Source organism: Pristiophorus japonicus, chromosome 16 (genome assembly GCF_044704955.1).
Source record: "Pristiophorus japonicus isolate sPriJap1 chromosome 16, sPriJap1.hap1, whole genome shotgun sequence".
Classification (NCBI taxonomy): domain Eukaryota; kingdom Metazoa; phylum Chordata; class Chondrichthyes; family Pristiophoridae; genus Pristiophorus; species Pristiophorus japonicus.
The window spans coordinates 18,700,548-18,844,726 of NC_091992.1; the positions used below are offsets into that span (position 1 = coordinate 18,700,548).

The 144,179-nt window shown below is 45.2% G+C and overlaps 1 protein-coding gene across 2 annotated transcripts; it reads left to right on the forward strand.

Annotated features, from left to right (window-relative positions):
* The first annotated feature begins 48,131 nt into the window (after positions 1-48,131).
* On the forward strand, positions 48,132-103,902 carry nek8 (NIMA-related kinase 8). 2 transcript variants are annotated; one of them, XM_070857077.1, is made up of 15 exons: positions 48,132-48,227; positions 55,190-55,395; positions 58,444-58,673; positions 60,469-60,600; positions 62,384-62,592; positions 62,790-62,869; positions 65,046-65,230; positions 67,021-67,168; positions 71,699-71,775; positions 72,974-73,091; positions 85,103-85,253; positions 86,171-86,334; positions 95,663-95,821; positions 101,599-101,757; positions 102,033-103,902. In XM_070857077.1, exons 1-15 carry the CDS (start codon positions 48,181-48,183, stop codon positions 102,059-102,061), a joined length of 2,094 nt encoding a protein of 697 aa, XP_070713178.1. In that variant the 5' UTR covers positions 48,132-48,180; the 3' UTR covers positions 102,062-103,902. The 2 variants fall into 2 exon arrangements, with proteins under 2 accessions (XP_070713178.1, XP_070713179.1); XM_070857078.1 differs by lacking the exon at positions 95,663-95,821.
* The last annotated feature ends 40,277 nt before the right edge of the window (positions 103,903-144,179 follow it).

Genomic DNA, 144,179 nt, shown 5'->3' on the forward strand with positions numbered 1-144,179 from the left:
AGAAATCACTTGGTAAAACAAGGCCAGGTATGAATCGTTCAGCTGCTTTACTTTACAGGAAGTGGACATGCAGAGCAACAGTTATGATCAGATGCACTTCAACCAATACAACTTTGTGAAGAAATACAAAATAATGATCACGCTACACCTCCTCATTTCAGTGAATCATTTTACTTAACTCGGGGCAAAAAATAACTCTGAACTATCCTCCTGCATTTCTTCTCTTAGCCCTGTGTAAGGGGGCTGGTCAAGATTTAATTTAAAATTACCTCTCTTTGGGGCCCAAGCTGCTTGAATGGCCTGGATCGCTCTCCCCTCACCTCCGCCCTCACCCCCTCCAGTGGGGCCCACTTATGCCGAGCTGGAGGCCGATATGCCCCATCAAACTATGCGGACTGACCTCCAGTACTATGCTAGGTCCAGACTGAGCATGACAGTTGGAACGCCAACATTGACGCAGTCCCCACTCCTGGCTCCAAGCCCCCCCCAACAACATTTGCCTTGAAAGTCTGAAGTTTTGCCCATTACTAGGAATGCCATAAAATCCCGGAAATGGTTGTCACACAGCACAAACAGGTCTGTGTTGCTTTCCAGTGGGGCCTGCTGGTTTCCTGCAGGTTATGGCATAGACAGTCCCTCGGCATCGAGGAAGACTTGCTTCCACTCTTAACATGAGTTCTTAGGTGGCTGAACAGTCCAATACGAGAACCACAGTCTCTGTCACAGGTGGGGCAGATAGTCGTTGAGGGAAAGGGTGGGTGGGATTGGTTTGCCGCACGCTCTTTCCGCTGCCTGCGCTTGATTTCTGCACGCTCTCGGCGACGAGACTTGAGGTGCTCAGCGCCCTCCTGGATGCGCTTCCTCCACTTAGGGTGGTCTTTGGCCAGGTGTCAGTGGGGATGTTGCACTTTTTCAGGGAGGCTTTGAGGGTGTCCTTGTAATGTTTCCGCTGCCCACCTTTGGCTCATTTGCCGTGAAGGAGTACCAAGTAGAGCGCTTGCTTTGGGAGTCTCATGTCTGAAATATATGGCCTGCCCAACGGAGCTGATCAAGTGTGGTCAGTGCTTCGATGCTGGGGATGTTGGCCTGGTCAAGGATGCTAAAGTTGGTGCGTCTGTCCTCCCAGGGGATTTGTAAGATCTTGCGGAGACATCGTTGGTGGTATTTCTCCAGCGACTTGAGGTGTCTACTGTACATGGTCCATGTACAGGAGGGCGGGTATTACTACAGTCCTGTAGACCATGAGCTTGGTGGCAGTTTTGAGGGACTGGTTTTCCAACATTCTTTTTTTCAGGCGGCCGAAGGCTGCACTGATGCACTGGAGGCTGCACTGATGCATTGGAGACGGTGTTGGATCTCGTCGTCAATGCCTGCTCTTGTTGATAGGAGGCTCCCGAGATATGGGAAGTGGTCCACGTTGTCCAGGGCCGCGCCGTGGATCTTGATGACTGGGGGGCAGTGCTGTTCACTTAAGGACAGGCTGGTGGAGAACCTTTGTCTTGCTGATGTTTAGCGTAAGGCCCATGCTTTCGTACGCCTCAGTAAGTACGTCGACTATGTCCTGGAGTTCAGCCTCTGTATGCGCGAAGACGCAGTGTCATACGTGAACTGTAGCTCGGATGGCGGCAGCCCTTCAACTCCTCCAGCGGTGGGCCTTCAACTCCTCCAAAAACAGCAATGAGCTAAATGATTGGATAATCAGTTTTAGTGATGGTGGTTGAGGGATAAATTTTGGCCAGGGCACTGGGAGAACCCCCCTGCTCTTCTTCAAATAATGCCACAGAATCTTTTCCATCCACCTGCGAAGGCGGACTCAGTTTAAAGTCTCAACTGAAAGACAGTGCCTCCGGCACGGGAGCACTCCGTCATTACTGCAGTGAAGTGTCAGCCGAGATTATGTGTTCAAGTCTCTGGAGTGGGGCTTGAACCCACCACCTGCTGATTCAGAGACCAGAGAGCTAGCAATGAGCTGACACCTACTTTCGCACGACCACCAGACCTGATCTGGACAAAGTGATGTGGCAGCACAACCTATATTCCATCTCCCTACCCGGCTCTAACTGTATTTAAGAACCTTTGGAGAAAGGCTTGCACCTTATTGCATCTCTCAGAAACTTTTCAAAGCACTTCATGCGCAGTGAATTACTTTGAGGTGCTATGACTTTTATTATGTAGGCAAACTCAGAAACCATTTTGCACACAGCAGGGCGCCACAAACAACAGTGAGATGAAGGAGATAATCACAGCTCCTATTTTTTTTGACAACAGGTGCTGGTAAAAGAAAGAAAAACTTGCATTTATATAGCGCCATTCATGACCATCGGATGTCTCAAAGCGCTTTACAGCCAATGAAGTGGAGTGTAGTTACTGTTGTAATGTAGGAAATGGGGTGCTGTTGCCATTTATAGCTCCTCTAGATCTGTCTTTGGTTTCTTCACTTGTCCCATTGCCACTCACTTTTGCCGCACAATCATCCCCTTTGTCAGTTAATCACTCCTGCCTTCCACCTTATCATAGATCCTTTTTATTCTTTCCTCAGCTCCACCTCCCCCATTCTTTCCCTGCCTCTGTACCTGCTTAAAAAACTGGTAAGTGTCTCACTTTTTCCAGTTTTGACAAAAGGTCATCAACCTCAAACATTAACTCGGTTTCTCTCTCCACAGATGCTGCCTGACCTGCTGAGTATTTCCAGCATTTTCTGTTTTTATATTGAAGGACAAGCTATTTAGCTTGATTGCTATGAAGGACATAACCACTGCACAATTCCTTGATTGGCTGATTGAGGCTGGAATGTTGGCTAGGACGCTGGAAAAACTCCCTGCTCATCTTTGAATAGTGCCATCAATTTAAAGTCCCACATGAAGGATGGTGCTGCCGATAATTCAGTGCTTCCTCAGTGCTGCACTGGAGTGTCAGCCTAGATTATGTGCCCAAGTCTTGGAGTGGAGGTTGAGCCCAGAACCTGTTAAGAATGCTACCAAATGGAACAAAAATCAAATATGCATTACAGCCTCGCCAGCAATGTGGAAGGATGAGAGCGGCCTAAGCTGGCAACCTTTCTCTGCAGTGCTGGAAAAACAATCAGAGCATAGCTTATAATATTTTTACTTGGTTACATAAATGTGTTCTGTATAAACCCACAGGAAGGCAGATTGCAGTCTCAAAAGGTGCTCTGCCCTACAGCAATCATTTTTCAATGATTAGGGGTGCTCAGTAGCACTCAACCATTTATGTTTATGTGGCAAAAATTGATGAAAGAATTCACTGCAGGGTTGATAAAACCTACTTCTGAATTTTTCATTTGCATCATTTCAGACTCATCAAAAATATTACACTTTGAAGGCCGCTCTGCCCATTGTGACAATTGGCACGATGGAGATTCGAAATGTATCATAAATAGTGAGATTCAGTTGCAGTCAGCAAACAGTGTAAGTGCCATCATATGAATTTGTTTTGCTGTCATTGATGCCGTGTGCATATTGTAAAAGAAGATTGTGTGCTCCATGTTATTTGGATTTTTATTTTTGCCCTCATGGCTCAGTAGCTAAGTGTGACACTGAGCCACAGAGATCAAAAATATCCCAGATCTAATCATAAAAACCGAAAATGCTGGAAATCTCAGCAGGTCAAGCAGCATCTGTGGAGAGAAATAGAGTTAACGTTTCAGGTCGATGACCCTTCATCAGAACTCTGCTTTTGTCCCAGATCTAATCCCTGTTCTGTGATGATTTTGCTGATCTCAGATTTTTAAAAATATATTTGTTCCTGGGATGTGTACGTCACCGGCAAGGCCAGCATTTATTACTCATCGCTAATTGCCTTTGAGAAGGTGTTGGCAAGCCGCCATTTCAGAGGGCTGTTAAGAGTCAACCATGTTGCTGTGAGTCTGGAGTCACATGTAGGCCAAACCAGGTAAGGATGGCAGATTTCCTTCCCTCAAGGACATTAGTGAACCAAATGGATTTTTACAACAATCCAGTAGTTTCATGGTTGCCATTACTGATACTAGCTTTTTATTCTAGATTTACTTACTTAACTGAATTTAAATTCCCCAGCTGCTGTGGTAGGATTTGAGCTTACATCTCCAGATCATTAGTCCAGGCCTCTGGGTTACTAGCCCAGTAACACAACCACTATACTGCAGATGCAGTATAATGTGGATAAATGTGAGGTTATCCATTTTGGGGGCAAAAACACGAAGGCAGAATATTATCTGAATGGCGGCAGATTAGGAAAAGGGGAGGTGCAATGAGACCTGGGTGTCATGGTTCATCAGTCATTGAAGGTTGGCATGCAGGTACAGCAGGCGATGAAGAAGGCAAATGGTATGTTGGCCTTCATAGCTAGGGGATTTGAGTATAGGAGTAGGGAGGTCTTACTGCAGTTGTACAGGGCCTTAGTGAGGCCTCACCTGGAATATTGTGTTCAGTTTTAGTCTCCTAATCTGAGGAAGGACGTTCTTGCTATTGAGTGAGTGCAGCGAAGGTTCACCAGACTAATTCCAGGGATGGCTGGACTGTCATATGAGGAGAGACTGGATCAACTGGGCCTTTATTCACTGTAGTTTAGAAGGATGAGAGGGGATCACATAGAAATGTATAAGATTTTGATGGGACTGGACAGGTTAGATGCGGGAAGAATGTTCCCGATATTGGGGAAGTCCAGAACCAGGGGACATAGTCTTAGGGTAAGTGGTAAGCCATTTAGGACTGAGATGAGGAGAAACTTCTTCACTCAGAGAGTTGTTAACCTGTGGAATTTCCTGCCGCAGAGAGTTGTTGATGCCAGTTCATTGGATATATTCAAGAGGGAGTTAGATATGGCCTTTACGGCTAAAGGGATCAAGGGGTATAGAGAAAGCAGGAAAGGGGTACTGAGGGAATGATCAGCCATGATCTTATTGAATGGCGGTGCAGGCTCGAAGGGCCGAATGGCCTACTCCTGCACCTATTTTCTATGTTTCTATGTTTCTATCTCCTTAGATAGGGCAGTGGTGGAGCACTAGGCTACAGTCAATGTCCTCCAGCTTGGGAGGGGGCAACGCCTTAACCAGGGATCTCATTTCTACTCGCTTTTCATTTATTCTACCTGGAAGGTGCCCGTGTGTGGCTACCTGGTGAGAACTGGATGCTTGTTGGATTTAGGATCGTCACCATCCCTCCGCTGACAGCCGTGAAGGGAAGAGAAAACTGAAGGCTACAATCCACACACCTCACTAGTTTTAACATCGTAAAGTTGCCATAAATATTTTGTTGAGATGTTAATTGTTTGCATTCCCCGACCATTTTTTGAGTAATCGATCGCGTAATGCGTTTTTCCCCCTGCCTGCGTTTGGCTGCTATCTCAGGGTAATGGGGGGCATAGATTTAAAGTAATTGGGGGGAGGTATAGAGGAGATATGAGGGGAGGTTTCTTCACCCAGAGGGTGGAGGGTTGGGGGGTCTGGAACTCATACCTGAAAGGGTGGTAGAGGCAGAAACCCTCTTTGCATTTAAAAAGTACTTGGATGTGCACTTGACGTGCTGTAACCTACAGGGCCACGGACCAAGAGCTGGAAAATGGGATTAGGCTGGATAGCTCTTTGTCAGCCGGCACAGACACGATGGGCCGAAATGGCCTCTTTCTGTGCTGTAAATTTCTATGATTCCCTTATGGTACAGTATATGGACTCAAGAGAGAGTGACATCTGACTAATAATCTTTATTGATAATCACACTAATACAACCCATTACATGCAGTGCGCAGGAGACTGCTACCAATTATACGATCAGAGAACCCATTGGGATTTCTAAGCTGTACCCTCCAGACTGCTCATGCTAGTCCTCTATAAGACTAGGTAGAGTTCCTAAAGTACAGAATCAAAATACTGTGGCTGTTGTAAATCTAAAATAAAAACAGAAAACGCTGGAAATACTCAGCAGGTCAGGTATCCATCTGGTGAAAGGTCATCGGCCTGAAATATTAACTCTGTTTCTCTCTCCTGCTGAGTATTTCCAGCACTTTCTGTTTTTATTCCTGAAGTGCAGTACTTTTATAGGGTTAACCATGAAAGGCTAATTTAAGGTTAATACATAATCGTGTTGCCACTACGTGCAGTTAGGACGTAAGTACTTATAGCTACTCTGAAGCTATGTACAGTAGGCACCTCAAAGCACCGGAGAAGTACCACCCACCCTGCCTCCACAAAATCCTGCAAATCCATTGGCAGGATAGGCGCACCAACGTCAGTGTTCCCTCTCAGGCCAACATCCCCAGCATCGAGGCGTTGACCACGCTCGACCAGCTCTGATGGATGGGCCACATTGTCCGCATGCCCGATACTGAACTCCCAAAACAGGCGCTCTACTCCGAGCTCTGTCACGGCAGGCAAGCTTCAAGGACACCCTCAAAATCTCCTTGAGAAAATGTAACATCCCACCAACTCTTGGGAATCCCTGGTCCGAGATCGCTCAAAGTGGAGAAGCATCCGAGAAGGCATCGAACACTTCAAGTCTCTTCGCCGGGAGCATGCGGAAGGAGCGTACGACAAATCAAGCCCCCCACCCACCCGTCCCTCCAGCCACCGTCTGCCCCACCTGCGACAGAGACTGTTGATCCCGCATTGGTCTCATCAGTCACCTTAGAACTCATGTTAGTGTGGAAGCAAGTCATCCTCCACTCCGGGGAACTGCCTAAGAAGAATAATACTTATAACTACTACATCATCACATCAACAGATGCATGGACCCCTTCCCCCTACATGTGCATGCTCACTAGTGCTACTATCTGTTTATTGTCCTTTGGACATTCTCCATTCACAAGTGACTGCCTCACTTCTAGAGCCTTCATTTCCTTATCTCCATTTGATATTTATTACAGAGCGCTTAATTCTCATTTCACACTCCCTTTCGGCTTCACAGATGTGCTGGCATTAGTCCAGTAACTAAAATTCCACACCAGCACCATCCCACACCTAAGTGCTGGTCCCTGCATCTCACTGCGTCCGAAGATAGTTTGATTCCAATTAACCCTTACTACAGCGGCAACCTATTCTCTACATAATGCTAGCTATTTCTACCCGGTTTAACAATTCTTACAATGCCCCCAATGCTCGAATAGCCTGGACACTGTCTAGGCTCACACATGCAGAGTAACCACATAGATGAGGAACTGGAGGACCTCAGTATGAAGCTCAGCTTGAGTCACAACCTTGAAAAGGGGAGAAATTGGGGAGGTGGGGCAAATCTGCAATTTTTTTCAGGAAAACATTTGTAGGGCATAAAAGCGTCAACCTATAGTCTATTAAAACTCTTACATATGCATCCATTTCCTGTCTACACAATCTTACATCATGTTGTTGCATTATAGGAACAGGAGGAGGCCATTCAGCCCCTTGAGCCTGATCCACAATTCAATGAGATCATAGCTGATCTATATCCTAACTTCACCCGGCTTGGCTCCCTATCTCTTAATAGATCGCTTGATCTCAGGTTTAAAATCATTAATTGAACTAGTATCCACTGCATTTTGTGGGGATGAGTTCTACACTTATTTGCAGGAAAAGTGTTTCCTAACAACTCTCCTGAATGGCCTGACTCTGACTTTAAGGTTATGTCCTTATCCCATACTCCTCCACCAGCTGAATACATTTTTGTCTATCTACCCTATTAATTCCTTTTAAAATCCTAAAAACCCCAAACAAATCTTCCAGGGAATACAAGCCTAGCTTATATAATCTCATAATTTAACCCTTGAAGCCATGGTAACATTCTGGTGAATCTGCATTGGATTCCTTCCAAGGCCAATATATCCTTTCCAAGGTGCAGTGCTCAGAACTGTACACAGTACTCCAGATGTGATATAAACAGGGCTTTGTATTACTGTAGAAAAACATTCTTCCCTTTATATTTTAGCCCCCCGAGTTAAAAAGGTGAATCAATATTAGCCTTTTTGATTATTTTCTGTACTTGACCACTACATTTTTGTGATCTATGTACATGGACCCTTGAATTTCTTTTACCTCCACTGTTCCTAGCTTTTCACCATTGAAATAATACTCAGATTTCTTGGTCCAAAATGGATGACCTCACACTTACTTGTATTGAACCTTGGTTGGGCCTCCCTTGGAGTCCTGCGTACAGTTCTGGTGGCCATATTATAAAAAGGATATAGAGGCACTGGAGAGAGTGCAAAATAGATTTACAAGGATGATACCAGAACTGCGAGGTTATACCTATCGGGAAAGGATGAACAGGCTGGGTCTCTTTTCCCTTGGAGAGAAGGCAGAGTGGTGACTTAATAGAGGTCTCTAAATTTATGGAAGGTTTTGATAGAGTAGACAGAGAGAGCGTGTTTCCACTTGTGCAGAAAAGCAAAATTCGAGATCATCAATATAAGATAGTCACCAAGATATCAAATAGGGAATTGAGAAGAAACGTCACTACCCAGAGAGTGGTGTGAATGTGGAACTCGATATCAAAGGGAGTAGTTGAGGCAAATAGTATGTTGGATACTAAGGGAACCAAGGTATATGGGAATAGTGCAGGAAGGTGGAGTCGAGGTAGAAGTTCAGTCATGATCTTATTGAATGGCGGAACAGGCTTGAGGGGCCGTATGGCCTACTCCTGCTCCTATTTCTTATGTTCTTATTTGGCCTTGCCTCTCCACTGGAGATCGACTAATGATATATTAAAAGTCTTGTGTACAAGCATGCATTGATGTAAAAGTTACACTTCCTTCCTGTAACATTTTTCCCATCACACTTTGTTGATATAAAGGAGATTTAAGGAGATATTTCATAACTCGCAACAAAAATATATCCCAATGAGAAGGAAAGACTGTAAGAGAAGGGATAACCATCCATGGCTAACTAAGGAAATAAGGGATGGTATCAAATTGAAAACAAGGACATACAATGTGGTCAAGACTGTTGGGAGGCCAGAGGATTGGGAAACTTTTAAAAGCCAGCAAAGAACGACCAAAAAAAATGATAAAGGGAGGGAGATAGATTATGAAAGTAAACCAGCATGAAATTTAAAAACAGAAAGTAAGAGTTTCTATAGGTACATAAAAAGGAAAAGAGTAGCTAAGGTAAATGTTGGTCCCCAAGAGGATGAGACTGGGGAATTAATAATGGAGAGCAGGGAAATGGCAGAGACATTGAACAAATATTTTGTATCGGACACTAAAAACATCCCAATAGTGGATAATCAAGGGGCTATAGGGAGGGAGGAACGTTATACAATCACTATCACTAAAGAAGTAGTACTCGGTAAAATAATGGGACTAAAGGCGGACAAGTCCCTTGGACCTGATGGCTTACATCCTATGGTCTTAAACGAAGTGGCTGCGGAGATAGTGGATGCATTGGTTGTAATCTACCAAAATTCCCTGGATTCCAGGGTGGTCCCAGCGGATTGAAAAACAGCGAATATAATGCCCCTATTTAAAAAAGGAGACAGACAAAAAGTAGGAAACTATAGACCAGTTAGCCTAACATCTGTTGTTGGGAAAATGCTGGAGTCCATTATTAAGGAAGCAGTAGCGGGACATTTGGAAAAGCATGATTCAATCAAGCAGAGTCAGCATGGTTTTATGAAAGGGAAATCATGTTTGACAAATTTGCTGGAGTTCTTTACGGATGTAACGAGCAGGGTGGATGAGGGAGAACCAGTGGATGTGGTGTATTTGGATTTCCAAAAGGCATTCGATAAGGTGCTACATAAAAGGTTACTGCACAAGATAAAAGTTCACGGAGTTGGGGGTAATAAATTAGCATGGATAGAGGATTGGCTAACTAACAGAAAACAAGAGCGTCAGGATAAATGGGTCATTTTCCGGTTGGCAAACAGTAACTAATGAGGTACTGCAGGGATTGGTGCTGGGGCCTCAACTATTTACAATCTATATTAATGACTTCGATGAAGGGACCGAATATAATGTCGCCAAGTTTGCTGATGATACAAAGATGGGTGGAAAAGCAAATTGTGAGGAGGATACGAAAAATCTGCAAAGGGATATAGACAGGCTAAGTGAGTAGGCAAAAATTTGGCAGATGGAGTATAATGTGGGAAAATGTGAGGTCATCCATTTTGGCAGAAAAAATAGAAAAGCAAATTATAATTTAATGGAGAAAAATTGCAAAGTGCTGCAGTACAGAGGGATCTGGGGGTCCTTGTGCATGAAACACAAAAGTTAGTATGCAGATACAGCAAGTAATCAGGAAGGCAAATGGAATGTTGGCCTTTATTGCAAGGGGGTAGAGTATAAAAGCAGAGCAGTCCTGCTACATCTGTAGAGGGTATTAATGAAGCCACACCTGGAATACTGCATACAGTTTTGGTCTCCGTATTTAAGGAAGGATATACTTGCATTGGAGGCAGTTCAGAGAAGGTTCACTAGGTTGATTCTGGAGATGAAGGGGTTGACTTATGAAGATAGGTTGAGTAGGTTGGGCCGATACTCATTGGAGTTCAGAAGAATGAGAGGTGATCTTATCGAAACATATAAGATAATGAGGGGGCTCGTCAAGGTGGATTCAGAGAGGATATTTCCACTCATAGGGGAAACTAAAATTAGGAGACAAAGTCTCAGAATAATGGGCCGCCCATTTAAAACTGAGATGAGGAGAAATTTCTTCTCTCAGAGGGTTATAAATCTATGGAATTCTCTGCCCCAGAGAGCTGTGGAGGCTGGGTCATTGAATATATTTAAGTCATTGAATATATTTAGGAAATAAAGGGTTATGGGGAGGGGGCAGGGAAGTGGAGCTGAGTCCATGATCAGATCAGTTATGATCTTATTAAATAAGAACATAAGAACATAAGAATTAGGAACAGGAGTAGGCCATCTAGCCCCTCGAGCCTGCTCCGCCATTCAACAAGATCATGGCTGATCTGGCCGTGGACTCAGCTCCACTTACCCGCCCGCTCCCTGTAACCCTTAATTCCCTTATTGGTTAAAAATCTATCTATCTGTGACTTGAATACATTCAATGAGCTAGCCTCAACTGCTTCCCTGGGCAGAGAATTCCACAGATTCACAACCCTCTGGGAGAAGAAATTCCTTCTCAACGCGGTTTTAAATTGGCTCCCCCGTACTTTGAGGCTGTGCCCCCTAGTTCTAGACTCCCCGACCAGTGGAAACAACCTCTCTGCCTCTATCTTGTCTATCCCTTTCATTATTTTAAATGTTTCTATAAGATCACCCCTCATCCTTCTGAACTCCGAGTAAAGACCCAGTCTACTCAATCTATCATCATAAGGTAACCCCCTCATCTCCGGAATCAGCCTAGTGAATCGTCTCTGTACCCCCTCCAAAGCTAGTATATCCTTCCTTAAGTAAGGTGACCAAAACTGCACGCAGTACTCCAGGTGTGGCCTCGCTAATACCCTATACAGTTGCAGCAAGACCTCCTTGCTTTTGAACTCCATCCCTCTCCCAATGAAGGCCAACATTCCATTCGCCTTCCTGATTACCTGCTGCACCTGCAAACTAACTTTTTGGGATTCATGCACAAGGACCCCCAGGTCCCTCTGCACCTCAGCATGTTGTAATTTCTCCCCATTCAAATAATATTCCCTTTTACTGTTTTTTTTTCCCAAGGTGGATGATCTCACACTTTCCGACATTTTATTCCATCTGCCAAACCTTAGCCCATTCGCTTAACCTATCTAAATCTCTTTGCAGCCTCTCTGTGTCCTCTACACAACCCGCTTTCCCACTAATCTTTGTGTCATTTGCAAATTTTGTTACGCTACACTCTGTCCCCTCTTCCAGGTCATCTATGTATATTGTAAACAGTTGGGGTCCCAGCACTGATCCCTGTGGCACACCACTAACCATCGATTTCCAACCCGAAAAGGACCCATTTATCCCGACTCTCTGCTTTCTGTTCGCCAGCCAATTCTCTATCCATGCTAATATATTTCCTCTGACTCCGCATACCTCTATGACAGAGCAGGCTCGAGGCGCCAGGTGGCCTACTCCTGTTCCTATTTCTTATGTTCTTATATCACCTCCATCGTTATAAAACAGTGTCCTGTGAGCATTGTCACAGGGATCTGCGAGTCGATAGAGTTTTCCTTTCAAAGTCTTATGCTAATTTAGAGAGCACTGTTGAGATACATTCTGGCTACTGCAATATGTGTTCATCCAGCATTGGAACATATTCCTGTTAACACTTCTTGATAAAGTTGCTGAATGTTGACACTACAGATGCTAGTCAGTTTTCAAAGGATTGAAGGTCTCGCTTTTTTAAAAATTAAATGTGTTCATTAAAAACTGACATGACAATGGATTTAAGCCGTCAGACAAAACTAATAAAGTTTGTTTCAACGACATCGAAAATCCGCACTGTATTGTATTGCCAAGGATTTAATCTTTGAAGCTAAGAATCTTCTCACAGCAAATTCTACGCAAACACATATGTCTGACGCTATGTTTAGGAGGATTTGGGGTTTTAAGCGATCCAAACTCTAGTGGTGATGAGCACTTTCGGTACAAAGCAAAAAAATGAGAAATCAAGGAGGCTTAAGGGTATACTTATTGAGCTCTGGGTTTGATGTTTTACAGAGTGGATGAACCATTGGGCCCTTGTCCCTGCTGCTTCCAGTGCCGACGTTCCCAATGGGAATGTGACAGGCCCTGGGGGAATGATACAGGATATGCTATACTTATACTGGAAGCCCCCCTCTGCTGTCATGTTTCTGTGCCTCATGGCAAGTAAATTCATTGTTATCAGCACTTTGCAAGCTGCGCTATCCCACAGAAATGTAATTACATACAGAGCACAGGGAATAGTGGAATCTTAATAACAGAGGACAGTCTGGTCTGTTCAATGGATTTCAGAGCTACAGCTCATCTAGTCTAACTAAATAGATTATGACTAAATATATATACAAAAGATACAGAGTAACGGGCATATAAACTTCTTTAACATTTTAATAGGTAGCTGATGATTGTAGCACTCTAAGATTTATCCTTCCGCATGATGACGGCCCATTTAAGAACCTCTCTGTGCCACGCTTTATAAAGACAACATTAAAGAGAGGGCCCACTGCACCTACATGGCCTTTTTCTTCTGTCTTCAGCACTCTGTATCACAAGATTGATTCAGACAATATGATCATATGTTTGAATTGGTTTCACTCGCCCGCCTGCCCCTCGTTTTCCCAGAAGGCACTACTTTGGCCCGGGGCACTTTGGCTCCCATAGTGCATCACCCATCTGGTGATTCTTCATTCATGACCTCAGATAGTACATGCTGGCAAGCCCATTTCTCCTGTCTTCACTCAGTGTCTAAAATGTCAATGTTCCAAGCAGAAATCACTGGAAGGGAGTTAGGAGCAGGAATCCTGAATTATTATTTTTTTCCCTCACTCTATTCCGTGCGTACTGAAGCTAATCCCTACTACTTCATTGGATGAGACCAGTGAATTCAACGCAAACCAAGGCTTGAATCCGGAACATTCTGATCCACTGGACTCAGTTCCACCGGAGGTAGTGCATTTACCAACCGAGCCATCTGGTGTCCTCACATGACAATGCCTAACAATTTATTTTTAAGTTACACTGCAAGGTAACTGAGAGAGGCCCTTTAACCCAAGATTTACAATCAGCCTTCTCATCTACCTCTCTGTTTTGGAACTCGGCCAGTGGGAATGTTTAGGGGCTGTGCTTCCCTGTCTGTGCTACATTGTAAATTACAGCCTTTGTTCGGCTGAAGAACAACTCAAGTGATTCAAAGCACGATTTTGGCCTCCCAGCCAATTAATGGTGTATAGTAAAAGTCAATGGTACTAACAAAATGATGGAGTCTTTGAAACAACGAATTGCAGTTCACATCCATCCTACGCTGAATTTACAACAAGCAAAAGTTTCAATGTGTTTGAACAATGGTTATTGGATGTTAGTTTACAGGGGGCCTGAGAGGCTGTTCAGGAAGCACAAAATTTAACCTGTAATGGCAATGTATTGTAAAATATACTTGTTTTATGGTCTCTTGGATAAATATACATATACATACACGTATATACATACATATAATACACACATACATATCATCATAGGTGTTCCCTCATATCGAGGATGACTTGCTTCCACTCCAAAAAAGGATGAGTTCACAGGTGTTCCAATGAAGGACCTAACATTCCAGATCCTGAACTACATGTTGAAGGGTGGAAGATGCCTGTGCGTGGATTTTTTTTCGCGTTTGGTGGCCGTTGCACACCAGCCACCACACGGGCTCGACAGAGCTAGGTCTTGGTCCAGTGGCAAGGATTACCCAAGATGACTGGAGACCTGCTCTGCTGACACATACATGTATATTTATATATTCACACACACATACACACGTATATATATATATGTGAACATATAACACACACATACACATATTTACATACATATAGCACATGCACATCTGTATATATATATGTATACGCACACACGTATATATACACCATTGTCATCCCAATCATCATAGGCAGTCCCTCGAAATTGAGGAAGACTTGCTTCCACTCTAAAAGTGAGTTCTCAGGTGACAGAACAGTCCAATACGGGAATTACAGTCTCTGTCACAGGTGGGACAGACAGTGGTTGAAGGGGTGGGTGGGACTGGTTTGCCGCACACTCCTTCCGCTATCTACGCTTGATCTCTCGGCGATGAGATTCGAGGTGTTCAATGCCCTCCCGGATGCTCTTCCTCCACTTAGGGCGGTCGTGGGCCAGGAATTCCCAGGTGCAGGGGGGGATGTTGCACTTTATCAAGGAGGCTTTGAAGATGTCCTTGAAACGTTTCCTCTGCCCATCTGGGGCTCGCTTGCCATGTAGAAGTTCCGAGTAGAGCGCTTGTCTTGGGAGTCTCGTGTCGGGCATGCGGATGATGTGGCCCGCCCAACAGAGCTGGTCGAGTGTGGTCAGTGTTTCAATGCTGGGGATGTTGGCCTGAGCGAAAACACTGATGTTGGTGCATTTATCCTCCCAGTGGATTTGCAGGATCTTGCGGAGGCAGCGCTGGTGGTACTTCTCCAGCGCTTTGAGGTGTCTACTCTATGTGGTCCATGTACATGCATGTAGTACACACATATCTATATAAATATACCTATATTATAGAGTAACAAACTACTACCTATCTCGGGGTTCTCCTGCACCTAGTTCACGGCCGCAATCAGATTCCGGAGATGACTCTTCCTTCCTATGTGTCAGCCTTGGCTCAGTGGCGGTGCCCATGCCTCTATGTCAGCAGCTCATGGGTTGAAGCCCCACTCCAGAGCACATTGTCTAGGCTGACACTTCAGAGGTGCTGTCTTTCAGATGAGATGTTAAACGGAGACCCAATCTGTCCTCTCAGATGGATGTCAAAGATCGTGTGGCATTATTTGAAGAAAGGCCTGGCCAACATTTATCCCTTAACAAGCACCACCTCCATCACAACAGTGACTACACTCCAAAAGTACTTTATTGGCTGTGAAGCCAGGGAATTCAGAAGAATTTACGTTCCATTCTCCCCCATGTTGCCGCTCCCCAATCTCCAAATAAAGGTCCTGTGTTGGGTATTGAGTTGGGGCTGATACTTAGTCCAACACCTTGGGGTGAGCCTGAATCTGGGACAGTGTTGGGGTGAGGCGGGGCCCTGCACTTAGATTGAAGCTGGGAGCAGAGGCAGACTGTGGGGTAGAAGGAACCTTGGGCTGTGGCCAATGCTGGGAATTCAAAGCCAGTTCTCAAGGAGTGAAGGGCAGGTATAATATCCTCCCGCTATAACTAGCGGGAATCTATCACTGACAATCATATGGACAACATTTTATATCACCTACCATTTGCAGTCACTCCCAACAGCTGAAAGCTGCTTGGATGGAACCACCATTTTGGTACAGCCAGATACACATACACAAATACGGATATACACAAAGGGATTATTTTTGGTGCTCTGTGCACAAAAGAGATCGGCCATCTGATTTGGATCTGAACCCTAACCTGTCCAAACTGAGCTAAATCCAGCTTGTTCGGAATAAACCAGAATTGAGACCTCAGTGGATTTATTGCCTACCAGCACTTTTGCTTCCGTTGTAGAATCGATCATACAATCATAAAAATTCTCATATCTGACCAAGGAATGGTGAAATCCTAAAAGAGCTGCATGCTTTAATTTGGTGGTGCTGAAGGTAGAATTGTTAACTTTACAATTCTGCTCCGAACAATCTACCAGATATTTTTGAAGGGTCTTCGAGAGGTTCATATATCCTTTGTTGTTGCTTTAGAAACATGCAATGTGATGATATAGGTTGTGACACAATGCATCATTGTTACTTATATGCTACAAAAATGCTTCTTTTACAGCACTGCAATGCTGTTGCGTGCCAAGAAACCCAAGTGTAAATCACTTCACCTACCTTGTTCCAGCCGGACTGGGGGGCCCACATTTTCATGGGTCTTCCAATCCGTCATTGGAATTAAGCTGTCCAAGAATCCAATAAGCCTCCAACAGGCATACAGGGGACCAGTGACAGAGCTCAAATATAACTATGGTAGAGTGATGCAGGATAGTGGTTGTGGCATCACTCTCCCAGCACCACGACTGCACTGGGCCATAAGGCAAAAGGTCCGATACAAAGTGTTCAATAAGCATTTTCCTTGAAGGTCGTGCCCCTGTGAAAATGTAAGTTGAAAGCAATCCGCTGATCTCACTCCATCACGGCTGCCAATGCTATTGTGGCCGAGGGAGCCACATCTGCTACTTTGCTAAGGCTGCGTATTTCACGGTGTGGGCAGGTTAGCGGAGCTGCAGATGGATGTTCTTGTCCATATGCAGCCTAACCTTGACTGATATGCTCATTATCATGCCTGTCACTGTGACTGAGCGGGAGACGGGGCCAAATACCATAGGGCTACACCAGCTAAAAATAGTTTGTCTCTCAGGAGAATGAGCACACATTAAAGTTGCATTTAATACCTGCTTCTCCACGTCAATTATTAAATTGAAAAATGGCACCTTGTTCCTTTCATGACTGAATACAAGCAGGGGCTTCAGGTTTCATCGCCCCTCTTACTCCTCCCATGCTGATGACACCGTGAATTGTTCTCTCTCCCAATCGCTTTTCCCCTGAAGATGCTGACTCCTGGCAGACCTTATCCAAGTGGCCATTTGTCATGTGTGAGGCAAGCCTGCGAGCACTGGTGGGCTATTTGACCATGGACGGCTGCAGCCGAGCCTGATCATATCCTCACCCAACATCCGCGCACATGTTGCAGCAGTGAAAATTGTGAAGTAAGTTGGGCTGGATTTTTGGCTTTGATGATTTTGGGGCGGTAATGGCGGCGGGACGGTAAATTTTGTGCCCGGGAACAGTTTGCGCCTCAGTCAGTAAAATTAGGCAGCTGGGGCCTTGAGTCAGGGGGCGCAGCGCTAAGGGAGGCGTTGTACACCTCTCTTGGGGCGCTAGGATGGGAAACTCCCGAGCTAAAGAGCCGGGCCGGGAGCGCTCCGAGAGCCTGGGGAGGAAAATAACCTTAAACCCCCCCTCCCCCACACAAAAACATTGCCCGGGCCACCACAACATAAATCGCAAAAGGAATTTAAAGAAAAACCAATCACACTTACCTCAGGGGTCCGTTACTTACCTCTCTGCAGTCGGTATCGTTGGACTGTCTGATTTCCCAGGCGTTCACTGCGGGGCGCACGGGTCAGGCTAAAGTCACAACCAGGGGCGTTGCACACCGCTCTTCCGGGCGACGCTGCTTCGCGCCATCGCAAAACCGGACCCGAGGCTCACCGCCTGCCCAGAAGACCTCACCGCTGCCATTGCCGCCGCTCCGGGGCAAAAGGCGGAGTGCAAAGGGCCCGAAAATCCGCCCCAAAATTGTCTTGTAGGCAACAGCAAGTTTTTGGTTTAGTTTGCTTAAAAATGATTTTATTGCTTTTGTCGCAGTGTTAGGCCTGTCAACCTGTCTTGCGGTTAAGATAAGGATTCCTCTGGAGGTCTCCTCTTATCACAAAAGGCAAGCACTGTTAAAGGGGCACCGCTCAGTTTGTCTATCTCATGCCTCCAATCTTTCGTGACTTATTCCTCTGCTACCTTACTCAAAAGACCATTTCAGATATTGATCACTATTTGCATGGAACATAAAAAATTACAGCACAGAAGGAGGCCATTCGGCCCATCGTGTCTGTGCAGGCCGACAAAGCGATATCCAGCCTTATCCCACTTTCCAGCTCTTGGTCCGGAGCCCTGCCGGTTACGCCACTTCAAGTGCATATCCAGGTACTTTTTAAATGTGGTGAGGGTTTCTGCCTCTACCACCCTTTTAGGCAGTGAGTTCCAGACCCCCACCATCCTCTAGGTGAAAAAACTGCTCCTCAAATCCCCTCTAAACCTCCTACCAATTACTTCAAATTTATGCCCCCTGGTTACTGACCCCTCTGCTAAGGAAAATAGATCCTTCCAATCCACTCTATCTAGGCCCCTCACAATTTTATACACCTCAATTAGGTCTCCCCTCAGCCTCCTCTGTTCCAAAGAAAACAACCCCAGCCTATCCAATCTTTCCTCTTTGCTAAATTCTCCAGTATAGGCAACACCCTCGTAAATCTCCTCTGCACCCTCTCTAGTGCAATCACATCTTTGCTGTAATGCAATCACATCTTGTTTCCTCTCGTCGGTCCTGACCTTGCATTTTGACCCCTTGTTCTGCTGTTTTGTTGTCACTTTACATGGTTAAAGACTTCACATTTTTGTAACCTTTCCTCATGACGTGGTTCTCTGACATTCGGAGTCGGCCTTGTGACCCCTTTCTGCTCTGCTTCCAGAACATGGGTGCTTACCTTGTGTCTCGGTAACCAGAGCTGAATGTTTCAAGGTGCAGCATGAGCAAAGCATGAAACAGCTTCAGTCTGATAGCTTCAGATTTATACTCTACTGGTCTGACAATATAGGTCAACATCGGCTTTGTTGATTTCCACGATGGTAGGAATTGATCAATGTTGGGTCTACCATCACTCCCCTAAACTCTCCCCGAACAATTCATAGCATCATAGAATGGTTACAGCACAGATGGAGGCCATTCGGCCCATCGAGCCCGTGCCGGCTCCCTGCAAGAGCACCCCAGCTAGTCCCACTCCCCCGCCCTTTCCCTGTAGCCCTGCAAATTTTTTTCCTTCAGGTACTTATCCAACTCCCTTTTGAAAGCCACGATTGAGTCTGCCTCCACCACCCTCTCAGGCTGCGTATTACCGATTCTAACCACGCGCTGCGTAAAAAAAGTTTTTCCTCATTGGTTCTTCTGCCAATCACCTTAAATCTGTGTCCTCTGGTTCTCCACCCTCCTGCCAATGGGAACAGTTTCTCTCTCTACTCTGTCTAGACCCTGCACTATCAACAACAACAACAACAACGTCCCAAGCCGCTATCAAGCAAAATTTGACACCCAGCCACATAAGGTGATATTAAGGAAGATGACAAAAAGCTTGGTCAAAGTGGTAGGTTTTAAGGAGAGAGGTAGAAAGGCAGAGGAGAGGTTTAGGCAGGGAATTCCAAAGCTGAAGGCCTAGGCAGCTAAAGGCATGGCCGCCAATGGTGGAGTGATTAAAATTGGGGAATGCGCCAGAACCAGAATTGGAAGAGCGCAGATATCTTGGAGCACTATAGGGCTGGAGGAGGCTACAGAGATAGGGAGGGGTGAGGCCATGGAGGGATTTGTAAACAAAGATGAGAATTTTAAAATTGAGGTAATGCTCAACCGGGAGCCAATGTAGGTCAATGAGCACAGGAGTGATGGATGATCGTGACTTGGTGCGAGTTAGGATACGGGCGGCCGAGTTTTAGATGAGCACAAGTTTATGGAGGGTGGAAGATGGTAGGCCGGCTAGGAGTGTATTGGAGTACTCAAATCTAGAGGCAACAAAGGTATGGATGAGGGTTTCAGCAGCAGCTGAGCAGAGGCAGGGACAGAGTCGGGCGATGTTACAGAGGTGGAAGTAAGCAGCCTTAGTGCAGATATGTGGTCGGAAGCTCATCTCTGGGTCAAATACACCATCAAGGTTGCAAACAGTCTGGTTCAGCATCAGACAGTTGCCAGGGAGAGGGATGGAGTCCATGGCAAGGGAACAGAATTTGTGGCAGGGACCGAAGACAATGGCTTTGGTCTTCCAAATACCCATTCTCCTTCCTTTGTGGGTTCAGCGGCAGCACCTTGTTCGCTAAGTCCTTAGTCCCTTTATTATGCCCCTGTGTTTCCACCCCCTCTTACCTAAATGATTGGCCCAACCCTCTCCTTTAATCTATTAGTGCAGGCCCACACTATGTGGCTGTCCTGCTGGATATCGCACTCTCCCAAAACAGTGAGCTGCCTACACTGTATGATTCAGAAAATGACTTGTTTAAGCTCTTCCCTCATTGTTGCATACATGAGTATCAGCTTGGTTTAGTACCAGATCATGTCAAATCAGATCATGTTATAACTGTTGATGCCCGGGGGAGTAACTCCTTCCATTCTCAGTATGTTATCTAGGTCACTTTCCATTACCATGTTGCAATGTGAATTATCTCTAGTAGCATTCCTAATGCCCTGCATCAGAAAGCAGTCATGCATTGCATGCACTCGCTTAGATTCTGGACTGTTGGGGCTATCCCAGTTTGTATTAGCTTGGTTAAAATCCCCCATTGAAAGAATCTTTGTTTACACATATCTTCATTATTGTTTTGTGGAATGTAATGTATGCACCTTGTGGAACTGCTGCCCGTCCGAACTGACCCCCGTCCGGACGGAATTCCTCATCGGCACCAAGCCCCGAAACCTCCCTCGGGAGCCGACGCCTCGCAACTTGAGCCTCCTCCGGGAAAATCCCCTCCATGCCTTTCAATTCTGCTCTTGCACACTCTCCACTTTGCCATCCTCGTCTGCCATCTGGACACGCCATGGCGCACCATCTTGCCGTCTGGAGGAGGTGGGAGTCCCCAATGGAATGCTCTCTACGCGGGAGTCCTCCCTTTATTTATTGGGGACGTGGCTTGGAGGGTGTTGCATGGAGCAGTCCTGTGATGCTCACAAGACTCAATAAAACTCCAATCAATTGAGTTCAGGTTCTCCACGATGGGGCGTGCAGTTGTGAATGTGGTGGGTGAACTGGGAGTGTTCAGTTTGATTGTTAAACCTTTGCTAATAAACCAGCTAGTCCTTTACAGCAAATGTGTAGCTGTGAATTCTTAAGCAAAGAACCCATGAAGCAAATACACTACATGGAGTTAGTTGGCTTTCTTTTTTGTTCTGACCCAATCATCTATAGCAAACCTCTGTATTTATCTTTGCTTCCCACACTATAGTCTTCCAGAGAAATGACCTAGTTGGAAAGCTTATCCTGTATTAATGGGTCTACTTCCTTACTTCCCAGGTGTCTCTGTCATATACAGCAATCCACTCTTTTTCTTGTCTAGTCTATCCTTCCTGAACACTCAAAACCTTTAGATACGCACCATCATTGGTGGTTAGCCATGTTTCTGAAACTCCTATCACATCACAGTTCCCAGTTGCCCCAATAGCTTTGGCTTCAGGCATCTTTTTGCGAGTGCTTCTAGCGTTTATATACATTTGCCTTAATAGGTTAAGCCTATCTTTCATAGCATGTTCATGGAGCTTTACGTTCAATTTGAGCCATTTGGTTGTTTTTCAATGACAGTAGTACGAGTGAAATGCATGTCAGCCCTAATTTAGCAAAGATGCTACACACTGTATACTATTTACTGACCAGCAATTTAAATGGTCAGGAAAATCCCGCACGGCGTGTGGCAGGATTTCCGATTGGTGTTGGCGGTCGGTGGAACTCCTCATTGGGTGCACGAAGTTGGAAAACTACCCCTTCTTTGTTCTTTACAAGTGTCAGCTTGGCTCCTTTCGTTGCACTCGTACCATTGAGTATGAATGTTATAGATTCAAACTTCCTCCCAGGATCTGGTCACTAAGGGGTGGAAATTTGGTCGCGCCCCTGTTGTGGCGTTAACCCGGGCGGGGCGGTAAATTTTGCGCCGGGAAATGGTTTGCGTCTCCAGCCGTAACATTCACCAGCTGGGCCTCGAGTGTGGAGCGGAGTGTGAAGGGAGGCGTTCCACGCCTCTTTTAGGGCGCGAGGCCGGCTGAGCAAATGAAAATCCCGAGGTAAACAGCCGGCCTCGGGGCGCTCGGAGAGAGGCTTCCGTGAAAAAGAAATCTGAAAAACCCACCAAAAACATTCCCAGTACTTTCCTGACGCCACATCCACATGAATCGCAAAAATAAAAAAAACAAAAAAAACAATCATACTTACCTCGGGTCGACATTCCTTCCCTCACTGCGGCTGCTACAGCTCGGACTGGCAGCTTTCACAGGCGTTCCCACCAGGGGGCGCTGCGGGCCGCTACGGATTGGGCTGGCAGCTTTCACAGGCGTTCCCACCAGGGGGCGCTGCGGGCCGCTACGGATTGGGCCGGCAGCTTTCACAGGCGTTCCCACCAGGGGGGGCTACAGGCCGCTACGGATCAGGCGAGTTTCAAATTTCGAGCCGGTGTCGCAACCGGGGGGCATTGCACACCGGCTCGCCTCTCCTGGGCGGTACTGCTCTGTGCCCCCCGCAAACCCGGCACCGAATGCCCCGGCGAGGCGCTGGGAGCTGGCCGCACGCCCGGAAATGCTTTCCGCCGCCCTTTCCGGGGCAAAAACGGAGACAGCAACAAACCAAACATCCAGCCTATAGTCCAGTACTGAAGGGGCACTGTGTTGTAGAAGTGCTGTCCTTCCGATGAGATGTTAAACTGGGGCCCTATGTGCCCATTCTGGTGGTTCAAGTATACAATAAGCATCTCAGGGCACACCTCGTATCCCGGCCAACATCCCTTTCTCTGACAATGCAGCAAAAAATATATTAAGTGATCATTCTTCTCGCAGTTTGTGCGATATTCCTGGAGCAAAATAGCTGCATTGAAAATAATGAATTACATTGGAAGTGCTTTGAGATGTGATCACTACAATATAAATACAAGCCTTTCTTTGATTCACCACATGATGCGTTCCCATTTACAGCCAGGAGCAGAGAACACGCCCATGAGCTTGAATTTCTGCAGGGGGTTCTCCTGCTTGTCCTCTGTACGTTTGGCTGAAACCCCTTCAGAAATTCACCCAATTTGTGTTTGATATTAAGTCTCAGCTGTGGCTCAGTGGGTAGCACACTCACTCACCTCTGAGTCAGAAGGTTGTGGGTTCAAGTCCCACTCCAGGGACTTAAGCACATAACTGCAGCCTGACACTCCAGTGCAGTGGTGAGGGAGTGCTGCATTGTCAGAGATGCTGCCTTTTGGATGAGACGTTAAACCGAGGCCCAGCCTGCTCTCTCAGGTGGATGTAAAAGACCCCCTGGAGCATTTTTGAAGAAGAGCAGCCAATATTTATCCCTCAACATCACAAAAACAGATTATCTGGTCATTCTTGTATTGCTGTTTGGGGGAGCTTGCTAAACTTCAAAAGTACTTCATTGGCTGTAAAGCGCTTTGGGATGTCCGGTGGTCGTGAAAGGCGCTATATAAATGCAAGTTTTTCTTTTCTTTCATATACCTCTTTGCAACCATTTTAGAGTTACGATGGCAGAAGCCTAACTTTCTTCTTTGTTGAGGAATGGCACCTGGTGTAAGGAGACCAAGGGCTCAGAGAAAGAATAAACTTTTAAATGGTGGTAATGAGGGGAGCAGATTATTTAGAAATAACAGTATTATTAGACTCTACACACAGAGAGAGGCATGAACAGAATAAATACCACAACATGCACTTTGTGAGGGCTAATAAGGAAAGACTATACACATTAAGCGGTAGGCCACTTAATAGTGTAGATGAACAAAGGGACCTTAGAGTGCTTGTCCACAGATCCCTGAAAGTAGCAGGTCAGGTGGTTAAGAAGCATACGGAATGCTTGCCTTATTGGCTGAGGCATAGAATACAAGAGCAGGGGTGTTATGCTTAAATTGTATAATACTCTGGTTAGGCTACAGCTGGAGTACTGCATGCAGTTCTGGTCGCCGTATTATAGGAAGGACCTGATTGCACTAGAGAGGGTGCAGAGGAGATTTACTAGGATGCTGCCTGGAATGGAGAATCTTAGCTATGAGGACAGATTGGATAGGCTCGGTTTGTTCTCATTGGAACAGAGGAGGTTGAGAGGAGACCTCATTGAGGTGTACAAAATTTTGAGGGGCCTGGATATAGTGGATAGCAAAGGCCTAGTTCCATTGGTGGAGGGGTCAATTACGAGGGGGCATAGTTTTAAGGTGGTTGGTGGAAGGTTCAGAGGGGATTTGAGGGGGGGCTTCTTCACGCAGAGGTTTGTGGGGGTCTGGAACTCACTGCCTGGAAGGGTGGTGGATGCTGAAACCCTCATCACATTTAAAAGATGCTTGGATGGGCACTTAAAGTGCCATAACCTGCAGGGTTACGGACCTAGAGCTGGTAATTGGGATTAGACTGGATAACCTCTTGTTGACCGGCGCAGATACGATGGTAAGTACTGCAGAGAATCAAATACGACCAGGGTGATCTACTGGATTAGTTTCGGTCGCCTGGATGGATTGGAGAGGAAGTTTCCTAGATTTTATTTCCCCCAATTGGTCTGGGTTTTTACCTGTTTTTTGCCTCTCCCAGGAGATCACATGACTCCGGGTGGGGTGGAGTGTAGAATGTTTCAGTGTAAGGGGTGTCGCAGTTGTGTGAGGCGGACTGGTTGGGCTGGGTGCTCTTTACCTTTCCGCCATTGTTCATTGGTTTATATGTAACCTTCAGGGCTGCCGGCCGAGGGCCGTGCGGCTCTTTGTCGGCCGGTGCGGACATGATGGGCCGAAATGGCCTCTTTCTACGCTGTAAATTTCGATGTTTCTATGTTAACAACAAGACAGTTCTAAATATCAATTCAGTTACAAAGTCGAAACAAAGCACTTGGTATGCTTTACGTCATGATGAATACAAAGGCTACTTTTATATACATACAGGTTGAATCTCCCTCATCCAAAACTCCCTTATCCGGCACCACCCCTCGTCCAGAACCATTCCCGGCCACTGGGTGGCGCACGCGCAGAATTCCAACATGAACAAATTGAAGTTCTTCCTCGCTGCTGACTCCCACAATCACTGGCATGACCCCGCGATCCACTGCCCCACCACCCCCCCGCCCCCATGATCTCTCTGTCGCACTCCCATCCCCAAGCCAGCCAGCCCCGATATCCCCTTGCTCAGTACCTGTACCATCCAATTTAACGTGACCATCCCTCGTCCGGAAAAATCCCTTATCCGGAACAGGCCAGGTCCCGAGGGTTCTGGATAAGGGAGGTTCAACCTGTGTGTATAATATATATATATACTGTCACATCTCAGGGTGCTTTCTTACTGAATTCATACTTTTACTTAATAATGCACAACACCAGCACATCTCATTCGTCCCTCGTCCTTATTGTTGACCAATGATAGAGTCTCCACCGATGTTCCCTGTAAGCTGCGCTTTGTTCTGCACAGCCTGTCTCTTTTAATGCATGGTCCCTTTAAATTTCTGCGCCTGCAATGCAAAAGCCGGTGAGCGGCCTGTGCGCGACCTTTCCCACTACTGCGTGGCCACGCGTCTTTGAAGGAGCATCGGTTGCATCAGTAATAACCATTTTCTTTCTGGCGAGTTCGCAGTTGACAAAAGCCAGCAAGAGAACAGTTTCAGGAAAGAGACGCAAAAACATGCAGCAGATAGATTCCTTCAAAAACATTATCTGCTGATTGAAGGGAAAGTGGCAGCTCTCCACCAAATCTTGCCCTTCCCACCTCATAGAACATCTTAAGGGTCTTGGGCCGATGGATTTTGTTTTGTGGTTTGCAAGCCAGAAAATCACATTACCAAACAGTTAAAGCATGACAAGATAATTGCTAAGTTACACTGCTATGTTGTGACTCCTGCAGGTACAAGCACTCAACTATTGAGGAGAGGAGCTGTCCATCTGACTTAATAAATCTCATCCCTTTTTTGTTGAACTCTCACGCATGTTGCCTCCAAGCACTTATTAGGGCTGGATCAGAGATCTATCACTTCTGCCTCAAGCATTTTGACCCTTATTTGTTCACAATGGCAAGGCCACTTCACTAAATTCACAAGGAGCTAGAAACATTTATGACTTTACCCCTCAGTTAATTTATTTGTGCTCCCGCCACACTTTGACTAGCACACAGTGTTGACCGTATGTACATCAGTCACCTTAGAACCCATTTTTAGTGTGGAAGCATGTCATCCTCGACTCCGGGGGACTGCCTAAGAAGGAGAAATGGATTCAGCGACAAAATGTGATCTTTCAAGCCGAGGTACTTTTCTTAAAAGTCAAAAAGACATTTTACTATCGACGGGAAAGTGGAATTATGTGTAGTGTTTTGATTTGTTTGAACCAGGCTATCAAAAGAGGTGACATTCCAAAGAAGGATTAGTGTTCACCTCTGGTTCTATGAAATTACAGATCGAGCTAATTTTGTCTGATCTCAGACTGTGAACTGTCTAACCTCTGGAAAGGCCTGTCAAAATCTGTGGAGACAAGATGTCAACTGGATTTAATTATTTAGCCGACAAAAGAAGTATGCCTCTGGTTTTATCTCGGTGCCTTTTGTGTGTAGTAGATGGGGAGGTGCACAGCATGAGAAGCCCTGACTCACATATTGTACATGTCACTGCTTTGTGTGGGAACAATTGGCGTCTTAGTGACTGACACTTGCAGTTATTGTTTTAAAGTCCCAGTTGGTGTCTGGATCAGGAATGTCACTAAATTCTTCTTCAAATGAACATGAGCACTCTATTGTTGACAATTTTTTTATGATTCCCAATCACAGGACAAAGAGACGACTCTGTAACTCAAGAAACAACTCTTTCTCAACTGGGTAATTGCTTTTAACCTGTATTTGAACACTGGTGGTGCTTTCCATTAATTTGTTACATTTGGAAGGTAATCATTTCTACAGACAGTAGAGGTAGTTCCTTCCTTAAAGTAAATGCAAACTCTTAAAGAAAAAATCTAACTTGAAATTAGTCATCATCAGAAAAGCCAAAAGTCCCTTCGGTCATCAGTTCAGCATCGGTAAATGTAAGCAAAAGTGACAATTTACTTTATCTTGTGTGAAAGAATACGGAGAGAGTGCTGCACTGTCGGAGGTGCCATCTTTCAGATGCGACGTTAAACAGAGGCCCCGTCTGCCCTCTCAAGTGGACGTAAAAGATCTCATGGCATAACACCCAACCTTGCCTTTCAGTCCATCCACTGCCTCTGTGTTGTTAGATTGTTTGTCCCATATCCAGTCTTCAATGTGCTGCAATTTCCTCCAGCTAAACATTGGGAAGACTGAAGCGATTATCTTCAGCCCCGTCACAAACTCTATACCCATGCCACTGTTTCCATCCCGCTCCCCAGCCACTGTCTCAGGCTGAACCAGACTCCAATATCCTGTCCTTTCCATCATAAAGACTGCCCACTACCATCTCCATAGCATTAACCATCTGTGCTCCTCTCTCATCTCATCTGCCCGCTCAAACCTCACCCATGCCTTTGTCACCTCCACCTGTCCGGGTCGACCTCCCATCCTCTACCCTTCATAAACCTCAGCTCATCCAAAACTCTACTATCCGTATCCTTTCCCACACCAAATCCCACTTGCCATTGCCCCTGTCTTCACTGACTTACATTGGCTCCTAGTCCTTGAATGCCTCAAATTCAAAATTCTCATCCTCGTGTTTAGATCGCTTCAAGGCTTCACCTCTCCTTACTTTAAGTGTCAGCTGTGGCTCAGTGGGTAGCACACTCGCCTCTGAATCAGAAGGTTGTGGGTTCAAGTCCCACTCCAGGAACTTGAGCACATAAATCTAGGCTGACGCTCCGGTGCAGTGCTGAGGGAGTGCTTCACTGTCGGAGGTGCCGTCTTTCAGATGGGACATTAAACTGAGGCCCCGCCTGCTCTCTCAAGTGGTTGTAAAAGATCCCATAACACTATTTCAAAAAAGAGCAGGGGAGTGATCATGTTGTCCTGGCCAATATTTATCCCTCAAATCAACATAACAAGAAAACAGATTATCTGGTCATTATCACATTGCTGTTTGTGGGAGCTTGCTGTGCACATATTGGCTGTCGCGTTTGCCTCATTACAACAGTGACTGCACTTCAATAAGTACTTCATTAGCTTTGAAATGTCCGGTGGTCGTGAAAGGCGCCATATAAATGCAAGTCTTTCTTTTATTTCTTGGGGTTCCCACCTTCCCTTTATCCCACCATTAGTGGCTGTGCCTTCAGCTGCCTCGGCCCACTGCTCCAGAATTCCCTCCCTAATCCCTGGTACCATCCTGCCCTCATTAGCACTTTTTTAAGAAGACCCTCCTTCAGCAAACTTTTGGTCACCACTCCTAATATTTTCTTCTTTGGCTCAGCGTCCATATTTTGATTTTACCTCTGTGAAGCGTCTTGTCATTAAAAGGAACTAAATAAATGCAAGTTGTTGTTGCTATTGGTGCTTCCCTGACTTTGGTGCTCTTGACCTTCTTGGTGGGAGATGTGGGACAGCAGGAGCGGCTGTCGAAGTAAGCTTGGTGAGTACATCTCTGCACCCTCAGGGGGAGGAGGGGGGGGAGGAGGGGAGAGAAATTGAGGCGGGGGGAAAAGAGTTGTTACACATTTACAGAAATTCAATTACCTCTGACAAGATTAATATGTAATATAGAATTTAAAACTATTACAGGTAAGGTAGTGCTTCTAAAATGCTTGATGCATCATGTCACACAAAACATAACAAAATAAATCAATGTTGTTACTCACCCAATAATGCACTCGATATTCTACAATGGGCTCTGGCTTCTTCATATTACTCACCTTTATAAGAGATCAAAGCAATAGCTTCAGTCCGATTTGAACAGTTTCCAACATGACTGTTTAAAATCCACTCTTAAAAACCAAAGTATATTGTCCTTGAATCAATGGCTTCTATATAATCGAGGCTGCAATACGAATTTCAAAGCAACAAATGACAAAAAATACATTATTTTTAACAAAAACAATCAATGGTTGGAAAAGGGCTGCGAGCACCTAACTGTGTTCCAGTTATTGATTTATTAAACAATTACCTCTGTCTTACTAGGGATGCAGAAGTTCTTTCAGAGATGTGAATGTTCTGCACAGATGGATAAATGTACAGATGTTGTTCAGTTATAAAATGTGTGGTTCAGAGCCTATTGGGTAAAGGCAGCTCTTATTGAATGGTGCAGCAGGCTCGAGGGGCTTACTCCTGCTCCTATTGCTTATGTTCTTATGTTCAATGCACTATTTAAGTCCCGGAAGAGGAGCAACGCCCCAGGACCCAGCATGGCGCCGACCCGACCTGGGGGAAGACACTGTCGGCAATGGAACGTAAGAGGAGCAAGCCACTGCAGGGAGCAGCGCGAGCCAACCCTGGAGGGGGATGAAATCGAAGTGCGCCGTCAACGGAAACCAGGTAGCTGTTTGGCTGTGTATTTTGCAGTGGAGTTGGGATCGAGGAGCGGAGGGAGGTCGAGACCTAGGAGCGGAGCAAGGTCGGGACCCAGGAGCAGGGTCGGGACCCAGGAGTGGAGCGAGGTCGGGACCCAGGAGTGAAGTGAGGTCGAGATCCAGGAGCGGAGCGAGGGCGGGACCTAGGAGTGAAGTGAGGTCGAGATCCAGGAGTGGAGCGAGGGCGGGACCTAGGAGCAGGGTCGGGACCCAGGAGTGGAGCGAGGTCGGGACCCAGGAGTGAAGTGAGGTCGAGATCTAGGAGCGGAGGGAGGTCGAGACCCAGGAGCGGAGCAAGGTCGGGACCCAGGAGCAGGGTCGGGACCCAGGAGTGGAGCGAGGTCGGGACCCAGGAGCGGGGTCGGGACCCAGGAGCGGAGCGAGGTCGGGACCCAGGAGCGGAGGGAGGTCGAGACCCAGGAGTGGAGCGAGGTCGAGACCCAGGAGTGGAGCGAGGTCGGGACCCAGGAGCGGAGCGAGGTCGGGACCCAGGAGCGGGGTCGGGACCCAGGAGTGGAGCGAGGTCGGGACCCAGGAGCGGAGCGAGGTCGGGACTCAGGAGGGGGGTCGAGACCCAGGAGTGGACGAGGTCGGGACCCAGGAGGGGGGGTCGGGACCCAGGAGGGGGGTCGGGACCCAGGAGTGGAGCGAGGTCGGGATCCAGGAGCGGGGTCGAGACTCAGGAGTGGAGCGAGGTCGGGACCCAGGAGGGGAGTCGGGACCCAGGAGCGAGGTCGGGACCCAGGAGCAGGGTCGGGACCCAGGAGCGAGGTCGGGACCCAGGAGCGGGGTCGAGACCCAGGAGTGGAGCGAGGTCGGGATCCAGGAGCGGGGTCGAGACCCAGGAGTGGAGCGAGGTCGGGACCCAGGAGGGGAGTCGGGACCCAGGAGCGAGGTCGGGACCCAGGAGCAGGGTCGGGACCCAGGAGCGAGGTCGGGACCCAGGAGCGGGGTCGAGACCCAGGAGCAGAGCGAGGTCGGGACCCAGGAGCAAGGTCGGGACCCAGGAGCGGGGTCGAGACCCAGGAGCAGAGCGAGGTCGGGACCCAGGAGCGAGGTCAGGACCCAGGAGCGGGGTCGAGACCCAGGAGCAGGGTCGGGACCCAGGAGCGAGGTCGGGACCCAGGGGCAGAGTGAGGTCGGGACCCAGGAGCGGGGTCGGGACCCAGGAGCGAGGTCGGGACCCAGGAGCGGAGCGCGGTCGGGACCCAGGAGCGGGGTCTGGACCCAGGAGCAGAGGGAGGTCGTGACCCAGTAGCGAGGCCGAGGCCCAGGGAAGGCGCAGAGTGGACCAGCAGCGAGGTCGGGAGGCCTACACTGCGTCCTATGAAACTCAGGGAGAAAGGACCTCTGGGAAGGAGGAAGGAGGACAGTAGTGTGTGTGTGTGTGTGTGTGTGTGTGAGAGAGAGAGTGTGTATACTAAGCCCATGCAGCGGAGCTTAGTCTCCAATCGTCTTGGATCGCCTTGCCATTGGACCAAGACCTTGCTCTGCTAAGCCCGTGTAGCAGCCGGTGTGCAACGGCCTCCCTCCGTTAAAAGAAGTCACGCACAGGCATCTTCCACACTTCAAAAATGTCAGGACCCTCATGGACAACTCCAACAGCGACAGACCGGAACGCCGTACAGCTATCATTGTCTGGGAACTCAGACGCTTCAACATCGACATCACCGCCCTAAGTGAGATTCGGCGGGCAGGGGAAGGCCAGCTCAAGGAACAAGGTGGTGGTTACGCCTTCCTCTGGAAAGTTAAACCAGAAGAAGAACGTCGCCTCCATGGGGTAGTCTTCTAGATAAAAAAAATGAGCTAGTTGGGCGTCTCAGAGACTGCCCTTGTGGGATAAACGAATGCCTCATGACCCTTCGACTCATCCTAGCCCAGAACCAGGGTGCTACGGTCATCAGTGTGTACGCCCCAACACTGGAAGCTACAGACAAGAACCAAGAGGAGTTCTGCTCCACCCTGAGTATTCCCTGACCCGAATCCCACCGGGCGACAAGCTGATCCACCTCGGCGACTTTAACACCAGAGTTGGAAAGGAGATAGACCTCTGGGGCGATGTGATCGGCAGAGAGGGGGTAGGGAAAGCCAACACCAACGGTACCCTCCTCTTGACAAAATGCTTAGAACATGGTCTTCTCATAACCAATACCCTGTTCCATCAGAGAGACAAGTACAAGGCCTCATGGCAACACCCTCACTCCAAGCACTGGCATCGGCTAGACTACGTCATCGTCCGAGCAAGGGACCGCAAGGACGTCTGCATCATCCGTGCCATGACAGGAACTGATGACTGCTGGACTGACTACCGCCTAATCCGCTCTGTCATTTCCATCAATGTAGCCCCAAAACAGTAGCGGCAACAGAAACGCTGCCGCAGGAAAATCAACGCTGGCGCACTCAAAGACCCTGCTAAGAAAGCCTTATTCAGCCAGTGCCTCACAACCAACCTGATGGCTTCCAGTGAACCTGAGACGCAGAGTGTCAAACCCTCAAAGCCTCCTTGATAAAGTGCAACATCCCCACCGGTACCTGGGAGTCCCTGGCCCAAGACCGCCCAAAGTGCAGGAAGAGTATCTGGGAGGGCGCTGAGCACCTCGAGTCTCGTCGCCGAGAGCATGCGGAAAACAAGTGCAGGCAGCAGAAGGAGCGTGCGGCAAACCAGACTCCCCACCCACCCTTTCCTCCAACCACTGTCTGTCTCACCTGTGACAGAGACTGTAATTCCCCATATTGGATTGTTCAGTCACCTGAGAACTCACTTTTAGAGTGGAAGCAAGTCTTTCGAGGGATTTCGAGGGACTGCCTATGATGATGATGATGATGATGATGCCTGGTCTGTCCTCAAGGCCTCCATAATTAGCACCTGTGAAGAGATGCTTCAACATGCCACCAGGAAACATCAAGACTGGTTCGACAAGAACGACCAGGAGATCCAGACGATTATAAGCCGCAAGCGCAAGACATACTTGAACTGGAAACAGCAATACAACTTGAGAGCAAGAAAGCAGCTCTACAGACGTCTGAAGGCCGAGGTCCAACATAAAATGCGCAACCTAACGAACAGATGGTGGGTGGAGAAAGTGCAGGGGATCCAGCAACTAGCAGACAACCACGATGTGCGTGGATTCTTTAGCGCAGTCAAAGCTAGCTAGGGCCCAAGCACCCAAGGTCCTACCCCACTGAGGGCTAAGAATGGAGAGGTGCTCATCCAGGACAGAGAGGCAGTCAGCGCCCGCTGGAAGGAACACTTCAAAGATCTCCTTAACCGAGACTCTGTCTTCGACATGTGTGTCTTCGACTCCATCTCCCAGCCTGCTACCCGCCACCACCTCAGCACAGCTCCAGCTTGGCATGAGGTTGAAAAGGCCATCCGACAACTGAAGAACAACAAGGCCTCAGGAGCAGACGGAATACCCACCGAAGCACTAAAGCATGGCGGAGAAGCATTATTGCCGCAAATCCGTGAACTCATTTCTCTTATTTGGAAGGAGGAGAACACACCAGGGGATAATCAGAGGTGCCTCAATCGTGACCATCTTCAAGAAAGGTGACAAGTCTGACAGCGGTAATTTCAGAGGAATTTCCCTGCTGTCTGCCACAGGGAAAGTCATCGCCTTCTCCCAGTGGCTGAAGAGCTCCTCCCAGAGCTGCAATGCGGATTCTGTCCACTAAGGGGCACAATGGACATGATCTTCTCTGCGCGGCAAATTCAAGAAAAATGCAGGGAGCAGCACCAGCCTCTGTGCATGGCCTTTTTGATCTCACAAAGGCCTTCGACACTGTCAACCGGTAGGGATTAAGGAGTGTCCACCTCAAATTCGGCTGCCCTCAAAAGTTCATCACCATCCTCCACCTGCTTCACAATGACATGCAAGCCATGATCCTGACCAATGGATCCACCACCGACCCAATACACGTGTGGACCTGGGTCAAGCAAGGCTGTGTCATCGCACCAACGCTCTTCTCGATCTTACTTGCTGCAATGCTCCATCTCACCCTCAATAAGCTCCCTGCTGGAGCTAATAAGAACAGAAGAACATAAGAAATATGTACAGGAGTAGGCCTTACGGCCCCTCGAGCCTGCTCCGCCATTCAATAAGATCATGGCTGATCTGATCATGGATTCAGCTCCACTTCCCCATCTGCTTCCCATGACCCCTTATCCCCTTATCTTTTAAGAAACTGTCTATTTCTGTCTTAAATTTATTCAATGTCCCAGCTTCCACAGCTCTCTGAGGCAGCAAATTCCACAGATTTACAACCCTCTGAGTGAAAAAATTTCTCCTCATCTCTCTGTTTTAAATGGGTGGCCCCTTATTCTAAGATCGTGCCCTCTAGTTCTAGTCTCCCGCATCAATGGAAACATCCTCTCTGCATCTACTTTCTCAAGGCCCCTCATAATCTTATACGTTTCGATAAGATCACCTCTCGTTCTTCTGAATTCCAATGAGTAGAGGCCCAACCTACTCAACCTTTCCTCATAAGTCAATCCCCTCATCTCCGGAATCAACCCACTGAACCTTCTCTGAACTGCCTCCAAAGCAAGTATATCCTTTCGTAAATATGGAAACCAAAACTGCACACAGTATTCCAGGTGTGGCCTCACCAATACCTTGTATAGATGTAGCAAGATTTCCCTGCTTTTATACTCCATCCCCTTTGCAATAAAGGCCAAGATATTATTGGCCTTCCTGATCAATTGTTGTACCTGCATACTATCCTTTTGTGTTTCATGCACAAGTAGCCCTAGGTCCCGCTGTACTGCAGCACTTTGCAATCTTTCTCCATTTAAATAATAACTTGCTCTTTGATTTTTTTCTGCAAAATAGCATGACCTCACACTTTTCCACATTATACTCCATCTGCCAAATTTGTACCCACTCACTTAGCCTGTCTATGTCCTTTTGCAGATTTTTTGTGTCCTCCTCACACATTGCTTTTCCGAGTAAACAAAGGCAAGAAACAAAAAGGGCCACACTACATCATAATTCTAAAAGGACAAAGGGTGTTAAAAAAACAAGCCTGAAGGCTTTGTATCTTAATGCAAGGAGTATCCGTAATAAGGTGGATGAATTAACTGTGCAAATAGATGTTAACAGATATGATGTGATTGGGATTACAGAGACGTGGCTCCAGGATGATCAGGGCTGGGAACTCAACATCCAGGGGTATTCAACATTCAGGAAGGATAGAATAAAAGGAAAAGGAGGTGTGGTAGCATTGCTGGTTAAGGAGGAGATTAATGCAATAGTTAGGAAGGACATTAGCTTGGATGATGTGGAATCTATATGGGTAGAGCTGCAGAACACCAAAGGGCAAAGAACGTTAGTGGGAGTTGTGAACAGACCTCCAAACAGTAGTAGTGATGTTGGGGAGGGCATCAAACAGGAAATTAGGGGCGCATGCAATAAAGGTGCAGCAGTTATCATGGGTGACTTTAATATGCATATAGATTGGGCTAACCAAACTGGAAGCAATACAGTGGAGGAGGATTTCCTGGAGTGCATAAGGGATGGTTTTCTAAACCAATATGTCAAGGAACCAACTAGGGAGGAGGCCATCTTAGACTGGGTGTTGTGTAATGAGAGAGGATTAATTAGCAATCTCGTTGTGCGAGGCTCCTTGGGGAAGAGTGGCCATAATATGGTGGAATTCTATATTAGGATGGAGAATGAAACAGTTAATTCAGAGACCATGGTCCAGAACTTAAAGAAGGGTAACTTTGAAGGTATGAGGCGTGAATTGGCTAGGATAGATTGGTGAATGATACTGAAAGGGTTGACAGTGGATGGGCAATGGCAGACATTTAGAGACTGCATGGATGAACTACAACAATTGTACATCCCTGTCTAGCGTAAAAATAAAAAAGGGAAGGTGGCTCAACCGTGGCTATCAAGGGAAATCAGGGATAGTATTAAAGCCAAGGAAGTGGCATTCAAATTGGCCAGAAATAGCAGCGAACCCAGGGACTGGGAGAAATTTAGAACTCAGCAGAGGAGGACAAAGGGTTTGATTAGGGCAGGGAAAATAGAGTACGAGAGGAAGCTTGCAGGGAACATTAAAACGGACTGCAAAAGCTTCTATAGATATGTAAAGAGAAAAAGGTAGGCCCCTGCAGTCAGAATCAGGGGAAGTCATAACGGGGAACAAAGAAATGGCAGACCAATTGAACAAGTACTTTGGTTCGGTATTCACTAAGGAGGAAACAAACAACCTTCCGGATATAAAAGGGGTCATAGGGTCTAGTAAGAAGGAGGAACTGCGGGAAATCCTTATTAGTCGAGAAATTGTGTTGGGGAAATTGATGGGATTGAAGGCCGATAAATCCCCAGGGCCTGATGGTCTGCATCCCAGAGTACTTAAGGAGGTGGCCTTGGAAATAGCGGATGCATTGACAGTCATTTTCCAACATTCCATAGACTCTGGATCAGTTCCTATGGAGTGGAGGGTAGCCAATGTAACCCCACTTTTTAAAAAAGGAGGGAGAGAGAAAACAGGGAATTATAGACCGGTCAGCCTGACATCAGTACTGGGTAAAATGATGGAATCAATTGTTAAGGATGTCATAGCAGCAGATTTGGAAAGAGGTGACATGATAGGTCCAAGTCAGCATGGATTTGTGAAAGGGAAATCATGCTTGACAAATCTTCTGGAATTTTTTGAGGATGTTTCCAGTAGAGTGGACAAGGGAGAACCAGTTGATGTGGTGTATTTGGACTTTCAGAAGGCTTTCGACAAGGTCCCACACAAGAGATTAATGTGCAAAGTTAAAGCACATGGGATTGGGGGTAGTGTGCTGACGTGGATAGAGAACTGGTTGGCAGACAGGAATCAAAGAATAGGAGTAAATGGGTCCTTTTCAGAATGGCAAGCAGTGACTAGTGGGGTACCGCAAGGTTCTGTGCTGGGGCCCCAGCTGTTTACATTGTACATTAATGATTTAGACGAGGGGATTAAATGTAGTATCTCCAAATTTGTGGATGTCACTAAGTTGGATGGCAGTGTGAGCTGCGAGGAGGATGCTATGAGGCTGCAGAGTGACTTGGATAAGTTAGGTGAGTGGGCAAATGCATGGCAGATGAAGTATAGTGTGGATATATGTGAGGTTATCCACTTTGGTGGTAAAAACAGAGAGACAGACTATTATCTGAATGGTGACAGATTAGGAAAAAGGGAGGTGCAATGAGACTTGGGTGTCATGGTACATCAGTCATTGAAGGTTGGCATGCAGGTACAACAGGCGGTTAAGAAAGCAAATGGCATGTTGGCCTTCATAGCAAGGGGATTTGAGTACAGGGGCAGGGAGCTGTTACAACAGTTGTACATGGCCTTGGTAAGGCCACACCTGAAGTATTGTGTACAGTTTTGGTCTCCTAACTTGAGGAAGGACATTCTTGCTATTGAAGGAGTGCAGCGAAGGTTCACCAGACTGATTCCCGGGATGGTGGGAGTGACATATCAAGAAAGACTGGATCAACTGGGCTTGTATTCACTGGAGTTCAGAAGAATGAGAGGGGATCTCATAGAAACGTTTAAAATTCTGACGGGTTTGGACAGGTTAGATGCAGGAAGAATGTTCCCAATGTTGGGGAAGTCCAGAACCAGGGGTCACAGTCTAAGGATAAGGGGTAAGCCATTTAGGACCGAGATGAGGAGAAACTTCTTCGCCCAGAGAGTGGTGAACCTGTGGAATTCTCTACCACAGAAAGTTGTTGAGGCCAATTCACTAAATATATTCAAAAAGAAGTTCGATGTAGTCCTTACTATTAGGGGGATCAAGGGGTATGGCGAGAAAGCAGGAATGGGGTACTGAAGTTACATGTTCAGCCATGAACTCATTGAATGGCAGTGCAGGCTCGAAGGGCCGAATGGCCTACTCCTGCACCTATTTTCTATGTTTCTATGTTTCCATCTTTGTATCGTCAGCAAACTTGGCTACGTTACACTCAGTCCTCTCTTCCAAGTCGTTAATATAGATTGTAAATAGTTGGGGTCCCAGCACTGATCCCTGCGGCACCCCACTAGTTACTAATTGCCAACCAGAGAATGAACCATTTATCCCGACTCTCTGTTCTCTGTTAGTTAGCCAATCCTCTATCCATGCTAATATATTAACCCCACCCCGTGAACTTTTATCGTGCAGTAACCTGCGGTAATCTACAGAACAAACAGGAAACTGTTCAACCTCCATCGCCTCCAAGGTCGTCCCATCCTTGGTCGTTGAATTACAGTATGAAGACAACGCTTGCGTTTGCGCACATTTGGAGGTCGAACTCCAAACCGTTGTCAACACCTTCACCGAAGCGTACGAGAGCACGGGCCTTACACTAAACATCCGTAAGTTAAACGTTCTCTACCAACCTGACCCTGCCACACAGTACTGCCCCCCGACTACCAAGATCCATGATGAGGCCTAGGACAACGTGGACCATTTTCCATATCTCGGGAGCCTACTGTCAACAAGGGCAGACATCGATGATGAAGTCCAACATCGCCTTCCGTGTGCCAGTGCAGGCTTCGGTCGCCTGGGGAAGAGGGTCTTTGAAGACCAGGACCTCAAACCCGGCTACAAGCTCATGATCTACAGAACAGTAGTGATACCCGCCCTCCTATATGCTTTAGAGACATGGACCATGTACAGCAGACACCTCAAAGCACTGGAGAAGTACCACCAAAGCTGTCTCCGCAAGATCCTGCAAATCCATTGGCAGGATAGGTGCACCAATGTCAAGTGTTCTCACTCAGGCCAACATGCCCAGCATCGAAGCATTGACCACGCTCGATCAGCTCCGATGGACGGACCACATCGTCTGCCTGCCTGATACTAGGCTCCCAAAACAAGTGCTCTACTCAGAGCTCCGACACGGAAAGCGAGCCCCAGGTGGGTAGAGGAAACGCTTCAAGGACACCCTCAAAGCCTCCTGATAAAAGTGCATCATCCCCACCGACACCTGGGAATCCCTGGCTCAAGACCACTCAAAATGGAAGAGAAACATCCGGGAAGGCACCCAACACCTTGACTCTCTTCGCCGGGAGCATGCGGAAGCCAAACGCAAGCAGCGGAAGGAGCGCATGACAACCCAAGCACCCCACCCACCCGTCTCTCCAACTAGCGTCTGCCCCACCTGTGACCGAGATTGTAGGTCATGCATTGGACTCATCAGTCACCTGAGAACTCATATTAGTGAGGAAGCAAGTCATTCCTGACTGTGAAGGACTGCCTAAGAAGAAGAAGACTAAGCTGGACAGTCCAGAAAGTCTCACATTTGATTCTAGATCTGTGCTGAAATAGCTGATATCAGTTGGGCAGGAGTTGAGGTGCTCAGTGTCACAAGGCAACAAAGTGTAAAATGTATCCCAGCTGCCCCCTCCTGGCAGATATCTATTGAGTCCTGGTGTGACATGCACGTGTGTGGCCACCAGGAGAGAACAGGATCGACTTCAGCTGTCATACCCTCGGTCATCAAATAGCCTAGTGACACTCGTACCTCTAGATTCCTGGGTTGGGGGTGGGGGAGGGCATAAATTGGGATTTGCGCTAGCGTGAGACAGGAATGTTGGAGGGCCCTGATCTGCTGGGATTCTATCCCAAAAGCACTGTGTTGTAAATTCTGGCAGGATTTAGGGTGGTGACGCAGCACCCGCCTGACCAATGGCTATGGAGCTCGTGCTGGAAGGTGGGATTAGGCTAGGTAGCTCTTTTTTGGCCAACACTGACACGATGGGCCGAATGGCATCCTTCTGTGTTGAAATTTTCTATGATTCTATGGCAGCCATATGTAAATGACACAGTTAGGACAGGATGGCATCACACGTCTTAAATTCAGCGACTTCCATCTTCCCATGCGCCATTTAATTTTTAAGCCATTGTATAAGTGGCATGGCTGCCAAGATCTGGTCATCAAGGTGGAAGTTGCGTCTTAAAGGGAAGCTGTTGAAGGTGAGGGTGCTTTTGTACAGTTTTGGCCATTTCTTGGCATTGACTGCAGGTATCTAAAAAAACTCTTGCTCCATTGTACTCTGAAAGCCTTAAGTTGTCGTCCCAATTTTACATGATTATACATGTTGAAGCAAGAGGAGGCTGTATGGGAAGTCAGATTAATCAGGCAGCACCTAAGGAGCTCCAGACCATCCCGGTGGCACACATCAAGTCAGATATATTGAACCTGGCACACTTTCTATGTTCTCTCAAATGAGCTATGTCTCAGGAGACTTTGGAAGAGCTCTGCTCACCGGTGCAACCAGATCTGTAATCAAGGTCACAGTATGGACAGAGCTAACTGTGACGAAAAAGTGACCACAGCTCCCAACTTTTATGCTACAAGTTAATTCTAGGGAGCCACAGGAGGACTTTTGTTAGATCAGTCAATTTACTGTATATTCATGTTTAATCATAGGCCGTCCCTCGGAATCGAGGAAGACTTGCTTCCACTCCTGAAGTGAGTTTTTTGGTGGCTGAACAGTCCAATACGAGAGCCACAGACTCTGTCACAGATGGGATAGTCGTTGAGGGAAGGGGTGGGTGGGACTGGTTTGCCGCACGCTCTTTCCGCTGTCTGCACTTGATTTCTGCATGCTCTCGGCGTTGAGACTCGAGGTGCTCAGCGCCCTCTCAGATGCACTTCCTCCACTTAGGGCGGTCTTGGGCCAGGGACTCCCAGGTGTCAGTGGGGATGTCACACTTTATCAGGGAGGCTTTGAGGGTGTCCTTGTAGCGTTTCCGCTGCCCACCTTTCGCTCGCTTGCTGTGAAGGAGTTCTGAGTAGAGCACTTGCTTTGGGAGTCTCGTGTCTGGCATGCGGACTATGTGGCCTGCCCAGCGGAGCTGATCGAGTGTGGTCAGTGCTTCAATGCTGGGGATGTTAGCCTGAATGAGGACACTGATGTTGATGAGCCTGTCCTCCCAGGGGATTTGTAGGATCTTGCGGAGACATCATTGGTGATATTTCTCCAGCAACTTGAGGTGTCTACTGTACATGGTCCATGTCTCTGAGCCATACAGGAGGGCGGGTATTACTACAGCCCTGTAGACCATGAGCTTGGTGGCAGTTTTGAGGGCCTGATCTTCAAACACTCTAAAGCGAGTCACCAATGCTCTCTTTGCCAAGACAGCTCAGTTTATACACTTCAACAGCGGCCCCAGACAGATGACTGAGATGGCAATACATTATTTCAGAATTGCCAGATTCACAGGGTTGTGTTTTTTTTTTAAGCTTTCACCAAAGTGGCATTGCAGGTGCAAAAGAACAGGAGGAGGCCATTCAGTCCTGCAGGCCTATTCTGCCATTCAATTGGATCATGACTGATTTGCACCCTAACTCCATTTACCTGCCTTTGATCCTTGATACCCTTAACTAGCATAAATCTAATGATCTCAGTCTTGAAACCTCCGATTGGCCAAGCACCACAGCCTTTTCAGGAGAGAGTTCCAGATTCCCACTACCCTGTGTGGAAAAGTGCTTTCTGATTTCACTCCTCAATGCCCCAGCTCTAATTTTGTGATGCCCTCTTGTTCTGGATTCGCCCAACAGAGGAAATAGTTTATATGTATCTATCTTAGCGAATCCTTTTATCATTTTAAAAACCTCAAGTGGATCACCCTTCAACTTTCTAAAATCAAGGGAATCCAAACCAAGTTTATGGAACCTGTCCTCATAATGTAACCCTATAAACCTTGGGTTCTGTGTTGTAGCCCGTCACCCCAAGGCCAATATTCCTTTCCTACGGTTCGGTGCCCAAAACCGAACACAATTCTCCAGATGGGGTTTGACCAAGGCTCTATACGACTGAAGCATAATTCCCTAATTTTTGTCTCTCAGCCTTGTTGAGATAAAGGCCAGCATTCTATTAGCTGTTTGAATTACTTTTTGTACCTGTGCACTAGCTTTTAGCAATGTGTGTACCTGGACACCCAAATCCCTTCGCTCCACCACTGCTCCTCGTCTGTCATCATCAAGAAAATTCTCGGATCTGAAGTGGATGACCTCACACTTAAATCCCCGTATCGTTATCAACTGCAAAAACTACCATTCCCTAAATTTGTAGAGCATCTGTGATGATAGAAACAGCTTCTTGTGTGTGATTTGACAATATGCTGTGAGCTGTTCAGATACTTTATACTTCACCAGTTCACTGACCCGGAACCGACGAAAGGTCATCGACCTGAAACGTCAACCCTACAAAAACATTAATCGTTGTTTTCACCATGCAACCTTTCCTCTGCCCTATTTTAACACGTCTTTTGCCTGCCACCTGAGGGCCTGGGGTCTGAGGTGCAGATGGCTGCTCCAACCTATTGTGAGCCTCTTGTGATGAATGTGGTTCCTCTCTCAGGCTCCCTGAGTTCTGGGATGGACACAGGACAGGCTGACTCTTTGTTCTAACACCACAGGATGTTCTCACCCACCTCCTAGTTTATGGCTCAAGATAATTGTCATGCTTGTATTGTCCAAAACCCTTCACATCCTTTATGCGTCTGCTGTACCCAAAGTGATTGCCTAAGCCTTTTCATCCCAAGTATCCTTTTGCCCAGTTACCCTTCTTGCGAAATGCTTAGTTTTCCCCTTATTGTTTTGGATCCATTCATGCCTCTGTTGCACAGTAGTCCTAACAGTCTTCATATCCTTCAAGGTGACATCAATGAAGCCTCCTCTCCTGGCTCCAATGCTCCTCATTATCTCGAGTCCTATCTCCAAATTTTCACCTGTATAAAACATCACCGTTCCCTGACACTCTTGCACTCAAGAGCAGACAGATTGGGAAACACTTTCATAAGCAGTGAACCATAGGATTGTCAAGTCTCACTCACTAAGAGACTTAGGGGAAATGTAATCTATTTTGATGTATCTCGCTCTTGAAAATAAACACAACTGAAACTCTCTAATGGGTTTCCAATCTGTCTCACTCAACATTTTCCAGATGTTCACAGCCCTGGAAGCACAATATGAAAGTGCAAAAGACAATCCTCCATCAGCCCTTGAGCTATTTAAATGTTGAAAGTTATTTTAAATAGACACAGAAGGTATTGTGTATCTGCAAAGCATGCACTCCCATTTTCCGCCACCAGGGTGCTCATCCCCTGAAGTCTCAAGGGATCCCAGCATCCCTTGGGAGCACTGTATATAAGTCGGCCCCTAAGGCCTGTTCCTCACTCTGGAGTGTCTTATTAAAGACTGAGGTCACTATTACTTTAACCTCCCTGTGTGCAGCCTCATTTGTGTTAGGAACACAATAACTGGCGATGAGAATACGAATCCAACACAAAGATGCAGCAAACCGTGGGCATCCTGGAGAAGTTCTCGGAGGATAAGGACTGGGAAGCCTATGTCGAACGGCTAGACCAGTACTTCAGAGCTGGACGGAGAAGGAAGCGCTGCAAAAAGGAGAGCGGTCCTCCTCACGGTCTGCGGGGCACTGACCTACAGCCTCATGAAGAATCTTCTGGCTCCGGTGAAACCCACAGATACGTCGTATGAGGAGCTGTGTACACTGGTTCGGGAGCATCTTAACCCGAGGGAGAGCGTGCTGATGGCGAGGTATCGGTTCTACATGTGCCAGCGATCTGAAGGTCAGGAAGTGGCGAGCTATGTCGCCGAGCTAAGGCGACTTTGCAAAACAATGTGAGTTTGATGGCTACCTGAAGCAAATGCTCACAGACATTTTTGTACTGGGCATTGGCCACGAGACCATCCTACGAAAACTTCTGACTGTAGAGACACCGACCCTCAGTAAGGCCATTGCAATAGCACAGGCGTTTATGTCCACCAGTGATAACACCAAGCAAATCTCTCAGCACACAAGTGCTAGCAATGTTCATAAATTAACTGGAACTGTGTTTGCGAGCAGGAATGTACAGGGCAGAAACCACGAGTCTGCAACTGCCAGCAGGCCTCAGGTGACCCAATGACTCAGAGTCCCCAACAAAGGATGAATGCAAGGCAATTCACACCTTGTTGGCGTTGTGGAGGCTTCCATTCAGCCTATTCATGCCGCTTCAAAAGGTATGTTGCAAGAGCTGTGGAACAATGGGGCACCTCCAACGAGCTTGCAAACGAGCTGCAAGCTCTGCAAAACCTGCTAACCACCACATGGCAGAGGAAGATCGGTCCATGCTGGATCAAAGCAATTTCCAGCCTCAGAGAGAGGAGGCAGATGCTAAAGTACACGGGGTGCACACATTTTCGATGAAACGTTCACCTATAATGCTAAACGTAAAATTGAATGGCTTACCTGTAGCCATGGAACTGGACACTGGCGCTAGCCAATCCATCATGAGTAAGAAGATGTTTGAGAGACTGTGGTGCAACAAGGCATTCAGACCAGCCCTGAGCCCCATCCACATGAAACTGAGAACGTACACCAAAGAGCTTATCACTGTCCTGGGCAGCGCCATGGTCAAGGTCACCTACGAGGGCATGGTGCACGAACTGCCACTCTGGATTGTCCCGGGCGATGGCCCCATCACTGCTTGGAGGGAGCTGGCTGGGCAAAATCCGCTGGAACTGGGATGACATCCGAGCGCTGTCATATGTCGATAGGCCTCATGTACCCAGGTTCGTAACAAATTTCCTTCCCTTTTTGAGCCAGGCATTGGAAACTTTTCCGGGGCGAAGGTGCGGATCCACTTGGTCCCAGAGGCACGACCCATTCACCACAAGGCGCGAGCTGTACCTCACATGATGAGGGAGAGAGTGGAAATCGAGCTGGACAGGCTGCAACGTGAGGTCATCATCTCTCCAGTGGAATTCAGCGAGTGGGCCAGCCCGATTGTTCCAGTACTCAAAAGTGATGGCACGGTAAGGATTTGCAACAATTATAAAGTAACTATTAATCGTTTCTCGCTACAGGACCAATACCCGCTACCTAAGGCAGACGACCTATTTGCGACGCTGGCAGGAGGCAATACGTTCACTAAGCTCGACCTGACTTCGGCCTACATGACGCAGGAGCTGGAGGAGTATTCGAAGGGCCTCACCTGCATCAACACGCACAAGGGACTGTTCATCTACAACAGATGCCCGTTTGGAATTCGGTCGGTTGCAGCGATCTTTAAGAGAAACATGGAGAACCTACTCAAGTCGGTACCACACACAGTGGTCTTTCAGGACGACATATTGATCACGGGTCGGGACACCGCCGAGCACCTACAAAACCTGGAGGAGGTCCTCCAGCGACTGGATCGTGTAGGGCTGCGGCTGAAGAGGTCGAAATGCGTCTTCATGGCAACAGAAGTGGAGTTTTTGGGGAGAAAGATCGCGGCGGACGGCATTCGGCCCACAGACGTCAAGACAGAGGCTATCAGGAACGCGCCCAGGCCACAGAACATCATGGAGCTGCGGTCGTTCCTGGGACTCCTCAACTATTTTGGTAACTTCCTACCGGGGTTAAGCACCCTCTTAGAGCCCCTACATGTGTTATTGTGCAAAGGTGAGAACTGGGTATGGGGAAAAAAACAAGTAATTGCTTTTGAGAAAGCCAGAAACATTTTATGCTCCAACAAGCTGCTTGTATTGTATAACCCGTGTAAAAGACTTGTGCTAACATGTGACGCGTCGTCATACGGAGTCGGGTGTGTATTACAACAAGCTAATGTTGCGGGGAAGTTGCAACCTGTCGCCTATGCTTCCAGGAGCTTTTCTAAGGCTGAGAGGGCCTACAGCATGATTGAGAAAGAGGCATTAGCGTGTGTGTTCGGAGTAAAGAAAATGCATCAGTACCTGTTTGGCCTCAAATTTGAGCTGGAAACCGATCACAAGCCCCTCACATCCCTGTTCACTGAAAACAAGGGGATAAATACCAATGCCTCGGCCTGCATACAAAGGTTGGCACTCGCGTTATCAGCGTATAACTATACCATCCGCCACAGACCAGGCACCGAGAACTGTGCGGATGCTCTCAGTCGGCTACCATTGCCCACCACGGGGGTGGAAATGGCGCAGCCTGCAAACTTGTTGATGGTGGCGTAGCCCGCAGACTTGTTGATGGTCATGGAAGCATTTGAAAATGATAAATCACCTGACACGGCCTGCCAGATTAGGACTTGGACCAGCCAAGATCCTCTGCTGTCCCACGTAAAAAACTGTGTACTGCATGGGAGCTGGGCCAGCATCGCCATTGAAATGCAAGAGCCAATCAAGCCAATCTAGCGGTGAAAGGACGAGCTGTCCATTCAGGCAGACTGCCCGTTGTGGGGTAACCGCGTAATGCTACCAAAAAAGGGCAGGGAGATGTTCATCTCGGATCTCCACAGCACACACCCGGGTATAGTAATGATGAAAGCAATAGCCAGATCCCACGTGTGGAGGCCCGGTATCGACTCTGACTTAGAGTCCTGTGTATGGCAATGCAGCGTATGTGCTCAGTTGAGCAACGCGCCCAGAGAGGCACCACTAAGTTTGTGGTCCTGGCCCTCCAGACCATGGTCGAGGATCCATGTCGACTATGCGGGCCCATTTCTCGGTAAAATGTTCCTGGTGGTGGTGGATGCTTTTTCAAAATGGATTGAATGTGAATGTCGGGAAGCACCGCCACCGCCACCACTGAAAGCCTGAGGGCCATGTTTGCCACCCATGGCCTGCCTGACATACTGGTCAGTGACAACGGGCTATGTTTCAGCAGTGCCGAATTTAAAGAATTCATGACCCGCAATGGGATTAAACATGTCACCTCGGCCCCGATTAAACCAGCCTCCAATGGGCAGGCAGAGTGGGCAGTACAAACCATCAAACGGAGCTTTAAACGAGTCACAGAAGGCTCACTCCAAACCCGCCTATCCCGAGTACTGCTCAGCTATCGCACGAGACCCCACTCGCTCACAGGGGTGCCCCCAGCTGAGCTACTCATAAAAAGGACACTTAAAACCAGACACTCACTGGTTCACCCCAACCTGCATGATCAGGTAGAGAGCAGGCGACAGCAACAAAATGTAAACGATGGTCGCGCCACTGTGTCACAGGAAATTGATCTGAATGACCCTGTGTATGTGCTAAATTATGGACATGGTCCCAAGTGGATCGCAGGCACGGTGATAGCTAAAGAAGGGAATAGGGTGTTTGTAGTCAAACTAGACAATGGACAAATTTGCAGAAAGCACCTCGACCAAACGGGGTTGCGGTTCACAGACTGCCCTGAACAACCCACAGCAGGCACCACCTTTTTCGAGCCCACAACACACACCCAAAGGATCAATGACACCACGCCGGACCAGGAAATCGAACCCATCATGCCGAACAGCCCAGCAAGGCCAGGCTCACCTAGCAGCCCTGCAGGGCCAACAACACGCCAGCCCAGCGAGGGCACAGCCAACACACCAGAACAGACATTTGTACCGAGGCGGTCCACCAGGGAAAGAAAGGCTCCCGACCGTCTCACCTTGTAAATAGTTTTCACTTTGACTTTGGCGGGGGGGAATGATGTTGTGTATCTGTAAAGCATGCACTCCCATGTTCCGCCACCAGGGAGCTCATCCCCTGAAGTCCCAAGGGATCCCAGCATCCCTTGGGAGCACTGTATATAAGCCGGCCCCTAAGGCCTGTTCCCCACTCTGAAGGGTCTTATTAAAGACTGAGGTCACTGTTACTTTAACCTCCCTGTGTGCAGTCTCATCTGAGTTAGGAACACAATGGAAGGAAGCTTTGCATTGAACCAAGTCGTGCTTGGAACAACAAGGCATTTGATATAATCTGCAGTTTTCAAGGTTTATGCCACCCAACCCCCTGCTTTCCTTTCCTTTGTATGTCAGCCAGTGGCTCAGTGGGTAGCACCCTTGCCTCTGAGACAGAAGGCTGTGGGTTTGAGCCCCACTCCAGAGACTTGAGCACAAAAATCTGGATTGATACTTCAGTGCAGTGCTGAGGGAGTACTGCAGAGTCAGAGGTGCCGTCTTTCGGATGAGACGTTAAATCCCGTCTACCCTCTCAGGTGGACGTAAAAGGTCCCATGGCACTATTTTGAGGAAGAGCAGGGGAGTTATCCCCGTTGTCCTGGCCAATGTTTATCCCACAGGTTTATCTGGTCATTACAGGTTGAGCGTCTGAAATCTGGACTTCCAAAATGCGGAATGTTCCGGAATCCGGACACCGGGCCGATCCGTGGTGGGGTTGTCCGGAAACCGGAAAATGTTCCGAATTCCGGACTCCCAACGCCTCGGTGACCCGACTTCGCCCCGGCCCTCGGCGGCCACCGCCCGACTTTGCCTGCCCCGGCTTCGCCGCAACTTTGCCCGCCCTGGCCCTCGGCGATCCAACCTCGCCCCGGCCCGACTTCGCCCCTTCTCCCCCTTATCTTGGCTGCCCGACCCAGGCAAAGACGTTCCAAAATCCGGAAATATCCGGAACGGCCTCGGTCCCGACGCTCAACATGCATCACATTGCTGTTTGTGGGAGCTTGCTGTGCGCAAATTGTGGCTCCCACGTCACAACAGTGACTGACTACGCTCCAAAAAAAAAAAGTAGCATCATTGGCTGCAAAGCGCTTTGGGACGTCCGGTGGTCGTGAAAGGCGCTATAGAAATGCAAGTGCTGCTTTGTTCTTTCGGGACGCTGTGTGGCAGCCTCTGGCGCAACGCGAAATCAGGGCGGCCGGAGCTTTGAGCCTCGGCGCTGGCCGTACAGGAAGTTGTCGGGAGCTCCTTGGAGACGGACGCTCGGGCTGCCTGGAGACGGCGATGGAGAAATACCAGAAGATCAAAGTGGTGGGGCGGGGAGCGTTCGGGTGAGAGCGGCGTTTGGTGTTTGGGGGTCGGGCTGTTGCTCACGGCGGGTCTCTCTCTCTCTCTGTGCCCGCCCGGGCCGGCCATCGCAGTGACCGAGCTGCTGCTCTCCATTCCGTTCCAGCCCAAAGTTAGAAAACTTCACTCCGAGTCACTTCAGTTAACTGCTCCTCGGGACCCTCTAGATATTTTACTGCAGCTTTATTTTACATCATGCAAATGCACTCAGTCTTCTAGCTGCTGTGGAAAGATGTAAAGAAGTGCTGGAAATTTGAAATAAAAGTACAGGAAATTTGAAAGTGCTGGAAATTTGAAATAAAAGTACAGGAAATTTGAAATAAAAGTACAGGAAATTTGAAAGTGCTGGAAATTTGAAATAAAAGTACAGGAAATTTGAAAGTGCTCGAAATTTGAAATAAAAGTACAGGAAATTTGAAAGAAGTGCTGGAAATTTGAAAAAAAAGTGCTGGAAATTGCACAACAGATCAATCAAAGCCTGAAAAAGAAAGACAGATTTATCTTTTGGGTGGTGCAGATTCATCAGAACTGGTATACATAGAAAATAGGTGCAGGAGTAGGCCATTTGGTCCTTCGAGCGGGTAAGTGGAGCTGAGTCCACGGCCAGATCAGCCATGATCTTATTGAATGGCGGTGCAGGCTCGAGGGGCTAGATGGTCTACTCCTGTTCCTAATTCTTATGTTCTTATGAGCCTGTACCACCATTCAATATGATCATGGCTGATCATGCAACTTCAGTATCCTGTTCCTGCTTTCTCTCCATATCTCCTGATCCATTAACCGTAAGGGCCACATCTAACTCCCTTTTGAATATATCCAACGAACTGGACTCAACAACTTTCTGTGGTGGAGAATTCCACAGGTTCACAATTCTCTGGGTGAAAAAGTTTCTCCTCATCTCAGTCTTAAATGGCTTACCCCTTATCCTTAGACTGTGACCCCTGGTTCTGGACTTCTCCAACATCGGGAACATTCTTTCTGCATTTAACCTGTCCAGTCCTGTCAGAATTTTATATGCTTCTATGAGATCCCCTCTCATTCTTCTAAATTCCAGTGAATATAAGCCTAGTCGATCCAGTTTTTCTTCATATGTCAGTCCTGCCATCCCGGGAATCAGTCTGGTGAACCATCGCTGCACTCCCTCAATAGCAAGCATGTCCTTCCTCAGATTAGGAGACCAAAACTGCACACAATATTCAAGGTGTGGTCTCACCAAGGCCCTGTACAACTGCAGTAAGACCTCCCTGCTCCTATACTCAAATCCTCTCACTATGAAGGCCAACATACCATTTGGTTTCTTCATTGCCTGCTGTACCTGCATGCCTACTTTCAATGATTGATGTACCATGACACCCAAGTCACGTTGCACCTCCCCTTTTACTAATCTGTCACCATTCAGATAATCTGGCTTCCTGTTTTTACCACCAAAGTGGATAACCTCACATTTAGCTACATTATACTGCAGTTGCCATGCATTTGCCCACTCACCTAACCTATCCAAGTCACCCTGCAGCCTCTTAGCATCCTCCTCACAGCTCACACTGCCACCCAGCTTAGTGTCATCTGCATTATTACATTCAATTCCTTTGTCTAAATCATTAATGTATATTGTAAATAGCTGGGGTCACAGCACTGAACCTTGTGGTACCCCACTAGTCACTGCCTGCCATTCTGAAAATGATCCACGTCAATACATTACCACCAATCCCATGTGCCTTAATTTTGCATACTAATCTCTTGTGTGGGACCTTGTCAAAAGCCTTTTGAAAGTCCAAATAGATGGGAGAGCCCCCTTCATGCCCCAATACCAGTTCTGAGGGGCACCAGCTTTAAATGTTGACCCAGAAATCCCGGTTGGCTGTTTCCCGCGGGTGATCGGGTAAAAAAAACTTTAAAAAGAAGCGCACTTACCTGAAGCTGCTGTGCCCATGCGAGTTCCCGGTCCTGAGGCCTCCACTGACTGCATGTCGTAGCGCGTGCACGTCAGGACATGCGCAGGGCTGGAGCTGCAGTCACATGGCTCTGGGCAGCTAATCAGGTAAAGAAGTATGTTCTCATTCATAATAATGGGAACTTTGTAAGTTGGAGTTCCCATTATTATGAATGAGAACCCCCCCCTCCCCCCACAAAACACACAAAACATTAATAAAAAATACACTAGATATTCAACATTAATTAAATTAGTTATTTATGTATTATTTAAAAATTGGAATATATATTTTTAAGTTTTTAAAATTATGCTTTAAAATAAATTTAACATACTGGGTAGGGTTTTTAAAAATAAAATGTGTTTTTAAAATTTTATTTTTATGTTTTAAGTGTGTTTTAAAACTCATGCGCCTGTACAAATAGGCCGTGCGTCTGCTTTTATCAGGCGCAAGAGTTTTCAGGACATTTGCTGGGTAGGATATGGGTAAATACCACAATCTTGCCCTGGAAAATGTCCTGGCTGTCGAGATACGGAAGATCTGTCAACTTGACAGATTGGAAAAAACGGTTTTCAGCACATGCGCAATATGCGCTGAAAACCGGCTTTTCCGATGCCTTCCCAGGTCCGTACACACTCTGTACTGACCCGGGAGGCTGGAATTTCTGCCCCGTTAACTTCTCCTTTCAGATGCCGGGGGCTTTGCTGTGTGTTTCCAGTACTTTGTTTTTTAAAATTGTGTGGATCTCATGTTCTGTAGCTCTAACAGACAGCAATTGCTTTCAAAATTAATAATTATAGAACCATCCAAGCATGACTCCTAGTTAAAACACATTTGCCAGTGGCCTTCCTGCTGACTTTGCACTCAGTACTCTAAGGTGCGAGATTGATGTTTGTCAGTTCTGAAGGAGGGTTATGTTTGAAATGTTAACTTGTCACAACTCTCCACAGATGCTGTCTGACATGCTGAGTGTTTCCAGCAGTTTCTGTTTTTGATGTTTTCTCGGTTGAATATGGCAATTAGTTATTACTGGTCAATTTTTCTTTAAGAAAATCCTCAAATGTACATGGTGGTGCCTTTGCATACATTATTGATGAGCTGGTGAATAAAAAAAAAAATTAGAGTTGATGCAATTTGCTGTAAAAAAAAATACATGTTTTTTAAAATCTTCATCTTTGGGTTATGTATTGCAGTAGAGATCAGGGCGAGCAGCTTTCTGCTCTTGGGATTTTATGATGTCAGGTCATTTAAGTCTAGTTTTGTGATTGCAAGTCCATATAAAAAATTGAAGAGTCACTATAAGGTCATATCAGGCTACTCCAGAGACAGTAATCAACATCGTTTTTGGTATCTGCTTTCATGAGCCCGAAGTGGAGGAAATGCATCCGGGAGGGCGTTGAGCACCTCGAGTCTCATCGCTGAGAGCATGCAGAAATCAAGCGCAGGCAACGGAAGGAGCGTGCGGCAAACCAGACTCCCCACCCACCCTTTCCTTCAACCACTGTCTGTCCCACCTGTGACAGAGACTGTAGTTCCCGTATTGGACTGTACAGTCACCTGAGAACTCACTTTGAGAGTGGAAGCAAGTCTTCCTCGATTCCGAGGGACTGCCTATGATGATGATGACTCAGGGGTTACTTTGTGACTTGAAAGAGCAGATTTCGCAACCTCAGGCTGTCCCAAAGCACTCAACAACAGTGAAAAAGTGTTATTTAGGCAGATGCAGCAGCCAATAGCAAGGTTACACAAACAACAGCTGAGAAGATGATCTATTTTAGTGATGTTGGCTTAGGAAGGAATATTAGCCAGGACAGCAAACTCACTGCTTTTATTCATGTAGTGCCGTGGGATCTTTGCATCCATCTCTGCAGGCCGACAGGTCCTCAGTTTATTGACTGCTCTGAAAGATGGCACTTCTAACAACACAGCACTCCCTCAGAACTGCACTGATGTGTGAGCTAAGGTTATGAACTCAAGTCTATAGTGGGATTTAAACCCATAACTTTCTGACATATCAGCAAGAGTACTACCACCGTGCTAAGATGACATTTAATAACATTTAATAAAATGTCACTTGAGGAATTTATAAATTCTACACTATTACAATCCAGTAAACCTCAGTCAGCCTTTGGCTCAGTGTTGAAATCAGAGGAATGCTGTGCTCAGCAGTTCCACATTATTCCATGTCACTTTTTAAGAGTACTGTACCATTCCCAAATGGTGTGAGAAACAGTTGCCATTAGTGTCTTGGTGCCCTGCCCATGTGGGCAATATTTGTTTTGAAATGAATTGTTCTTGGGATATTTGCACTGCCTTGACATCAGCTTTGGCACAGTGGTAACAGAACGGAGTCAGAAGGTGACGATCATGGGTTCAAGCGCCACTGCAGAGACTTGGTCACAGAATCTTCGCTGATACTTCAGTGCAGCACTGAGGCCTGGAGCTTGCTGCAGTGCCAACAAACGCCATAATCAGACCATTGTGCTCCCCGATCTTCCAGCATTTGGAGCAGATAATCTAATGGTTTGATTTCTTAGTTATCGTGGTGATACTGCAACGCGGAACTTAACAGCAATAAAGGAACAGGAAGTATTCCGTTACCCGAATTATATCTTACAATAGATTGATTATGATGCCATATAGAAACTTGGAAAATAGGTGCAGGAGTAGGCCATTCGGCCCTTCGAGCCTGCACCACCATTCAATATGATCATGGCTGATCATGCAACTTCAGTACCCCATTCTTGCTTTCTCTCCATACCCCTTGATCCCTTTAGCCATAAGGGCCACATCTAACTCCCTTTTGAATATATCTAACGAACTGGTCTCAACAACTTTCTGTGGTCGAGAATTCCACAGGTTCACAATTCTGAGTGAAGAAGTTTCTCCTCCTCTCGGTCCTAAATTGCTTACCCCTTATCCTTAGACTGTGACCCCTGGTTCTGGACTTGCCCAACATCGATGTATCTCAGTGAGAGTGCATTGACTGATGATCTATTGGCTGCTAAGTTGAACGCTATACTTCTGCAGTCAGAAATGGTAACTCATTGTATTTATGAGGAGGAGTCTGGGGATTCTCTTCAGATTGATTTTGTGTGCACTAAGTGTATATAATGAGTCATCAGAAACAGAAAGGACGCCTCTGCTTCAGCCACCTTGAAGAAACACATAAATCACACTGCTGCCAGCGCCATTTGTTTTCAGTCTTGAGTGGTAGCAGCGTGAAGTGACCCAAATGCAGCAAATTCACGTTTGCCATTGGTTTTAGGGGGGCGGAGCTATGATAATTACCTTCTGTGTCAGTCAGTGGCTCAGTGGGTAGCACTCTTGCCTCGGAGTCAGAAGGTTGTGGGTTCAAGTCCGACTCCAGGGACTTGAGCACAAAAGTCTAGGCTGACACTCCAGTGCAGTGCTGAGGGAGTGCTGCATTGTGCTGTCGGTGGTGCCGTTTCGAATGAGACGTTAAACCAAGGCCCTGTCTGCCCTCTCCGGTGGACTTAAAAGATGCCGCGGCGCTATTTCGAAGAAGAGCAGGGAAGTTATCCCTGGTGTCCTGGCCAATACTTATCCCTCAATCAACATAACAAAAACAGATTATCTGGTCATTATCACATTGCTGATGTGGGAACTTGCTGTGCGCAAATTACCTGCTGCGTTTCCTAGGTTACAACAGTGACTACACTTCAAAAAGTACTTCGTTGGCTGTAAAGCGCTTTGGGATGTCCTGTGGATGTGAAAAGTACTATATTGCTAAATGGAAGTCATTTTTTTGGCTGTTTACACTGAGGGGTAAGAGCAAGTTATTATTTAAATGGGGGAAAATTGCAAAATGCTGCAGTACAGCGGGACCTGGGGGTCCTGATGCATGAAACACAAAAGGATAGTATGCAGGTACAGCAAGTGATCAGGAATTCCAATGGAATATTGCTCTTTATTGCAAAGGGGATGGAGTATAAAAGCAGGGAAGTCTTGCTACAGGTATACAGGGTATTGGTGAGGCCACACCTGGAATACTGCGTCCAATTTTGGTTTCCATATTTAAGAAAGGATTTACTTGTTTTGGAGGCAGTTCAGAAAGGTTCACTCGGTTGATTCCGGGGATGAGGGGGTTGACTTATGAGGAAAGGTTGAGTAGGTTGGGCCTCTACTCATTGGAATTCAGAAGAATGAGAGATGATCTTATTGAAACGTATAAGATTATGAGGGGGCTTGACAAAGTAGATGCGGAGAGGATGTTTCCACTGATAGGGGAGACCAGAACTAGGGGGCATAATCTTAGAATAAGGGGCTGCCCATTTAAAACAGAGATGAGGTGAAATTTCTTCTGAAGGTTGTAAATCTGTGGAATTCGCTGCCTCAGAGAGCTGTGGAAGCTGGGACATTGAATAAATTTAAGAGAGAGATAGACAGTTTCTTAACCAATAAGGGATTATGGGAAACAGGCAGGGAAGTGGACCTGAGTCCATGATTGGATCAGCCATGATCGTATTAAATGGCGGAGCAGGCTCGAGGGGCTGGATGGCCTACTCCTGCTCCTATTTCTTATGTAACCCTAGCAATTCAGTTCTAGCTTTTTTTCTTGCGCTTTGTCCTGTTTGAAATTTGTGGTGCCGGAGAATTGGAAAAGGCTGTTCCTAATGCTGCCTCCTCCTTAGTGGGTAAGTTCTAAGTCAGGACACCAAGACGTGCAAGTGTCTGCTGCTTGATTTATGAAACTTGATGGGAACATTAATGTAAACTTTACGGCCGAGGTTTTTCACTCACCGCGGTGCTCTCCAGCCTGTGATTTTCCATCTATTCACTGTAGTGGGCAGGCACTTACGGGCTGGCGAGCACAGTAGCAGAAAACCTTGGGCTATATGTGGTCGATGAGCCAATGTGGTATCCACCAGAGCAGTCCATGATGCTACAACGCATGGGCACTCCTGGTTTATAATATTGATGACTCTGAATTTGGGAGGTCCAACGACATACTGCATTTACTTGTCTGCACACTGTCCATTTATATCTCCACACAGGATTGTCCACCTGTGTCTGCGGAAAGCTGACCAAAAGCTGGTGATCCTCAAACAGATCCCGGTGGAGCAGATGACTAAAGATGAGAGACTGGCTGCTCAGAATGAATGCCAAGTACTTAAGCTCCTCAACCACCCAAACATAATTGAGTACTATGAAAACTTCCTGGAGGACAAAGCACTGATGATAGCCATGGAGTATGCACCAGGTATATAAGGATTGATATTGAGACTAATATTGAGTAGTACTTTCACACAACTGTTTCGATGTGATGCTCCATGCATTTGAATAGCTTGCCAACAGTCTAGGATTACACCCAATTAATGCCGAGCTATTGGAACAGGAGTAGTCCATTTAGCCCCTCAAGCCTGATCCACCAGTTATATCATGCCTGATCTGTACCTTAACTCCATTGAGCTGCCTTGCATCCATATCCCTTAATACCCTTGCCTAAATCTATTAATCTCAGTTTTGAAATCTTCAATTGACCCCCAGCTTCAGCAGCTGTTAGGGGGAGAGCGAGCTCTAGATTTCCACTAGCCTTTGAGTGAAGAAGTACTTCCTGACATCACCCTTGAGCAGCGTAGCTCAAATTTTAAGGTTATGCCCCCTTGTTCTGGACTCGTCCACCAGAGGAGATAGTTTCTCCCTATCTCTTCCTTTAATCATCTTAAACACCTCAATTAGATCACCCTTTAATCTTCTATACTCAAGGGACTGCAAGCCTAGTCTATGTATGGATAGAGATCTGTGCAAGGTGTGAATGACCAGGAAAGTAGGGGTCTAGATCGTGGTTAAATAGAGCCAACAAATGGTCCTATTTTGTAAAACAAAATGCCTACAGTTTTACATACTGGTCCAGATTGGCTGATTAGATGATGTACTTCTTCCATTTATTTTTATTGCCCCAATTACAATGTAAAACCATTTCCAGTTGAATATATTTATCACCAATTTTCTGCTCTCCCCATCTACCCTGAAACCATTGACTCCTTGCTAGGGTACAGTTCTACACAACTCCCTCTAATACCTTGTCACTTTTTCTACGTGATGCTTGACGGTGACTGTCGGCAAGTTATTCAACTGCGATGGGCATCACAGCCAATCATGACCCTGACCCCACACACTGCACTCCCCAGGTTGTGATCAGGAGCGGAATCCCCTGGCTGATTTTTTCCCCATTCCTAACCTACGGTACTGAGGCCAATTCCAGTCGCACAGACCTGAGTATCGAGCCTGAAACCTGGTCTAAATGGTTCAGCTGTTCATGGGATAATCTCATTGAACCATTGAGGGGAAGGCTTGGTTTCCCCTTGTAACTAATAGATCTGGTGGTAAAAACAGAGAGACAGACTATTATCTGAATGGTGACAGATTAGGAAAAGGGAAGGTGCAACGAGACCTGGGTGTCATGGTACATCAGTCATTGAAGGTTGGCATGCAGGTACAGCAGGCGGTTAAGAAAGCAAATGGCATGTTGGCCTTCATAGCGAGGGGATTTGAGTACAGGGGCAGGGAGGTGTTGCTACAGTTGTACAGGGCCTTGGTGAGGCCACACCTGGAGTATTGTGTACAGTTTTGGTCTCCTAACTTGAGGAAGGACATACTTGCTGTTGAGGGAGTGCAGCGAAGATTCACTAGACTGATTCCCGGGATGGTGGGACTGACCTATCAAGAAAGACTGAATCAACTGGGCTTGTATTCACTGGAGTTCAGAAGAGTGAGAGGGGACCTCATAGAAACGTTTAAAATTCTGACGGGTTTGGACAGGTTGGATGCAGGAAGAATGTTCCCAATGTTGGGGAAGTCCAGAACCAGGGGTCACAGTCTAAGGATAAGGGGTAAGCCATTTAGGACCGAGATAAGGAGAAACTTCTTCACCCAGAGAGTGGTGAACCTGTGGAATTCTCTACCACGGGAAGTAGTTGAGGCCAATTCACTAAATATATTCAAAAGGGAGTTAGATGAAGTCCTTACTACTCGGGGGATCAAGGGGTATGGCGTGAAAGCAGGAAGTGGGTACTGAAGTTTCATGTTCAGCCATGAACTCGTTGAATGGCGGTGCAGGCTAGAAGGGCTGAATGGCCTGCTCCTGCACCTATTTTCTATGTTTCTATGATTGAACTGTGGAGGTCAGTGCCAGCACAGGATCAACTGTGCAGGTGTAGTTATTCAAATGTTAGGTTTACGATTTTCCCATTCTGACCTTCTCTGACGTTCTGGTAAAGCCTGCATATGCCAACAAAGTTTAAAAAAAAAAAATCACATAGCTTATAGAGAGAGGACTTATAGCTCAGCCCATCTAATTGAATTAGGTATGATTATGAAAAGGAGGAAAATAGCTGCTTTAAACCAGTAGCTATTCTATCAAGCTGACTATGTTGTCAGGTTTTTAAGGGTGCTGTGTACTTGCCAAATAATGTACTCTGGTCAATTAAAGTACAGACCAGACCTGTAATTAAACACTTGAAGTCAGTTAGAGTGGGCGGGTGCAGTGGGTTGGAACACTATCCTTTCATCTCTGGGTATTGGGTTTGAATCTGCTGCAGACCATTTGATGCCTGTAAGTCTTCAGAATGAGTTAAAGTGGGAGATTGTGCAATGAGTCTTGATTTCAGTGCACTGAGCACGGAGGAAGTATGTTGTATTTGGAACTGTCGATCACAGATGGGTTGTTGGGGATTGGAGGGGGTGGGTGCAAAGTTCAAGAGTCCATTAAAGAGGGAGATGGGGAAGGGAAGTGATTGCGGGTGTATTTGCAATACAGCTACAGCATTAGAGCAAAGCAGTTTCACTTAGCACCAACACTGCAGTATAAATGTAGCCTAAATCAGGGTCAGGGCCTGACCCTCCAACATCTTACAGGAAAGTGAAGTTGAGGCCAAGACCAGATCTGCCATGATCTTATTGAATGGCAGAGAAGGTTCAAGGGGCCAAATGGCCTACTCCTGCTCCTATTTCTTGTGTTCAAAGCAAAGCAGTTTGACACTCTCAAGGAAGGAATCTTACCCAACTCCACTTTAGAGTTAGGTACAGCTTCAGCCCCAGTTTTGCACTTCACAGTGTGAAGTAGTAACCGATTTGCATCAATGCTACATCATGGCTAACAAAAAAAAAGCTTTGGCAACCACCCTAGGACACTGAACTGTTCTTGTGGGACTTGATGTCAGAGAGGTATTGGCATTATCTCAGATGATGCTAAAAGATCAAACATTGTTACTGCTATATTCATTCACCTTGAATCTTTTGATTTCAGGAGGTACTTTGGCTGAGTATATCCAGAAGCGTAACTCTCTGTTAGATGAAGAGACCATCATGCACTTCTTTGTACAGATCCTTTTGGCCCTCCATCATGTGCACAACAAACTTATCCTGCATCGAGATCTGAAAACACAAAATATCCTGCTTGATAAATACCAGATGATAGTGAAGATCGGTGACTTTGGTATCTCGAAGATCCTAAGCAGCAAAAGTAAAGCTTATACTGTAAGGTTACCTTTCTGGAAAGCTTCAGCATCATCATCATCAACAACTTGTATTTGTATAGCATCTTTAACATAATAAATGGAGCAAGATGCTCAAAGAAAAGAAAAATGGAAGCTAGACATAGGGGAGGTGAGCAAAGGCACAGATGATGAGAGAGGTTTTGAAAGTGGAGAGACAGATAACAAGACTATAGCATCCAAGAAGGTAGCACTACCAACAATGGAGCACAGGATGCAAGGGAGTTGGAAGAGCAGAGGGTGCACACATAGGGGTGAAGGAGATTGCAGGAGGTAGGGAGGATTGAAGCCTTGTAGCAATTTGTAAATGAGGATTTGGAATGCAATGTGCTGTGGGACGGGCAGCCAGTGGAGGTTGGCAAGGACAGGAGGGAATAGAGGAGCCAGGATAGGATGCAAGCATTGGAGTTTATGAAGGGTGGAACACTAGAGAGCATTTTACTGTTAACTGCAGGTAAATGCCTATTTCATTCAAGCATAGAATCCCACTCCACTGCTTATTCGCCATACCTTTCAATGGAACTTGTTTCCAAGCAACTATGTAATTCGTTTTTTTAAAAAAACATAACAACTCTGCTTCAACAATTTGTGGCAGAGAGTTCTACATTCAAACCACTCTGTTTAAAAAAAAATTCTAACCACCTTGTGATTATCTTACTCTCTCATTTGGCATGCCTTTCAGTAATGTGTTTTCTGCTTTGTCTTTGGCTACCATTCACTCTTTGGATCTCTAGAGATCCTGTTCTTGTTGGACTGGTTTTCTTGGTGGTTGGAGGAGCTTAACCATTGAACCCACTCAGGATTGAAAAGCCTCTTAATTGCAGCATCCTTGACATTTTGGTTCCTTTCTTGGGCTCATACAGCCTCCAAGTACTTCAGGCTCAACAAAAAGCTTTTATTGCACATGTCTAAATAAGCAATTTAGTACTGAATTGAAGCCAATTTATTCTCAATTATGTATCATATGCCACTTGTTTTTTGAGCAGCATTTTGGAATGTCAAGTAAAAAAATTCTTGTTCATCCTGCTCCAGAGTCTGAGTCAGTCACTGTTACTTTTGGCTTACAAGAAACAATAGCTAGCGAGTCTGAGACCTTTTTGAATCTGGCTCACGTTTTGATGCACATAATGTTGGTAATCAAGTGGTCTGCTCTTTATTTTGAGCTGCTTTTATCTTATTTCAATTTCTGTTTCGGGAGCCTGGTGTTGGTGTGCCAGCTCCCAGCGTTAATGCTGTTCATTCTGCTTTCCTGAGGCCAGAGGCAGCCCTGTGGACCCTTTTCCATCGAGGTGTACGAGTCTGCTGCCGGACCATGAAAACAGATTCAACATCATAAGGGCTGGGAGCCACCTCTTGGAATCTGAATTAAAAGATCATAAAACAACTTTCGATTAACTAGTCCCTACTGATATTTGCATTTGATTAAACACCTTCATATTTTTCTGGGAGCAAAAATGTTACAAAACGGATATCATAGCTGGTGGTATGAAATTAACATTTCTATTTGACATGCAGCGAGTAATATACCACCAAAATGCATAGAATTATCCATTCCACAGAGAGACAGAATGTTGTGGATATTATGTTACCTACTACATATCAAGTAGTGTTATCCCATCTTTGTAAGCAAGCCTTTGTTTTGAGATGTTGTTATGTCTCTGAATAAAGTAAAATTCAGTTGCTCTAATTATTTTGATTTTCTGTTCCAATCTAACTTCCTGTTGCCTGTTTAGCTTAGAATTGTTGATTTGAATGAAGCCAGTTTTGTTGTTTTATAGGTGGTGGGAACTCCATGTTACATCTCTCCAGAGCTGTGTGAAGGAAAGCCATACAACCAAAAGAGCGATATCTGGGCACTGGGCTGCGTTTTATACGAGCTGGCCAGTCTGAAGAGGGCGTTTGAAGCTGCTGTAAGAAACCAAAGCTTTGAATAACCAGGATTGAATCCCACTACAGAACTAACCATACTAATAAGTGTTCTTTGCTGAATAGAACGGGTTTTGTTCAATATGATGTTGGCACACTGAAAATGGAGGATATTGAATCTTCATTGGCACCTGACTCCTAACCAGATCATTATCTGAAATGTCTGATTTAGTGCATGATAGCAATGATTGATTAGTCAAAATGCACGTATTAATTTGATGTCCTCGATATGATGAGTTTTTGCCGTTGTACAACAAATGTAAATGCACTCTGCAAAACCTGTAGTAAAAGATTAGACTTCAACAAACTGATTATTAAGCGGAATCTAATTTGCAGAATTGCAGACTGTTCTTTATTTGAAAGTGAATGGTTACAGTCTCCCATGTCCTTGAGATAGAGGTCAGTTAAGAGGATAGATTAAGTAGTTGATGAAACTCGTAACATTGCTCTCGTCTGATTCATTTTTTTAATATGTGTATTTTTAACATGCCCTGACTTACAAAAGGAAGGAAAAAAGATTGGGTAATATAAAGATATTTTTATGTCCAAATATGGAGATTGGAAACATAACATTGTTCGGCAACTCTGAAATTCTGATAGATTGCCAATATCGTGTCGACTCTAGTCACATTCTGTAAAGGAACATTATCTTCAGTACAGTAAATCCAGCTATTGTAAGATGTTGGATACAAATGTAAACCTATAATTCAAAACAGTGGGCAGAAAGAAGTTAAATTTACAGTAACACTGTACAGGCCAACCTCCATTGACAGGCGTGATAGAGGAGACTGTCCTGGTCGACAATATAAATTGGCAGATAGTCAAAATTTGGTCTTGCAATATCCTAGGCACAGGTGTGAAGATAAGTGCACTCAAGTAACAAAAGAAACATTGCTTGCCTAAGAGGTGGAACCTAAATAACAATAGAGCTGTGTGATGGGGTGATTCTCACTCAAGACTGTCTGAAAATGTTGGCGGCTAATTGGGATGGCAGGTATCAGAGGTGTGGATGATGGAGGTTCCCCTATTTTTGAAAATGTGGCTATTAACAAGGAAGAAGATGGAGTTCAGCAGGAGAGAGGTCGGTGTCATTTACTGAGATACAGCTAATGCAGTTTTCTGACTCACTTTGTTTGAGGAAGCTACAATACAACACTTTGTTTTTTACAAGGCAAGGGCATTGAAAAGGCATATTGAGGCGATAAAGATTTTAAATTAAAAATTTGTGTGGAGATTCGGAAAAGATTTTTTCTGCTGAAAAGACTGAAATGGAAGACAAGGTAATGCCAGCAGTGAGATGTGAAAACATCCTCACAATCAGGTTGACCGGATAACTGCCGCGAGGACGTTGGCTGCTGTGGGTATATTTAATGCATATTACTGTTGGCTATGACATTCTATTTATAAGATTAGTCTGATATCAGAAGGAAATGTAGAATATTTTTGTAGCTCAGGAAAAACTAGATAAAGCTCTTCTAACTTATCACTGTGATGAAATACAGGTTGAAATGTAATTTATATTCCAGTGGTATTTCTCGATTATGGGGGAGTTGATAAAATGGGAAAAGACTAGAACCACAGGCTGCTGATTTGATATTTCCATCGAGTTATTAAACAGGAGCTGCTGCGATTGCTGGAACCTCGCAACCTGCTGACATTTCGTTCTGCTCTGAAGCTTTAATTAAACTAAAGGAAAGAGATGATGCGAGGTGTGCTGGCCAGTGCAAGTCCCTTTCACATCTCTTCAATTTTGACTTGTCTTTCTAGAACCTGCCAGCTCTGGTGCTGAAGATCATGAGCGGTACATTTGCCCCCATATCTGACCAGTACAGCCCTGAGCTGCGCCAGCTGATTTTGGGCATGTTGAGCCTTGACCCTTCCAAACGCCCCCAGCTCAGCGAGATAATGGCACAGCCAATTTGCATCCGGGCTCTGCTGAATCTTTACACTGACATTGGCAGTGTCAAAATGAGGAGGTGAGTGACCTAGACTTATTCACATCCTCAACATGCACACATTTTACATTGCCTTTTTGCGCTACTTTCAAAATTTCCATGAGAAAGCTGGAGTTTTAGTCTGATTTTTTGCATGCACAAATTTTATAATGTGAGTTTATCAGGAGGATTGAATGGCTTAATGGAAATGAAAGCAGGCTCCAATTTGTTTTTGACAGAATTGAAAAGCCATTGTCGTCAGTAGCACCTGCTTCCCACAGGCGGACTGGTGGAAGGGTCAGCAGTGCACGGTCAAGAGGTATGGAGAAAGCTGTCGCTGGTGAGGGATGTTTTATTTGAAGCTAAAGTGATCTCCAGCAGCAGTTGGCTAAAGGCACATAACCAAGGCATTGATGTTTATTGTGCATTTTGTTCTTCAATCACCTCTTGTGTGGGCATTTATTGGTCATGCCTAATTGCCCTGAAAGGATGGTGGTGGGCCGCCTTAGCATTGTTCCCTTTAAGCTGCACGACCGCACAGCGCTCTGGGGATCCCGCGCAGCCAGCCGGATTTTAAATAGGATAACCCATGCAAGCGCTGTGTTTTGAATGGGCTGCACCCCCCAAAAAATTTTAGGGAACTTTGCTTCTTAGTGATAGTTCTTTCAACTGCGTAGCTTGCTAGGTCACTTGAGAGGACATTAAGACAACTATGCAGAGGGGACTAGAATCATGTGTAGGGCGGATAAAAGATATTTGTGAACTAGTTGGGTTTTTATGACAACCCGACAGTTTTCATGGCTACCTAGCCGATAAATTATCGGATTTATTAAATTCATATTCACAACGTGTCAGGGATTTGAACTCAATTTCTGGGTTGTCACGGGGGTGGGGGGGGGGGGGGCAAGGTGACTTGCCATTTATTCTTCTTGGAAGAGACTCAGCTGATACCTGGCATAGCAAAGATTTACTGGCGGGGCAATGTGATTTGGAGACATGTTGGTGCTGATCTTTCTCACTCCGCACTGTTCTGGTTCCCTCTGCTTGGTGCAGCGGGAACCAGAAGTCCTGAGTGTCGGAACCTCTGGGCCTTTATTTTTAACAAAGTGAGTATTGAGACCACCGTCAATCATTGAGTTGGAGGCGGGGCGGGACTTACGACAGGACTCACAGCAAACAGTCTGTTATTACAGCAAAATCTATTTACTCAACAAACAGTGTCTATTTAAAAAGAGTTTCTATGAACTACAGCAAACTGAACTCATAACTGAAACTGCAGCAAAGTCTCCCGATAAAAGCAGGGTGATTTCTCCAGCAAAATGCAGCGAAAGGAGGATAGTTACATAATACAAATTATGTGCGTAAAATCAATCCCAGGCACGATTGATGGGAGAATTACCTACTCATCTCCATTCTGGCTGGGAATAGTAGGGTCACTATCTATATATTATATCCTTATTTTAATTCTGAAGGTTCACACTGCATGTATGTGGTCACATGGAGGTGGGGTGGGGGGGCAATATTGGCTTCAGCCATAAAGATAGGAAGTCTGGGCGCATCCTGGGCCTTAAAGGTAATCTTCATCCTTAAAGGGATATTTTTCAGGATGTTCAAGTGAATAATCTTGTCTGCTCCTCTACTATAAAAGTTTTTTTTACCATTTGGACCCTTATTCTTCCTCCCAAAATGTATCGCATCACATTTCTCTGCATTAAAATTATGACATTTATCTTTACAATCTACCAATTTCTCTGTTCTCCTGAAATAGAATAGAATGTTGAACAGGCGAATACAAATCAGAGGAAGTAGTGATCAAAATGTACAGTTCTTTGGTCAGACTGAACCTTGAGTACTGTGTCCAGTTCTGATTGTCAAAAAACAAGAGAGACATTCCAGCTCGGGAGCCTGAGTCATGGGAAAAGGCTAAAGAAACGTTAGCCAAGAAAACAGCTATCTAAGAGATGATCTTGTAAAGTTATATAAGCTGGTTAAGAGAATGGAATGCTACTTTAAATTAAACTGAAAGTAGGATGGGAGGAGGACAAAGATTCACGTTGATAAAAGGTAAATTTAAGGCCAATATCAGGAAGTTATTCTTCACGTAAAGAGTAGTCAAAACTTGGAATATCTGCCTGGCTGAGTAGCGCAGGTGAAACCACTGGAATCATTTAAGAAACAGACAAATGCAGCAATAGGATCTTTCTGGACAGATGTATTAAGTTGGGTTGAAGGGCATTCCTCATCTGTAAGTAGCTTGTGAAGTTGCTTACAGTCATCTTCACAGTTAACCATGCTCCCCAAAATATATTATTGAGAAGAGCAACATCACCGTCACTGTAACATTGAGACTGTTGCTGCTTTATTGTCATCTAAATCTATTGATTAGATTACTGCCTTGTCGGCTTTGATGTAAAATATACCCAGATTAGTAAGGATATTGTAAGTGCAATGTGCTTAAATGGGATTTTAAATTCTCCTATTTTCTGTGATGGCAGGTGGGTTATTTGCAAACTCCAGTAAGGCAGGAATACCTCCTCCCCTTTCCATTGTGTATACCTGGGGAAGTGGAATTACTTCTCCTCTCAGGCTCCCAATGCTCAACACTGAAGTAGTACAGGTCTCTGCTGGGAGAACTCAAAAGGCAGGGGTGACCAGATCGGGACGACTTATCATGTGGGAGGTAAGCTTTAGAAAATTTTCAGATAAAGTTGTGTCTAAGGGATTGTAAAAGACTCTGTGATAAAGGTGAATTGCAATTAATAGCATTGCCTGTGAGTCAGAGGGTTGTGTGTTCAAAACCCCTTCCAGAACCTGAGCACAGAATCTGGGCTGACATGCCAGTGCCGCACTGAAGGAGGTTTGCATTTTCAAAGGTGATGTCCTTCAGATGAGGCGTTAAACTGTCTGCCAGTTGTCATGGGACAATTCAAAGAAGCGCAGGGAGTTCATGCAATGTCCTGGCCAACATTCCTCCCTCAACCAACACCAAAAACATTAAATTGTCATTCATTTCATTGCAATTTGTGGGGTCTTGCTGTACATAAAATGGATGCCTTGTATATGACACCATAATAATTGAAGCACTTTAAGAGGTTTTTGGGAGATCTGATGAGGAAGAAGCGATTAGAGTGATACAGGGGCAGGGTGGGAAGAGACTCGGGCCAGTTGGGCCAAATGACCTGTTTCTGTGCTGTGCATGCTATAAAGACCAGTCTTTTGAAGTCTTTCAATTTGAATGCAATTTAGTTTGGTTTTTAAATTGGTAAATGAAATTCATCTATAGTCCACAAATTCTATAAATTCGTCAGGTGCTCTGTACAGATTTAGAATGATACCTTTTTTGGGTAGTGGATCATTGGTTCATTGGAGGCATTGTCTAAGGGCTAGAAATTCCCCAAAGACCACAAGCGCCTGATTGCCACCCAGAAAACCACTAAGGCTGGGAAGATTATCAGCGGTGCAAACTTCCCGGAATAAATTTTTTTAAATTCGCCCAACGAAAAACATGGGCCTTGCACCCCCAATCTGGAAAAAGTACAATTTAGGGTAAATTGGGCGGTGCCTAAAGAAAATGGGCGAAAAATTTAAAAAATCTATAAAAATTTACCCCGAGGCTGCGGGTTGGGCCTAACACCAAAAAAATAATAAAAATAATTTTTCAAAAAACCTAATTAAAAAATCCAAAAAACATTCCCAAGACACTTTTTAAAATTAAATCGCCCCATCAGATTTTGAAAATAATTAGTAAAAAACCAATCACTTACCTTTTTCTTGCAGACCTACTTACCTATCGCCCAACTCCACTGATCCTCGTGGGCGTTTTTTTAAAATACTTGCCTACGGGTCACAGCTGACCCAAATATCGCGCCAGGGCGATCTGCGGACGGTGCATGCCGGCGGTCTGCTCCCCAGCGGGACTTCGAAGCCGCCGGCGTACTTCAGGTAAGGAATTTTCCGCTCGCCTGATTACCGCCCACAATGGCCAATACTGCCTAGAAACCGGGCGGTAAGCCATAGGAAATTCTAGCCCTTGGATATCTTGTTGATGAGGCAGACAGCAGAGTTTTCCACAGAGTGCGTTCCTGAGAGCAGGTATTTCCTCAGCAGGAGCCGAGAGAATCAGGGGACAAATCAACGGACCCATTCTCACATGCTCCATATCTGGTCCACAAAGGTCATTGAAGTGGTTAGGTTTGGCTGATGGCGATAATGTCAGGAGCAGCCCATTGAGAATTTACGATTGAAACGAAGATCCGTAATAATATTTCACTGCATGTGCACAAAACATCTCCATATTCTTGATTGGTTTACTATTGACTCTGCATTTGAGTAACTCTGAGCAACAAGCATGGGCAAGAGAGTGGCACATGAAGGTTGGTACAACATCACTCTCCCAAAATGTAAAAAAAATCAGTAACATGCAAGTAACTAACGTTTAATCTGTTTCTAACGGCCTTTATTCTTTATCAGGCCCCTCCTGTAGGTGCTGGAGATGCAACCCTCCCTGGTTCCATGGAACAGGTCCAGCCACAGTTTATCTCTAGGTTTCTGGAAGGTCAGTCTGGAGTGGCAATCAAGCATGTCTCTTGTGGAGATCTTTTTACAGCGTGCCTTACAGGTAGGATAACCGGGTGACTGAAATATTTGACTTACGCTTGAAAGATTGAATAAATTCAGTCTATAGTGCAAATTGTGCCGGATTTGAAACTATCTGGACTCAGCACTTTGTAGTTGCCACAATTGTTTTCATTTGTCACTTTTACTTTATTTTTTTTTGCTGAAAGCGCAAATGTTTTTGCTAGAACATTAGTAGAGTGATGTGCTCCACTTGTCAATCTCTCTTTTTGGCAATAAAGTGCTTCAGCAAAGCATCTTCACAATTCATCAATGCAGAAATCATTTACCGCCTTCTACAAGATAAAGTTCTGCTTTAGTAGAACCTGTTTAGAAACTGCGACACTCCAAACTATGAAAATATTGGCCAGCAAATTGGCAGAAAACCAATTTGTTTAATCAAGCTAAATGTTCTACAGTGTCAGCTGTGGCTCAATGGGTAGCTTCGGAAGGTTGTGGTTTCAAGTCCCACTCCAGGAACTTGAGCACATAAATCTAGGCTGACACTCCAGTACAGTGCTGAGGGAGTGCTGCACTGTCGGAGGTTCCGTCTTTCGGTTGAGACTTTAAACCGAGGCCCCTTCTGCCCCCTCAGGTGGAGGTAAAATATCCCATGGCACTATTTCGAAGAAGAGCAGGGGAGTTATCCCCGTTAACCTGGCCAAGATTTATCTCTCAGTTAACATCACAAAAACAGATTATCTGGTCACTATCACATTGCTGTTTGTGGGAGCTTGCTGTGCGCAAGTTGGCTGCCGCATTTCCCACAGATGTAGTCCTTACTGGCGAGAAAGCAGGAATGGGGTACTGAAGTTGCATGTTCAGCCATGAACTCATTGAATGGTGGAGAAGGCTCGAAGGGCCAAATGGCCTACTCCTGCACCTATTTTCTATGTTTCTATATTACAACAGTGATTACACTCCAAAAGTACTTCATTGATTGTAAAACACTTTGAGTCATCCAGTGGTCATGAAAGGCGCTATATAAATGCAAGTCTTTCTTTTCAAAAGCTCCCTGATGGCTCAGGTTGTAATATTACAATTGTAGCTTCTATTTATTCCCAGGGTCTCTTGAGTTTCTTGGCCTGAGCTGGGATGGCAATGGGAATTTGGCAATTGTCCTTGGGGGCTGGAATAGCCTGTATTCTCAGTCCACATATCACATCGCTATTCAGTTATGTGTGTGTGATACACAGAATTGATTTTCTGTGATGCTTCCAATGATCAAATAGCCTGCCAACAAACCATTATGAAGAGCGCCTTCAGTGCGCCAGTGCAGTCTTCGGCCGCTTGAGGAAAAGAGTGTTTGAAGATCAGGCCCTCAAATCTGCCACCAAGCTCATGGTCTACAAGGCTGTAGTAATACACACCCTCCTGTATGGTTCAGAAACATGGACCATGTACAGTAGACACCAAGTCGCTGGAGAAATACCACCAACGATGTCTCTGCAAGATCCTACAAATCCTCTGGGAGGACAGACGCACCAACATTAGCGTCCTCGGCCAGGCCAACATCTCCAGCATTGAAGCACTGACCACATTTGATCAGCTCCGCTGGGCAGGCCACATTGTCCACATGCCAGACATGAGACTCCCAAAGCAAGCGCTCTACTCGGAACTCCTACACGGCAAACGAGCCAAAGGTGGACAGAGGAAACGTACAAGGACACCCTCAAAGCCTCCCTGATAAAGTGCAACATCCCCACTGACACCTGGGAGTCCCTGGCCAAAGACCGCCCTAAGTGAAGGAAGTGCATCCGGGAGGGCGCTGAGCACCTCAAGTCTCTTTGCCGAGAGCATGCAGAAAACAAGCGCAGGCAGCGGAAAGAGCGTGCGGTAAACCTGTCCAACCCTCCCTTACCCTCAACGACTATCTGTCCCACCCGTGACAGGGACTGTGGTTCTCATATTGGACTGTTCAGCCACCTAAGGACTCATTTTAAGAGTGGAAGCAAGTCTTCCTCGATTCCGAGGGACTGCCTATGATGAAGAGTGGCCAGTGGGGGTTAGGGTGGGATTGCCCACTGCTGGCGGAGCCATACCCCAGCAGGATTTGATGTATCGAGGAGAGGAGAAAAGGGCTTAAAAAGATTCCATTACAAATTATTGCAGCGAACTTGTAAAATAATGACAGTTGACAACAGGAGACCATTTAATGAAAGTGACTCGAGCAGCCAAAAAAAACTGAGCAACTTTTTTGATGTGCAGTATATGATGAATAAATTGCACATCGGAAAAATTGTAACTCCTAAGCTGCATCACCCACACGTTGCTGAAATTAATAGTTCTCCAAAAGTCAGGATGATCATTTTGTTGCTGAGATTCGAAAAGATAGAATTCAATTTAAAGCATTAATAAATTTTTATAATTGGTTTGAATATTTTTCCCAACTGGTCACTGGGCAGTTCGTCAATCGTCCTATCACTGGGCTGCATGTAGGGCTGTTGGCACTGCTGTTCCACTTTGCAAATTTAATCATTGAAGCTCTTCTTCACACACTGATTAACAATTGGAATGAGCTTCTGAGACAAAAAGCTAGGAATCATTTAAAGGTGCCTTCATAATCGAATTGCTCCTGCATTCACTTTGGGTTTGGAGGTCCTATTGACGAATGATCATCCAAAACCAAATCTGAGCTGTAGCGAGCCCTTTGGTGGTGATGTCAAAATATGGTGGCTTCACTACGCATGCCACACACAATAGTTTCATTGATTTGTTTTGAAAAAAAGTATTCAAATTACAGTGCAATATGTGATCTGCAGTCCAGGTCTGAAACCACCAGGTGACTGGATTAGACAACGTGTCCGGAGTTCAATTTAAAGTGTTTACACACCATCTTTGGCGTTGTTGCGAAGTGGAATGGTCTGGGTATGCACCATTAGAAACAGTGGGATGCTGCGATGGGAGAGTGGGGACTGGGGGGGAGCATGAAATTGGTCATCGGCGACACCGCAAAATAGGAAATAGGGAATTGGCAACCATTTTACACCCTGCCTGATTTCATAGCCAATAGAAAAGAAAATCGGGTGGGGTGTAAAAGCCACTGCTGATTTGTTATTGACCATTTTGCGCTGCCCTGGAAGACCAATTTCACCCCCTCCCCACCTGAGTGTTTTCCCTGGGTTGATGAGCTAAAATGGGCTGAATGACCTTTCTCATCTGTATCAATCTTACGGGCCCTGAAATCCCGGTTGGAGGCTTCCCGCGGGCATTCGCGTGAAAACAAGAGAAAAGATGCGCACTTACTTTTAACTCAGGCACCCACCAGCGATTGCGGTTTTAGGCCTACGAGGCATGCGCATCAGAGCGCGTGCACGTCTGAACGGACGTAGAGCTGGAGCTGGAGTCACGTGGTCCTGGACACCCAATCATGGTAAAGTATTTTCTCATTCATAATGGGAACTCCGTAATTATTATGAATGAGAACCCCCCCCCCCCCAAACACACCTAAACACAAATAAAAAATTAAAAAAACACCCCACATATTTAAATTAAAGTTAATAAATGTGTTGCAAAAAATATATATATTTCCAATTTTTTTTAAAGTTTTGTAATTATGGTTTAAAATAAACTTACCTTAGTGGGCAGGGGTTTCAACAAAGTGTTTTTAAATTTTATTTTTATATGTTTTTTATATGCTTTTACCAGGCGCAAGAGTTTTAAGGACATTCGCTGGGCAAGAGATGGGCAAACACCGCAATCTTGCCCATGCGAATGTCCTTGCTGCCGAGATGGTGCAATCTGTCAAGAATTTGACAGATCGGAAAAGTCAGAAAAGGCGCATGCACATTGCGCGCCGAAAACCGGCTTTTGCGATGCCTTCCCGGGTCCGTACGGACCCAGGGAGGCTGGAATTTCAGGGCCCATGATCTTGCATGATCTCAGTAGATGCAATTAAATGACTAAAGGTTTTGGAGAAAGCATCATCTTCAGTGTTTTTCATATATATTTGCCAAACCTTTTGCCCCAGTGATGACGGGTTGGAGTTCACCCTGCCACAGACTGCAGAAAAAAATATAATTTTGGATCATTGAAAGCTTTTTTTGTTCCGTGGCGCCACAATAAGGTTTATTTGGAAGTGTGTTTCCTCTTCTGTCATGCCCATATGTGAAGAAGTACAGCAAAGTCTATGAAAAGTTGAGTGTTCTACCAGTCCTGTCTTAGTGAACGCTCAGCATTGCAAGTGAAAAGCCAGAAATAGGACAAACTAATGGAAGTACTTTACAAAGATATTTCTGGGCCACATCCCCTGTGCCTTGGATAATGACTTGGCATCGTCCTCATTTTTGAAAAATTTGATGTGACGTTTTTAGCCGGGATTTTACTATCCCTTTGAAGCTGGTTACCCCTGTGCATTAAACAAATGTTCGGCATGGAGCAAGCATGCAAAACAATAAAGTACATAGAATTGAGTTTAGCAGAGAGTGCACTTTGGATCAGGAGCTGCAATTAAATATGTAGGAGAGGGCCAAACTGTTCAGCACACTTCTGAGATGCAACCTTTATTTCATGCTTTCTCATTATTCTATTGCAGACAGAGGGATAATAATGTCCTTTGGAAATGGTAGCAATGGTTGTCTGGGTCATGGCACATTTAATGATGTCACACAGGTAAGCACAATTTTCTTCCACGCATCACTTCATATATGCTTAGATAGTTTTTGTTTTTATGGTAATGTCTCCCCTTTTCCTCTCCTGAATGTTTGGGCTCTTGCTGCACCATTGGCAGCTGTGCCTTCAGCTGATTAGGCCCCAAGCTCTGGAACTCCCTTCCTAAACCTCTCCACCCCTCTCTCTGCCTGGAAACCTACCTCTTTGACCAAGCTTTTCGTCACATGTCCTAATATCTCCTTGTGTTGCTCCTGTGAAGCGTCACATGAGGCACTATATAAATGCAAGTTGTTGTTGTTGTCGTCATGGGTTACACACAAATTATGGCACCTAGATGAGATACCAGAGGATGCCCACTGCCTGTGGAATTGTACCCAAGCATTTAGTCATTGCCCTCAGAAGAGGAGGAGCGACGAGAAAATTGGCAACAAGAGTAGAATACAGGCAACTCTCGATTGTCCGGGCCCCTCGGGGATTGGGCTATTCCGGGTAAACAATTTTTCCGTGAGGGTGAGTCTGCATTTTAAAGTTTAAAACTTGAATGAATAAATACAATCGTTAGGGCGAGTTTGCATTTAGAAGTTAAAATTTTAATGAATCAATACAATCAGCTACACACAGTAACAAAAGATGGACATTACCAGATGGACATGTCCAGGTTCTGTGCCTGGAACCCGGTGCCGGCCCTGCCCCTATTCCCAACATCAGCGGCGGCCGCGAGAGACAGCGGCTGCAGCAGCGCGTACACACGCACACCAGCAAAGCGAGGGCAGAGGAGGGGGATTTTTACGGTGACAGAGTGTGAGAGAGAGAGAATGTGCGAGTGTGAGAGAGAAAGAGTGTGTGAGAGAGAGAATGAGCAAGTACAAATGAGCACAGTGTTTGGAAGACGATTTTCCCAAATTATTTGGAGCTGTCTTTTCACTTGTTCGCAACAGAATTTTAAATCCCATTACAACGGTTTCCCGTTGGATCCGTGTACGGATAATCGAGAGTTGCCTGTAATTTAGTTTAAAAAAACAACTTTTCCTGGCACTGTAACTATAGCAGCACCTCTGATCATCTCTGCAAAAAAAAAAGGCTTCTTTTGGGAGGGGCCGATGGCCCTCCTCTGTAGTTTGTTCAAATATCGATGAAACATCACATTTTTCAGTGATTATGTTGTGACCTCTCTGTTTCTGCATGTCCCCCCACCCAGCCCAAGATTGTTGAGGCACTGCTTGGATATGAGATTGCCCAGGTTTCGTGTGGAGCATCACATGTTTTGGCAGCAACCAATGACCGGGAAGTGTTCTCATGGGGAAGAGGAGACAATGGTGAGAAATGTTTTTGTTTGAAATACAGAGTCTCTTTAACATGGTGTGTAATATGCAGTCGCTTCCTCTTAAATTGAACTTGCTGTTAAACAAAATGCCCTTTTTCAGTAGTTGCCTAACTAAGTTGAGGCTTCTGTCTAGCATCTCAGCTGGTTCTAGATGTTGTTGTTGTTGTTGTTGTATTCCTACACCACTTGCTTATCAGGGTACGGTAGCTTAGTGGTTATGTTACTGGACTCGTAATCCAGAGGCCTGGACTAATGATCCAGAGATGCAAGTTCAAATCCCACGATGGCAGCTGGGGAATGTAAATTCAGTTAATTATATAAATAAGAATTTAAAAGCTAGTATCAGTAATGGTGACCATGAACATGGAAACATAGAAAATAGGTGCAGGCCATTTGCCCCTTTGAGCCTGCACCACCATTCAATATGATCATGGCTGATCATGCAACTTCAGTACCCCATTCCTGCTTTCTCTCCATATCCCTTTAGCCGTAAGGGCCACATCTAACTCCCTTTTGAATATATCTAACGAACTGGCCTCAACAACTTTCTGTGGTAGAGAATTCCACAGATTCACAATTCTCTGAGTGAAGAAGTTTCTCCTCATTTCTGTCCTATATGGCTTACCCCTTATCCTTCGACTGTGACCCCTGGTTGTGGACTTCCCCAACATCGGAAGAACATTCTTCCTGTATCTAACCTGCCCAATCCCATCACAATTTTATATGCTTCTATGGTTAAAAACCCATCTGGTTCACTAATGTCCTTTTAGGGAAGGAAATCTGCCGTTCTTATCTGGTCTGGTGTCCATGTGACTCCAGACCCACAGCAATGTGCTTGACTCTTAACAGCCCTCTGAAATGGCCTCGCAAGCCACTCAGTTGTACCAATCCACTGCGACAAAAAGTCATTGTGGTGATAACTTCACCACAAGGATAGCAGCAGCTCAAGAAGGCGGCTCACCTTCTCGAGGGCAATTTGGGATGGGCAATAAAAGCCAGCAACGCCTACATCCCGTGAACGAATTTTTAAAAATCCAGTATCGGCCCATCTTACAGTGGCGGCTTTTGAGCATTTTGGTATGGACAGCTTTGTTCCTTTTTGGCTTTCAGCCAGGAAAGCTATTTGAGAATTCTCCATGGTCATGTCGTGCGACACATGAATGCGTTGTTTATTGACCCACATCATGATGCTCCTACCTTGGGATGGTGGAATGCCAAATGGTGGACATCAATTAGATTTGTACCTGTTAACTTTTAATTACAAACTTAGCAGTTTACTGCCTGATCAAATAGCTATTAATCTGAAAGCTTTTAATTAACTTGTTTTAAAACATCTAAATAGTTTTCAATTATTCAGTTAAAGTGAACTTTGTTAAAGTGCAGAAAACCACCTCATTGGGGGACATTCTAAGCATGTGTGTGTGTATACGGATATGAGATTGCCCAGTTTTATATATATATTTATAACCTATTTAATGTAAAATGGCATTGCATTATATTAAGTGAATTATTGGATGATTATTGGTACACAAGAATAGTGTTATTTAAAATAAAGTCAATAGTAAAAGGCATTCTTCCAGGGGTCATATTTACTCATGACCTTCTGTTTAATACCCTCTAATTTGATAATTGGTGTTTCTGTCAAGATTATTTGCATTTTGTTATAGTCGAGGGATATTGTATGTAAATACAATGCTGTGCCTATAATCCAAGTATGCATTTTCAGGATAGTTTATCAATGTCTGTACATGTGGCCAGCCTGACTACTTATTACTGTTCCATTGTTGGAATCTGAATTTCCCCGCCCCCACCCCGAATCCTGCACCTTACCACCTCCCACTCTGCTTTCAAAAACCTTCTAAAAATCCTCCTCTTGTTTTTCTATTGTTTCCTCCTGTTCGGTGACCACTGTTTCACACCAGCACTCTGTGACATCTGTCTGTAGAGGAGGAGAACCATAGAGATCTTGTTGCCGAATGAGGCTGGTACAGACTTTTATCTGTAATAACATTTAAAGAAAGACTTGGATTTATATAGCGCCTTTCACAACTACCAAATGTCTCAAAATGCTTTACACTCCAAAAGTACTTCATTGGTTGTAGTCACTGTTATAATGTAGAAAACATAGTGGCCAATTTATGCACAGAAAATCAATTTTTTGTTATATTAATTGAGGGATAAACATTGGCCAGGATAACTCCCCTGCTTTTCTTCAAAATAGTGCAATGGGATCCTTTACGCCTACTTGAGAGAGCAGTTGGTTTAAGGTCTCATCCAAAAGACAGCACTGCAGTGTCAGCTTAGATTTATTTTGTGCTCAAGTCCCTGGAGTGGGATTTGAACCCACAACCTTCTGACTCGGAGGCAAGAGTGCTATCCACTGAGCCACAGCTGACACTGTGACATTTAGTCATATAAACCCTGTTAACACAAGAACGCAGATGTGAATCGAGCAAAAAAAATTCAAGGACCCACAAGATTTTCTTCCTTAAAGCCAGTTAAGGGGCATGTTTATACTGGCACTTGCTTAGTTTAGATCGTGGGAGACGAGCATCCATAAACCCTCATCCTCTTATTTACACAGCTAACACTGGCTCCCTTATTCCTGTTGATACAATTGTAGAGAGTTTTTCCTGGATTTTTGATCCTGCCGTCAGAGTAAGCGGGCCGGTTTCGGTAGTATGAACACAGGGAGCCAGAGCATAAACACCAGAGCCCTAGGATCCAAACTGAACCAGTGGGCATGTAAACGCGCCGAGTAGTAAATGGGCAGGCAAAAGTATTCTGTCAGACTTGCATGTGCCGTGCTAATGAAGGTACCAGCAGGGTGCTGTGAGCAATATTTGTCACCCTGTTGCTGTCTCTCCATCTGTCACTGAGGACGGATTTATCTGTACTTATACACACTGTTATCAGCAAGTAACAGTGCCCTGTTGTGACTGCAGAGTCAATGGATCAGGCTCCAAATTTATTTGGTGGTAAATTGATTCAACTCGAGATAAGGTTCATAAATGGCTCTCTTTTTTTTTTGCAGCTCCTTTTGTCGATGAAAGGCATTTTTCCCTTGCTTGCAAAGTCCTGGAACAGTGAGATCCAAACGACCTCCTTAAGCCACTGTCTATAATTTATATTGGGATTTGCTCTTGCAGGCCCATTGGAGGCAGATCCTAAAACCAAAATCCATTAGCACGTCACTGTCATGATGTATTGCTGCAGCTGACTTTTAAAGACGGATTCACCTGAAAGATTAATTTGTGACAATTAGAATCATAGAATGATGACAGCACAGAAGGAGGTCATTTGGGCCATTCTGCCGGTGTCGGCTCTTTGAAAGAGCTATACAATTAGTCCCACATCCCTTCTCTTTCATAAGAACATAAGAATTAGGAGCAGGAGTAGGCATTCGGCCCCTCGAGCCTGCTCTGTCATTCAATGGGGTATGACGAGAAAGCAGGAATGGGGTACTGAGGTTGCATGTTCAGCCATGAACTCATTGAATGGTGGTGCAGGCTCGAAGGGCCAAATGGCCTACTCCTGCACCTATTTTTTATGTTTCTAGATCATGGCTGATCTTCTACCTCAACTCCACTTTCCTGCACTACCCCATATTCCTTGATTCCTTTAATATTCAACCGATCTCCGTCTTGAATATACTCAAAGACTGAGCCTCCACAGCCATCTGGGGTTGAGAATTCCAAAGATTCACCACCCTCTGAGTGAAGAAGTTTCTCCTCATCTCAGTTCTAAATGGCCAACCCCTTATTCTGAGACTATGACCCTTGGTTCTAGCCTGCCCAGGAATCAGTCTGGTGAACCTTTGTTGTACTCCCTCTATGGCAGGTATATTCCTCCTTGGGTAAGGAGACCAAAACTATACACAATACACCAGGTACAGTCTTACCAGCACCCTATATAATTGCAATAAGACATCTTTACTCTTATACGCAAATCCTTTTGTAATAAAGGCCAAAAAATATCATTTGCTTTCTTAATTGCTTGCTATACCTGCATGTTAACTTTCAGTGATTTGTGTACAAGGACACCTAGGTCCCTCTGAACACCAACAGTTTCCAATCTCTCGCCATTTAAATAATACTCTGCTTTTCTATTTTTCCTACCAAAGTGGATAACTTCATATTTTTCCACAATATATTCCATTTGCCATGTTCTTGCCCATTCACTTTCCTCATGGACCTGCAAATGTTTCCTTTTTAAGTATATATCCACTTCCCTTTTGCAAGTTATAACTGAATCTTTTTCCACCACACTTTCAATCAGTGCATTCCAGATCAGAACAACTCGCGGTGTGTAAAAAATATATATCTCATTCCCAACTGTTTTTTTGCCAATTAGCTTAAATCTGTATCCTCTGGCTACCGACCCTCCTAATGGATACAATTTTTTTTTTTTAATCGCAAGAGGCTAGAGGGAGGTGGTTTTTCCTGTTGTGAAGTTTAGGTACCATTAGCTTATGTGTAATAGAATTTGTGTTGCCAAAAAAATGAATTATTATATTTTTAAGCTTTTCATTTACTTATTTCTTTGCAGGCCTACCTTATTGGCTCAGTTGGTAAAATGCACTTCTCACTATGGAACTGTGCCTCTTTATCAGGGAGGTCCCAGCTTCTTTCCCTGGTATCAGCCAGGACAGCAATGCGGTGCTGCCTTTGGCTTCAGCACTCCACGACTAGGGAGGAAAAATATCAGCTAGGGTTCTCACTGCTGTTTGCTATCCAGTGGCTCCTAGTGGAAAGTGTGTTTATGTGATTATCAGGTGAAGAATAGGCTTTGTTGTGATTCTCTTCAAGACCAAATGTTACCATTTAGGGTCACATGAGAAATAGGCACGTATGAGATATTAACACCTATGAACTGTGCTATAGCAGGAGTAAGCACTTTCAGGAGAGGAAGGGAGAACATTGGATGGAAACAGGATCATAAATTGTAACATGGACAGTTAGTGTTTTGTGGGCATGGTTCGTGTGTCTCCAGAGAAGGAAAGTCTGTGTAGGGCAGATCCCTCTCCCCTCGCTGAAGCTCCAGGGCTCTTCACTCTCAATGCCACTCTGGGGCCCTTACCATAACAATTAGGAGCAGGAGTGGGCCATATAGCCCTTTGAACATGCTCTGTCATTCAATATGATCATGGCTGATCTTCGGCCTCAACTCCACTTTCCCAACCGATCTCCATATCCCTTCATTCCCCTAGAGTCCAAAAATCTGTCCATCTCAGCCTTGAATATACTCAACTATACAGCGTCCACAGTCCTTTGGGGTAGAGAATTCCAAAAATTCACAACCCTCTGATTGAAGAAATTCCTCCTCATAGCAGTCTTAAATGGTTGACCTTATCCTGAGATGATGCCCCTTCTAGACTCTCCAGCCAGGAGAAACAACCTCTCAGCATCTACTGTGTCAATCACCCACAGAATCTTGTATGTTTCAATGAGATTACTCTCTTCTAAACTCTAGAGAGTATAGGCCCAATCTACTCCATCTCTCCTCGAGGATTAATCTAGTGAACCTTTGTTGCACTGCCTCTAAGGCAAGTATGTTCTTCCTCAGATAAGGAGACTAAAACTATGCATAGTATTCCAGGTGTGGTCTCACCAAAGCCCTGTACAATTATAGCAAGACTTCCTTACCCTTGCAATAAAGGCCAACATGTCATTTGTCTTCCTAATTGCTTGTTGTACCTGCATGCTAATTTTCTGTGCTTCCTGTATGAGGGTGCCTAAATCTCTTTGAACACCAACATTTAATAGTTTCTCACCAATAAAAAATATTCTGTTTTTCTATTCTCCCTACCAAAGTGAATAACCTCACATTTCCCCATATTATACTCAGTGTCATCTTATTGCCCACTCACTTAACCTGTCTATATCCCTTTGCAGGCTCTTTGTGTCCTCCTCATAGCTTTCTCTCCCACCTGCCTATGTATTGTCAGCAAATTTGGATACATTGCACTCGGCCCCTTCATCTAAGTCATTAATATAGATTGTAAATAGCTGAGGCTCCAGCACTGATCCCTGCGGCACCCCACTAGTTAGAGCCTGCCAAGTGTAAAATGACCGGTTTATCCCTATGCTCTGTTTTCTGACTGTTAACCAATCCTCTATCCATGCTAATATATTACCTCCAACCCCATGAGTCCTTATCTTGCGTAGCAACCTTTTTTATGCCTTTTGGAAATCCAAATATACTACATCCATTGGTTCCCCTTTATCTACCCTGCTTGTAAACACGATTTCCCAGGGAGGTGTTACTACAGTTGTACAGGGCCTTGGTGAGGCCACACCTGGAGTATTGTGTACAGTTTTGGTCTCCTAACTTGAGGAAGGAAGTTCTTGCTATTGAGGGAGTGCAGCGAAGGTTCACCAGACTGATTCCCGGGATGGCGGGACTGACATATCAAGAAAGACTGGATCAACTGGGCTTGTATTCACTGGAGTTCAGACGAATGAGAGGGGACCTCATAGAAACGTTTAAAATTCTGACGAGTTTAGACAGGGTAGATACAGGAAGAATGTTCCCAATGTTGGGGAAGTCCAGAACCAGGGGTCACAGCCTAAGGATAAGGGGTAAGCCATTTAGGACCGAGATGAGGAGAAACTTCCTCACTCAGAGAGTGGTGAACCTGTGGAATTCTCGACCACAGAAAGTTGTTGAGGCCAATTCACTAAATATATTCAAGAAGGAGTTAGATGTAGTCCTTACTACTAGGGGGATCAAGGGATATGGTGAGAAAGCAGGAATGGGGTACTGAGGTTGCATGTTCAGCCATGAACTCATTGAATGGCGGTGCAGGCTCGAAGGGCCGAATTGCCGCCTCCTGCACCTATTTTCTATGCTCCTATAAAACCATGTTAACTCTGCCTAATCATATCGTGATTTTTGAAGTGTCCTGTTACCACTTTCTTAATAATGGATTCCAGCATTTTCCCAACAACTGATGTCAGGCTAACTGGCCTGTAATTACCCATTTGTCCCTTAGAAGATGAGAAGGGGGATTTAATAATGGGAAATGTGGAAATGGCTGAGACCTTAAACAATTATTTTGCTTCGGTCTTCACAGTGGAAGACACAAAAACCATGCCAAAAATTGCTGGTCACGGGAATGTGGGAAGGGAGGACCTTGAGACAATCACTATCACTAGGGGGGTACTGCTGGACAGGCTAATGGGACTCAAGGTAGACAAGTCCCCTGGTCCTGATGAAATGCATCCCAGGGTATTAAAAGAGATGGCGGAAGTTATAGCAGATGCATTCGTTATAATCTACCAAAATTCTCTGGACTCTGGGGAGGTACCAGCGGATTGGAAAGCAGCTAATGTAACGCCTCTGTTTAAAAAAGGGGGCAGACAAAAGGCAGGTAACTATAGGCCGGTTAGTTTAACATCTGTAGTGGGGAAAATGCTTGAAACTATCATTAAGGAAGAAATAGCGTGACATCTAGATAGGAATAGTGCAATCAAGCAGACGCAACATGGATTCATGAAGGGGAAATCATGTTTAACTAATTTACTAAAATTCTTTGAGGATATAACGAGCATGGAGGATAGAGGTGTACCGATGGATGTGTTGTATTTAGATTTCCAAAAGGCATTCGATAAGGTGCCACACAAAAGGTTACTGCAGAAGATAGAGGTACGCGGAGTCAAAGGAAATGTATTAGCATGGATCAAGAATTGGCTGGCGAACAGAAAGCAGAGAGTCGGGATAAATGGGTCCTTTTCATGTTGGAAATCGGTGGTTAGTGGTGTGCCACAGGGATCGGTGCTGGGACCACAACTGTTTACAATATACATGGATGACCTGGAAGAGGGGACAGAGTGTAGTGTAACAAAATTTGCAGATGACACACAGATTAGTGGGAAAGCGGGTTGTGTAGAGGACACAGAGAGGCTGCAAAGAGATTTAGATAGATTAAGCGAATGGGCTAAGGTTTGGCAGATGGAATACAATGTCGGAAAGTGTGAGGTCATCCACCTTGGGGAAAAAAAACAGTAAAAGGGAATATTATTTGAATGGGGAGAAATTACAACATGCTGAGATGCAGAGTGACCTGGGGGTCCTTGTGCATGAATCCCAAAAAGTTAGTTTGCAGGTGCAGCAGGTAATCAGGAAGGCGAATGGGGAATGTTGGCCTTCATTGCGAGAGGGATGGAGTACAAAAGCAAAGAAGTCCTGCTGCAACTGTATAGGGTATTGGTAAGGCCGCACCTGGAGTACTGCGTGCAGTTTTGGTCACCTTACTTAAGGAAGGATATACTGGCTTTGGAGGGGGTACAGAGACGATTCACTTGGCTGATTCCGGAGATGAGGGGGTTACCTTATGATAGATTGAGTAGACTGGGTCTTTACTCGTTGGAGTTCAGAAGGATGAGGGGTGATCTTAGAGAAACATTTAAAATCATGAAAGGGATAGACAAGATAGAGGCAGAGAGGTTGTTTCCACTGGTAGATGAGGCTAGAACTAGGGGGCACAGCCTCAAAATACGGGGAAGCCAATTTAAAACTGAGTTGAGAAGGAATTTCTTCTCCCAGAGGGTTGTGAATCTGTGGAATTCTCTGCCCAAGGAAGCAGTTGAGGCTAGCTCATTGAATGTATTCAAGTCACAGATAGATCGATTTTTAACCAATAAGGGAATTAAGGGTTACGGGGAGAGGGCGGGTAAGTGGAGTTGAGTCCACGGCCAGATCAGCCATGATCTTATTGAATGGCGGAGCAGGCTCGAGGGGCTAGATGGCCTTCTCCTGTTCCTAATTCTTATGTTCTTATTATATTCTATGTTCATTTTCTCTCTCCCTCCTTTCTTCAATGAACAAAGTCCTGTTTTTGCTGTAAGCTGAGATGACTGAACGTGATTGTATTGTGTGGGGTAGGAATTCTCGTGAGATCAGGAATTCCTGCCCTTATTATGCAACAGTATAAATTGCTTTGCCATACAGCAGCAACAACAAAATGGGACCCTGATAGGAATCCCAGCGTGGCACTGATCCACTGGAGAGGGGAGAACCCAGGTGGTGACCCTTACCCCTTATTAAAGCTTCTCCGCTTGGCTATACTTTCTACCACCTGCCCTGCCCAAACCACCATGGTGACGGTGAGGGCCTTGACATGAAATCTCATCTTTGTCTCTCCTTCAATTCCTTTGGCACCTTAGTCTCCTTTTGAGAACCTAACCCAGTTCCACTCCTCATATTGCCTTTAAAATCCTAATTCCACCACCCCTGTAAGCCCCATTCCAAGTTTTTTACCAAGGTACATTGGCATGGTTGATAGTTGATTCCTGATTATAACACTGGCAGTACAGGTTGACAACCACTGATAAGTAAATCTTATTGCAAGTAAGTAGTGTCTGATTTGATAGTTATATTAATATTCTGCTCATATTTTTCAAAGTAAGAAAATGTGTTCCAGATTCTTGCTTTTATCTTCAAAAAAAATGTTTTAAGTTAGTCTGGTTTGGAGTGACATGTAGAACTGGAGGCTTTGCTTTTACTGGTTACTTGCAGTTTGAGACCTGCCTAAATGGTACCATTTTGCTGAGACCTAAAGCTGTAATCCAGGCATTATGGGTATTAACTGTCTTCTGTTCCGTGAAACTGCCCTGTTTTTATACTGCAAGTGGTCTCATGATAGAAGGGAGAAAATCCTAGCTACTTGGCCAATATTCCTCCCTCAACTAACATCACAGAAAAACAGTTTAGCTGGTTATTCATCTTATTGCTGCTTGTGCGATCTTACTGTGTTTAAAATGGCAACTACATTTGCAAGCATAATAGCATTCACTGCATTTCAAAATACTTAATTGTACAGAAACATTTTCAGATATTTGAGTGACATGAACTATCCCTCCTCGTCCTTCTTGACTTGTCTGCAGCCTTTGGCACGGTTGACCACTCTATCCTTCTCCAATGCCTCCCCACTGTCGTTCAGCTGGGTGGGGCTGCACTCGCCTGGTTCTATTCTTATCTATCTCATCGTAGCCAGAGAATCACCTGCAATGACTTCTCTTCTCACCCCCGCTTCGTTACTCTGGTGTTCCCCATGGATCTATCCTTGGCCCCCTCCTATTTCTTATCTATACATTGCTCCTTGGCGACATCATCCGAAAACACGGCATCAGTTTCCACATGTACGCTGATGACACCCAGCTCTACCTCACCACCACTTCACTTGACCCCTCCACGGTCTCTAAATTGTCAGACTGCTTGTCCGACATTCAGTTCTGGATGAGCAGAAATTTTATCCAATGAAATATTGGGAAGGCCAAAGCCATTGTTTTTGGTCCCCTCAACAAACTCCGTTCCTTAGCTACTGACTCTATCCCTCTCCCTAACATCGTAACCCTGGTGCCTTATTTGACCCTGAAGTGAGCTTCTGACCACATATCCGCAGCATAACTAAGACCACTTATTTCCACCTCCATAACATCACCCGTCTCCGCCCTTGCGTCAGCTCATCTGCTGCTGAAAGCCTCATCTATGCCTTGGTTACCTCTAGACTTGACTATTCCAATGCTCTCCTGGTCGGCCTCCTACATTCTATCCTACGTAAATTTGGTGATCCAAAACTCGGTTGCCCCGTGTCCTAACTCACACCAAGTCCCATTCACCCAGCACCCCTGTGCTCATTGATCTACATTGGCTCCCGGTTAAGCAATGCCTTGATTTCAAAATTCTCATCCTTGTTTTCAAATTCCTCCATGGCCTCGCCCCTCCCTATCTCTGTAATCTCCTCCAGCTCCCTCCCCCTCCCCCGCCCCGAGATATCTGCCCTCTTGAGCATCCCTGATTATAATCGCTCAATCATTGGTGGCCGTACCTTCTGTTGCCTCGGCCCTAACTTCTGGAATTCCCTGCCTAAACCTCTCCGCCTCTCTACTTCTCTTTCCTCCTTCAAGACGCTCCTTAAAACCTACCTCTTTGATCAAGCTATTGGTCACCTGCCCTAGTTTCTCCTTATGTGGATTGGTGTCAAATTCTTTGTCGATAATACTCCTGTGAAGCACCTTGGGAGGTATTACTACATTAACGATGCTACGTGAATACAAGTTGTTGTGATAAGGGGCAATATAGAAACATAGAAAATAGGTGCAGGAGTAGGCCATTTGGCTCTTCGAGCCTGCACCGCCATTCAATGAGTTCATGGCTGAACAAATGCAATGCAGTAGTCTACTAACAGACTATTTAGAAATTGCTCCTGTCGTAAACTAATTTTTTATCCTTTTTCTTTTATAATAGTGTCTCATGTTGACTCAGCAAAATACAGAGAATATTATAAAATGATATGGCTGAAACTCAGTAATTTAAACATGTGCCCAAAAGAGAGAAAAAGCAAAGGAAATAAACATAGCAGAACATGGCTACCCTGCACAGCAATGTTCACTGATGTATTTAAATTTTCAGGATTTTCATACTTCTGTTTTCACCCTACACTCGTATTTCCCTGTAAACCTCATGCTCGTCACACTCTTGTAGCAGAACATGCAATTATTTTCCTGTCATTGTATACTTCAGATGTCACTGGTCTTTTGTTCTCTGCCAACTGTCATATTTGTTATGTAGCTTGTTCCCAGAAAGCAAAATGAACCTATATAGATTACATCAAAAAACAGATTGCTCGGGGTGAGCTACAGATGTATATAAAATCCCGTGGTGGTTAACCGGCTCGACCACTTGTGAATGTGCGGCCTTCAACAAATTCAGAACCAGAATCAAATCTGTCAACTTTTCCAACCATCCACTATTTTATTTATATTTGCATTGGTTTGTTTTGCGATTCATAATTTACCTTTTAACCTGCTAACAAGCTCTACATGGTGTGTGAGACAAGTTAGCACAAAAGAAAAACTTGGGTGTCCAATTTCATTCTATTCATATAATAGTTGTTGATGTCGCAAGACTGCTTCAGGATTTTGTTTTAAGCTGTAAAGTGAATTATCAGAAAATGTTAGATATACAGACGCTTGATTTTTTTTTCTATTTACAAAAAAGGTCGGCTTGGCTTGGAAACTCAGGAGTCGCACAGTTCTCCTCAGCAAGTGAATGTTCCTTCAGAACATGAGGCGCAGAAAGTTTTGTGTGGAATTGACTGCTCAATGATTCTTACAACACGGAATCACATTTTAGCCTGTGGGAGTAACAGGTAATGGGGTCTTTAGAACAACGCAAATATTCAACAATGTCACCCAAGAAAATTACATTGGGATTGACTAAAATTTGAAAAACCTTATGGTGAGTTAGTACATGATTCCACTTCTGAGCGGCATTCGGTACTTGCTGTCCACCTGGCAAGAGCTCATGCCCCATTTGTCACTTGTTTGATGGCCAACGAGTGACAATTCCCTTTGGGAGGGGGAGATAAGCATAATCTCTTTGGGGCTTGAGATGACAAGGTGACATGCCTGGCAATGGAAATTGGAACCAAGCCAGTCTTCTATGGGAGACCCAGTAATCCGATACCTGAACCAGCCAGGTTCTCAGTACTTCAGAATACTGACAATGATTGGCTAGCCATCCTGTCTCACTAATGGCATCTGGAGGGATGGATCTGTCACTCAGGACTGGGATTAATCCCACTGGGCTTTAGATAATCCTGCAAGTCAATGTCACAATGGCTAGCATGACCCTAGCTGGACAAGCAGTGCAACTCCTGTGCCTTATGCGCACATGGGGGACCCCTCAGCCTTGACTTTGCAACCTCTGCCTAAGCTCTAGACTTGGGCAAATGGATTGCATTTGTACTAGAGAGAATGTACACTCCATATTGAACAAATAAAAACTCTACAGTAGCTTGATTTGCAAACTCTTAAATATGGTGATCAGGTTCCATGCATTTCAGAGACCTGTCCAATCAAACAAAAGGTATCCCTCACCATCAACCTTGGTTCTTCACAGTTTGCCAGCATCTGCCTGTTGGTGAAGCTCCCTAGTGTAGAACACACCCATTCCTTCAGCCAGCCGCAAGGATGTGTGGCAATTATAGATGCTCAAGTATGCTTTTTGTATTGGATTTGATTTTGTTACTGTACATCAACTAAAAAGCAACTTCCTGCTTCCCAGATTTAACAAGCTCGGTTTGGATAACATAACTGCATCAGAGCATCCTCATCCCTCTAATCAAGTTGAAGAAGTTCATATTTTCACTCCCGTGCAATCATACCCACTTAATGAAGGAAATATTGTGCATGTGGATGTTGGGACAGCTCACTCTGCAGCAATCACAGGTGAGAGATACCATTTCAAAAATAACCATCACGGCTTCTTTGATGACTGAATGGGTGAAGAGCATGCAGAGCAGAAGGCATCAGGTTTGGGCCCTGGTGTGTGTTGAGTTACCTGATGTTGGGCAAGGCAGCAGTTGGCATGCTATAATTGCCCGGAGCTCTACTAGAGGAGGCAGGGATTAAAAGTCGCCAGGGTTCCCGGTCCTGGCATGATGGAAAGCACATTTGTGTGGCCACTGGGTGAGAACGGGATTGGGGTCATCTGTAATGCTGACATGCACTACCTCGGCTCAGGCATGAATAATAGTCACATATTGCGGTGCTGAAGGACTGCTAGTGCTTGTGGGTCTGTATCCCAGCAAGGATTAGCATCAGGAAAGGGGGAAACAATTATAGGAAAGATCTAAGGATATATTTTGCAAGCCCTTGTGCCATTTGCCACAACTTTCTGATATGCATTTGCTACATGAGGCACTATGGGGCTTTGCGATATTTACCCTATGGTCTTTGGCTTCCATATACAGGATATATTAAAAATAATACTGAAGTGTTAGTTGTCTTTCAAATTCTGAGCTCATCATTTTTAATATCCAGGTGCATTGTTTCTCATTTACTTTCTTTGTGGATATGGCCTTGTTACTTTTCCCGTTCCCTATCTCCAGTTGGCCTGGACCATTGTTTATTTTTTCTCCTATCCAGGTATATTCCAGTTTGGATCCAGTGCAAACTGAGGCAAGCAAGCCTCACAGCCCTGGAACTCTAAACTTATGCCTTCATTTCTTAGTCAGGTCACCAGCTCCTTGAATGATCAGGCTACCCTTTATTTCCATTATTTCTAATGTTAGCACTTCAGGCCGGTGAGCTGCTCTCGGGCTTCTGATAAAGCTAGTCTTCAGCCAGATGCATAACAGCACTCTGGGGTGATGCTGCATCCTATCAGTCATGTTATTGTACAGACAAGTGCTGCCCCACAATGCACGTGATTTCAGAGTATAATTGAAATGTTTCTCTGCCATACAGCAGGAAATATTTGGTTTTTGCATTGTAGAACAGTGGAAGTGATTCTGTGCCAAGTTCCTAGCCAGGACAGTCGCAAGGTCTGTGTGATTGCCCTCAGTGCTCCTGAGTTAGAAATAATGGGCACTTGGGCATAGGTACTAGAAAGAAAAAGAAAGACTTGCATTTATATAGCGCCTTTCACGACCACCTAGAGGGTGACTGGCATCCATGTTGCTGTACCCCAGCAGGAGTCAGTGCCTTTGAGAAGTGTTAGAAAAGTGTGGAGAAATTCTTCTACTCTCCATAAACTTCAACTCATCCAAATGTGTTCTATTCTGCATCAAGTCCTGTTTACTCATCACCTTTTTCTTCACTGGCTTATAGTACCTGTTAATCCCCCAACGCCTCCAATTTAAAATTCTCATCCTCGTGTTTAATTCCTTCGATAGATTGATTCCTGGGATGAGAGGGTTGTCCTATGAGGAGCAATTGAGTAGATTGGACCTATACTTTCTGGAGTTTAGAAGAATGAGAGGTGATCTCATTGAAACATACAATTCTGAGGGGGATTGACAGGGTAGATGCTGATAAATTGTTTCCCTTGACTGGAGAGTCCAGAACTAGGGGCCATAGTCTCAGGATAATGGGTTGGCCTTTCAAGATTGAGATGAGGAGGAATTTCTTCATTCAGAGGGTAGTGAATCTGTGTACAGGTGCAGCGTCGAGAATCCGGAGTTTCGGAATGTTCCGGACTCCAGGACAATAGGTGGCAAGGTCGTCCGGAATCCGTAAAATGTTCCGGAATCTGGACCCGCCGATCCTGCCAACCTTGGGGCCCCGCCGCTGCCTGACCTCGGGCCTCACCTCGCTGCCCCTCGCCACGCTCGCCTCGCCGCCGCTGCCCTTATCTCGGGGACCCCTCGCCGGCCCGCCCAACAACCTCCTCAGCGAGGCCCCGCCCGACGAGCTGTTCGGCAGGCTCCGGAAGGCCCAAACAGCTCCTCAGCAGGGACACCACCCACCCCCCTCGACATTCCGAAATCTGTAAATATCCGAACCTGGGCTCGGGTGTTTCTGGATTCACGACGTCCGGAAAAGCTCAGAATGGCCTTGGTCCCGAGGGTTCCAGATTTTAGGCGCTGCACCTGTAATTTTCTGCCCCAAAGGACTGTGGAGGTTCAGTTGTTTATATTCAAGGTTGAGATAGATAGATTTTTGGATTCTAGGCAAATCAAGGGATATGGGGATCGGGTGGGAAAGTGGAGTTGAGGTAGAAGGTCAGCCATGGTCTTATTGAATGGTGGAGCAGGCTCGAGGGGCCGTATGGCCTACTCTTAATTCTTATGTTCTTAAGTAAGGCCTCATGCCTCCCTATATCTGTAACCTTCTCCAGCCCTATAACCACCCCCTTACCTCTGAACTCTCCATTCCGCCAACTGTGGCCTCTTGTGTATCCCTCTTCCCTTTGCTGCACAATGGTGGCTGCACTTTCAGCTATCTGGGCCTCATACTTTGGAACTCCCTCCCTGAACTTCCCGGCCTCACCTCCTTTCAGATCCTTCTTAAAACCTGCCTGTTTGCCCAAGCTTTTGGTAATGTTATCTAATATCTCCTCCTTGGGCTCGGCATCCGTTTTTTTTGATTATGGTGCTGTGCAGTGTCTTGGGACATTTTGCTATTTTAAAGGCACTATGTCAATGCAAGTTGCTGTTGTTGTAATCCTGTAATGCTGTGGTTTCTAGTGTGACAGGCATTATCACTGATGGGATTTAACGAATATATGGAAACGACAATATAGGACTATCGGGTCCATTTAATATTCCCCCTGACTGTTCGGTGGTACATCCTACTGCACTACCCACCCCAACCACGAATAATGTTAAGTTCTAGGGGAGGTTAAAAACTTGGGAATCTTCCTCCCTGATATAATTAAACAAGCTACACGACACAATAGTTATCCATAATTCATCACCCCTCCGTGTCCCAATATCCTGAGGAACAGAGGACTGTACAGGACTGATAAAGACCATCTCCATCATTCGGCCAGTCTCAAAGTTCACAGATTTCATACCATACTTTATCTGCAATATCCTTCACAAGTCCTGTCTGCAAAAAAAAAAACATCCATCACTTGCTAGAAATTGATAACATCCTCTGCTTTCATGATGATGATGATGAGGTAGCTTATTTTATACGTTAGCCATGCTACATGATAAAGCTAGAAACAGGAATGCAAAATTGTAATTCCAAATCAATAACAACAACAACTTGTATTTATATAGCGCCTTTAACGTAGTAAAACGTCCCAAAGCGCTTCACAGGAGTGTTTTAAGACAAAACAGATACATTTGACACCGAGCCACATAAGGAGAAATTAGGGCAGCTGACCAAAAGCTTGGTCAAAGAGGTAGGTTTTAAGGAGCGTCTTAAAGAAGGGAAGAGAGGTTCAGGGAGGGAGTTCCAGAGCTGCTTATTCATATTATGCAATGGAGAAGCTCAATGAAACGGAATACAAAAAATGTGGATGGTTCTGAATTCAATACAAGATGGTAAAACTGCAGTGTGGTAATAATATGCAGTAAAACTGCAGTGTGATAATATGCATTAACATTTATGCACAATCGTGTGCTCTGTTTTCAAGCAGTTTTAAAAAATAAGGAAGTGTGAATAATTTGATGTAGCAATTCAGATAATTGTGTTGCACTACAGTAAACAAGTTTTAAATCCCAGTAGTATTACACAGTGAATCTTGTGTACTACACCTCTCAGGATATCCTTTTCTGTAGCAAAAATCAATAACACTCAATTATGGCACTGTATTTAGTGCTTCTCCTATTAGCTGAACCATGTAGTAACACTGTCTGTTAGTTCTCCTGTTAAAAACAGAAGAGCATTGGTCTCACAGGGCATTAGTTAGGGCACTGCAATTGGCTTTAATGCCCTTGTGCTAGATTGCGTAAAATCAATTAAGGTTCCCCTTCCCGATTGCTATCCAGTGTTCTTTACTGGAATGTGCGTGCGTGCGCGGATTTTGGTTGGTGACCAGATAAAACTTGGCAGTAATGCTTTATTCGTTCAATAGCCCACTGGCACGCAATACCTTGTGAAGAATGGTTATTTAGTGAGGTATTATACAGTTGCTTCCACCTGCAGAATGGTCCCTGGTAGGAGTGGGGGAAAGAAAGTTGCAGGGGTGGGGTGGGGAGGGGATTTTCCGGGGAAGAGCGTGGATGTGGTATGAAGGAATGAATTTGGGGGGTTGAGGAAAAATGAGCAATGCTTACAAAATGCAATATGAGGACTGGTATAAAGGACCCAAGTTTCTGCCCTCCGTAAAAACGGCGCACCTCCATAAGGTTCTGGAATAAAAAGGGCGCCAAAAACTTACCTTGTGATTCTGCGAGTTCCTCAGGATGTCTTCGTGCTCGCCCCCTCCTCTCTCTTCCCCCCACCCCCATATCCTCTCTCCCCCCACCCCCATATCCTCTCTCCCCCCCCCACCCCCATATCCTCTCTCCCCCACCCCATCCTCTCTCCCCCCCATCCTCTCTCCCCCCCATCCTCTCTCCCCCCCATCCTCTCTCCCCCCCATCCTCTCTCCCCCCCATCCTCTCCCCCCCATCCTCTCTCCCCCCCATCCTCTCTCCCCCCCATCCTCTCTCCCCCCCCATCCTCTCTCCCCCCCCATCCTCTCTCCCCCCCCATCCTCTCTCCCCCCCCATCCTCTCTCCCCCCCCATCCTCTCTCCCCCCCCATCCTCTCTCCCCCCCCATCCTCTCTCCCCCCCCATCCTCTCTCCCCCCCATCCTCTCTCCCCCCCATCCTCTCTCCCCCCCATCCTCTCTCCCCCCCATCCTCTCTCCCCCCCATCCTCTCTCCCCCCCATCCTCTCTCCCCCCATCCTCTCTCCCCCCCATCCTCTCTCCCCCCATCCTCTCTCCCCCCCATCCTCTCTCCCCCCCATCCTCTCTCCCCCCCATCCTCTCTCCCCCCATCCTCTCTCCCCCCCATCCTCTCTCCCCCCATCCTCTCTCCCCCCCATCCTCTCTCCCCCCCATCCTCTCTCCCCCCCATCCTCTCTCCCCCCCATCCTCTCTTCCCCCCCATCCTCTCTCCCCCCCATCCTCTCTCCCCCCCATCCTCTCTCCCCCCCCATCCTCTCTCCCCCCCATCCTCTCTCTCCCCCCCATCCTCTCTCTCCCCCCCATCCTCTCTCCCCCCCCCCATCCTCTCTTCCCCCCCCCATCCTCTCTCCCCCCCCCCATCCTCTCTCCCCCCCCCCCATCCTCTCTCCCCCCCCCCCCATCCTCTCTTTCCCCCCCCCATCCTCTCTTTCCCCCCCCCCCATCCTCTCTCACCCCCATCCTCCAACTCCTCCCTCTCCCTCCCCTTCTCCCCCCCCCCCCCCCCACCCCTTGCTGTCAGAAACACAGCAAGACACTGACAGAGACACTGGTGGCGGGGCGGGGGGGCCGTCCCAGCACGCTGTTGGAGGCTCCCGGTGCTGCAGTAGGTGCGTAGAAACTTATTTTTTTATTGATTGATTTTTTTTTTGATTGATTTATTGGCTGATTTATTGATTTATTTATCATTTATTATTGATGATGGCTCTTTATTTGTAAAAGTGAAGTGTTTAATGTTTGTAAACTTTCCTCTCCCCACCCCCCCCCCATCACTCGTTCCCTACACCTGATTTATAAGTGTAGGCAAGGTTTTTCTGAGCGTACAAAAATCTACACTTACTGCATTCTAAGTTAGTTTGGAATAAGCTTTCGCTGCCTAAGCTTGCAAATCAGGCATAAGTGGCTGGACACGCCCCCTTTTGAAAAAAAAATCTGTTCTAAATGAAACTATTCTAAATCACGAGAACTGGAGCAAACTAAATGCCAAGAACTGCAATTTCTAAGATGTTCCATTCTAAACTAGTTGCTCCAAAAAAATAGGAGCAACTCAGGCCGAAACTTGAGCCCAAAGATTCTGATTTGAAAATTGCTTTTACAACAATGCAGAATTAGTGGAGAAGCTTTACGTCCTTCAATTGACTATGGAACTCTTGCTTGTTGCTGTTACCTGTAACTCACTTACTGTTGCAAGGAACTCAAAGCCTGTGGCTGGACTTTCGATGCTTTGCAACTGGGTTTTTGCCGCGTTTTGACCTTCCGCAGCCAAAGCCCGGTCGCGATCCTCGATTCCTTGTTTGCAGTGGCGCTTGGAAGCACTGCCGGGGAGATTGCGTTACCGTCCGAGTTTCGGCAGTCACCAGACCCGTACGCCACGCCCAGAACAGTGACCGGTAAAACCTAGCGGTGCAGCCCTGCCAGCAGCGATAAGTTGGAAAACCTGGAAAAAAAAAGGTAAGTTAATGTTTTTATTTTAAAATTTTTTTTGCAGCGATTTGTTAGGTAGGAGTCTTGGTAATGTTTTTTGAATGTTTTTTTGAAAAAAAAAAGACCCCCCCCCCCTCCCAAGGCCTCTCTCGCAGCACTCCTGGACCCGCACTAAAGTTGGCGAGGACCGCGTTTTTGCACTGAGAATAATTGTGCAACGCCTCCCTTTGCCCGAAAGGCCGAAAGTTGGGCCTTAAATCGGTACTGCAGCGAAAACAGTAATTTTCTCGTATTGCTTATGTTTTCGCCCAAAAACGGAGAAACACGAAAATCCCCAAATGCAGATTTAAATGTCACTTACTGAACCACAACATGCATTTAGGGAAAACTCGAGTTTGCCTGCAATTTTACCACATTCTCCAAGTCTTTCTCAGCTCTTGGGATCAATATCATGAGAAATCTCCTTTGTTGCAGCTTTCAATGGCCATGTCCTGTTGTAGAGCCATCTACGTGTAACAAAAATACTCAATCACTCGTCAGGATATTGCTTTTCTGTCAACTATAATATTAAAACTTTGTCTAATTGCCCACTCCTGTCCATCACACTTTAGATGTCACACACTCTCTCATGATAAATTCTGTTGTCACACTCAAACATTTATATAAAAGCTGATATTTGCAATGCACAAAAAAACCTCTTTGCTAACACAAATACCAGAGCTGTACTGTCTGTAAGGTCTTAATTGATATTCCCACAATTAAAGCTAATGTTCTGATCTCCAACAATTAACCTTTGAATGTTTACTTAACATCAGTTACATTTTGTAGCCTTAAAAGGCGGGTACAGCCATACTTTAGCAGCTGAATTTTAAAAATATTTATTCATGGGATGTGGGCGTCGCTGGCAAGGCCAGCATTTATTGTCCATCGCTAATTGCCCTTGAGAAGGTGGTGGTGAGCTGCCTTCTTGAACTGCTGCAGTCCGTTGAGGCATTGTTATTTTACACAGTGCAACGCTCCTCGGCATTACCATGACAGCGATACTGGAGATTCACTAGTGCTATTTTAAAAACAGAATGTTGTTTCCTTAGATGCTGCACTTTGTTACAGCCCCAAAACAGTCTTAAAATAAAGCAAACTAGTGATTTTAGAGCACAAAGGCAAAATACTGCGGATGTTGGAAATCTGAAATATAAACAGAAAATGCTGGATATACACAGCAGGTCAGGCAGCATCTGTGACTTTTAGAGTACAGTAGCCCAGTGGCTATGGTACTGGACTAGTAACGTAGAAATTGTGAGTTTAAATTTCACCGTGGCAAGTTGTTGAAACTGAATTCAATTTGTGGGTGGGCGGGCGGGCATCAGTAAAATGACCATAAAAGCAGCTTAATTGTTGTAAAAGCCCAACTCGTTTCCTAATGTCCTTCAGGGAGGGACTTGCCCGCAGTGCCTGGCCTGGTAACTAGGCAATAAATACTGCTTCGCTAGTGCTGTCCACGTCCCAAGAATGAAAGAAAATGCTGCCTGTGTCAGCTTTTTGCCAGCACCAGAAACTGATGCATACTATCCGTTAGCAAAATTCCTCGATCAAATAACAATTAAATTCTCTTTCAGCTCCACTTCTGTCTACTTCGCAGTTGGACTTTATTGCCATAAAGACTTAAAGAAATGGAGCCAATCTGACCTATACCCGATCGAGGTATTGATTTCAAGAATGCAGAACAATTAAAGAAAAAAGAAAGATTTGTATTTAGCACCTTTCACGACTTCAGGATGTCCCAAAGGGATTTCCAGCAAATTAAGTACTTTTGAAGTGGTCAGTTTTGTAATGTAGGCAATGCAATTTGAACACAGCAAGTTCCCATAAACAGCTCCCATAAACATGGTAAATGTGACCAAATAATCTGTTTTACTGATGTTGGTTGAGGGATAAATGTCTCCAGGACACTGGGGCGAACTCCCCCGCTCTTTGAAGTAGTGCCATTGGGATCTTTTACGTCCACCTGAGAGGGCACTCGGGGCGTCGGTTTAAAGGCTCATCCAAAAGACGGCATCTCCGAAAGTGCAGCACTCCATCAGTACTGTACTGCACTGGAGTGTCAGCCTAGGCTTTGTGCTCAAGTCCCTGGAGTGGGAGTTGAACCCACAACCTTCTGACTCCGTTACCAGAGTGCTACCCACTGAACCACGACTAATTATATCCATAAAGGGGCGTACATCTACACTGCAGAATTTTACCTTGCACATTAAATGGTATACTGCCTTTCCATATAAAATAGTGCAAGATTTGACTAGCAATGGCACAAGAGATTCACTAATAATATATCTGGATGTCATACTCCACATGTCAAACCTTGTGACGGATGCCAAATAATCCTAAAATACTGGGTGCTTCTCGGCTGTAGCCCGAAACCGATGAGCATATGTTCTATCTGAAAAGTTCCTTGACCAAACAGCAATTAGATTCTGTTTGACCTGTTTGATTATTATTTCTGTGAAGCACCTTAGGATGTTTTTCTACACAAAGGGTGCTATATAAATACACGTTGTTATTTTAATGCTCAAAGCTCCTAGTGACTACATTCAAAAGTACTTAATTTGCTGTAAAGCGCTTTGAGATGTCCGGTGGTCGTAAAAGGCACTATATAAATCCAAGTCTTTCTTATACCATTCGCCAACTAAGAATCCAGACCTATGCCAATACGGCTACTGAGCCATTTGCGAAGAGGTGTGCAACTGCAATGCACATGAACACTTCCCAAACCCCGCACTGGCATGAAGTGCCTTAATTCTATTTGGTGCCAACTTTTCTCTCCATATTCTCCTCTTCACCCTTGACCTAAACTGGAAATATACCTGGTGTGGTTGATTCTAGTACCAAACCTATATCCTAAGCCACTTCTCTGTTAGTACACACACCACTGCACTGTGCCATCAGGCTGTTCAACTTTGCCTTTTATCTAAGGATTTTGAAAGAAGTTGACTCTTTGTTCATTTCAGAAACTGGAGAATGTTACACATTTGGCAGTAACCAACATGGACAGTTGGGCACCAACACACGTCACAATAATCGTTTGCCATACTTGGTCTCCGACCTGCGTGGGGTAAAGGTTACCATGGTAGCTTGTGGAGATGCTTTCACAGTAGCGATTGGAGCAGGTATGTAGAATAATTAACATCTTATTTAAAACTCTGACCGAGGCTAAATCGCAAATCTAATAATGTTGATTACATTAATATACAGTAATATAAAGAGTTAAATCTCTCCCTTGGACTGATCCATCATTATATTGCTAAGGGACACCAAACACCAGCTTCTAAAATCGCATTAATCTTGATAAATCAATTCCTTTAAATATTTGAAAGTAGCCTTTGGGTTATTAGAATCATTACATGGCTCAGTGGAGGTTATAAACCACTTTCGATCCAACTTCTGTTCTTAATATGATTGTGCCGAACATTATGATGCCTTTATTTGCAGAAATGCAAGACATTTATATCATTAAAATCTGCCCTGTTTTTGCTTCACTGTCTGCAATTACAAGTACTCAAACAGTGTCTAAGATGCTGAACATTGCTCCAATATCTGATTCTGAGGACTCATTCATTTTTATCATTTTGTGTACAGGAAAGATGGGTTTCACTGTGTTTTCAGTGCTTTGGAGAGGTTGTTAACAGCCTCTTGCCACTAATCACTTCCACAGTGCTTGTTACTGCTGACTGAAACACACAGGGAAGCAGAGAATGTCAGTACAAGAGGGGGCCGAAATTACCCCTCCCGAAAAGGCCTCTGGCCGCCTGAAAGCAGCAGCCACGGGGCAGCGAAGAATGGCCGCCGACTCTCCGCGGAGGGGCTGCAGTTTTACAAATTGCCCTTCATCAGGGGCAGAGTCGGGACCCGTTTTCCCGCTGCGGCATGCACACGCCGACCCCTTACCGACCGCCAGTGACTGCTTCCCGAAATTGCTCCGGGGGGAAATATCCCTTTTGGGGAATTGCCCCCCCCCCCCGGGAGCAGCTTTTTGTGTCAGTGCACTCCTTGTTGGTTGGTGGCGCGGCCGCCCTTAAAGGGGAGGTGGCGCTGACGCTGACGCCATGATATTTTTTATTGTCCGCCGGCTACCAGGTCGGCCCGACAATTATGTGCCCCGGTTTGGCCGGGCCACCAACAGGCAGCCTGGCACCCCCTGGTGAATGATCAGGGCGGCCGGGCCGTTGCACGGGCACTTCCACCCCCTCAGCCGCGACTACATCCGCCCCGATCAAAAATAAAACGTCCAAGTGCCGAATATCGACGGCACCTCCGCCGCAACCCAGGCGGCGGAACCAAACTACAAAAAATGGAAGGTGTGGCCCCGTTTCGGGCGGAGGTAAATTTCTACCCCGAGATCTTTTAAATTGGGAGATTTTTTACAAAAGAATGAAGAAAAACCCAGGTAGCGGCTTAGTGGGTAAATGGACCGTGGGATTTGGTACTGAGTATTGCAGACTAGGGAGGTCCCCGGATCTCCATTCTTGGCTTGTTCTGAGCTCGCAGCTCTCCGCTGGAATCGGAGTTGCAGCAGGAACACTACAGCTGGCTCCAGCAGCTCTGAGCGAGGGAGGGTTACTGCTGCTGACCACGATCCAGTGGGTTTGCTGCATGAAAGCCAGTTGGCGCTTGAGCCGGGATTGTCCCCTTTTGCAAAGAGGCGTCCCTGACCCCAGACACATATCTAGCCTGGGGATCATTTGCATTTTTGAGGCCGACTCTCTGACTGTGAGTCTGCCTGAAGGGGTGTGGAGGGGGGGCAGATATTAACTCGAGTAGGCCTCAAAAGCCTATTGTAGCTTGGCATGCTGCCCGGTAAAGTAGGAAAAACACAGATTTTTAAAAATAAAACTACCTAGGACTATTCAGTCAATCAGCTTTTTGGCTATATAAATTTCAACGGCCCTCATACCATCTATAGCAATACTGGATTCTAGGTAAATGAAGGTTAATATGTGGGATGATATATTTTTATCATTTACATAACCTTGCAAGAGAGTCGCCCATATATGGGTGTACATCATTGTTCTTCCCCCGTCACTACGAGTGGGAAATCCCAGAAACGGCGGGGCAGAGTGAGGAACAGCTGCTGAAGAATCTTCTGTCTCCATCCACTCAAGTCCGGGGTGTGGTGGCAAAATAATTCAAGTGAAAAATCTAGCCCTTGTTGTCCAGGATCAGATTTGAATCTCAACGTTTGAGCGAGATAATGGGTTGCTGCAAATGCCTAAGTCACTGCCTTCAGAAGAAAAAGGATAAGAGGAATAAATTGCAGTGGGAAAAGCAGAATCAGTAGATTTCCATTCAGCAAGGTACACAATATCCTCTGTCAATAAAAAAAAAGTTGCTAATGGTCTCCAACAGCAGACTATACTGCTCTCAGTGAGTGAAAAACCTTCAGTTTTAGACTTGTTTTTGGAAGAATGAATTTGCCAGGAACATTGTATTTGAAGCTGGGTATCAATCAGAAGTTGACTGAAGCTAGGAACCAGTAGTCTTTCCCTGTCAGTACTATTTTTGGGGGGAACTTACATAAAAATTACAACAGGGAAACATGCCATTTGGCCCAACCAGTGTGTATTCTGAGTCAGCAGGTTGTGGGTTTAAGTCCCACTCCAGAGATTTGAACACAAAAATCTAGGCTGACACTCCAGTGCTGCTCTCCCAGGTGGGCTATTTTGAAGAAGAGCAGGAGAGTTATCTCATGTGTCCCAGCACAATATGTATCCCTCAATCAACATCACTAAAACATGATCTAGTCATTATCACATTGCTGTTTGTGGGAGCTTGCTGTGCGCAATTTGGCTGCCGTGTTTCCTACATTACAATAGTGACTACATTTCTAAAAGTTTGTCATTGGCTGTAAAGCGCTTTGGGGCGTCCGGTCGTGAAAGGCACTATATAAATGCAAGTCTTTATTTTTTTTATCCGTGACATATAGTAGTCATAATCACATCTGTGCCCACTCTCTTCCCATAACCCATAATCCCTTTATTTCCCTTTCCTTTAACCACCTTTTTAAAAATTCATTCATTCATGGAATGTGGGCGTCGCTGGCAAGGCGAACATTTATTGCCCATCCCTAATTGCCCCTGAGAAGGTGGTGGTCAGCCGCCTTGTTGACCCACTGCAGTTTGTGTGGTGAAAGTACTCCCATTTTTAAATATTGACATTGTTAACACTAACACATAATCACTAACTCTGAGCGCATTCTACAGCCTCTTAGCCCTCTGTTTCTCTCGCTCACTGTCCTAAATGTCTTACATTTCTGTCTTACCTCTGTTGTTCAGACTGTTTCTATCTACTCTGTCACATGCCTTCATAATTTTAACCACTTCTAACACATCATCCCTTAATCTCCTCTGTTCTGACAAAAACAACCTCAATATTTCAAGTTATTTTTTGTATTATTTCCTCATGCTAAGTAGCATCCTAGTGAATCTGCACGCTCTATTACTTTAACATCTTCCAGTAGTGTAGAGCCCCCAAACAGCATACAGTACTCCAGCTGTGGTCTTACTAAAATTTTATACAGATTCATCATTACAGCTTGACTTTTGCCATAAAACTCAGTATTCCAATAGCTTTTTTAAATGATCTTATCCACTTGATGAGCTTTCAGTATCTCCAAATCTCTCCACTCTTCTACATCACCCAGCTTTCCCCATTCATTATTATTACTTTTTTAACCAACATGTACAATCTCACATTCACTGGCCTTAAATTCAATGTGCTACTTTTTTGCCCATTCCACCATTTATCAATATCCCCTTGCAGCTTCCTTTGGTCCTCAGAATTATTTATTCATCATCATCATCGGCAGTCCCTTGGAATCGAGGAAGACTTGCTTTCACTCTTAACATGAGTCCTTAGGTGGCTGAACAGTCCAATACGAGAGCCACAGTCCCTGTCACAGGTGGGACAGACAATCGTTGAGGGTAAGGGAGGGTGGGACTGGTTTGCCGCGCGCTCTTTCCGCTGCCTGCGCTTGATTTCTGCATGCTCTAATCGATGAGACTCGAGGTACTCAGCGCCCTCCCGGATGCACCTCCTCCACTTAGGGCGGCCTTTGGCCAGGGACTCCCAGGTGTCAGTGGGGATGTAGCACTTTATCAGGGAGGCTTTGAGGGTGTCCTTGTAATGTTTCCTCTGTCCACCTTTGGCTTGTTTGCCATGAAGGAGTTCCGAGTAGAGCGCTTGCTTTGGGAGTCTCGTGTCTGGCATGCGAACAATGTGGCCTGCCCAGCGGAGTTGATCAAGTGTGGTCAGTGCTTCAATGCTGGGGATGTTGGCCTGGACGAGGACACTAATGTTTGTGCGTCTGTCCTCCCAGGGGATTTTTAGGATCTTGCGGAGGCATCGTTGATGGTATTTCTCCAGCGACTTGAGATGTCTACTGTATATGGTCCATGTCTCTGAGCCATACAGGAGGGCGGGTATTACTACAGCCCTGTAGACCATGAGCTTGGTGGTAGATTTGAGGGCCTGGTCTTCGAACACTCTTTTCCTCAGGCGGCCGAAGGCTGCACTGGAGGCGGTGTTGAATCTCCTCATCAATATCTGCTTTTGTTGCTAAAAGGCTCCCGAGGTATGGGAAATGGTCCACGTTGTCCAGGGCTGCACCGTGGATCTTGATGACTGGGGGGACAGTGGTGTGCGGCGAGGATCGGCTGCTGGAGGACCTTTGTCTTACAGATGTTTAGCGTAAGACCCATGCTTTCGTATGCCTCAGTAAATACGTCGACTATGTCCTGGAGTTCAGCCTCTGAATGTGCACAGACGCAGGAGTCATCCGCGTACTGTAGCTCAGCGACAGAGGTTGGGGTGGTCTTGGACCTGGCCTGGAGACGGCGAAGGTTGAACAGCTTCCCACTATTTACTATGCCTCCGATTATAGTATTGTCTGCAAGTTTGGACACTGCTCCCTCTAGCCTTATATCCAAATCATTGATCTGCACAGTGAATGGAGGGGATCCCACCAGTACCCACTGCCAACCACTCTGATGTATTGCTCTTCTCTCCTACTCCCTCTTTCCACCCATCTTATCAGTTTTTTGATCCAATTTGCTACCTGCCCGCAAATTCCATACTCCATAATCTTCTTGTTTGCATTTCCATTTAAAAATAATTGTCGTGACTTTGAAATAGACTAGTTCTTGTGCAATCCATACGTGACGCGAACTCTCTAATCTTTAGTATTATGCTTAATTCGAGTTTTTTTTACCAGTGCCATGCTCCCTAGTTTAGAAAAGCTGTTCAATGAGATATTGTAAACAATGTACATCTCTCTCTCTCTCTCTTTCCCCCATCCCCTCCAATTTTCCCATCTCCCTCTCTTGAAAGCATCGCCTTTTTCTGGGGCACAGTTCCATGGGCACTTGCTGCCTTATGGCATCGTGTCCAAGTGATCATTCGGCATTCGTGATCATAGACAGTGAAAGTCAACAAGCTGTACGACTTTCGGGAGCATCATGGTGGATCTTGATTCTGTCCACATCTGATGTCCACACAAGTGCACATTTCAGCAGAAGTCACGAGGTAACAACAAGAAGCAGGAATTCCAGCTGGAAATATCTCCCCAGCCCTGAGTCACTGAAGCCAATTGTTGCACCCAACTACTACCCCAGCTAAGATGAGCTAAAGATAGAACTGGCCAACGCCAGACTTGAGATTTCCCTGGTCTACAAGGCGTTGTATCACACTACACAGTACTTTTAACCACTGAACTATCACGAGAGACCACACCTTAAATTTACATGTTTGGACGCGAGCACCTCTGAGAATCTTGTTTGTTTTGCACAGCTAGCATCTTAGTTATAAAACAGTACACCTTGACCGAATAAAGCAGCAACATTCAGTGTGTATTCCTGCAGGGTGCCAAAAGCATCTCTCTCTATTTTAACAGAAGGTGAAGTGTACACATGGGGAAAGGGTGCCAGAGGCAGATTGGGAAGGAAAGAGGAGGATACTGGAATACCGAAGCAAACACAGCTGGATGAAACAAACCCCTACTTTGTTACCTCGGTTGCTTGTTGTCATGGAAACACGTTGTTGGCAGTAAAACGTAAGGAATCTACTTGGTACAATGTTTAATTGTTTTAAATATCTGCTATAGTTGCTTAGTTTTCAGCTAAGTGTGTTTTCGTTAAACATTTTGTTCGTGGTCGACAAGCAAAGTTAACTCATAATCATATATTCCAAGATCATAAGTAATTGGAAAGTGCAACAAAAATGTTTGGATTAGCTGTTTTAAGCAAAAATGCAGTGTTGTGATGAGTATATAGTAAATAGTAAAGCGGATTATTCATATGTCACTTAATCTTGTATTTCACACTGCAGCTTTGGGAGATGATTCCATTCCAAGATGACCTGAAACATTCACCTTGAAGCTGCTGGTTTTCCTCCGGATCAGGGAATGGCTGGCATTGGACAAAGCCAGGAGAAAAGGTGACCAACTCGAAGGAACAGGACATGCTTGCTTCTTCGGCAGCCCTCTAGGTGCCTTTTTGTATAAATACTGCAGAATGTCTGGTATTGTTGGCATTTAGGAATAGTCTTTTGAGTAGCTAAATAGTCCCACATCTTCACATTCTGTTCTGATTTCAAAAACCCATGTTATAACTATGCATAATTTCCTAACACTATGACTATTTCTTGCTGAATGGCTCTTAATGAGACAGTTAAGGCTGCAAAATGCTTTTGGTTGTCACACGCTGCACTTTACCATTAATGTGTTAATATATCCTAGCGTTAGGAAACTTGTCTGCAAATTGGGCTTCTTATAAATCCCTTTGGTATTAGCAACAAACTAAATGCAGAGTTAAATGCAACCAGATTTTTGGTTCGTTAGCTGTGCCAGGTATTCAGCTTAGTAACGAGCTTGATGACATGTAATATGGGGCCAGAGGAAGTAACTGCAAATTAAATCTTGTGAAGACTTTGGAATGCTCTACAGTTTTATTATGGCATTTTCTGGGACTTATTCCAAACCTCTTTTGGTATTAATTTGGGTAGAAAATCCAATGGTTTTCACAGCTGCCGCTGAAAACCACCAATAAATTACTTTGTTCAAATGGCTCACGTCAGTCTTCACAGTTTGCAACTGAAAGGTGTCCTGTAATGGTAGAATGGTCCCCACCAATAGTACTAAAAACACACATTCCAGCAGCTCAGTGACTTGAACAATTTAATGGACCAAATTTAATTGGATTTAAATAGTTACAAGTTTAATCGTGGGGCCAGTTTAATGCTTTCATTTCCTTCTGTGGGATACATTGAAATCAGACATCGTCCACTTGTTTTTGTGCTCATTTTCAATCCCCATATTTACGACCTTGTCACCAAAAATACTCAGTCCCAACTGATCTTCCTCACATGTCAAGACAGCCTTAACTTGAAGACATGGATTCACACTCGGTGCAATTCTGCAGGTGCATTTTGCTACAGTGGCCATTTTATTGTGTATGAGCCCAGACAGCAAGCATCAGCGAGCTATTTGACTATGGATGGTATTAATGCCGAGCCCAATCATGTCCTCACCCACTGCCCGCTCGTGTACTTCCCAGCAGAGGTTACTGGATAGTGACCAGGACATGCATACATGTCCAATGGTGCACTGCCTTTATTAACTGAGCCGCCATGAGGCGCTGGCCCTTTAAAAATTAAGGTGTTTGCCTTCTGAGTATTCAGTTGTAGCCCTGATACACCAGTGCAAAATGCACCATTTTATTCTCTTGATACTGTGACCAGGTGCCCAGTTGGCAATGAGTACAACCTATTCCATTTAGTTATTCCGCACATACAGCAGGATTATTATAAATCATCATGTTTGCACCTTTCAGTGACTCATCCTCAATTAAAATGCAGCTTATTGGGTCTGTACAAGTAGCAGAAGGTTCAGCCAGGTTACCACATTAGAAATCTTGGATGTTCATGCATTGTATCACATTGGCTTGTTGAAATTCTGACCCTATGGTATTTTCTGCAAATGCCCTTTAGTGCACAAGAACATTAATCTATTTGTAGTCCATTTTAAGCAGACAGGAAATTACATCGAGAATAATGGATACCTGTGAGTGAGTTACAAGACCATAACCCAATCAAAGGATGTGATAAACATCTCTGAACACCATCTAAACACTTAGCTTTAGATTACTGTTTTGTAATTCAGTCCCTGATGTCTGTACTTTTGCATAAAATACATATTGAGGATGGAGTTTGAATTCTAAGTGTGCTGTGCATCTCTAATCAATGCCAATTTGCAGTTGCTTCTATAGGCATTTAATTCAAATTCCATGGCACTAGTGTACGAATCTGCCGTCAAGCTACAGAAAATGGACTTAACCGTGTAAACGCTGGGAGGCAGCTCCTGGACACTGGGATCTGAATTGAAACAGATAATTGCAGCTTACTTTCATGAAGTAGGTTCTTTTGTAGTGATGTCATGCAGTTTATGAGAAGACATCAATTGTGGTAGATTATAGGGTAATTTGAGACGCACTGTCCTAGCAATTGGGCCGCGTATCGCCTGTTTTTTACAGACGCAACGTGGCCTCCTAAGTCCCCAATATGGTGGGCTCACACTTCTGACTAGAAGGGAGCCACCTGCCATATTCTACATGGATTGACCAGTAGGGTATAATATGCATTATGGGGATTTGGCTAATCATCTGAATCCCAAGACTGCATTATACCATAAGAGTGCACTCCTTTGACCTGTTCCCATTTATTCTTTGTCATTTTCAAATCCTCCGTTTTATATTTTATTCCTTTGAGGGGAGCGGTTCCAGTCAGATGTCGATGCACGTAGAAACCCTTCAACCTGTTTTAAGAGTTTCCATGCAAAGCTACAGAGAAATCCATACAGGCAAGGCTTCTGTTTGCCCAATATGAGGTGTGCATACTCTTCCCCCTGTCAGGACACACCTCACTTATCGAAATCCAGATAGCTTAGGCATAGGTTGACAGCCAAGGCTTAGATACCCCTAGCAAGGGTATGGCTGGTGTTTAATCAGCTACAACGTTGCTACCTACCAGAGCAGAGCACATATGCCATGCTTGAGATATTGTTTAAAAAAAAGCAAAATACTACGGATGCTGAAAATCTGAAATAAAAACAGAAAATGCTGGAAATACTCAGCGGGTCAGGCAGCATCTGTGGAGAGAGAAACAGAGTTAATGTTTTGGGTCGATGGCCCTTCGACAGTTGAGATATTATAAACTGACCAGGAAAATATTTTATAAAAATGCAATCCACTGTAATATATTGAATCATAATCTTGCATACTGTCAGCAGGAAAATAGATGCTGGAGGATAATTTACCAAGCAGCTGACTGCAGTGATTTTTCCAATGTGTTAAGATTTCGGAATTACTAATCCAGGAAAGGTAAAGTATTGTGAACGGTTCTGTAGAAGGCATAAAAGAAAGAAAAGATATGCATTTATATAGCGCCTTTCATAACTTCAGGATGTCCCAAAGCGCTTCATAGCCAATTAAGTATCTTTTGAACTGTTGCTACTGTTATAATGTAGGAAACATGGCAGCCAATTTGTGTACAGCAAGGTCTCAAAAACAGCAATGTGATAATGACCAGATAATCTGTTTTAGTGATGTTGGTCAAGGGATAAATATTAGCCAGAACACCCCTACTCTTCTTCGAAATAGTGACGTAGGATCTTTTACTCCCACCTGAGAGGGCAGACTTGGTTTGTCTCATCCGAAAGACGGCACCTCCGATAGTGCAGCACTCCCTCAGTATTGCACTGGAGTATCAGCCTAGATTTTGTAATCAAGTCCATGGAATAGGACTTGAACCCACAACCTTCTCAGTCAAAGGGTTCGTAACCTGCAAGAGTTGCACACAATACTGTAGATGCTGGAAATCTGAAATAAAAGCAGAAAATGCTGGAAATACTCAGCAGGTCAGGCAGCATCGGCGGAGCGAGAAACAGAGTTAATGTTTCAGGTTGATTACCTTTCGTGAAAACTGACATAATGTTAGCATATCTTTGAGATTGGGTTTTCATAAATTTACTGCCAGCTGTTTAAGCTAATGTATGTGGTAAAGGATATTTTATCATTTAGACTTTTTTATGCAACAAGTATCATAGTGCGATATGTATGAAAGAATAATCGATGGTGACAAGAGCTGACAGTGCATTGCAATTTATTTATTGATAGATTATTGGCAAAAGAAACTAACATGCATTGCAGTTGCGCAATAATTATCAATGTGATACAGAATTTCTGCTACTATTACTGTTGGGTTTAAAAAGTGTGAGGGAGCTTCTCTAATAACAAATGCACTGCTCAAAGTGGAACTGAGTCATATGGACTGGGATAATCTTGGGTTCAATTCTGCGTCTGTGCTGCATTGGCCAATCTCTGCTAAATTGGCAGCAGCTTGTAAATGGCCTCAGCCCTGCTGGACAAGGGAGGGAAGAAAATCAATCGAGTTTCCAGCTGCTGATTGCTATTCGATGAACCCTGTACGGAAACAAGACAGACCAGGGCTGTATTGCCCTGCCGAATGGTGGACTTCCCTGCTAACATTCGCTATTTAGGGTTACACATGAAGAAAGCACAAGGAACTGGAGGAATGCTGGTGCCCGTGGGAACATACCCCAGCATTTTGGAAGGGAAATAAGAAAATTGGAGATGGAGGAATAATGGAGATGGAAAAAAGTAATATGGGACAGCCCCTAATACTGATTTATTGGCTAGCAAAAAGAAAGCTGGAAATTCTTTCCAAGCTGATGGTAATGGAAGATATGATTAGGTCCCATTATTTAAGAATGGGTTCCTATTTGTAAATAAGTGAGATAGCCATTTTTGACAGCGGAGACTCCAATACTTATGATTTTTCATTTCTGAAAACAGATGCTTTATGTAACCATATCATTTTTTTGGGCACAACTTGATGGGATTCGCTGCCAAACTAAACAAGCAGGACTGCCTCGTTACCATTTTAGTATATTCCTACCACTTAGAAAAGCAATCGGAGGATACTGCAATCATTTTAAACACTGCCAAGATCTTTTTTTTGTTTTTCTTTACATAAACTTGGCAGGAGTGAATATTAACAGAAGATGTACTTAAACATGACTTGAAGAATTTGATTTGCTGAGAATGTTTTTAGGAAAATAATTTTTCCCCCTTTTATATAAATTATGGGTGTCAGATAAATTATGCTGACTTACCTACTTTTAAAAGTTTGGGTTGTCTAAAGTTCAAGAGTTGAAGCAGTTTGCGAGATTAAAATCATCACAAAATCTGTACCTCCACTAAAGCACATTAATGACCATTCCTTAATGAGTGGGCTCCGGCACACTGAATTGCTATTTGAAAAAAACCTTAAAGGTACAATGGTGCCAGTGTGATGATAATACGGTATCTTCGATAGTTACTACATGCAACAACAACAACTTGCATTTATTTAGCACCATTAATGTAATAAAATGTCCCAAGGTGCCTCACAGGAATATTATCAAACAAAATTTGCCACCGAGCCACATAAGGAGATATTAGAACAGGTGACCAAAAGAGGTCAGTTTTAAGGAGAAGAGGTGGAGAGGTTAAGGGTAAGAATTCCGGACCTGAGGGTCTAGGCAGCTGACTGCACAACCGCCAGTGGTGGAGTGATGAAAATCGGGGATATGTAAACGGCCAAAATTGAAGAAGCACCGAGATCTCTGAGAGTTGTAGGGCTGGAGGTCTATACAAGATCACATTACAACAGTGACTACACTCCAAAAGTACTTCATTGGCTGCAAAGCACTTTGAGACCTCTGGTAGTCATCAAAAGCGCTAAATAAATCCAAGTCTTTATTTAAGATAAAATTATGCTGCTCTTCCCTGCCCCACCCACTGCATAATCAGGTCTGCCATTTTAAATGCCGCAATGAGAACCTTGACAATCTTGCACCTAAGCTGACACTAAGGCCCGTGCACTTAAACTGTTTTCATATTGCTCGATGCCACTGGTTCCAGACACTTTAGTCTTGCAAAGCTGATGGTAACACCAAATAAATGGCCACTCAGGTCAGTGACTGGCCAACACCCCTCTAACACCAATAAAGAAGCAAAGAATCAGCTTTTATATGTTTAAATCTGTTGTGCATTGTTTAATTTGTAAAGAAATGAGATTCTTTCAGTTTAGGTCATTGGCAGGTTGCAGCCATGAAGGCTGTGAATGATTAGGTATTGACATGCATTAAGTAAATGATTGCACATGGACAGTTTCTGGTTTGTTATTCAAATGCAGATTATGGGTGCAGGGGGAATGGAAGGAATGATGATTTTCCCCCACCTATGCTCTGGATGACATCATCATCATCATCATAAGCAGTCCCTCGGAATCGAGGAAGACTTACTTCCACTTCCACTTTTAAAATGAGTTCTTAGGTGGCTGAACAGTCCAATATGTCCAACAGATGGGACAGATAGTCGTTGAGGGAAGGGGTGGGTGGGACTGGTTTGCCGCACGCTCTTTCCGCTGCCTGCGCTTGGTATCTGCATGCTCTCAACGTTGAGACTCAAGGTGCTCAGTGCCCTCCCGGATGCACTTTCTCCAATTAGGGCGGTCTTTGGCCAGAGACTCTCGGGTGTCGGTGGGAATATTGCACTTTATCAGGGAGGCTTTGAGGGTGTCGTTGTAACGTTTCCTCTGCCCACCTTTGGCTCGCTTGCCGTGAAGGAGTTCCGAATAGAGCGCTTACTCTGGGAGTCTCGAGTCTGGCATGCAAACTATGTGGCCTGCCCAGCAGAGCTGATCAAGTGTGATCAGTGCTTCAATACTGGGGATGTTGGCCTGGTCGAGAACGCTAATGTTGGTGCGTCTGTCCTCCCAGGGGATTTGTAGATCTTGCGGAGAAATCGTGGTGGTATTTCTCCAGCGACTTGAGGTGTGTACTGTACATGGTCCATGTCTCTGAGCAATAAACATGGGGTCAGCTTTCATGTTTGCTGATGGTACTCAGTTTTGTTTTTCAACGACCTCCCTGATTCCATGACTTTCACCGTTCTGTCTGACTGCTCGTCCTCAATGACCTGGAACTTTGTTTTAGCAGCTCAATATAGGAAAGATCTGCAGTTTAGTCCCTCTCATAAGCTCTCCTTCATAACCTTTTAATCCCATCCCCCTTCCTGAATGCTCATTGAAATTCAACCCGACAGTCTGCAACCTTGGAGTCCTAGTTGACCTGAACTTCAAACTCCACATCCAGTTGGTCACCAAGATCACCTACTTAGGCCTCTGAAATATCACCCACAATTGTGCCTGTCTCCTTGCCACTGCTATGGATACCCTTATCCATGGAACTGTTGGGGAAGGAAACAGAGTAGCAATGACCAAGCATCGAATAGAAAATGGTGTAAGGGGAGGGAGAGTGAAATAACTTAAATAAACAAAGGCTGCCTCATTACACAGTGTTCAAAACAGCTCCAAAACAGACACCTTTTGTGAGCTGAGTTTTTAATTACTTTGTGGCAACTATGATTTGCTTTGATCTTCCACATCAAACCACACTAGCTGTTTCTGCTTTCAAACTCCTCACGGCATGCTGTCTATCTTCATATTGACACTGATGCAATGATTTTCTTATTTAATCGCCCACACTTGGGACATGTAGTTGTCCGAGCAGGTTCTGTTTTGCTTGAATGCAGTAAAATGAAGTTGGTGGAGTTGAACTGCCACTTCACAAAATTTACTCCTTTTGGATTGTTTAAACTATGGCAAGTAGAAGCTGGGATATAACATGTACTGGAAACTTACAATGAGGGCATTATTGTGATATTTTCTCTACGACATCACACAAACACAGACTTTATAAGATGGCTCCAATACATCATGTGACTATGACACTTATTGTGTTTACATCCGCAGTTGCATTACCACAAGGTGGAGCTATATTACATGTCTCCCTCCTTAATGAAGAAGTAATCATAACAAAATAATCATCATACACAATTTGCATGATTATACATAACAAAAGATATGGACTTATTTTGCCATATTTACAAATCCAGCTTAACCACTTGTTTTCTGCCACGAAGAGGATCCCATCGCTCTCGAACAGAACTTCCCAAACTAACCCGAACCTTGTTGAACAAACAAGAATTACGTGCACAGCCCTTGCTGTGACAAGTACGATTTGCATCTGTTTCTGCACGGGTCTTTCACTCTCACACCAGCTCACATTTACCCAGTTTACAAAAGAGATCCTATCAGCAGAATCCAGCTAGCCACCATTAATCAATACTGACTACAGTTGCAGTAAAATAATATAAATGATACGCAAAAGATGACGGGAATACAAACGACTACATTTAAAAATTGCAATATGGAGCTCCTCGGTGGTTCAGTGGTAAGTGCACTGCCCAGCGTAGAAGTGAGCCACACAGGTCCCAGTTTGATCCGTAGGCTGTGCTGAAGTCGCTGTTCTCAGGGGTGTTGATAAGGGTGGTATAATTGCTCTGGGCTGGGTGGAAATGCAGCTTGGATTTGTGCTCTTGATTATTATCCAGTGATTCGGGTTGGAAAGTGTGTGGATACTGATGTTGGATGAGACTGTGTTGGGCTTGTCCCTATCTCTGTAATCTCCTCCAGTCCCACAACCCATCGAGATATCTGCGCTCATCTATTTCTGGCCTTTTGAGCATCCCTGATTTTAATCGCTCCACCATTGGTAGCCGTGTCTTCAGCTGCCCGGGCCCTAGGCTCTGGAACTCCCTCCCCCCTCTCCTTCCGATTCCCCCCTCTCTACTTCTGATCTCCCCCCCCCCCCCCTCCCCTCTCCCTCCCTAAACCTCTCCGCCTCTCTACCTCTCTTTTCCCCCTTTTAAGATGCTCCTTAAAGCCTACTTCTTTGATCGAGCTTTTGGAGATCTCGCCATATCTCTCCTTATGTGGCTCCGTCTCAAATTTTGTTTTAAAACGTTCCTATGAAGCGTCTTGGGACATTTTACTACGTTAAAGGCGGTATATAAATACAAGTTGTTTGCTGATTAGCTGTAATGCCACCCGCAATGGAATAGGCTTCTAACAATTTCTGTCTAACACTTCTTTAGATAACACTCCTGTGAAGCGTCTTGGGATGTTTTATTACATTAAAGGCGCTATATAAATGTAAGTTGTTGTCTAGGTTGTGTGAAACTGGCCACTTTGACAATGTATGTTAGGTGCATCATATCAGCATTATACGGCGTTCTCGTGAGGGAGCAAATGGCCCAGATTTTGCTGTCAGAATAACGGAGTGGTTAATGGCACTCACCATTATTTATGGGATGTGTTCATTTGTAACACCCAAAGCTCTGATTGGATCCCCTTGATAACCAGTCCTAATGGCTGATTGGTCTCTTTGGTTTTTGCCTCTCCCAGGAGATCACATGGCTCCGGGTGGGCTGGAGTGTAGAATTTTTCAGTATAAGGGGTGTTGCAGTTGTGTGAGTTGGACTGGGTGCTCTTTACCTTTTCGTCATTGTTCGTAGGTTTATATGTAACCTTCAGGGCTGCTGACCGAGGGCCGTGCAGCTCTTTGTCGGCTGGCGTTGACACGATGGGCCAAAATAGTCTCTTTCTGCGCTGTAAATTTCTATGTTTCTATGATAAGATCCATCTAGCAGTTTCTCTGGAATGTGTAATTAGATCCTCCCTGCCTACGTAATCAGTAACTTTGCAGGTAATTCAAACCATTCTGACAGCCGAGTCCAGACAGAACAGAGCTCACTTGGAACAGACAGGGCTCACTTTCATGGGTTAAGACCTTCTCCCACGCCCCCACTGCCCAAGTTCCTGACCTCCTCCCACCAGTCCAAGTTTCGGAACTTCTCCCCTCCAAGTCTCTGACATCCTCTTCCTCTTTCCCCCCCCCCCCCCCACAGCCCAAGTTCCTGACCCTCTCCACCCTCCTCTGGTTTCCAGTCTCTCCACCTGCCCCCAATCGCCCCCTTTCCTTCCGATCCCCCCCCACCTTCCAATGCCCCAACTTCGATCTTCTCTCTCCCCCTCTCTCTCTCTCTCTCTCTCTCTCTCCCCCTCTTCTCTCTCCCCCCTCTTCTCTCTCCCCCCTCTTCTCTCTCCCCCCTCTTCTCTCTCCCCCCCTCTTCTCTCTCCCCCCCTCTTCTCTCTCCCCCCCCTCTTCTCTCTCCCCCCCCTCTTCTCTCTCTCCCCCCCTTCTCTCTCCCCCTCTTCTCTCTCCCCCCTCTTCTCTCTCCCCCCTCTTCTCTCTCCCCCCCTCTTCTCTCTCTCCCCCCCTTCTCTCTCCCCCCCCCTTCTCTCTCCCCCCCTCTTCTCTCTCCCCCCCTCTTCTCTCTCCCCCCCTCTTCTCTCTCCCCCACTCTTCTCTCTCCCCCACTCTTCTCTCCCCCACTCTTCTCTCTCCCCACTCTTCTCTCTCCCCACTCTTCTCTCTCCCCACTCTTCTCTCTCCCCACTCTTCTCTCTCCCCACTCTTCTCTCTCCCCACTCTTCTCTCTCCCCACTCTTCTCTCTCCCCACTCTTCTCTCTCCCCACTCTTCTCTCTCCCCACTCTTCTCTCTCCCCACTCTTCTCTCTCCCCACTCTTCTCTCTCCCCACTCTTCTCTCTCCCCACTCTTCTCTCTCCCCACTCTTCTCTCTCCCCACTCTTCTCTCTCCCCACTCTTCTCTCTCCCCACTCTTCTCTCTCCCCACTCTTCTCTCTCCCCACTCTTCTCTCTCCCCACTCTTCTCTCTCCCCACTCTTCTCTCTCCCCACTCTTCTCTCTCCCCACTCTTCTCTCTCCCCACTCTTCTCTCTCCCCACTCTTCTCTCTCCCCACTCTTCTCTCTCACTCCCTCAATTCTCTCCAGCCTCCCCCTCTCTCCGATCCCTCTCCCCTCCTCTCCGATCCATCTTTCCCCTCTCCTCTCTCTGATCCCTCTCTACCCCCCTCTCCTTCCGATCCCCCCCTCTCCTTCCAATGCCCCAACTTCCGATCTCCCCTCCTCTCCCTCTCTCTCCCCTCCTCTCTCTCTCTCTCCCTCCTCTCTCCCCTCCTCTCTCTCTCTCTCTCTCTCTCCCCTCCTCTCTCTCTCTCTCTCTCTCCCCTCCTCTCTCTCTCTCTCTCCCCCCTCCTCTCTTCCCCCCTCTCTCTCCCCCCTCTTCTCTCTCACTTCCTCAAATCTCCCCAGCCTCCCCCTCTCTCCGATCCCTCTTTCCCCTCCTCTCCTCTCTCCGATCCCTCTTTCCCCTCTCCTCTCTCTGATCCCTCTTTCCCCTCTCCTCTCTCTGATCCATCTCTCCCCCCTCTCCTTCCAATCCCCCCTCTCCTTCCAATGCCCCAACTTCCGATCTTCCCCCTTCCCCTCCCTCGCTCCCCCCTCTCTCTTCCCCCCCCTTTCTATCTTCCCCTCCTCTCTCTCTCCCTCTCTCTCTCTTCCCCCCCTTTCTATCTCCCCCCCTTTCTATCTCCCCCTCTTTCTATCTCCCCCCCTTTCTATCTCCCCCCCTTTCTATCTCCCCCCCTTTCTATCTCCCCCCCTTTCTATCTCCCCCTTTCTATCTCCCCCCCTTTCTATCTCCCCCCCTTTCTATCTCCCCCCCTTTCTATCTCCCCCCCTTTCTATCTCCCCCCCTTTCTATCTCCCCCCCTTTCTATCTCCCCCCCTTTCTATCTCCCCCCCTTTCTATCTCCCCCCCTTTCTATCTCCCCCTCTCTCTCTCCCCCCCTCTCTCTCTCTCTCTCTCCCCCCTCTTCTCTCTCACTCCCTCAAATCTCCCCAGCTTCCCCCTCTCTCCGATCTCTCTTTCCCCTCCTCCGATCCCTCTTTCCCCTCTCCTCTCCTCTCTCCGATCCCTCTCTCCTCTCTCTCCGATCACTCTCTCCCCGATCACACTCTCCTTCCGATCTCTCTCTCTCCCCTCTCCCTTCTCTCTCCCTCTCTCTTCCCTCCCCCTCTCCCTTCTCTCCCCCTCTCGCCCTCTCTCTCTCCCCCTCTCTCTCTCTCCTCTCTCCCCGTCTCCTCTCTCCCCGTCTCCTCTCTCCCCGTCTCCTCTCTCCCCGTCTCCTCTCTCCCCGTCTCCTCTCTCCCCGTCTCCTCTCTCCCCGTCTCCTCTCTCCCCCTCTCCTCTCTCTCCCCCTCTCCTCTCTCTCCCCCTCTCCTCTCTCTCCCCCTCTCCTCTCTCTCCCCCTCTCCTCTCTCTCCCCCTCTCCTCTCTCTCCCCCTCTCTCCCCGCTCCCCTGTCCCCCTCTCTCCTCATCGCTCCCCTCTCCCCCTCTCTCCTCATCGCTCCCCTCTCCCCCTCGATCCCCTCCCCCTTCTCCCCTCTTCTCCCCCCCCTCCTCTCTTTCCCCCCCCCTCCTCCCCTCTCTCTCCCCCTTTGATCCAATCTTCTCCCAGGCCTTGCCCCACGGAGCTGAACAAAGCGTGGCCGACGCTGCACTGCAGCTGTAACTGTGGGGTACTGCGCATGTGCGGCCGGACCTTGGTGACAGCGCACATGCGCAAAAGGGGACTGGGCCGACCGCACACATGCGCAGAAGGGCACAAAGACGCTCTTGCAGATAATCACTTTGTTATTTATGCACAAATGTTACAGCAACTTCAGCTGAGGGGCAGATGCGCTGTTAAACTCAAAAATCCAAAAGTTGTTGTCTATGTTGTGCTGCTCCGCCGTGAGCTACATGTTTACGGCATCTTACCAACTACCTCACAGTTGAAATGCATTGACTGGCATGAGGTTGCTGTATTTGAACGATAGATACAAACTAAATTTGCAACAGAAAGTTATTTCAAATCTAAGTACCAATTTAAAGATGAGATAAATGTTAATTATTGCCGATCCATCTCTCTGGCACTGAAAATTAACTATAGCAACTGTGGAGTCTCATTCCTTCAGGTTTTAATTGGAGATTTAAAAAACGTAAAATTTAATTTTTTAAAACTTTTTTTTAACTTTTGCTTTCTGTCTTTTTTTCTCTCTCAATGCAATCTTTTCCTCTTTTCCTCGTTCTGTACGTGATTTGACATTGAATTCACCCGCTCTAATTTATACTTCCTTCTCAGTCCTTGCGCTGTTAATTTCACAATCTGATTGGTTAGGGAGAGACTCAGTGGCTTGCTCTGCTCACTCAGGTTCTGGATGCCTCTCGTTGCGTCGTTATCGGGTTGCACTTTCAGCAACTTGTCACACGAAACATTTACAAACCTAAACATGCAAGGGCAAGTCTAACTAACGGCAGATGCCATGAGATGCCCTGCCATGGCAAAATCTGGCCCAATATTTTATTAAAAAATATAATCGTGTCACTAAAACCAGATCTTATTAGAGTTATTTCAGCTTTGTGCCATTTAAGAAGGATGACTGTTTGACATCAGTGAGAAGTGAGTTCCATAAATGCCCAATGTTGATTGTAAATCACTCCTCTATAGCTACACCGGTTAATTTAACCAGCCTTATTCTGTGTATGTAAATCTTTTCCAAAAATGGCTTTGTATCATCATTATTATTTTTAATGAATCTCCCATAGCATTGCTCAAGGTAAGTTAAATATTACACTGTTTTATATTGACTACCATTATGCTCCTAATGCGTGAATCTTCCCATGCAGGGAGCAGGTGAACGGCCTCTCCCCAGGGGGAGCTCGCTGGTATCTCAGCAGATCCTTTTTGCTTTTAAATCTCTTCAGTCAGAACATTTAAAAGGTCCCTAATCAGTGTGAACTCGCTGGTGGTTCAGCAGGTGGTATGATCGAGTGAATCGCCTCCCACATACGGAGCAGATGAACGGCCTCTCCCCAGTGTGATTGCGTTGGTGTATCTGCAGACCCCTTGTGCTTTTAAAGCTCTTCCGACAGTCAGAACATTTAAAAGATTTGAAACACCAAACACAAATGAGAGACCGTTTCCCTGTTTTGTGTGTGCATCATGGCTGCCACCCCCCCGACCTGTGAGAGAACAACTCCACAGGTCGGTAAGTATAAGAGCTGGAATATACCACTGCAGCATCCAGCGCGAGCTGTTCCAAGTGTGCAACGGCTTCGAGGTAGGCGACTGGGTGACGTCGTCAGGACCCGGGTCGCTGTTTGGAGCGTGGACAGGAGCATCGGCGGGGCCCTGCTACAGCAGAGGAGCAGGAAGGGATCCTGGCTGAGATTTGGTGGGTGATCGTAGTGGAGGTTCGCCGAATGTTTGGTGCAGTGGGAGATCGTGGCGAAGGTGCGGCACGTGTTTTGTGGCGGAGGAGCGGCAAATGAGGGTACAGGGCCCAGAAGAGCCGAGGGCTCGGGGACAGCATGGGTCAGTTCGCACTATGATATGTGTGCGCTCTAGGTCCGTGCAGCAGAACAGGTCTCCAGTCGTCCTGGTTAACCCTTGCCACTGGACCAAGACCTAGCTCTGTCAAGCCCATGTGGTGGTTGGTGTGCAATGGTCACCAAACGTTAAAAAAAATCCACCCACAGGCATCTTCCACCCCTTCAACTGGAGTTCAGGACTGGAATATCGAGTCCTTCATTGAAACATCTGTGAACTCATGTGGAAGCAAGTCATCCTCGTTCGAGGGACCACCTATGATGATGATGATGACTCCTAATGCACAATGTATTATTATTCTGCTAAGGGAGAGCTGTTAAGATGGCCTATACGTTCAAGGCCACAAAATATAATCCCTGTTAGTAAATACAGTCCAAGTCATTCAGAGTTTAATTGCTGCTTGGTGAGAGAAGTTTGCAGTTTGGCTGCCGCATTTCCTACATTACAACAGCGACTACACTCCAAAAGAAATTCATTGGCTGTAAAGCGCTTTGAGACATCTGGTGGTCGTGAAAGACGCTATATAAATCCAAGTCTTTCTTTTGTATACGATTGACACTTTAAAGTGTGACAGTTAATGTCAAACGTTTACATAGACAGTGTTCACTCAATCAATAAAATGCTGCAAGAACTGGCTTGTAGTGCTTGTCATGTGATGCTGTTACTTTCCAGGATAAGGAGTACATTAGGTACTAAAAATAATGGTTCCAATCTCTCAGTATCTCAACCTCAAAACCTGCGCTTAGAAAGCTGCTTAGTAGCAGGAATGAGTTAAATTGCACAATCTTATTACACGCCTCTGAAGATGTTATGAAATGCTCAGGCTTCACGTAATGAATCTTAGATTTGAATTACAACTGTGTAAAAAAACTGTGTATTTTGAGGCATCTATTGTAAATATTTCTTTCTCACTTTCCTATGTTTTTCCCTATTACTTTGCAGATTGCTGCCCTGCCCACACCTTCACTCATCATTGATGCTGTCATTGGAAAATGATCCAGTGGGTGATAGTGATCGGCAACACACATATATATTTTTTTCACCTTTCCTTGACTCTAGCCCATTCAAAAATAAGAAATAAAAACAGGAGTAGGCCATAAGGCCCCTCGAGCCTGCTCCGCCATTCAATAAGATCATGGCTGATCTGATCATGGACTCAGTTCCACTTCCCTGCCCGCTCCCCATAACCCCTTATCGTTTAAGAAACTGTCTCTTTCTGTCTTAAATTTATTCAATGTCCCAGCTTCCACAGCTCTCTGAGGCAGCGAATTCCACAGTTTTACAACCCTCTGAGAGAAGAAATTTCTCCTCATCTCCGATTTAAATAGGGGGCCCCTTATTTCTAAGATCATGCCCTCTAGTTCTAGTCTCCCCCATCAGTGGAAACATCCTCTCTGCATCCACCTTGTCAAGCCCCCTCATAATCTTATACATTTCGATAAGATCACCTCTCATTCTTCTGAATTCCAATGAGTAGAGGCCCAGCCTACTCAACCTTTCCTCATAAGTCAACCCCTTCATCTCCGGAATCAACCTAGTGAACCTTCTCTGAACTGCCTCAAAAGCAAGTATATCCTTTCGTAAATATGGAAACCAAAACTGTACGCAGTATTCCAGGTGTTGCCTCACCAATACCTTATATAGCTATAGCAAGACTTCCCTGCTTTTATACTCCATCCCCTTTGCAATAAAGACCAAAATACCATTGGCCTTCCTGATCACTTGCTGTACCTGAATACTATCCTTTTACGTTTCATGCACAAGCACACCCAGATTCCGCTGTACTGTGGCACTTTGCAATCTTTCTTCATTTAAATATTAACTTGCTCTTTGATTTTTTTCTGCCCAAGTGCATGACCTCACACTTTCCAACATTTCCTCCATCTGCCAAATTTTTGCCCATTCACTTAGTCTGTCTATGTCCTTTTGCAGATTTTTTGTGTCCTCACACATTGCTTTTCCTCCCATCTTTGTATCGTCAGCAAACTTGGCTACGTTACACTCAGTCCCTTCTTCCAAGTCGTAATATAGATTGTAAATAGTTGGGGTCCCAGCACTGATCCCTGCTGCACCCCACCAGTTACTGGTTGCCAACCAGAGAATGAACCATTTATCCCGACTCTCTGTTCTCTGTTAATTAGCCAATCCTCTATCCATGCTAATATATTACCCCCAATCCTGTGAACTTTTATCTTGTACAGTAACCTTTTATGTGGCACCTTGTCAAATGCCTTCTGGAAGTCCAAATACACCACATCCACTGGTTCCCCTTTATCCACCCTGTTCGTTACATCCTCGAAGAACTCCAGCAAATTTGTCAAACATGACTTCCCCTTCATAAATCCATGCAGCTGCATTAACTAGGCCGGGGCTTAAACCTGGTCGGTATGGCTCAAAAACTGCTTTTACCTCTGCCATTGGGGAGTTTACTTATCCCTCGTCCCTGTGCCATCCAACATACCCAGGACCCAGTGAGGTGGCAAGTGATTGTTCCCTGGTCCCTACCTGTGTCTCTAACAAATGGCCATTTGAAGATGCACGCCAGCCCAATGTGGCTCTCCCTTCGATTTGTGTTCCCTTGCTCCCTGTGTGGAAGCATTTGGACCATGTATGTCTGAAAACTATTCAAGCATTTTCTCAATAGAAGGAGAAGGAAAGAAAATCAACTCAAATAAACTGTACCTGCAACGATCTTGGCATTAAAATGCTAATTTCTAGGAACCACTAACATTTTCTCCAGCATCGCACATGATTAAGCAAGAACAATCGAGACAATAGCACCTAAGAGCAGTTTACATTCCACAGAGATAGTGGGGTCATGACCATACTATCAATCCACAGAATACCAAGCTTCTCAAGATTGCCTCAAACCTGCAGCAATGCATTTCAATTTAGAGCATCAGTAGAGCTATCAAAAAGAGATTGCAGAACTGATAGCTCAGCCATTTTTTGATGGATTTGGAATCTTGGGATAAAAAAACATCTGTAAAAGTTATAAACGTGCCCTAATGCCCCTCTCACTGTATTTTCTTTGCAAGTAATACATTCCTACCAATCAATAAAGGTATCTAGATACAGTGTTTGCATCAGAGTGATGACAATGTTACTAATTAAAATCACTTGGGTAGTGCCAGATCGGAGCACAAAAAATCTAGGCGCCATTCCAGTGCAGTGCTGATGGAGCGCTGCATTGTCGGAGGTGCCGTCTTTCGGATGAGACGTTAAACCGAGGCCCCGTCTGCCCGCTCAGGTGGATGTAAAAGATCCCCTGGCACTATTTCGAAGAAGAGCAGGGGAGTTATCCCCGATGTCCTGGCCAATATTTATCCCTTAATCAATATAAAAACAGATTATCTGGTCATTATCACATTGCTATTTGTGGGAGCTTGCTGTGCACAAATTGGTTGTCACGTTTCCCACATTACAACAGGAACTCTCCAAAAGTACTCCATTGGCTTTAAAGCGCTTTGAGATGTCCGGTGGTCACGAAAGGTGCTATATAAATACAAGTCTTTCTATACCTCTGGGAATGGAAATGAAATATACGCTCGTGTAAACAGGGCATGGGAATAAAATACATTTTTCTTTCCTTTGGGAATTACAGCTCTGTCTGTGTGGTCATTCCTTATGACATTTTGCTTACAATATTAAGAGCTTCATCAGAGATAGGGGTTCCAGATTGGACTATTCCTTTGAGGCTGTGACAAACTGGACGGGATTTGACTGTTGCAGTTGTTTATAGTCAAAGGCAGTTAGCAGGTTGGGGTGAGAGTAAAGCCTACACCACTATCATCATTGGAGATGCCACTCAGGGCATCCCTGTTCGGTTATGTAGCCACATGGTCATTTTTCAAAAAGCCAGAAAATAACCCATTACATTGCAGATTAGTAAAATGGTCCAAATTTAACCCTCATCTTGTGGATTTGTAATTTATTCAAACTATGTCACCCAGATATAATTTGTTCGGCAGCTGTCGTGTTGACTTTCTTATGTGTTTTTAAATATTTGCAGTAAAAACAGAATACCCTTTCAAAATATGCTCATTTACAGGATAGACAAGATTAAAGCACTGATGGTGGTAGAGACATCAACAATGCTCATGGGTTAAATGAGATTCTCCTTTATACCAACGGAGTAAATAAAGCCACATACATGGTGGACAGTGACATTACCATTCACACCCAGAGTGAACGTCTTGCTTTTAGTCTACCATTTAATCCCCAGTAGGATTTTGGTCTACCATTTGATGCCAAGTAGTAACAACATACATATTACATAGGGGCAATGTGGAACTTGTTACCACATGGTGTAGTTGAGGTGAATAGCATGGATGCATTTAAAAGAAAAAAGAAAGACTTGCATTTATATAGCGCATTTCACGACCACCGGATGTCACAAAGCACTTTACAGCCAATGAACTACTTTTGGAGTGTAGTCACTGTTGTAATGTGGGAAACGGGGCAGCCAATTCACTCTCAGCAAGCTCCCACAAACAGCAATGTGCTAATGACCAGATAAATTGTTTTTGTTATGTTGATTGAGGGATAAATATTGGTCAGGACACCGGGGATAACTTCCCTGCTCTTCTTCAAAATACTGCCATGGGATCTTTTACGTTGACCTGAGAGAGCAGACAGGGCCTCGGTTTAGCGTCTCATCCGAAAGACGGCACATCTGACAGTGCAGCACTCCCTCAGCACTGCACTGGAGTGTCAGCCTAAATTTATCTGCTCAAGTCCCTGGAGTGGGATTTAAGGGGAAGCTAGATAAGTACATGAAGGAGAAAAGGATGGAAGGGTTAGATGAAGCAAGGTGGGAGGAGGCTTATATGGAGCATAAACACCGGCATAGATCAGCTGGGCTGACGGGCCTGTTTCTGTGCTGTAAATTATATGTGTGGAAGATAAAATCGCTGCTCTCTACCAGTGTAATCTTGTTTGAGCCTCCCAGTGTAAATGCTAATCTCATCTATTTCATTGCTGTGCATAGTTAATGTTGCTGCCCACTTGCCCCATGTAATTTTGTTTGCCCGTGTAATCTAATTTGTCTCATGAGTGGTCACTGTCTTGTCTGTCCCTTGGGAATGAATAGTAATTTTATTAATAGTATAATCTTTACTCACACATATCAATGCTGTCTGATTTTGACAAGACTTCCAGAACACATCTTTGCATATGAGGCAGTTCCCTGATAAATTCAGCTAGATCGTTCTTGAAACTTACTAGACTAAATGACACCATTAAAATGCAAATTTAACTGGGATCTTTATGCTGCATTTGCGATCATAGAAGCATAAATGTAGTGTACAAATCTGGAGGGTAAAGCCACCAAATCCAAAGTGGTCCCCTACTGCATCTCCTCCATTGAAACCTACCCAATCTGACAATGCAATAACATTTATCAGCGCCAGTGCTATCTGATCAGTTGATAGGTTGGCCCGTAAACCAGCACATTGTGTCATGATGTGTGTTGATGCTGCCAGTTGTACACACCAACTAATAAGTTTGTTTTTGCGTCAGTAAGTGATGTACTGGTAGGTTAAATATAACATATGTTAACCACACACACTGACTGCTCCAGTTTACTCTGAAACTCAGAGGACGTCTCTGCATGTACAGGCTGACACATATGCACCGTGATGTATTGAGTGTTTGATTGTAACCACTAAGCACTGTGACATGCATGATGTTTTTGAATGCCACTCAAGTGGCAGGTTAGGTGCAACAATTTCATAAGTGTTTGACATGTAAAGCAGTTTATAAAACACATTCAAAGCCGAGTATTATCATTGCCATGAATATATTATAGAGTATCTTTTGCATATGGCAATGAAGAGCTATTACGATCACAAATCCCCCACAGCTCAAGATTATAGAGATCAATTGTTTCCCCTCCCTTGCTGTAGCTAATGTTATCTAACTCAGCCCAGACCAAGAATTAGAACTTGGGATCCTCCTGATCTGGCTTAGTGTTAGACAGTGCCTTGATCCCATGAGCCTTCAGCAGAGCCACATGTAATTCATAATTATTTTTTAAAAAAGCAATAATGTATGAAAATTCTCAAAAGGTTCTGTTTTGCAAATGGCAGCAGTACTCTTGACTGTGCTTGATTGCATTTTGAGGCTTAATGCGCAATTTGAAATCCCCACTAGGAAGTAATTATGACGAACAATGCTTTGGTATATTCAAAGATGGGCTGATAAACGAGTACATTTAGCAATAATCTGGCTTTAGGCATATATTCTCATTGGGACCAGATGCCTGATATGGAGTGATTTCTACATATTAAATGCAATCCAACCCATTTTTTATGTATTGGTAACTCTTGGAGTACCGGTTTCTAACTCTGCTTCTAAGGAATACAAATTGCTGCTAATATGACAGTTACAAAAATCATTCATTGTGAATTTCTGATGTGAAACATTAAATTAGAAATTGAATTATTGAAAACTAGCCCCACCTACTCTATTGAATTGCTGTTCTACAAATATTGATGGGAAAAGACAAGAAAGAACTTACACGCCCTCGGGACATCACAAAGCATTTCACAGCCATTGGCGTACTTTTAAAGTGTAATCACTGTTGTAATGTGGAAAACAGGACAGTCAATATGCCTAACAGTGTCTCACAAACAGCAAGGAGATAATCATCAGTTGATCTGTTTTTTGCAAATCCCCTGGGAGGACAGACGCACCAACGTTAGCGTCCTCGATCAGTCCAACATTCCCAGCATCGAAGCACTGACCACATTCGACCAGCTCTGTTGTGCAAGCCACATTGTTTGCATGTCTGACACAAGACTCCAAAAGCAACTCTACTTGGAACACCTTCACGGCAAGCGAGTGGGAGGTGGGCAGAGGAAATGTTTCAAGGACACCCTCAAAGCCTCCTTGTTAAAATGCAACATCCCCACCGACACCTGAGAGTCCCTGGCCAAAGACCGCCCTAGGTGGAGGAGGTGCATCCGGGAGAGCGCTGAGCACTTCAAGTCTCGTCGCTGAGAGCATGCAGAAACCAAGCGCAGGCAGCGGAAGGAACGTGCAGCAAACCAGTCCCACCCACCCTTTCCCTCAAAGACTGGCTGTCCCACCTGTGACAGACTTTAATTCCCGTAGGTGACTGAACAGTCCAATAAGAACTCACTTTTAGAGTGGAAGCAAGTCTTAGTCGATTTTGAGGGACTGTCTATGATGATGATAGCGCAGATGAATATGTGGCTTGAGCAGTGGTGCAGCAGGGAGGGCATTGGAACCGGTTCTGGGGGAGGTGGGACCAGTACAAACCGGACGGTCTGCACCTGGGCAGGACCGGAACCAATGTCCTAGGGGGAGTGTTTGCTAGTGCTGTTGGGGAGGAGTTAAACTAATATGGCAGGGGGATGGGAACCAATGCAGGGAGACAGAGGGAAACAAAAAGGAGACAAAAGCAAAAGACAGAAAGGAGATGAGGAAAAGTAGAGGGCAGAGAAACCCAAGTCAAAGAACAAAAAGGGCCACTGTACAGCAAAATTCTAAAAGGACAAAGGGTGTTAAAAAAACAAGCCTGAAGGCTTTGTGTCTTAATGCAAGGAGTATCCATAATAAGGAGGATGAATTAACTGTGCAAATAGATGTTAACAAATATGATATGATTGGGATTACAGAGACATGGCTCCAGGATGATCAGCGCTGGGAACTCAACATCCAGGGGTATTCAACATTCAGGAAGGATAGAATAAAAGGAAAAGGAGGTGGGGTAGCATTGCTGGTTAAGGAGGAGATTAATGCAATAGTTAGGAAGGACATTAGCTTGGATGATGTGGAATCTATATGGGTAGAGCTGCAGAACACCAAAGGGCAAAGAACGTTAGTGGGAGTTGTGTACAGACCTCCAAACAGTAGTAGTGATGTTGGGGAGGGCATCAAACAGGAAATTAGGGGTGCATGCAATAAAGGTGCAGCAGTTATAATGGGTGATTTTAATATGCACATAGATTGGGCTAACCAAACTGGAAGCAATACGGTGGAGGAGGATTTCCTGGAGTGCATAAGGGATGGTTTTCTAAACCAATATGTCGAGGAACCAACAAGGGGGGAGGCCATCTTAGACTGGGTGTTGTGTAATGAGAGAGGATTAATTAGCAATCTCGTTGTGCGAGGCCCCTTGGGGAAGAGTGACCATAATATGGTGGAATTCTGCATTAGGATGGAGAATGAAACAGTTAATTCAGAGACCATGGTCCAGAACTTAAAGAAGGGTAACTTTGAAGGTATGAGACGTGAATTGGCTAGGATAGATTGGGGAATGATACTTAAGGGGTTGACAGTGGATGGGCAATGGCAGACATTTAGAGACCGCATGGATGAACTACAACAATTGTACATTCCTGCCTGGCGTAAAAATAAAAAAGGGAAAGTGGCTCAACCGTGGCTATCAAGGGAAATCAGGGATAGTATTAAAGCCAAGGAAGTGGCATACAAATTGGCCAGAAATAGCAGCGAACCCGGGGACTGGGAGAAATTTAGAACTCAGCAGAGGAGGACAAAGGGTTTGATTAGGGCAGGGAAAATGGAGTACGAGAAGAAGCTTGCAGGGAACATTAAGACAGATTGCAAAAGTTTCTATAGATATGTAAAGAGAAAAAGGTTAGTAAAGACAAACGTAGGTCCCCTGCAGTCAGAATCAGGGGAAGTCATAACGGGGAACAAAGAAATGGCGGACCAATTGAACAAGTACTTTGGTTCGGTATTCACTAAGGAGGACACAAACAACCTTCCGGATATAAAAGGGGTCAGAGGGTCTAGTAAGGAGGAGGAACTGAGGGAAATCCTTATTAGTCGGGAAATTGTGTTGGGGAAATTGATGGGATTGAAGGCCGATAAATCCCCAGGGCCTGATGGACTGCATCCCAGAGTACTTAAGGAGGTGGCCTTGGAAATAGCGGATGCATTGACAGTCATTTTCCAACATTCCATTGACTCTGGATCAGTTCCTATCGAGTGGAGGGTAGCCAATGTAACCCCACTTTTTAAAAAAGGAGGGAGAGAAAAAACAGGGAATTATAGACCGGTCAGCCTGACATCGGTAGTGGGTAAAATGATGGAATCAATTATTAAGGATGTCATAGCAGCGCATTTGGAAAGAGGTGACATGATAGGTCCAAGTCAGCATGGATTTGTGAAAGGGAAATCATGCTTGACAAATCTTCTGGAATTTTTTGAGGATGTTTCCAGTAGAGTGGACAAGGGAGAACCAGTTGATGTGGTATATTTGGACTTTCAGAAGGCTTTCGACAAGGTCCCACACAAGAGATTAATGTGCAAAGTTAAAGCACATGGGATTGGGGGTAGTGTGCTGACATGGATTGAGAACTGGTTGTCAGACAGGAAGCAAAGAGTAGGAGTAAATGGGGATTTTTCAGAATGGTAGGCAGTGACTAGTGGGTTACCGTAAGTTTCTGTGCTGGGGCCCCAGCTGTTTACACTTTACATTAATGATTTAGATGAGGGGATTAAATGTAGTATCTCCAAATTTGCGGATGACACTAAGTTGGGTGGCAGTGTGAGCTGCGAGGAGGATGCTATGAGGCTGCAGAGCGACTTGGATAGGTTAGGTGAGTGGGAAAATGCATGGCAGATGAAGTATATTGTGGATAAATGTGAGGTTATCCACTTTGGTGGTAAAAACAGAGAGACAGACTATTATCTGAATGGTGACAGATTAGGAAAAGGGGAGGTGCAACGAGACCTGGGTGTCATGGTACATCAGTCATTGAAGGTTGGCATGCAGGTACAGCAGGCGGTTAAGAAAGCAAATGGCATGTTGGCCTTCATAGCGAGGGGATTTGAGTACAGGGGCAGGGAGGTGTTGCTACAGTTGTACAGGGCCTTGGTGAGGCCACACCTGGAGTATTGTGTACAGTTTTGGTCTCCTAACCTGAGGAAGGACATTCTTGCTATTGAGGGAGTGCAGCGAAGGTTCACCAGACTGATTCCCGGGATGGCGGGACTGACCTATCAAGAAAGACTGAATCAACTGGGCTTGTATTCACTGGAGTTCAGAAGAATGAGAGGGGACCTCATGGAAACGTTTAAAATTCTGATGGGTTTAGACAGGTTAGATGCAGGAAGAATGTTCCCAATGTTGGGGAAGTCCAGAACCAGGGGACACAGTCTAAGGATAAGGGGTAAGCCATTTAGGACCAAGATGAGGAGAAACTTCTTCACCCAGAGAGTGGTGAACCTGTCGAATTCTCTACCACAGAAAGTTGTTGAGGCCAATTCACTAAATATATTCAAAAAGGAGTTAGATGAAGTCCTTACTACTAGGGGGATCAAGGGGTATGGCGAGAAAGCAGGAATGGGGTACTGAAGTTGCATGTTCAGCCATGAACTCATTGAATGGCGGTGCAGACTAGAAGGGCCGAATGGCCTACTCCTGCACCTATTTTCTATGTTGCTATATAAGGAGCAGGGCATCAGGAAAACCACCATACTCTTCTTCAAATAATGCCATGGGATCTGTCACATGCACCTGAGAGGGCAAATGGGCGTCAGTTTAACATTGCATTCAAAAGAAATCACTTCCGAGAGTGCAGCACTGATTACGTACTCGTGTCCCTGAGAGTGGAGCTTGAACCCACGGCCTTCTGACTCCAAGACAGGAGACCTACAACTGAACCAAGGCTGAAACCTAAAAGGTTGCTATCCTAAAGGTAACAGCTCAAACAAAATGAAGTCATGACAGTTCAGGCAGGTACCATTTACATCTACAGAATGTGACATTTGGATATATTTTGGAAAGCCACCCAATTGCTCCGCCTCAGGAACTGTATGTAACGGTTGATTTTCTTTCTGTTTTCAATGCCACAATGTGTTAACATCTTCCTTATGAAATATGTTACTCAAGATATATTTCTTTAGTGGTAACCTTTTTTTAAAAAAAAACTAACTTTGTACTGGTGATCACATTCAGTGATTCAGGCAGTATTTGAAATAGTCCAGATGTGAGAAAAGTGAAGATAGTTACAGCTGTTTAGTCTTACAATCATAGAATAGTACATCACTGAAGGAGGCCATTCAGCTCATCAAGTCGGTGCCAGCATTTTTGAAGAGCGCCCCACCCCCTCCCCGGCTCTTTCCTCATTCCTGCATTTTTTTCTCTTTCAAGTATTTAATCTGATTCCACCACCCTATTGTGGGGCAGTGCATTCCAAATTGGGTGGAAAGTTTTTCCTCATGTCACCTCTAGTTCTTTTGCTAATCACCTTAAATCCACCATTGGAAACAGTTTCTCTTTATTTACTTCATCTAACCCCTTTATGATTTTAAAAACCTCCATCAAATCTCCTTTCAGCCTTCTCTGCTTGAAGGAGAACAACCCCAGCTTCTCCACTCTATCCATGCAACTGTAATCCCTCATCCCTGAAACCATTCTAATAAATCTCTTCTGTATCCTCCGCAAAGCCTTCACATCTTTTCTAAAATGAGGTGCCCAGAATTGGACACAGTACTCCAGCTGGGGCCGAACTAGTGAATTTCCTGAGTACAGGACAATGATGAGGTAACTTGTCCACCACTGGTGTGAATTGAAAAACCATGGGCATGCTGCCCGCCATTTTCTGAAACATGCTGATGACGGGAGCAGATTCTTTCCATTGGCGTGTACTATGGAAATTTAGGCAATCCTATGGCTATTAGGAACTTTTGATTTGATCCAATACTGAACTAGTTATTTTGTTCACCAGTAAGTTTGATGCTGCTGTTGGTATAACTGTCCTGTTTCTTTTAGGTGTAAGCTTACTGTGGTGCAATTGGTTTTGTATACTTTCCTTTCTCCTCTGGACCTAGGTTCTAAATCCACCCTCGACCAATTGGATAAAAGCACCGTCTCCATGAGCTATGAGGACTCTAATTGTTGATTTCTTTTTAAACAGTGCATCGTGCACTTGAGCAATAACAAAGTCAGCTTTTGGTTCTGGTTCCAACACTGTTATTCTTGCTTCAGCATACACAGTAGTTACACAGACAGAGTATAATTACTCGTAGGTATGCACTCCTTATATTGTACATCTATTGTTAGTGGCCATAAGCTATTTATACATTCCCAATGTGAGTGTTGCGGAAAATCCTTTCTGTCTCCTATTGATCCGTTTTGATCGCTACAGTGCCTTATATGGGTTTTTTTCCCTTCAGTGGCTTTTAGAAACATAGAAACATAGAAAATAGAAACATAGAAAATAGGTGCAGGAGCAGGCCATTCAGCCCTTCTAGCCTGCACCGCCATTCAATGAGTTCATGGCTGAACATGAAACTTCAGTATCCCCTTCCTGCTTTCTCGCCATACCCCTTGATCCCCCGAGTAGTAAGGACTTCATCTAACTCCCTTTTGAATATATTTAGTGAATTGGCCTCAACTACTTTCTGTGGTAGAGAATTCCACAGGTTCACCACTCTCTGGGTGAAGAAGTTTCTCCTCATCTCGGTCCTAAATGGCTTACCCCTTATCCTTAGACTGTGACCCCTGGTTCTGGACTTCCCCAACATTGGGAACATTCTTCCTGCATCTAACCTGTCTAAACCCGTCAGAATTTTAAACATTTCTATGAGGTCCCCTCTCATTCTTCTGAACTCCAGTGAATACAAGCCCAGTTGATCCAGTCTTTCTTGATAGGTCAGTCCCACCATCCCGGGAATCAGTCTGGTGAATCTTCGCTGCACTCCCTCAATAGCAAGAATGTCCTTCCTCAAGTTAGGAGACCAAAACTGTACACAATACTCCAGGTGTGGCCTCACCAAGGCCCTGTACAACTGTAGCAACACCTCCCTGCCCCTGTACTCAAATCCCCTCGCTATGAAGGCCAACATGCCATTTGCTTTCTTAACCGCCTGTTGTACCTGCATGCCAACCTTCAATGACTGATGTACCATGACACCCAGGTCTCGTTGCACTTTCCCTTTTTGACTTGCCTTTTCCTTTCTGTCCCTGTATCAAAAGAAAAGAAAGACTTACATTTATATAGCGTCTTTCACAACCACTGGATGTCTCAAAGTGCTTTACAGGCAATGAAGTACTTTTGGAGTGTAGTCACTGCTGTAATCAACACAAATGAAATTAGTTCCTGGAGTCTCTCAGTACAGAGCCCATTATTTGCCATAAATAACGTGTGTCTATGCAAAACATTCATCTTGCTGACTACCTGTTGTATATTTATAATAATTTAATCATGAATGACATCCTCTGTGACAATGACTGCTATGCACTATCCCTCCTCCATCGTTTGGAACAATTGATCACAATCTTCCTCCACCACTTCTCCTCCATTGCTCAGCGTGTGCACATTTTAATTTTAATTGGTTACAAATTGGCAATTTGGTTTACAAAGGCCATTAGATGGTTGGTGTGTGGAAATTCTGCATTGTGGTTGGGGATAAGGTATAATATAACAAAGCAGAGTTAATTTTCATCTGTATCTGGTTGTGCTGTACTTGATCTATGTACCCACAATGGAAAGCATGACACTGATAGTCCTCAATAATTTGCTAAATTCTTTTTAAAGAAAAATGTTTCAGTCCTCATAACCCCTCATTCGATCTTTGCCCTGGGTTGAGGAAGTTGCCTTCCATGAGTTCCACAATTGGACCTCAATATCTCTTGAGCTCAGATGGTTTCTGATCCTGATTGCCATCCAAAACTCTTGCTGATCTTGGCATGTGTGTGGGGGCACGACTGAGGACATGGACTCAATTTGCCTATAATAATCCAAGAATGGAATAGCCCATTAACATGCACTGTCCAAGTTCAGGCAAGGATTACGGGTTACCTTGCATCCGGTCATGGAAGTGTTCCAAATTTGAGTCGCCATCCTCGGGATAAAAATGGAGTGGAAAAAATTGTAAGAGGACAGAAAAAATGTATCGAAAATGTGCATAGTCTTTGAATATTCTTGCTTTCAACTGCTATATATTTACATAATTGAATTAGCTGCACAGATTAAGGCACCTTTCATATATATTATTCTACCCAGGAACTACCTTAGTCAGAATTGTATCACGGAGTTTGTTTAAATTTATAGTTCTGGACTTGTACATACTACAAAACATAAAAATTCCTTCAACTCCACAGCGGTTCATGTGCTCTGCTTCAGTTTCCCCTCAGCTGGACAAATACTTAATTGTGAGACAGTAGGCCATCACTACTGAAATGTAGTTCTAAACTTGAAATATTTATAGTGCCAGAATTCCAGAGGAACACGTCAACATCAATTATTAAAATTCACTTGGATGCTGTTGCCCTGAACTTGATCCCATTGATTTCAAAATGGTGGACAAAATCCTTGTGAGATAAGGAAATGCTGCCTCACATACAGACAGAGGCTATAATTCATCAGATTTAAAATCTGATTCAGATACTCCATTTAAACAATATTTTCCTGTTTCATGCCTAACTTGCTAAATAAAAGAAAGACTTGCATTGATACAGCACCTTATCTATCAAACACTTCAACATGTTTCACAAACAATGAAGTGCAGTGATTGATACTCTGTTACCAATGTGACAGCCATTTTACACCACAACAAGATCCAGAAAGCAGCAGAGAATTTTTTGGTGATGTTTGTTGACGTGTGGGGGGTGGGGGAGGGTGGGGGGGGATGTTGACCAGGACACAGCAAAAACTCCTTGCTCTGATTTGAATATTTCCATATACGTAGACATATGACCTTTAATGTCCACCTGAATCAGATATATTGGGCCTTGGTTGAACATCTGATTCTAAGGACAAGGTCTCTGACGTACAGCACTCCCTCAGTACTGCACTGGGGTGTCAGTTTATTTATGGACTCAAGCAGGGTTTGAACCCGCAACCTTCTGACTCAAGATGGTGGATCAAACACACTTGTATGGGTAGAATACATACTGGTGAGTCCATGGACCTGGAGTTTGTTCCCCCCCTTGTGAGCCATCACTATCCTAGGCAGTCCCTCGAATCGAGGATGACTTGCTTCCACGTCAAAAAGTTCACAGGTGTTTCAATGAAGGACCTAATATTCCAGGTCCCGAACTAAATCTTTGAATGGTGGTAGATGCCTGTGCGTGGATTTTTTTAACGTGTGGTGGCCGTTGCACATCAGCCACCACACGGGCTCGACAGAGCTAGGTCTTGGTCCAGGGCAAGGATTAACCAAGACGACTGGAGACCAGCTCTGCTGCACGGACCTAGTGCGCACACATATCGCAGTGTGGGCTGGCCCATGCTGCCCCTGGGCCCTCGCCTCTTCCGGGCCCCGAACTCAAGCCTCTCCTGGGCCCCGATCGCGTCCCTCTACAATCTCTCGCCGCTCCTTCGCTCCGACCTCGCCGCTCCTGCGGTACCTGCCCACGCTCCAATCACCGACCTGGATCTTGGTGATGTTCCTCTTCACTGCCGTTGCTCTCCTGCTCCAGCACGTGCTGCTCTCCTGCTCCAGCACGTGCTACTCCCTGGAGTGGTACACCGCCACACTGCTCCGTCCACTCCCCGGCCTGCTCCAATGGTGCTCGCAGACACCGGCCTGCTCCTTGCACCAGTAATAATGCGAAGGCCCTACATGAGTAACATATATGGGATACTGATGTCTTATTCAGCCTCCTATCCTATGGGATTATACACAATTGGAAATTAAAATTAATGATCTATGTTACAAGTTCCCCATAAAAGTCCAGAAGTAATTCATGTGCTGTATATATGTGTGTATATATGTATGCGTGTGTGTGTGTGTGTATAATATATGTAAAATATGTGAAAAGAAACTGCAGTTTGCAATGTGCGGAGTGAATCTATACAGTAAATACTTTTATATTTGAGTACAGAGATAGAACCATGTTGTCTGACACAAGTAATAAAAAATGCATAAAGCAGTACTTTTATGTGAAAACAGCGATTACCCTAACTTGCAATCATTTATAAGTATATAGAGCAGAACTGCTGTATCTTATCAGAATGTTTTCAGAATATAAATCAATGTCTCAGATTATTTTTTAAATAGAAGATACTAAGACAACAATCCAGAGTTTAACCCAAGCTTGTTTGATACTGAGCAACACAAGTAGATTTGAACATAAGAAATAGGAGCAGGAGTAGGCCATTTGGCCCCTTGAGCCTGCTCCTCCATTCAATAAGATCATGGCTGATCTGATCCTGGCCTCAACTCCACTTCCCTCCCCATAACTCTTGACTCCCTTATCATTCAAAAATCTGTTTCTATCTCCACCTTACATACATTCAATGGCCCAGCCTCCACAGCTCACCGGAGTAGAGAATTCCAAAGATTTGGAAGAAATTATGATCCCAGGGGCTTGTGAAGTAATGCGTGATGCCGACTACTGGATGTCGGAAGTCCTTATTTTTTTTGTCATTATACAAACACTTGCCCACAGATTTTCTATGGGATTTTGCACTGGAACTTGCTGTAATTAGAGAGCTATTTCTACACAGTGCCCTCTACAGGGGATCTGGGACCTGAGTGAACAGGACAAGCAACTATGTATCTCCTTAACCAATTGAAGAATCGTTAATAAGCAGCGCAGCGTCTGAACTAGGAAGTGTCAGAATATTTAATTCAATGTCAAATCAGGTACAAAAAGAAAAATAAAGAGAGGGAAAGAAAGATAGGACTAAGAGAGAGAAGACAAAGAAAAAAGTTTAAAAAAAATCTCCAACAATAATTACAATCTGAAGGAATGAGACTCCACACTTGTAAAAGTTAATTTTCAGGGCCAGAGAGGTTGTTTGGCAGTAAATATGACTTACCACTCCGTTAAAAATTTACTTGCGCTCGAATTGACAAGCCTAACTTTTTCTGGCGTGTTTAGTGGGTATTTATCACGCAAGTCAAATTTTTATGAGTTCCTAGTTTTAAAGTTGAAACTTTTTAAATTGTCTCATAGATGTCGCTGATTTCAATGTTTCAAAGATAGACTTGCATTTTTATAGCACCTTTCATGACCATCGGACGTCTCAAATCACTTTACAGCCAATGAAGTACTTTTGGAGTGTAGTCACTGTTGTAATGTGGGAACCACGGCAGCCAACTTGTGCACAGCAAACTCCCACAAACAGCAATGTGATAATGACCAGATAATCTGTTTTTGTTATGTTGATTGAGGGATAAATATTGGCCACGACACCGGGGATAACTCCTCTGCTCTTCTTCAAAATAGTGCCATGGGATCTTTTATGTCCACTTGAGAGAGCAGATGAGGCCCCGGTTTAACATCTCATCCAAAAGACGGAACCTTTTTTAACTATCACCAATAAAATCTACGAATTCAAGCGACTGATAAAAGTTTTTTGCGAATCTTAATAACTAGTAATGCATCCACATCATAAGAACATAAGAAATAGGAACAGGAGAAGGCCATACGGCCGCTCGAGCCTGCTCCGCCATTTAATACGATCATGGCTGATCTGATCATGGACTCAGCTCCACTTCCCTACCTGCTCCCCATAACCCCTTATCGTTTAAGAAATTGTCTATTTCTGTCTTAAATTTATTCAATGTCCCAGCTTCCACAGCTCTCGGAGGCAGCGAATTCCACAGATTTCTAACCCTCTGAGAGAAGAAATTTCTCCTCATCTCTGTTTTAAATGGGCGGCCCCTTATTCTAAGATCGTGCCCTCTAGTTCTAGTCTCCCCCATCAGTGGAAACATCCTCGAGCTATGTAAAAGAAATGGAATTTCGATTTAAAAACTGAACTTTTGGTGCCTATTTAATATTTTGAAAATTGCAGGATGCTCCATTGAAATCCTGGAGCTCCTGGCTGCCAAAGTGTTTCACCTCGACCCGGGAACCAGCTGTATCTTAGTAAACAAAAAACGTATCTGCTACAAGTGGGCGGTACCTTCACCTTCACTCCAGTGAATTGTGACCCAGAATTTACTGAGAAAATGACAGGAATTTAAATGCGCATGCATTATAAAAACCCAGCAATTTGCGGTGAAGAAGAGATACGCCGTAAGTCGAGAATCACCACAAGTTGCTGGATGATACGCCATCAGCCTCGCAAAAAATGCAACTGCGCCGTCCACCTCTCCATGAGTTTCAAGAAATTGCTGCATTTGCACTATTAAAGCAAATTAAACCCACTGCGGAAAGTTAAGTAAGGACCCTTTTAATTATGAGATTTATGTTTCTGAAATGCCGCTGCATCTCGGAAGCCCTGAAAGGGAACAATTGAAACTGTGAAGTCTCAGTTCTGCAGGGAGTAAATTGTGCCGAGAGGTCTTTTAATTTTGTGTTCTTACCTTTCCTTTCTGTTTTTTACTCTCTCTCTTAATCCAATTTTCTTAATCTCTATTTATCTCTCATTCTGCACCTAATTTGACTTTGATTCACCCTATCTCCTTCTTCGTCGTTCCTCTGTTTCTTTCTCTATCCTTAAATGGAATTGGTTAAGGAGAGAGACTGTTGGTCCCATCATTCAACAAGGTCCCAGATTCCCCGTTGAACTTCGCCGCACTGTTATCAGCTCGTACTTCCAGCAATTTGTGGTGCAAAAAGTTTTTTGTTGAAGGGAGTGGACAGAGAATCCAATTCACAGGGCGCTCCATGCGATGCCCCACTCCAGCAAATTTTGTCCCAATGTTTCCTACTATGGAGAAGGATTGTCCTTGGGAGATGATTTCCCATACTGGAGTTCCACCATACACACTAACCGGGAAGTTGTTGCTTTGGAATATCCTTGATACTGACCTGAAAGCCACAGAACAGCTGAGTATGCAGCAGTACTGCATGTAAGAAAAGAAGCTCTAACATCTCAACTTATTTACCATGTAACTGAATGGAAAACAAAACACCGCAGTTACAATGAACTCACAGTAACTTACAATTAACGCCGCTTATAGTGAAAAGCTATGGGATAGCTTGTAATAATGCAGTGCATAAGGAGCAGCAGAATGGGTCTCGCAGATCAGAGACCGGGTGCTTTAATGGAAGCTACATGCTCCAGTATGGGAAACCCAGCAGGGTGACCCAGGAAGCCTTAAGGGCTATACTGACTGAAGACTTTGACTAAAATACAGTAACAGAGCAAAGGATGCATTGAATTAGGGTTTGGAGTTAATAGAGCACCAATAGTTCCATTCTGAGTAAAACAAAGGTGGTAGCCTAAGAATAGACAAAAATAAAATATATTGCAGCAATGTAGAGGGAAATGCAATCTGTAGCTTTAACATTTTTTGATGGGGACTTGGAACTGTGTTCTGTAAAATAAGATAATATAAATATTTATTCTAAAATGTCGATAATGAAATGTTCTTGTAGTAACACAAAGTAAGTGTAAGTTAACTGATTCTCCAGTAAAGCGATGACTGCCTGGTATAAAGAGGTGTCTAGCCTTAAGAGTAACATAGATTGCATCAATTGGAGCCATGTAAGGCACTTTTATATTTACAGGAGTGTGGCTGACAGGAGACACCAAGACCTACTCCCTTTGTTTGCACTCCAGAGGATAACTGCCCTTCCCCACCATGATCAGGGAACTGAGCCAGAGGATAACTGACCCCTCACCATGCTGAAGGAACTGAGGCGTAGGAGAACTACCGTTCCCTACCATGCTTGGGGAACTGAGACATAGGATAACTGCCCACCCCCGCCCTCCTCACCATGCTCAGAGAACTGAGCCATAGGAAAAAAGAAGAAAAACTTACATTTATATAGCGCCTTTCACGACCACCAAATGTCCCAAAGCGCTTTACAGCCAATGAAGTATTTTTTGAAGTGTTGTCACCGATGTAACTGAGGCATAGGATAACTGCCCTTCCCCATTATGCTCAGGGAACTGAGCCAGGGTATAACTATCCTTCTCCACCATGCTCAGAGGATTGAGGACATTGCGGACCCATGTCAATTAAGGAAAAGGTCTTGGTGTCTCCTGTCAGCCACACTCCTGTAAATATAAAAGTGCCTTACATGGCTCCAATTGATGCAATCTATGTTACTCTTAAGGCTAGACGCCTCTTTATACCAGGCAGTCATCGCTTCACTGGAGAATCAATTAACTTACACTTATTTTGTGTTACTACAAGAACATTTCATTATAGACATTTTAGAATAAATATTTACATTATCTTATTTTACAGAACACAGTTCCAAGTCCCCACCAAAAAATGTTAAAGCTACAGATTGCATTTCCCTCTACTTTGCTGCAATATATTTTATTTTTGTCTATTCTTAGGCTACCACCTTTGTTTTACTCAGAATGGAACTATTGGTGCTCTATTAACTCCAAACCCTAATTCAATGCATCCTTTGCTCTGTTACTGTATTTTAGTGTTGAATTAAGGGAACCAATTTCAGGAAAGTAAACATGGAGATGTGGCCACCCTGCATTTCTGGTGATACAGCAATTTCCATTTTACATAGAGCCCATGAAACTAGCACAAGGCTTTAAAAGAGGTCGAGCAATGTACAGAGGTGATTTTCTCGAGAGAGAGAGAGAGAGAGAGAGAGAGGATCAGTTAGTATGGACAATATAAAAGAGTTCTTGCGTTCTGTGTGGTGAAAAGTATTAGGTTCACCTTACTGATTCCTGGGATGGGGAGATTGTCCTATGAGGAGAGATTGAGTAGACTAGGCCTATATTCTCTAGCGTTTAGAAGAATGAGAGGTGATCTCATTCAAATATACAAAATTCTTACCGGGCTTAACAGTGTAGATGCAGGGAAGATGTTTCCCCTGGCTGGGGAGTCTAAACCCAGTCTCAGAATAAAGGGTTGTCTATTTAGGATTGAGATGAGGAGAAGTTTCTTTAATCGGAGGGTGGTGAATCTTTGGAATTCTCTATCCCAGAGGGCTGTGGAGGCTCAGTCTTTGAGTATATTCAAGACGGAGATCGATAGATTTTTGAATATTAAGGGAATCAAGGGATATGAGAATAGTGCAGGAAAGTGGAGTTGAGCTAGAAGATCAGCCATGATCTTATTGAATGGAGGAGCAGGCTCGAGGGGCCGAATGGCCTACCCCTGCTCCTAATTCTTATATTCTTATTATTGGCCTTGATACGTTTATTGAGATATGATTCTTTTTCTCCGGATCTTTTGCATGCCCTTTAGTAGAATCTTACAGCACAAAGAGAGGCCTTTCAGCCCATTATGTCTGTGCCAGCTCTTTGAAAGAACTATCCAATTTGTCCTGCTCCCTAACTCTTCCCTCATAGCCCTGCAAACTTCTCCTTCTCAAGTGTCTATTCAATTCCCTTCTGAAAGTTACTATTGAATCTGCTTCCATCACCCTTTCAGGCAGTTCAATGAGGCAGTGAAAATATTGTTTCCTTCAATTTTTCAAATATATAATTTTTTAAAATAATGTCTCTCAAGTCTATTTAGCAGCTGCCACCTTTTTAAAATATATTTGTTCATGGGATGTGGGCGTTGCTGGCAAGGCCAGCATTTATTGCCCATCGCTGGTTGCCCTCGAGAAGGTGGTGGTGAGCCGCCATTTCAGAGGGCAGTTAAGAGTCAACCGCATTGTGTGGGTCTTGAGTCATAGGTAGGCCAAACCAGGTAAGGCTGGCAGATTTCCTTCCTCAAAGGACATTAATTAACCAGATAGATTTTTACAACAATTCAGAAGTTCCAGTAGTTACTGATACTAGCTTTTTCATTCCAGATTTTTAAAATTTAATGAACTGAATTTTAAATTCCCCAGCTGCCGTGGTGGGATTTGAACTCACATTTCCAGATCATATGTCCAGGCCTCTGGATTACTCATCATTATCATAGGCAGTCCCTCGGAATCGAGGAGGACTTGCTTCCACTCCCAAGGTGAGTTCTTTGATGGCTGAACAGTCCGATACGAGAGCCACAGACCCTGTTACAGTTGGGACAGACATTCGTCGAGGGAAGGAGTCGGTGGGGCTGGTTTGCCGTGCGCTCCTTCCTCTGCCTGCACTTGGCCTCTTTATGCTCTTTGCGTTGAGACTCAAAGAGCTCAACGCCCTCCCGGATGGACTTTCTCCACCTCAGGCGGTCTGCGGCCAGGGTCTCCCAGGTGTCAGTGGTGATGTCGCACTTTACCAGGGAGGCTTTGAAGGTGTCCTTATAACGTTTCCGCTGTCCTCCTTTGGCTCGTTTCCCATGAAGGAGCTCCGCATAAAGCATTTGCTTAGGGAGTCTCGTATCTGGCATGCGGACTATGTGGCCTGCCCAGCGAAGCTGATCGAGTGTGATCAGTGCTTCAATACTGGGGATGTTAGCTTGGTCGAGGACACTGATGTTGGTGCGCCTGTCCTCCCAGGGGATTTGCAGGATCTTGCGGAGACATCATTGGTGAGATATCTCCAGCGACTTGAGGTGCCTCTATACATCGTCCATGCCTCAGATCCATACAGGAGGGTGGGTATTACTGCAGCCCTGCAGACCATGAGTTTGGTGGTAGATTTGAGGGCCTGGTCTTCAAACACTCTTTTCCTCAGATGGCCGAAGGTTGCGCTGGTGCTCTGGAGGCGATGCTGAATCTCCGCATCAATGTCTGCCTTTGTTGATTACTAGTCCAGTAACATAACCACTATGCTACCATACCCAATAATGTTACCTTTAATGTTCTACCTTTAGTCTTTCTATTATATTTTTGCCCTCACTATCTCCTCTAACTTCATATGGAAACCTCCATTGCTAAAACTGCCTCCAAGATGCTTGGGAGGACCTTCTCCACATGGATTGCTGCAGTTCAAGAAAGCGGCCCACCACCATCTTCTCAAGGGCATTCTTGTGAGTGACATCTACAACCTGAGAATGAATCATTAAAAAAGTGGTGGCTCTACAACTAGTTCCAGTGTTCCTGATTAGGGAGAGGATGGGAAATAATCAGTCAAGGGCTCACAATCCTGATTATTATCCGGCAAAAACAGAAAATGCTGGAAATGCTCAGCAGATCAGGCAGCAGCCATAAAGGGGAAAAAATAATTAGTGTTTCTGGTATAACCCAACTGGAAACGTTAACTCTGTTTCTCTCTCCATAAATGCTGCCTGACCTGCCAAGTGTTTCCAGCATTTTCTGTTCTTGTTTCAAATTTGCAGCATCCGCAGTATTTTGTGTTTTATTATCCATCAACATTGCTGGGCTCATTGTTTCATGCCCCTCTACTATGGTAGGTTTACATGAATGACCCATACAGGTACTTCATCATCATCATAGGCAATCCCTCGGAATCGAGGAAGACTTGCTTCCACTCTTAGCATGAGTTCTTAGGTGGCTGTATAGTCCAATACGAGAACCACAGTCTCTGTCACAGGTCAGACAGATAGTCGTTGAGGGAAAGAGTGGGCAGGGAGCCTGGTTTGCCGCACGCTCCTTCCGCTGCCTGCGCTTGATTTCTGCATGCTCTCGGTGATGATACTCGAGGAGCTCAGCGCCCTCCCGAATGCACTTACTCCACTTAGGGCGGTCTATGACCAAGGACTCCCAGGTGTCAGTGGGGACGTCGCACTTTATCAGGGAGGCTTTGAGGGTGTCCTTGTAACGTTTCCTCTGCCCACCTTTGGCTCATTTGCCGTGGACGGGTTCCGAGTAGAGCGCTTGCTTTGGGAGTCTCGTGTCTGGCATGCGGATTATGTGGCCTGCCCAGCGGAGCTGATAAGTGTGGTCAGTGCTTCAATGCTGAGGATGTTGGCCTGGTCGAGAACGCTAATGTTTGTGCGTCTGTCCTCCCGGGGATTTGCAGGATCTTGTGGAGACATCGCTGGTGATATTTCTCCAGCAACTTGAAGTGTCTACTGTACATGGTCCATGTCTCTGAGCCATACAGAAGGGTGGGTATTACTACGGCCTTGTAGACCATGAGCTTGGTGACAGTTTTGAGGGACTGATCTTCAAATGCTCTTTCCCTCAGGCGGCCGAAGGCTGCACTGGCACACTGGAGGCGGTGTTGGATCTCATCATCAATGCCTGCTCTTGTTGATAGGAGGCTCCCAAGATAGGGGAAGTGGTCCACTTTGTCCAGGGCCACGCCGTGGATTTTGATGTTTGGGGGGGCAATGCTGTGCAGCGAGGACAGGCTGGTGGAGGATCTTTGTCTTACTAATGTTTAGGGTAAGGCCCATGCTTTCATACGCCTCGGTAAATACGTCAACTATGTCCTGGAGTTCAGCCTCTGTGTGTGCACAGACGCAGGCATCGTCTGCTACTGTAGCTCGACGACAGAGGTTGGAGTGGTCTTGGACCTGGCCTGGAGATGGCGAAGGTTGAACAGCTTCCCACTGGTTCTGTAGTTCAGCTCCACTCCAGCGGGGAGCTTATCAACTGTGAGGTGGAGCATGGCAGCGAGGAAGATTGAGAAGAGGGTTGGGGCGATGACGCAGCCCTGCTTGACCCTGGTCCGGACATGAATTGGGTCTGTGATGGATCCGTCGGTAAGGATCACGGCTTGCATGTCGTCTTGGAGCAGGCGGAGTATGGTGATGTACTTTTGGGGGCTCAGTGCTCTGAAGAATTTGTGAGGCAAAGCAGAATACTGTGTAGCCTTTACCAGCTTTTTATCTTTGTTTAGCTGTTTAAAAAACGCATCAGTCCTTAAAGCCTCATGAAAATATCCCCGACTTGCACATGATTTTTGTTCTTGAGAATTCAATTTTATAATAGTTTTCTACTCTACGAAGTGCATTCTACTAAATGCCAATTTCAGTATATTTTAATTGTGTTCTGGGTTGGAGCCAGGGTATGGATCCACCTCGATCTTGCTGCAAATCATATCTGGATCCAAGCAACTAAAGACTTTGACAAGGATATTGCCAGGACTGGAGAATTTTAGTTATGAGGAAAGATTGGCTAGGCTGGGGTTGTTTTCTTTGGAACAGAGCAGGCTGAGGGGAGACTTAATTGAGGTGTATAAAATTATGAGGGGCTGAGATAGAGTGGATAGAAAGGATCTATTTCCCTGAGCAGAGGTGACAATAACCAGGGGGCAAATTTTTAAAAAATTATTCGTTCATGGGATGTGGCCATCACTGGCAAGGCCAGCATTTATTGCGCATCCCTAATTCCCCTTGAGGGGGTGGTGGTGAGCTGCCGCCTTGAACCGCTGCTGTCCGTGTGGTGAAGGTACTCTCACAGTGCAGTCACGGAGGGAATTCCATGATTTTGACCTAGTGACGCTGAAGGAATGGCGATATATTTCCAAATCAGGATGGATTGTAACTTGGAGGGGAACTTGCAGGTGATGATGTTCCCATGTGCCTGCTGCCCATGACCACCTAGGTCGTAGAGGTCGTGGGTTTGGGTGGTGCTGCTGAAGAAGCCTTGGCGAGTTGCTGCACTGCATCTTGTAGATGGTACACACTGCAGCCACGGTGTGCCAGTGGTGGAGGGAGTGAATGTTTAAGGTGGTGGATGGGTTGCCAATTAAGTGGGCTGCTTTGTCCTGGATGGTGTCGAACTTCTTTTGTTGGAGCTGCACTCATTGAGGCATGGGGAGAGTATTCCATCACACTCCTAACTTGTGCCTTGTAGATGGTGGAAAAGCTTTGGAGAGTCAGGAGGTGAGACACTCGCCGCAGAATACCCAGCCTCTCACCTGCTCTTGTTGCCACAGTATTTATGTGGCCAGTCCAGTTAAGTTTCTGGTTAATGGTGACACCCAGAATGCTGTTTGTGGAGGTTTCAGCGATGGTAATGTCGTTGAATATCAAGCGGCAGTGGTTAAGACTCACTTTTTGGAGATGGTCATTGCCTGGCACTTGTGTGGCGTGAATGTTACTTGCCACTTATCAGCCGAAGTCTTGCTGCATTCGGGCATTGATTGCCTCATTATCTGAGGAGTTGCGAATGGCACTGAACACTGAACTGGCATAGATTTTAAAAAATTGGTAGAAGGATTAGAAGGGAGTTGAAGATAACGTTTCTCGCCCAGAAGGTGGTGGGGGTCTGGAACTCGCTGCCTGAAAAGGGTGGTAGAGGCAGAAACACTTGACACATTTTTTTTAAGTACTTGGATGTGCACTAGAAGTACAGGGCTACCGACCACGAGCTGCACAATAGAATTAGGCTGGGTAGCTCTTTTTCGTCTTTCTTCTGTCCCGTACATTCCAATGATTCTTTGATTCTATGACTTGTGCATGCACAAATACATACACAGCACCGCCTGCAGGTAAAAGTAGACATCATGGCAAATAATAGACCAGTAGTGATGATGATGAGTGCGAGTGTTTTGTAATCTCTGAAAGTTGGTGTTGTAAATGCTGTTGAAATATTCAACACTTTTTAAAAAAAAGTATCCACATCCTCTCAGTAAACTGCTTCGATTATTAACACTTGATTTTAAAGCACTTAACTGTGAATGGCGGCTTATTGTGTTACCTGAATACAATTTAATTAGATCTACTTCGCCTCCCCCCTCGCTATTGCAGCACCATTTCAAATGGAGTGGTTGTGCATGAATAACTCTTGGTGTGTGTGTGTGTGTACGTGAGGAACTGGAACAAAAACACGTGAGGCTCGGTCGGAATCCGATTTGCATCTTTTATGAGGTGCTTAACAGTGTGCAGCAAATGATCTAGCCACTTTAAAAATGTATGATCTCTGCAAGTAGGTACACAGAGGAAGTGTTGTTTGAACACAATGTTCACTATGTTAATTCAAGATCATTAATCATTTGTACACCGTTTTTTTTAACCTATATTTTGTCAGGTACAAGTGTGAGGCGTACCAAGTGTGAGATGTGGGATTGCCTGACAAGCAGTAGACATCAGAAAACCTGGTTTTCATTTTCTTTTTGCTTTTAACGCTTTTCTATCTGTCTCGCAATAATTATTTTTTTAAAGCACAGAAAGGGTCTTTTAAGAATCTTGTGTCCTTTATTCTTGCTGTGAAAGCACACCGCCTGGTGGTCAATCCGCGTCAGTGTTCCCATTAGAGGAAAGTTGCTTATGTGAAGCACAACTCCATGTGTTGATATGGAACCAATCGAACAGGAAATATGAACCGTGGACTTTTGTGCGGGGATCACGTGGAGACACAATTACAAAGTGTATTTTCCTGTCAACTCTTCAGAATATGCTACAGTTCCCTTACTTATTTGATCATACATTTAAAAACTGACAAAAGTCAACTGGGCTATAGGGCACAGCTGGATAAGAAAGTAAAACCAATATCGCAGAAAAGCATAGCTGTAGTAACATTTATTAACCAGCAAAATAAGGGCTGGATGAGTCTCCGTGTCAAACTGCCCGGTTAATACGGAGGCTATTCTCTCGCTCCAATTTTCGACGTCAGTTTCAAGTAGTTGACGAAGACGGTACCAGAATGTCTAGAACTTGTTTACTGGATGTCAGTTTAAAAAAATGTAGGTGAAAATCCAAAGCCCCAAATTTGCCGACTTATTTAAACAATCACTGTTATAACATCGAATGCGAGTCTTGCTATTGAAACCAATTTAAACATCAAGTAGCTTAAAAGAATTGAGATCAATTTGACAACCCTTTTGATTTAAAAATGTTCAAGCAGTCTGTTGTTGACATCAGAAGGGACTGACTGTTGAAGCAGTTGCTGAGCCAGTATTATGAGACTTATAACATGTACAGCTGGAGCTAAAGCATACTGGGCTAATAGTGGTATCCATTAATCTTGAGATTAAAACACCAATACTGGAAATATGAAATAAAAGGTGCAAATACACAGTAGGCAGGTTGATCATTGCTCGTGCTGGAGTAACAAGAGTTATATTGCGCCTTTCGTGTCTTCTGGACTTCGCAGCCAATTAATTACTTTTGAAGTGTAGCCACTGAAATTACGTAGGCAAACATGGCAGCCACACAGTAGGTCCCACAAAAACAATGAGTAATGTGTCAGCCTTAGCTAACTCTCGCCTATGTCAAAGGTCTGTGGGTTCAAATCCCACTCCAGAGACGAATCCAGACTGCATTGCCAAAGCTGCTGTAATTCAGATGATCATCATCATAGGCAGTCCCTTGAAATCGAGGAAGACTTGCTTCCACTCTAAAAGTGAGTTTTCAGGTGACTGTACAGTCCAATACGAGAATTACAGTCTCTGTCACAGGTGGGACAGACAGCCGTTGAAGGAAAGGGTGGGGAGTCTATTTTGCCGCACGCTCCTTCTGCAACCTGCGCTTGATTTCTGCATGCTCTCGGCGACGAGAGCCAAGGTGCTCAGCGCCCTCCTGCCTGCTCTTCCTCCAATTAGGGCGGTCTTTGGCCAGGGATTCCCAGGTGTCGGTGGGGATATTGCATTTTATCAAG

Coding starts and splice junctions, on each gene's coding strand:
- nek8 (XM_070857077.1), top strand. CDS start 48,181: ATGGAGAAATACCAGAAGATCAAAGTGGTGGGGCGGGGAGCGTTCGG. Junction 58,674..60,468: donor GCAAAAGTAAAGCTTATACT/GTAAGGTTACCT, acceptor GTTGTTTTATAG/GTGGTGGGAACTCCATGTTA. Junction 62,870..65,045: donor CAGCAGTGCACGGTCAAGAG/GTATGGAGAAAG, acceptor CTGTGATGGCAG/GTGGGTTATTTGCAAACTCC.